Source organism: Mya arenaria, chromosome 1 (assembly GCF_026914265.1).
Source record: "Mya arenaria isolate MELC-2E11 chromosome 1, ASM2691426v1".
In the NCBI taxonomy this organism is placed as follows: domain Eukaryota; kingdom Metazoa; phylum Mollusca; class Bivalvia; order Myida; family Myidae; genus Mya; species Mya arenaria.
The window spans coordinates 31,333,134-31,457,394 of record NC_069122.1 but is presented as its reverse complement, the minus strand read 5'-3'; the positions used below and the strand labels follow the sequence as shown (position 1 = coordinate 31,457,394).

Here is a 124,261-nt window from a genome sequence, read left to right as displayed (position 1 = left end):
TAATTTATTTGATTATTTTTGCTTCACCCGTAATTATTTATAAATATAATTTATTTCGCGTACCTAATTTTCGGACACCCAAAGGACATCAATCGTAACTTTTACACTTACCAAGTTTCACAGACGAAGATTATCTATCTGTCTACCTAACCGTATACACCACTGTGACAAGTTAATTAGTAAATACCCATCCTAAACGATGTATTGCATGTAGCAAGAGGAAGTGTGAAATATTTATTGGAGGATTAAATAAACAACAAGGGCAATCAAGGGATTAAGAAAACAAAGAAATGACATTTTTGTAAAACGATCTGCCAATAAACTTTAAAACTTGTACCACACTTATAGACTGTAAGAAGCAATTATGTACAGTTATACTTATTGGATCATCAATAAAAGTCAACACATTCAATGATAAAGGTAACTTATTAATGTGATGAATTAAAGTTGGAAATGCAATACTTAAGTTACATTCGAAAACACCACTCAGACACATTAATTCTGCATAACAATATACATGCTCTCCATGAGATCCTCGTGGGTAAAACTGTGAGTTATGTGAAGTCACACAGTGTGACTGTTTGATCTGAAGCCGATAGAATGTGTTATTCATTTCAATGCATGTATAAAATGGTGTTGAATGGGATTTTAATTAACTTGATGAAGGATTTACAATTATATGCGTAATTAATAAGTTTAGAATCATTGATAACTACGGATAAATTAATAAGTGGTAAAATGCAAATTAAGAAATAATGACCGAAATATATTCACACTTACAAAGTTCTCAATACCTTCATAACTCCAATCTAATTAAGTTCTCAACACCTTAATATAGTAAGAGAAAGATGACAATAACAAACACAAATGCACGCTATGGTATATCTTTTAATTACATAATGTGAAAAACAACAGTTGTTAGACGATGCTGATGAAAATTGATATGGAAATTTTCGATAATTGTTTTTAAAAAGAAACTTGCTGCACTTTGAAAAATTAATTATTTAATACTGTTTTAACAGAAGCAATAATGTACTGTAGTAGCTATGCACAAAACGCGGAGTTCCGCGATTAGGTCAATAAATCGATACGATCACCGGCGCTACAGGCAATAAAACCCTCCATAGAAAACGATTAACTCGGTGCAACTTGGCGAAATTTAGCGAGGAAAAAGGTTGCATACTCGGCGGGAATCCGCGATAAATTAAAAACGCCTCCGAGTCACCGGAAAGGGGTAGTTCCGCGTGGAGTGCACTGTGGGTCGAATGCACAGAATGGACAGCCCTGACAACCAGCCAACCTAGTACATTTGTTCAATACATTTTCTGTATGTTCCAGAATGGACAGCCCTGGTAACCAACGAAGTATTTCTTTTCCAATACATAAACTTAATGTTCCAGAATGGACAGTCCTGGTAACCAGCCAACTTAGTATTTCTTTTCCAATACATAAACTTAATGTTCCAGAATGGACAGCCCTGGTAACCAGCCAAATTAGTATTTATTTTTCCAATACCTTAACTTGATGCTCCAGAATGGACAGCCCTGGTAACCAGCCAAATTAGTATTTATTTTCCAATACATTAACTTGATACTCCAGAAGAGACATCCCTGGTAACCAGCCAAATTAGTATTTATTTTCCAATACATTAACTTGATGCTCCAAAAGAGATATCCCTGGTAACCAGCCAAATTAGTATTTATTTTCCAATACATTAACTTGATGCTCCATAAGAGACATCCCTGGTAACCAGCCAAATTAGTATTTATTTTCCAATACATTAACTTGATGCTCCAGAAGAGACATCCTTGCTAACCAGCCAAATTAGTATTTATTTTCCAATTCATTAACTTAATGTTCCAATATAATTTGGATTAATTTTTTTAAAACACCTATTGTAAATTAGGTAGGTCTGTTTTAGCTTCTTGAATAAGTTCATTCATATGCTTGGACACATCAAATATTGTTAATACCAAAACATGTACTCGTTGGCTCAAAAATATTTTCTTTATAAATGGGATTGATAATGATCTTACTATTTCCAGCAACATATGTATTCTCTGGACAAGGAATTCTTGCCCGCTGTCCGTCCCTTCTATAAGACCCAGATGGACAAAAGTGCATACTTTCGCAAAAACCTGAAAAAAAAATGTAGTTATGGAATATTCAGTACCAATCATTACGACTTATGATCATAACAAAAGAAGAATATCGTTGAAAGCGAAGGATATTCCCCATACGCCCATTTCCTATGAAAAGGCAGAATTTATAATACTATGTGCTGGTAGAAGGTAAATGGTTATAGCATTATCATGCTCAAGCTGAAAAAAATCATAACCCAGAAAGATATGGGCAGGTTTGAAAAAAAATTAGTCAATTTCAAGAAATGAAATAAACAAGAGGGCCATGATGGCCCTGAATCTCTCACCTGTGATATCAGTCAGAAATAACTAGTGGTAAAATGTTTTGCATATTTTAAAGTAAAATGACTTACAACTAAAAAACTGCAACTGAACATAGATGTAAATGTAACAAGCAAATTCGTTGAATTGATATTTCCCGCCTGATTGGGCTAAGTCAAGGAATGGAAATCAATTATTGATGAAATATATATATATTTATGAAATTGAGTTTGATTGCAACTGTTTGAAATAAAAAAAATATGTATATATATATAAGATTTTGAATTGACCAAGAAACCTACTTTATGACTCCATGCTACCCAGTTCCAAACTAATCAAAGATTTCATCAAGGCAAACATTCTGATCAAGTTTCATGAAGATTGGTCCAGATATATGCAAAAAATATAGCCTCTAGAGTGTCCACAAGGTTTCTTTAAGATTTGACTCAGTGACCTCATTTTTGACCCCACATGACCTACTAGTTTCAAACTATTCCAAGATTTCATCGAGGCATTCTGATTAATTTTCATGGGAAATAGAGCAGATGTATTGCCTCTAGAGTGTTCCAAAGATTTCTGTAAGATATGACCTAGTGACCGTTTTTTTTACCCATTAACCCACTTTTAAAACGCAGTCGAAATTCAACCTAAGAGAACATTCTGACCATGTTTGAACTTAATCAGACCAATCACCACCATAAAATAGTTTCGGACAAGATTTTTGAAAGATTTTACCTAGTGACCTAATTTCTAATGACATGTGACCCAGTTTAAAACATGTCCAAGAGTGCATCAAGGAAAACAGTCTGATCAAGTTTCATGAATATAAGACAATACATATTGCCTCTAATGTGTTTCAAAGATTTTTCTTAAATTTGACCTAGTTACCTAATTTTTGACCCCATATTCCCCACTTTTACAAGCGGTCCATATTTCATCAAGGGGTACATCATGACCAAGTTTGAACATAATCCGACCAATCATTTCCATTCCGGACAAAAAAATCCAAGATTTGACCTTGTGGCCTAATCTTCAATCATATGTGACCCAGTTTTAAATTAGTCCAAGATTTCATCAAGGAAAACATTCTGTTTAAGTTTTATAAATATTTGACCATGTATCATGCCTGTAGAATGTTCCAAAGATTATCCTAAGATTTGACCTACTGACCTAGTTTTTGACCCACTTTTTTAAGTAGTCCATATTTCATCAAGGTTTACATCATGACCAATTTTGAACATAACTTGACCAATCATTACCATGATATGGTTCTGGACAAGATTTTTCTAAGATTTGACTTAGTGACCTCATTTGTTATCATATGTGACCCAGTTTTATGTACCACCAAGAGTTCATCGAGGAAAACATTCTGATTAAGTTTCTTGAATATTTGACCATGTATAATGCCTCTGGTATGTAACAAAGATTTTTCTAAGATTTGACCTACTGACCTAGTTTTTGACCCTATGTGACCCACTTATTAATGTGGTCCATATTTCTTCAAGGGGTACATCATGACTAATTTTGAACATAAATTGACCAATCATTACCATGATATGGTTCTGGACAAGATTTTTCTAAGATTTGACCTAGTGACCTCATTTGTTATCATATGTGACCCAGTTTTATTTACGACCAAGAGTTCATCAAGGAAAACATTCTGATAAAGTTTCATGAATATTTGACCACGTATAATGCCTCTAGTATGTTCCAAAGATTTTTGTAAGATTTGACCTAGTGACCTAGTTTTTGACCCCATGTGACCCACTTTTAAAATAGGTAGAGACATACATGCCATATTTTTTGGAGACCATTCCATGAGATTTGGTCAAAAGGCTTAAAATTTAGGGGGATTTGGAAAGTATTCCGGGGGATTTTATATCAAAAGTATAAGTTCACGAAATATCAATTTTTTGTATTCATAATTATATAAAAATATTCATTCAATATTGCAATGACAACTGAACTAACATCAATTCATAATATATTATGCATATAACACTTCAATGTATTTATATAAAATGTTAAATAATAAAAAAAAAAGTAAATTTTTACAAAAAGCACTACTAAAAAAATGAATTTCTATGCACTTCACAGAACTAAGTAAGCACTACTAAAAAAATGAATTTTTAGGCACTTCACAGCACTAGGTCCACATGACAATCAGGATAGCAAACACATGCACAATTAATATGCATGAATTGGTTGATTTAAATAGCATGTCCTTGGAAGGAACAAATGAGCTGCAAATGTTATGTTCATTAAACTTTACACTCGGCAGATTGTGAATTGTTTCTGAAGTCAATCTTGACCTTGAGTCTCTCTGAATTGTTCTCAATATGCTGAAACAACGCTCAGCGTTTCAGTTTGATGGTGACTGTACTGATATGAATTTAGAATAATCCATCATTATCAGAAACAATACAGTATACCGTAACATTTTCACACGTCGGATATTTGTCCAATAGTTGCGTGTTAACATCTTCATTTGTAATTTAATGTCAACACCCTTACAGGGTTAAAAACAAACAAACAATTAGTGACACCTATACAAATTTATTGCGACCTTTCGATCGTATGACGCAGAGATCAAAGGCGCTATTATGGCACACTGTGTAACAACCAAATCATGTACCCTACTGATTGGCAGTTTGTGCAAGGCTGTATACACACGATCAATCGATAATCCAGATGTAAAATACAGCGCATCAAATTCCTTACCGTAAACACTCGGATCAAATATCGGGTAATAAAACCAGTGACAACCCGCTCGTAAGCGGAGGTTTAAAAAAAAAATCTTTTTTTTTTTTTGGAAATTCCGGGGGATTTGCATCTCCCGCCGGGAGACCGGGGGATGGACCGAAATTCCGGGGGATTTTTTCCCCCTCCGGGGGATATGGCATGTATGTAGAGATATGATCCAGGGGAATATTCTGACCAAGTTTGAACATTTTCTGATTAATGCCTACCAAGATATGGTACCAGACGGACGGATGGATGGACGGACGGACAAGGCCAAAACAATATCCCCCTCCCGAAATCTTCGATTCGGCAGGGGATAATAATATAGAACACATGCACTTTCAATAAATGTTTTTTATTCAAAATAAAAATAATGTCCAACCTAAAAACTTTCATTTATTTTTTCATCGGTGTTTTGGGATACTTATTTGCGCTTGAATTTTTTTATTGTCAGTGCTACATTTGGTTAAAATATGGTGTATTGGTTTTTGTTTTCATATTAACACTACAATGTGACACTCATGATCAAGGAAAATGCATTAAAAATGAAAATGAAGTAGTCATAATGTTCGTAACATATCATGTCCATCAGTGTTACGAACGTTAAACCAATGCATACGCTCAAGTTGAAATTATCTCGGTAAGTGATTCGATATATTGGCTTTTTTTGGCAAAAATATAATGTTTCTATGTTATGGTAATGTAGTTATATGGAGTATAGGTAATAATTAGTGTTCCCACTTATGTAAAATATTACGTTAATCACGCAAAAAAAATGAAAATCACGCATACATTTTCACCGGGTACGAGATCTCGCGCGTCCAGTGTTCGACACTAACGGGGTCCAGGGATCCCGAGGACACCAATTTTTCGGGAGAGACACCTGAAATTCGAAGTCCGGTATTCCATCGGGACACTTAAATTTTGACCAATAAAAGCTAAATATCAATAAATAAATAGCATTTCATTTATTTATTACCTAAATTTGGGTCCCTCTAAATTTCTTTAAAGTGCATGTAAAAATGATATTATTATTAATACGTGGCACACACTAAAGCGAATGTATGGCTGACTTTTTTACTATAGTTACTTCATGAATCTATAAATAAACAGGTCATTTCACAGTGCGCATGCGGGTTTTGTTGTTTACATTATCAACAAGATCAGATGTGAGACTTTTATTATCGGTACAATAATTATGTTGAATAAGTATGCTTATGTGTCAGAACCGCCCCAAAAAATGCCAACACTACTGACTTTGATGCCTTAATGATGCGACCTTCGAGTTGTTACAGTAACATTTACGGCACAAATACCGGAATCATACTATTCAACATTCTTTGTTTTATTCTTTGATCAAAACAATATAGAAATAATTAAATTGCGATCAATGTATAAAATTTTGCAACATTGGCGCGAAAAATAATTAGTTGTAGTTCACGTTTTTTCTATGCTTCCAGTGTTGTTATCATTAGAAAGACAACATTGATGGAATTTTATATGTGTATAATAATAATTTTTAAAAATACAGGAACTAGTTATTTTTTATAAAATTTGTTCAGTTTTGTTTGACATTTGATGAACATTTTTACTGTGGGTTCAGAAAACTGATATTCCCGTACGAATTTTTCAGCAGGAATCCGGCCAGAATTTGGCAGGAAAGTGGCAGGAAAACCATATTTACGCTCGTAATCTGGCAGTAATTTATTTGTGAGCAGGAAAGTTATGTACCTGGACTGGAACTTCATTCATTTACGTACGGAAAATATACAAAATGTTACAAAATTACGGTTGGAAACTGATTCTGTCCGTAATTTCAAACTTAGAAAATTTCTGAAATACTTTTTACTGCTAAAACAGACTTAGTTTTACATGACACACGTAAAGTTCATTTTTCTGGCCGTAAATAGGGACTTCCATTTTTTTCTTAATGACTTTTATGTTTAATGGTGCTTCATCAGAATTTGTCTTTATTTTTATTCTTATTATTAATATTAATATTATTTATTTATTATCATTATTTATTATCATTATTTATTATTATTATTATTATTATTATTATTATTATTATTATTATTATTATTATTATTATTATATTTTTTATTATTCATTATTATTAAATTTTCATTTCATAAGTTTAAGAAAGCAAAAAAGATAAACATACATTCTAGTGTTATTGGTTTATAACCTTATTAATGTTAATTGTTCTTCCTTTCACTATACACTTTTCTAAAGCAAAACATGAACATAAATAATTCAGTTTTGTATTCTTTAGAAAATAGATACCTTTTATCAGTGTGCTCTGTTAGTTTATTGACCAAGCTATTTCTCATGGTACAGGCTGGGCTTATCAGATTATCTAAGGTCAGGCAGAAAATTTCAGTGAGTATGCAGAGAATCAGGGCTCAGTAGCCAATAAGATCAGTGTATTTCAAATGTTCAGGCGGTTTTCTTGATGTAAACATGGCAGTCATGGTGATTTAACCTTCTGAAGATTCCTATTGTTTTGCTGGATATAATCAGGATCTCTCATGGTTTGAAGGTAAACACTTATTTCAGAATGTATCTTAAATTATATGTCATTCATTTTATCCTGTTTGTTACATAATTATGAGTCTTTTAAAAAGTTATGCTATAGATAAGTAAAATAATGCTATTCCCCTTTCTGTGAGTTCATAACACATGGTATTTCAGATTGTATTTGTATAGAAAACATGGTCAGAACTTTACATTTGTATGTGGAAAACCTGGGAAATGTTTAAATTGAGTGTGTCATAAAGCCATATAAATTTACATGCATGATACATTGCATAATAAAATATAAAAATTAAAATATATAGATAACTTAAATAACTATCAACTTAAGAAACTGTAAGTGACAGGCTGACAGTTAAATTGAGTTTTAATTATGTTTTTCTGTATATGTATGTTATTCTTTGTTAAAATGCTTGTAGACGGCTTTAATATTCAATGGTGAGGGAGAAAACAAGATCTGAAAGTAACAGTTGGAGCATATAAAGCCGACCTTACCCTCAAAAAAGGTTTGTGGAGGATTGTATTTTAATTCAGAAAGAAATATATCTATATGATAATCATGCTGATTTTATAGTCTTATAGTTTTAAAGCAGTATTGTTACTCATGTAAAAAACAACAAAAACACATTTGTGATGAGTAACATCTTTATGTAGCAATTAAAATAGAGGCTATGTTGATTGAATGTTTGTATTTGTGTTTTGTTGCATGTTTCTAGCCATTGCCCAGATCCATAAAACAGGGTTTGACTGCTGGGCATGTCCTTGTCAACATATCCACCAATCTGTATAAGTCCTGGTGGCTGTGTGGACAAGCCTGCTGTTTTCTAATAATTTCTTGACTTAAACGGCATTGGTTCGAACTCCACTTTAACCAAAATCTTTTTTATACTTTAACTGTATTTTTGTCTGCAATTTTGATATGATAGAGTAAAATAATGATAAATAAGTGTTTTCAGATGCATAACCGGGAAAACTTATTTTTGGTCCAAAATCATGAGCGAGTCACTTTAAGCTCTGAGGATGATAAAGTGTGCTTGAGAATGTATAAATGGATTAAAAATGATGCATTTTGATTCTTGTGATAAAATAATTTTACATGATATTAAATTTTACTGCAGATTGTGTGACGTCATAGTTGCTGGACAGAATACATTTGGATCTAGACTGGAAAAAAAGGCATCATCAATCCAGCAAGCTGAGTCTGTGTTAAAAAAGTGAAAATAACAATTGACATAAAACTCACAGACGATTCCAAAAACACTAAAACTTTTATTTTCAAATAAGTCTTTGTTAGGACTTAGTGTCTCTTCATTTCATGATAAATTTATATTGCAGATTATATCATTATAATCAGTGTATTGATTTTAAAATCAGAAAAAAATAAACTCATGGAAATGTAAATAAAGTATTTAATATAATAAATAATATGAAAGAAAATTATATTATTTGATTTAGACAAGAGTTGGAAAAGTTAAAGCAGGCATGTAGTGAAAAGCAATGAATTGAGTTCTAGAAATGTTGTAAATTCCAGTTACAGTAAATATTACGTGCCATTTTACGGTCAGATTTTTGAAAAATTCCTGTTCCAAAATTCTGGTTAATTTAAATATTACGTCCACTTTTACGGTCAGATTCCGTCCGTTTAGCACACGTAAATTCTATCTTAATTTTACGTACGGAAATATTTACGCACAGAATTTTATATAAATTCCTGTTCCGAAATTCCGGGTAATTTAAATATTACGTGCCATTTTACGGTCAGATTTTTGAAAAATTCCTGTTCCAAAATTCCGGTTAATTTAAATATTACGTCCACTTTTACGGTCAGATTCCGTCTGTTTAGCACACGTAAATCGTTCTTTATTTTCCTTAATTCTGGGCGTAATTTCCATGATTCTGTACGTAAAAATTAGTTTTACGTATGTTTTACGGTTGGAAAATTTCGTACAGGTTGCCTCCTTCAGCACTTTGGACTTTTGGTCGCTTCAGACGATTTATCTTTATAGAAAGGTATATTTCCCAACGTCCATTTGCCAAATAAGCATTTGGAAGAGTTGAAAACATATAAATCCCGATTTAATCTGAAGAAAACATGACGTAACATTTCGTGTCAAATATGTTACGTCTCGAATCGCTTGGTTTTTTGACAACAACAGACATGTATAATTCACTTTAGTGACCTGTTTTTAATTTTACGGTACACACTGTACAGTCATCATTCATGTGATAACGTCCCGGACGTCCGGGATTGTCCCGGAAATCGTATCTCTGTCACGGAGTCACGGAGGGTGCATGTTTGTCCCGGAAAGTCATAAAAAAAACGAAAAAAAAAAAATAATCTCGGAATCGGAATCGATTATCTTAATTTTACCAATGTAAGTCAGCTATTTTGCCTGTCCGGGACACTGGTCGTAAAACACAGGACATGTTGACACTAATCCGTTAATTGGTACGTGTGTCGTCGAGGTCATCATCAATCACCCGATAATTGATCTATCGGCCTATTGTTGTGTTTAACGAGTGAGGGAGGGTTCTTGTATACAAATTCATTGTTTTCATATGGATTTGTTTGGTCTTATGAATGATAGCTTTTAATTGATGAATTGATATTTTTCACACATTTCACCAACAAACGAGCATGAAGGTAAGTTCAAAGAAAGTGACAAAATGAGTAAAAAAAACAAAATTAAAACACGGAAAACATCCCATATTCCTTTCAAATTTCAAAGTCGATACGTCGTTATACTTTTAACAACTTATGCGTCCATAAGGAATTTTAGTGTTTTGACCTTTTTTCCGAACTATCGTGTGTATTTTTACGCCGAAATAAAACTGACGATATGGGGTTTACAGGTGGTTATATAGAGTGCTTTAATCACGTGACCATGGTAAGTCACGTGATCGCTTTATACAGCCGATTGTTGACACGTCTCTATCAAAATTATATGCATCTCCAAACGGAAAAAAGCTCATCGACTGGAAAATCTTCTTTATCGTCTGAAAAATATTGTGTGTCATAAATTGCAAACGTTTTAAATGTGATGAAAAAATAAATACTTTGTAACGCATGTTCTCAAAAGCGCGGGAAAACAGGTGCCCGTATAGTTGTTTATTTCCTGTTTTGATGAAACCGAAAGTAGACTGCATATCCTCCTGGTTAGCACTTCATTTAAAGCCTGGGAAAATATCTGGTGGTTTTATTTTTTCAAGAAAATGCAGAAAAAAAAACAACCATGTCAAGTAAAAAATACGTCTTGGCAGTCAGAATAGGTACATTTTCCCGACGTTAAAAACGACTAAAATAGCCCCAGATATGCTATAGAATGCACCACAGACGTTCCCCATTTAAAAAAATTTCCGGGGGGGCATGCCCCCGGACCCCCCTAGTGTGCGTTGACATTACGATGGGTGTCCCGGAATCGACCCAAGAAATTATCACATGTATGCAGTCATTATTCGCAATTTTGCATATAAACTGAGTAAATTTTAACCAGATAATTGGGAATTTCTTAAAAAATGCCTGTTGTCACACAGCTCTTATTACACAAATATGTAACGGCGACACCATTCATTACCGATTTTGACATTTGGGTAAAAGAGTCCCAAGTTACGTCCAAATAATTTTGAAAAGCATTTTAAGTCTCAAGTGCTAGTAAGAAAGAATGTATAAACATGTTATGTACCTGTGTTACGCAATAATCAAGAGACATAATATACGAGAAATAAGCCTCAAATAGCTCATATTACTGCCACAAAAGTATATAACTTTACTCTTTGATGTGCACCTTTGTGTCCAGTTACATCTGGATGTAAAGTTCTAAAACCGATTGTATGCTTCAAAACTCGGCATGGTTTGCTTTGTTTTTCTGCATAAAAAAACAACTATTTATGTGACAAAGCATTACGAATTATAATAAAGCAAAATTTTACAACAAGAAAGGGTTCCATTTATAATGGAATGTCATCGTTACATCACCAATTTTTTAAATAAATTGAAGGCTCATTACTTTTTTGTGTGAAGTGCTTTATTTAAATCTTCTAAAGTATTTTAGAAGTGACAAAAACAAATGCAGTAGTATGTAAAAGAACTTACTAAACTATCGATAATTTTTTTTTTATGTGGACACCAAGCAATTTGTGATGTAACAAAACAAGCTGGACAGTGAATTCTTCCTCATATGGCATCTGAAAATATCCCTGACAAGATTAGTTCCTAAGCATGATAGACCTGCAGGTTTGTCAATTTAAAATTTAAATAACAAAAATACAAAACTAACAATTTGTTATGTTACTTTTCAATATTTTTTTTTTAAATATTAATTTATTTCATACTCCCAAAAATTGCATTTTACCCCCAATTATTGTACCCAGGGGGTATTAGTTTACCCTTGAAAAAAATAGTAAGTGGGAACTCTGAATAATTGTTCTGTTTGACCTTAGATATCATCATGACATGCAACAACTGATAAAATATTTTAAGAAATGGGCGAATATTTAATATAGTACATTTTTTGCGTCCCTCCGAGACAAACGGGGTTGCAAGTAAGTGTTTCGTTTTTCAACAATTAATTACACGATATTATGGGGTGTATGTGAAAAGTGCATGTTTTATTGTTCATTCCAAATGCACAGTTTTCTGTGTTATCATAATTTTAATTTATGATTACGTACATTTCGGGAGACATGAATTTGGCAACTTGTCCATTGTTAGGAACAATTCACAATTCACATTTTATGTATTGCAGTATGAAATACACAATTCTTTTAGGGTGAATAACCTAATTATAGAAACTATAAACATTCGATGGCCTAGTTGTCTTTTATTTGCAGTAAGTAAGTTAAGTATATGTACATGAAATATGAGACACATTTTTCGTTCGAAAGATGGACAACATGTCTGGATTCCTCTGTCACAAAAAAAGTTGTCAAATGAGCAAAACTAACATAATTTTGCAAAATGTTATATTATTTGGTGTAAAAGATTCTATATTATTAAATTATTATTATTTCTTGACTAAAAAGGTTAATTAATGATGGATGATTTTATTTACTCGGTATGTCTTTTAACTTTAATAAATTTTATAACGTAAGTAACGGTGTACCATATTTTGGTGAAACCTGACAATTCATAATTTTATGTACTATGTTAACATGTTTGTCCTGCTTACATTGTCAGCCAAGCAATGAAGTTCAAAACTAAAACAAAAGACATTTTTGTTTACAGTAGATTATTTAGATATAGCTATAAAATGGACACCATGTTACTTATGTTATTTGCAGTATAATAAATTGGTCAACTTAGAACCTTGTTTTTGTCACCATGCCACAACAGACTTATGATTTCCAAACTTTTAATTTTAGTTTGGTCACTTATTAAAGTTTAACAATACAAACTGATTAAATAAGGTTAATTTGAAAGACTTTAATTTTACAAGTCGATAGTCACAAGTCCTGAATACCACCAGTGAATTTTAACACTATGTGAAGAAAAACTCTTCTAATAAGACATTCATTGGGTAGTTCGCCCAATGGACGTGTAGAAGAGCATAAATAAGCTAGGAGCATATAACAGATATTGTCAAAGATATAGCTTTACTTACAGACCAGTTTATAAAATGCAGAAAAATGCTGATGATATTTTCCAAATTTAACAACAAAATGTGAAGAAAAAAATGTATAATTTAATTGATAATAAAGACTCTAAAATTAAAACAGGCCTGTATATATTTTGTGTAAAGTGACACTCTTATTCAAAATCAATACATACACATGTATAACAAACATAAATTTGTGTGACAAATCTTAAACAACTTACTAAATAATGCATTTAAGGAACACTATTAATTACTGATAACAAGATTGCAGACAATGTTAATGTCCGTCGGACAGTCGGACATGTCTGCGGTATATTTCCATTTTGACCGACGAAACTTTTGTTTTGGTCGGTCACAATGTCCGGTGAAAAATTACAGTCAGCACCGTTAAATTTTCGGAAAATTTACTTTCAGTTTCTAAATAAATGTTCAGAGATATTTTTAACTATTATATCATGATTATTCAGCATGTTAATCCGTGTATCACTATTTGTAAACCCCGTTTTGCACATGTTTCCGTAAAAGCCGAAAATACACGTAAGGTTCCGATTTCAGCTCGCACTTTGATACTTTTTAATAGACGGAATTAATTTTACGGAAATGTTCGGAAATTACAAAAATTCCGTATGTATTTATTTCGGCCAATTGGTTACCGGCAATCGTGTTAATTTAAATATGACGATGAATATACCGAGCTGACACTCTTTCCGCTCTGTTTAACATTGCCAATAACAAGAACTTTACTTTCGTTTTCGCATAAATGTTGTGTCTGAGTTTGACTAATGTAGTACAATTCGTTATATTTTATAACCGTACTGTATCTTTAATTTAAAGATGAATTAAAATAGTAAGATCTAGCTGCTCCATTGGTAGACAAACCGGATATGAGTTTTTTTGGGAGGGAAGGAAGGAAAAAAAATATTTTGTCTCAAGATCCGAAATATTGATTTTTCCCCCTGATATTTGGCTCCTTTTTTGTAATTTTGACACATCTAAGGCCTAAAATAAAAAAATCTTGTTTGGAGTAACGCGACCAACCCATAAAAATCGTTGCCGACTCAAAATTTTTTTGGCATTTTGATCCGCGAATTTTTTTTTCAACGCCTTTCCGCTGCTATTTTCTGTTTCTGCTCTTTTCTGTTTCTGCTCTTTTCTTCTGTTTCGGTTCTTTTCGATTTGTAGACACACTCGTAGAGCTTCGGTTTTTATCGCTGATCGCAATGAGCGTTTCGAAAACATGGCTGACTGCAAGTTTGTTGAACGTGAACCGAACGAAATTACGTTTTGTGTGACAATAAATTACTTAAATAAAAAAATTAATAAAAACAACTTTGTAAGAAAATTCAATGTCGACTACACATGGTACGATGTATTTGATATTTTAATGGAGAATGATGAAATATACCTTCATGATTGTGAAATAGCTAACACAAAATTCCGATAGAATTGATTTTATTTGGTAAAACATAATGAAACATTTTACAATGTAAAATCAAGTGAACTACAAGTACACAAAGCCATTGTATGATTGTATTTAAACCAATTTGTTTCACATTTTCGTTTGCTTATCTTGAGTGTCATAAGTTTGTTTTGTTGAGTTCATCTCTGTGTCAGTCTTAAGTAGATTGAAATTCTTTGAAATTAAAAAAATAAAGGATCAGAAGTTAAGATGTTTGTTGTTCAAAAGTTTATTACAATGCCTTGAATAACTAGTGTTATGTAGTGAATGTACTGTACACAAGATCCAGTTGTCGTTGGAGAAAAAAAAAAAAAAAAAAAAAAAAAAAAACCTACCTACCTACCCACCTTAAAAAATCTGGGTAGGGTTACTCCAAACAAGAAATTTTTTAAGGTTGGCCTAACCAAGAAGATCTAAACCTGTTATAATGGGGAATTACAAAACTTAAATAAGAGGCTTAAAATCAAGGTTTAGGCTGATGTAACTGAATACTTTTTGTAACATTGCGACAGGTAAAAATTTGGTGCGACAGGTAAACTTTCAGTATTTACCTGTCGCAATGTCCTGTGAAGAAAAAAAAGTTTTCGCGTTGTCTGAGATTGTAACAGTGTATTTAAACAACAGTCTGTACGAAAGTCATTATCACATTGCAGGACACGAGGTCCTGCAATACATATCACATTGCAGGACACGAGGTCCTGCAATACAGTCTTCATAATGCAGGACCGGACCAGTTTTTGCACCAACAAAAATTTTATGTACATTTTAGTTAAAATCAGGGCTTATTTCAGGGCTTTCAACAGGGTCTAAAACCCAAGTCAATGGCTCTTGAGATCTGATTTTCAAGAGTCAAAATCAGATCTTCCAGTGTCATTGTCCGTTTTTTTCTAAATATTTGGTCTTTCTTCAAAATATTTGGTCTTTCTTCATAAATTATAGTTCTCATCTGTCATAAAATGGCATTGCAAGGTACATGATTGTAACCTATACTTCCAAAACTTAATTTAAAAAAAATACCATTCCAGTGTTTCTTTAGGATCAGCTGTATTAATTTATTTTTATTCTAGAAAAACCTCAAGTAAGAGAGAAAAATAATCAATATAACCTAAAAGTATACCCATGCTCCAGTCAGTATTTGAAAAGGGTATAGGGTGCTAGGCCATTCAAGGGCACTTTTGATGTGCATTGAATGAGCCTTAATGGGGCATAATTTCATAAGCCAATGTTCATTTTTTGTCAGTCATCAGGGTTTTTTAACCTAATATAAAAGGGCCCCTTTCCCTCGGAAAATAAGCCTAGTTTTCCCCCTAAAAATTAAAAATCTCCTCCGATAAAATTCAATAGTTCATTGCAGAAATGCTAAAAATCAGCCATCGTTTTTTCGTGTGCCAGGGGAGGTAAGTCACGCTGAACTTAATCGATTAAACTTATTTTTATACGCAGTCAGCAGGTACATCTTGTCAATCCACAAAATGTGACCGATTCCATGGCCGGCCAGGGCTTCCAATTGACCCAAGCTACCGGGTTTTGACGCACAGAAATCGTAAATGACCCGAAATTGACGCATCATAAATGTGTATCTTACTCCCAGGTATGGGTCAGTTTTGACCTGGGATAATTTCAGTGTGAGAGTCGGCATCATCTGAAAAGAGCCTCAATGCATGATCTGAATGTTTGTTTAATCCGCAAGAGCAATTATCACCCCAAGTGACATGTGATTATCGATCTGGAATCTGATCGATAACTGTGTCAATTAGCAGCACTCAAACTCAATGACGTAATATTAACTCCACCCATTATGCAAATTAACGGATATATTACCTTTCGTTTTTTCACTAAGTTCGATGGTTAAGAAAAACAACAATGCTAGGATATATTTTGTTCATTTATCTTAAAGTTGATTTATAATATCTCGGGTTAATTTAAAAAATATTCTTACATTTTTTTATGTGTAACAGAAAAATAAAACATTTTTCGTAGCACATGGTCTAAAACGCACGGGAAACAAGTGCACGCTAACTTTCTGTCAAGTTTAATGAAAGTCAAAGTAAAATACTGCGTAAATCGTTCAGTGTTACAGTTAAGTTCTATAACAAAACAGTATTGTATATCAGTTATGGTTATGCCATTTATGAAAAATACAATGTTGCAATAGGAACTTCGAATGTTTTTGTTTACTTCCGGAAAAAAAAAACAACGTGAAAGTGAAACTGAAAATTAAAGTAATAAACAATCGCTGGTGCATACTTTTTTTACATACAACACTGGAAATTGTTATTATATTTTTAAGTTTTGGAAACTATTTAATGAAGTATAGCAGACAATGCAAATGTCCGTCGGACAGTCGGACATGTCCGGAATATTTCCATTTTGACCGACGAAACTTTTGTTTTGGTCGGTCACAATGTCCGGTGAAAAATTACAGTCAGCACCGTTTAATTTTCGGAAAATTTACTTTCAGTTTCTAAATAAATGTTCAGAGTTATTTTTAACTATTATATCATGATTATTCAGGGTGTTAATCCGTGTATCACTATTTGTAAACCCCGTTTCGACATGTTTCCGTAAAAGCCGATAAAACGCGTAAGGTTCCGATCTCAGCTCGTACTATAATACTTTTATTTTACGGAAATGTTCGGAAATTGCAAAATGTTTTTATTTTCGGCCAAGTGGTTCCCGGCAATCGTGTTAATTTAAATATGATGATTAATATACCGAGCTGACTTTCTTTCCGCTCTGTTTAACATTGCCAATAACAAGAAATCTACTTTCGTTTTTACATAATTTTAATGTTGTGCCTGAGTTTGACTTGTAGTACAATTCGTTACATTTTATAACTGTACTGTATCTTTAATTTAAAGATGAATTAAAAGAGTAAGATCTAGCTGTTCCATGGGTAGGCGAACCAGATATGAGGGGTTTTTTTGGGAGGCAAAGGAAGAAAAAAATTATGACATAAGATTCGAATATTGATTTTTTTTCACATGATGTTTAGCATTTTTTGTAATTTATTATAGTACTGTAGGACAAATCTTACCAAAAAGATCTAAACCTGTTATAATGGGGAATTACAAAACTTATTTAAAAAGAGGCTTAAAATCAAGGTTTAGGCTGATGTAACCGAATACTGTTTGTAACATTGCGACAGGTAAAAATTTGTTGCGACAGGTAAACTTTAAGTGTTTACCTGTCGCAATGTCCTGTGAAGGAGAAAAAGTTTTCGCGTTGTCTGGTATAGATTATAATGTACCTTGCAATGACATCTTATGACAGATTTCTGAAGAAAGACAACGAAATTAAAACTAAAAACAAAAACGGACAATGACTTGAAAAACTGATTTGGCTCTAATAAATCAGACCTCATTTAAGAGTCATTGACTCTAGGGTTTCAGACCCTGATGATTATTCTGAACCGGATTATTCTGTTATGGATGATATCGAACCAGTGTCCCAGCAAGTCATCCTGAACATTCTGTTGAGCATTATTGGCCCTGAAATTTCGAAACCACAGAGCAAAAATGTCCAACTATCTGGAAGTTCTGATTGTGAAAGCGAGTCTGAGATACATGTAATCTTCCCACCGAAGAAAAAAAACTAGTACTGCCAAGGGTTGTTTCTCGCCACCTAACACAAAATCCAAAAGCCACACTCGATGATGCGGATCAGTTACTTCAGTTGTAGTCTATTAGCCCTTTGCATGCTGGGTAAATTGTCGTCTGCTCAAAAATGTTGTCTGGTTTATTTTAAATTTCTTTCAATTTACTTAAAACTTTGGGGATATATTGACTGAGTAGCAAACAGCTTGGAACCTGACCAGGCGCCGAGTTACTCTGCGTCTTGTATGGTTCCAAGCTGTTTGCAAAGCCTTTAAAATCGCCATCAGCAGCTTAAGAGTTAGTGAACTCAATTATGACAATTTAGTGGAGGTGTTAAAGTACAAGAAAAAAAGAGAGATGAACTTGTATCGATCAAATATAATAAGATGTATGATAGCAAAGAAAATGTTAAACTTGCACATTTTCCCCCTTTTTTACTAAAACGCAGCGAAAATTTTCCCCTTCTCAAAGGCCCAAGGCCCCAGGCCCCGTCCCCTTTTTCAGAAAAAAACCCCGGTCATGGAAATTAGACTTGGATGAACAAGCCCAAATACTTAAGGTATTGTTTAATATCAAATTCATGAACAAGCCCTGCTATATAAAATCAAGAATCTGAGCAAGCCCGGAAAGCATTTTACCAGGGCTTGTGGGCTTGTGCTAATTTCGACCACTGTTTTTGTGTATGTGTTTGTAACAACTTTCCATACTACAGTAATCATAAGTTTGTTATGAACACCTTAGCTTAGTTATCTTTACTTTAATTACCGGTAGTGTCAAAATTATATATATTTTTTATACTTTAATTTCTGAAATTTTGCTCTGTCAAACAATATAGGGCGCAGAAGGGTGCGGTAAAAAGACAGCAGGGTGCTACACCTTGCTATTCAGGCCTAGCTGGGGCACTGGACTATACCTTGTTGTATTATACCCTGTTTAGGTGGTTAAAAATATTCCAGGGTTAAAACTTGGAAAATAATGTTCTGACTCTCATGAACGTATTTTTATTTAATGCATGTCCAGTGAAACAGGAATTATGCATGTTCTATTCGATATGTAACCCTATGCATCCTTGTCAGAGTCCTACATGCAACAGCGATTGTCGAGTTTCAGCGACATTTTTACTTTCAGTTTCACTGTCATGTTTTTGATTTTGTCCGGATGTAAACAAAAAAATGAACATTCCTATTGTCAACACTGCAAAAATGTTTTTATTACATACATAAATGGCATAACAATAAAACTATTATATTATAGAAGGTTACTGTTCACTGAAACCGGGGGTTGTTGCCAAGTCAGGACTGATTGAGGTTCCAAAATTTTAGAAGCCCTGGTAACAACCATCAAGTTTTTGTTTGCATGTATCTATCATTGTTTCTGACTGAAACTTCAAGGGATTTAGAAATTCTACCACTTTTGGACCCTCGGATCTACCTCACGGCATTTGCAGGTTCACATATCTGACGATTAAAACACACCACACATCGTGAAAATGGTTTTTTTCCCCTTCTTAGACAATGTGACTGTCCGATGGACGGTATATTTCCATTTTGATCGACGAAACTTTAGTTTTGGTCGGTCACAATGTCCGGTGAAAAAAACAGTCCGCACCGTTTAATTTTTTGGAAAGTTTACTTTCAATTTCTATTTGATAGTTTCAATAAAATGTTCAGTGTTATTTTTATCTTTTATAACATGAATATTCAGCATGTTAATCCACATATCACTACTTGTAAACCCCTTTTCGCAGATCATCATGACCAGTTTTCGTAAGACGAAAATACACGTAAGGTTCTGTTTTAGCTCGTTCTCTTATACTTATAAATAGACGGAATCTGACGGAAATATTCGGAAAATTCTTCGGCGAAGTGGTTCCCGGCAGTCATGTTAATTTAAATATATATGATGATGAGTAGACACCTTTTTCGCTCTGTTTAACATTGTTTGTCAATAACAAAAACTCTACTCTCGTTTCTGTTTAGATGTTGTGCCTGATTTTGACTTGTAGTTATGACTATAATATATTTAATTTAAATATGAATAAAGAGTTAGATCTAGCTGCTCCATGGTTGGATGAACCGGAGGAGGACCAATAATATGAGTTTTTTGGGGGAGGAAAAATTATCTAAAAGATCAGAAATATTGATTTTTGTATTGTTTAGATCCTTTTTTAATTTATAAAATTGTAGGACATCTAACCAAAAAAATCTATTAAAACAATTGTTATAGTGGGACAGTACAAAACTTATTTATATAAGAGGCTTAAAATGAAGATTTAGGCTGATGTTACTAAATACTGTTTGAAACAATGCGACAGGTAAACATTTGTTGCGACTGAGGTAAACTTTTAGTCTTTACCTGTCGCAATGACCTGTGAAGAAAAAAGTGTTCGCGTTGTCTGCTTTCTAAATAAAGACATTCTACAGACTGCTTTAAATATTAATCGAAAGGCTACATTAAATGTGCGCGAAATTTGGTTAACAGTCCACATTGTCCGGAACTGCTGGCCATCTTCGGCAAGCTAAAATTAGAAGGAGTGTTTAATGATGGTGATATTCGGCTTTTTTTAACATCATGTTTTATTGTTGAACCCTGCTGCGAATTCTGCCCCACATTTTTGCTAGTTATGTCATTAATCTTTTGTGGCGATTTGTAAGCAGTGCTCCAGAGCCATTTCCCACATAGAAATAAAAGCTTGATGAGGAAAGGCTTAAAAAAAGACTTTAGATCGATTTTTAGTTTATTTTAAAACAGTAAAATATTTAATTGTTTTATTTGGGGGGAAATTTTGCAGCACACAGTCCTGTTTTTTTACGGGTCACCAATTTTTGGCAGTAGGTTATCCTTTACCTTAAAGGTAAGGACACAGGTCTTGCAGGTAACACGTCATATTGGTATGTTGAACACATGTGGCAAGTTATTTTAAAATCTGTCCATACAAAGGAAGTAACAGCCACTGGACACGCAAAATTGAGCCGGAGGGACGGACAGACCGATGGACAAAGTGGCAACTATATGCTCTCCCTTTGGGGAGCATATTAAAATTGCTGTCAGAAGTATTGTCAAAAAGAATGAAAATTCTTACCTAAGGATCCCCTAACCATCAGTCCAAACAAACAGGCAAACACAAAAGCGGCTGTGTCTGAAAAAGAGTCATATATAACCACATTATCAAAACAGATATTATATATGAATAATATGATAGTAAATATCTTCCAGTCTTCACCTTTTATTATGATTTTAAGGTTATATCAGAACCCACTAGAGCTATCACAGGAGTGATTATTACCCCCTAGATGGCATCTGGAAACAGATCGATAAATATAAGCATTCGGAACTCCTCGGCCATTTTTATCAAAATCAACCTCGGATGTATGCCGGTACATCAGTTGAAGTAGTTCATAAAATTTTGATCATTTAAATGTAGTGCTTCAGAGTTGTATTTATTGATTTAAGTTTAATTTGATTGCCAGTGAAGTGTTACTGCAAAGCAGACTTTTACATACAGCTTTTGAGTATGTAAACCGTCCAAATACATCCGAGGTTGTTTTTGATAAAAATGGCCGAGGAGCTCAGAATGAAATATAAGTTGTAACAGCCCTGAACTATATATGCAGCAGGACATTCCCTGGTGCACAACTTCATTGTGACTGAACAAGTTCATTTCCCCAATGTTTCTTGACCTAAGACAGGGTCACTCATCGAAATTAGACTTTTTGATTAACAAGCCCGAATTCTTATACTTTTGCTATACATCACATTTTTTAACAGGCCCTACTATATGAAATTCAGAATTTGCGCATTTAGCCTCAGGCGGACATTCTCCCAGTGCAGGGCTTGTGTTAATTTCAACCACAGCAGTGTACTGTATTCACTCAGTCATAAGTCGACCAAAAACAGATCTTTAAAATCACCCTGAAAACCTGCCCCAACTTATGGTTCATCCAAAATTCTGACTTTTTTGACCAAAAATAGACCCTCAACTTTATATTGTGAGGTCGGTATTTACGCTGAATGCCACAGTTTACTGCGATCTCTGTAAAGACTATACTGGAGTATGTACATGAAATGGCAATTGAAAACGTTAATAATGGGTCTATATTTCGTTGGATCTTGAATTCGTGGATCACCCAACCCGCAAAAACCACGAACATTAATGTCCCACGATCATTAATGATTTCACAGTATATTATGTCAATCTATATCAGTAATATGACTACATACTAATTCATTCATTAAAATACACCTGATCAAACAGAGATCTATCAGTTAGAAAACGAACAATATTTAAACGATAACAATTATTACGCTTCAGTTTGCAAGTAGAAATAATGTATTTATGTCCCATCTGAAATGTTTCATTAAATGAACAGCAGGGGATAATCATGAAACCACAGCCCTTCCAAGTCTGGGGAATAGTGGGGACTTTGACTTTGGGTCCAGCCAATCCCAGGGCCACCTGTAATGTAAAAACATGGCCCATTTTCCCCACTATCACCAGTATACCCTTGGACCTTGGGGGGCCGTGGTTACAGTTGACTGGTGCATTATCTTGACCAGACATCTATAAAAGTGTCGTTGAAAACGTTTAAAAACGTCGGACAATTCTGTCCTCAGTCCTTTGAAGATTATACACAACGATCATTTTGAAAATCAACCGGCAATGTCCAACGTGTTTTCTAATACATTGCCTAGGTTAAATGGTTTTTGAGTTTTGAAAGCCATTTTTCGCTTATTCATGGGCCATAACTTTGGATATACTATGTGCAGTGGCAAACAAAACCTCAGGTGCACAACTTCATCACATGAACAACATTCCCCCAAGTTGCATGACTCAAGGTGAAATAGTTATGAGATTTTGATTGACACAAATCCGTCGATAACTCAGGTTTTTACTACACGTGTGCAACGGAAAAGAAAATCCCAGGTGCAAAATTTCATCACCTTAATGACATTCCATCAAGGTTTCTAATGACTCCAGTTAAAATAGCTACGAAATAGAGTTTTAAGCAATACAAACTTGTAAAACTACAGACAGTTGAACAATTATTAGGGCCAATCTATATGGTCACCAATTTTTGTAGGGCATAAAATATGACCCAGATTGCTTTGCAAACAGATATGTAGAGTGTAGAGTTTGATTGTGATTTGACAAAGTTATGGCCTCTTCAGCAGGGCCATCTCAGCAAATATGGGGAAATACTGGGGCAAGTCATCACCCTTTACAAAGATAATAAAATAAAAAAATTAAAAAAACTTTTTTTTTGTAAGTTATCACTAGTAACAGCATGGACCTATAAACCATGGATTGGCAACTGTTCCATATCGGTGAAACGATAAGAAATAATAATTTACCCACAATCCTTAGCGTGCGCTTGGCAAATATCGGAAAATTCCGCCGAATCTCCGATCGGTGATTAACGGCGATCTTCGGTTATTTCCGCCAACTCTGCTAATAATGCCTTGTTCATTATATATTTGATTATAATTAATAACTGTGATTTTAATTAGATTCAATTGGACTATTATCAACTCAAATGAAAGTACCGCGCATTTGAGTCAATTTTAATTAATGTTTTCCTACATTTATATATTCGGCAGATGTCGGACGTCACGATAATGACCACACGGTAAGATCTCAGAATGAAATCCCGCTGCACGCGTGAGTTTCAGATTATCACATTAACACAGATGAGAGTTGCCAATCCATGGTTTATAGGTCCATGGTAACAGTAACCCCATCATTATTAATAAGCCTGGGATATTATTAAATAAAAATGGGGGTGTGGAGCGTGGTCAAAGAGGTGTGTCAAAACAACGCACCCTGCCCCTGTCACAGTGGCTTGATGACAAAGGCTCATTAAAGTCATAATAAATTAGTTCAACTAGCCAAAATTATATTTTACATACACTGAAACTTGTATATCATCATTATAATACATTGCCTTAAACATAAAATGAGATCTGACAAAATTCAAAAGTACCCAATACTGCATGTAATATGAAACAAGTGAAGAATATTCGACCAGCGAAAACGTAAACAAAGACCAATTCTCGATGAAAATTATAACTTCTTCGTAAGCTACAAACAAAAAACCTGGCTCATTGATGCAGTGGCCCGTTATGTACACGTTAACACCGGTATCCTTGTCGAGAGAAACAGTCTACGACGAAAATGTTTCAAAATGCGAATTATCACAAGTGCTGGCCAGACGTTGTTCTGTCAAAATCAATTAGCGAAAGTGGCCGAAGGACGGGAACCACCGGAACGCTCAACCCTTTTCCGATGGTTCCCATCTTTCAGCCGCCTTCGCTTATCGATGAAGGCGAGCCGGGTACTAAGTCATTTTGACAGAACAATGTCTGTTATGTTTAAGGCAATGTATTATATTGATGATATACAAGTTTCAGTGTATGTAAAATATAATTTTGGCTAGTTGAACTGATTTATTATGACTTTAATGAGCCTTTGTCATCATGCCACTGCAGCCCCTGTTAGGCGCACAGTGACTTGAAGGGAATGTGCTGAATTTTTACCTCTAAAAAAATTTAGTGAAATTTTACCTAAAATAACCTAAAATATATATTTTTTTTCTTCAGATTCATCAAAGGAGTCACTCATACCAACTATCTAGCATAAATAACTATGAATTACGGCACTTTTACAAAGTCAGAAAATCTCGATTTGTTTAAATAGACATTGTGGTTAGGCGGGGTGGACAAGCAAATGTCAAGGGCAAAGGATGCCAAATATATGCCCTCTTCCCATAAGTGTGTGGGGGGGGGGGGCTTAAAATCGACATGCAGAAGGGAGTAAACGCCCTCCCACACCAACCCCCACAAAAGAATGAAACATTTTCTAGGGAAGGTCACGAGTACAGTTACAAAATATTTTTAAACAAATAACAATACCCATCTACCGCAATACAGAGTTACCTTGAATGCTCAATAGTTAATCACTTTTTAAAAGTTAAATTTGATTAAATTAATACCCCAAAAGACATACCATATTTAAGCAATCTCGTCAAAAACAATGAAGTGGCCATTTTTTTAATAATTAATTCCCGCCATGAAACTTGATCAATGAAAGCGTCTGCTTGACATGAATATGTCAAAACGGCCGGTGCGAGAACGGACCTATGAACCTTATTTACTGTTTATAGGTCCGTGGTGTACGGAAGTATTTTGACACTCATAGAATCAGTCCCCTGGTTTTAATTCTTTTGAAAAAGTTACTCCTTCTTTGTAAAATATTGACACCTCCTATAAAAGAATGACTCCCAACGGTCTTGTCTATAATTGTCTTTAATTTGATGCTGGATTATTAGATCCGGACATCAGTGCAATAAACAAGGGATGCACAGCAGGGAATTAACATGACAAACATGACATTCCTTAATAATGATATCTAGAGTGGTCACACTGCTCTGGACTGAAAATGAATAAGCAAATCACACTGTTCCTGCTTTCCACTAATGCATGTATCCACTAGCGGCTCCAGGGGAGGGGTGCGCTTCCCCCCATAAAATTGTCAAAGTATATATTTTATTTCAATATGGGAGAGAAAAAGTAATAAAATATGCCCAATATTCACCATTTCGAACTAGAAAATCTTGGAGGAGTCCCCCAGACCATATGCCAACACTTTAAGGTGAACAAATGTCAGTTCTGAGTGAGGGCTGCAGGTCAAAAGGTTACGCCCCTAAGGTACGCCCCCTCTAATGACAAATCATAAATTCCCCCCTGGTACCCATTGTTTGCCCTCCAGTGCACACCCAGAGGATTAAGACATACTGCATTTTTTGTCATTTTTAATCAATATCCGGCCTAGTCTAGTCTCGCGGAGTTTGTCTATTTGAATTCTTCCTGTCATAATTCACCTGCAGCAGTTCTCTATATGCCTCTACCACCATTTTAGATACATTATAAGGGAACACAAGAAATAATTGTTATAAGGTTATATAGTCGTGTGTGTTTTGTGTGTCAAATTAGGCGTTATTAGAAAATAACTATTCCGAACCGTAGTCTCAGATATGCCGGGAAACACTTCGATGTACATTAAAGTATGAACACTTTCCAGGGGGTGTGGTTGCATGTCCCTGATTCTCCAAGCATGACCGGCCTGGACATTGAATTTGGTCTAGCTACACCCCTGGGCGCATCTGTTCCATAAAATCGCCGCGCAGCTCGGTCTCTATAAAGTATTAACTAAAATTGTGCTGCCTCATTCTGAATTCTGTCGAAAAAACAACCTCGGATGTATGCCGGTACTTGGTCAAAGTGGTTTGTTAAATTTTGAATAATATTATTAATTAATTGTAGCGTTTTAACGCGTATTTGTATAATTATCTAAGTTTAAATTGATTGCTGGTAAAAAGTAATAATTGCAAAAATAATAAAAGTTCCCAAGAGTTAAGTTATTAAGTTTAACTGCTAAATTGAAATTACTACACGATCTACTTGCAGTGTAAAGATTTCTGTCATTGTAAACCGTCCATATAAACTTATGGCCAAAAGTCTTGTTCGATCTACAAAAACTACAATATCTGTTTTGTTTTATATCGCACACTCATAAATTTGGTATTGATAGAAAGAGGACATTAATATGCATTCAATGAAAAAAGAATTTTGGAATTTGAGCCATTATACTGCCGGTACAGTAATGTGTTGAAAATTGGCATTTAGGATTTGCAAGGCACAAATGAAACCCATCCGGACACGACTTTTGACCATGAGTATACATCCGAGGTTGTTTTCAATAGAAAATTGCAGAGGAGTTCCGAATTGTGCGTTGCACATGTCACAAACATTGCTCTCGATGGTCCACATTGCAGTACGCATCTATAAAAAAAATCCATTTATAAACATTGTTTTTAATTAAAAAAAATGATATTTATACTTCAAATATGCCCGCCAGGACAGCACAAACTCTAATTTCAAATATCACAACTAGGATGTGTTACTACATGTACCTTCAATATGTATGGAAACTAAAAAAGGCTAAAATATATCAACGTCTACAACAATTTACTTATTTTTTGTTTATATTTAAGGTAAAAAAAAGTCCAGAGTTGAAAATACCTCCTTTACAGCGTGTTTTGGTGTCACATGGTGTTTAGCATTTCACATTTGTTCAATTTCAAGCAAATGTCTTTAAACAATATGAAAAAGTTATAGAGTCAAAAGTGACGGACTGACGGACAGACGGACCTACATGTGCAAAGCAATATACCCCTTCTTCTTTGAAAGGGGGCATAATTATTTTGGAAAATTTGCTTTGCTAAAAAGCACTTGTACAAGTATGTAAGGGCACATGCATTATTATATTGAATCTGAAACCTGTTCCAGGAAACACACATTTGCATTGTGGAAATTCCCCGAACAATTACATACAAATGTATCTTGTACGTTTGTTTTCTGTAATGTTGAGAAAAGAACATTAATTGAATAACAATGGTATTGATGATAATAAAAAAAATGCATAAGAAACATATTTTTTTTCAAAGTAGTGCAAATCTTGATTTCTTTAACTATTATCAACAAAACATTTTTTCCAATGTACTTCAACTATTAAATCAGAAAACCCGACACTATTTTTGTTAAATTGTTTCAAATTGTTTGTACAATCCATTTAGTCATGTATCTTTCTTAATAATACAATATAATAAAATATGTGCTTTCAATAAAGTAACCAGGTGCATGATTCTGTTTGAAAGTTGTATTTAAATTAGTCAGTGAATGTTTAAACTTGTTCACTTGTTATCACACTCTTATGCTTACTCTATATATTGGATATTGGATATTACCTGGCTTGACAATAGACAAGAGCAATAGTGCGGAACTTAGTCGTGCGGAACTGTATCGGTATGCTTTATGTGCTATATATTGACTGTGTATTGTAAAGTTTAACACAAACATTCACGCTTTAAAAGGTACATTTTAACTGCAACTATGGGGATTTCGGTGCAGCAGTACCGCGTACAGATTGGTTTATTTAATGCACGTTGTAAACCAAGAGTTAAACATACGAAGAGCGGCCAATACATTAAAACCACAAAAGGCACTGACATCCACCTTAGAACGTTTGTCGCATGCATCTTCGCATTTGGTGTATGCATGGCGACATATTATCTTCTTGCTGGCCGTGCATACATAGTAAACTCTTTTGCTGTGCCCTTTGTTGATAAATGTCAACACGTTGCGCCTTCTGCTAGCTACCATAGCCTTCTCAGCACAACCTCGGTGGTACCTGCCTGCGACACAGGGGAATCATATGCGTTGTACTCATGGCGAATACTCATCTTATCGTCCGATATTGAGCTCAATCCTGGTCCCACCGATGACACTGTTATGATAATTAAAGCTATCAAGGAAACCAAAGCAGAAATATCGTCAGTCAAAAATGAAGTTGCGTCATTAAGGCATGATATATACAGTATTAAAGAAGACCTTAATAACGTAAAAACTATAATTGATACATTAGAGAGCAAACAATCAGAAACCAATCATAAATTAACATATCTCGAGGATAATATATCAACCATCGAATACAACACATGCGTCCTTCAAACAGATATGGGAATGTTGTCAATGAATGATGAACGGAATGGTGAACGGCTTGATAGGGTGGAACAGCAGTTAAATAGGATAGATACAGAGAGGCTTAAGTGTTCTTTGCGCGTCTTTGGGGTACCTGAAGGGAAAACGGATGACTCTAATTTATTTGACGTCGTAAATGATAACCTTTTTGCGCCTTGTCATGAAAGTGACGGTTTGTCAAAGTTTTGTATAGAAACCGCTAAACGCATCGGCGAAAAGAATGATTTGAAACCTAGAATGATCATTGTAGAATTTAAAACGGCTGTTGACAAATTCAAGCTATTTGGGTATCGCGATGATTTGCGGGCTAAGGGGATTCGTATTTCCAATGATCTATCTTTTTCACAAAGGCAACAATTAAAGGATGTCACTAAGCGCGGCCTTGTTGGTTATTTTAAAAATGGCGAGTTGATTATCAAGAAGAAAGATACATCTTCGAACAATGAAAGCGGACGTGTTTTTCGACGAGGAAATCGACGTCTACCAACTATTGATGAACGCGCTGAACAAGCAAATATGGATGTTACATCTGCTGATAATTCTTCTGTAAATGGTAAATAGGGAAGTGGTCAAGGCCCAAATCAGTTTGAAAATTTGAGATATTACATAAATTTTTTGACGTGGAATATTGAAGGACTTAAATCTAAATTCCATGTTGATGAGTTCATTTCTTTTATATCACATTATGATCTTATTGGATTTGTAGAAACATGGGATGTCGATAGTAACTACTGCACACAGCATATGGTTGACTATGACTTTATTAGTAGTAATGCAAAATTGTCTAGTGTTGGAGGAAGATGTATGGGCGGAGTAACGGTTTTTGTTAGAAAATCATTATCAAAGTATATTAAACGGATATGCGAACATTTTGAATATGGGGTTATACTGCAGATTAGTAAACATTTGACAAAAACTTTGAAAGATGTAATTTATATATGCGTCTATTTCCCTCCTGAGAAATCGCCATTATCTCGTACATATAATCAATCAGGGTTTAACACACTGGAGCAATGTTTAATAGAAAATGAGCTATTGACATTTAATATAATCTTAACAGGGGATTTAAACGCTAGAACTGGATGTGAAAGTGACAATTTAGTACACGTAGACAATGTGCCACAACTACACGAATATGCTGATTTATTTGATAATAGCGAAGATACTTTAAGGCATTCATGTGACAGATTAGTTAATAAATTTGGCCGAGAATTACTTGATACATGCAAAACATTCGGTCTCTCAATAGTAAATGGTCGGTTTGGAAGTAACGAATATACCTTTATTAACAGAAATGGATGTAGTGTAGTGGACTATTTCATTGTTTCAAAAGATATGATGCCTATCATTGACAATTTTAGAGTTCTACAATCTGAAGAAAGTTGCCACATGCCTATAGCTGTAAAATTAAAGACAGATTTTAAAAGTACGATAGGAAATGATAAAGAGCAAAATAAAAGCAAGTTCTATAATCTGAACAACACAACAGCTGGAAATTATGAAGATATCCTTATTCAAAATATTAATGAAGGGCAATTTGAAGAATTGAATAATATGTTAATTGATGACAATACAGATATAGACATTATTGTAGAAACACAATGGTTTGACAATGAATGTCACAAAGCTAAGAAAACAACTAGAAAGTTCCTACGCGCTTTTAGACTTAATAAAAGCCATATTAGTCTCGTAGAATATACCAATAAGAAAAAAGCTTATAAGCTACTATGTAGGCGAAAACGATATCAGTATGAGAGGAATTACACCAAGAAATTGCAGCAGAATATTAATAACTCTAAATTGTTTTGGGGTGAAATTAAGAAATTATCTAACAATTGCTATGTTGACAGTTCTAATATTTCCTTAGATATATGGTATGAACATTTCAAACAGTTATTTTCTTCTACCGACTCGAGCAGCAACGCAGAACCGATGGGAGAACGCCAACCAGATGACAGTGTTGACGATATTACAGACTATATTTTTAATTCCCCTATTACTGACATTGAAATAATAGAAAGTGTGAAACATCTTAAGGCTGATAAGGCAGTTGGTGGAAATTTGAAGCCAAGACATTTAATATATGGTATTAAACCGCTGCTTCCATTTATTGTTAATCTTTTTAATAGAATATTCACTACGGGTACATTCCCAACAGCATGGACAGAAACAATTATTATACCTGTTTATAAAAAGGGAGATAAGTACAATACTAATAACTTTCGAGGTATTGCACTCATTGATGTGTTGAGTAAAATATATATATCAATTTTAACTGCACGTTTGACATTTTATGTTGATATGTACAGTAAATTATGTGAGTCACAAGCAGGGTTTAGAACCAATTATAGTACAATTGACAATGCATTTACTATGTTATCTTTAATAAGTAAACAACTATATGTCCGAAAGAAACCTTTGTATGTCGCCTTTATTGATTTTCAAAAGGCATTTGATTCAGTTATTAGACAAAAATTGTATGATGTTATTAGCCAGAATGGTGTAAAGGGAAATTTGTACAATGCTATTAATGCTATATATTCTTCTGTTAAAGCTTATGTTAAAACGGATGAAGGATGTTCAGATGTATTCACATGCCCTGTTGGTCTACGTCAGGGTTGCAGTCTTAGTCCTGTTTTATTCTGTATGTTCATAAATGAGTTATCTGTATTTATGTCTAATAATGATGTCAGAGGTATTCAACTTTTTCCGGATTATACAGAGATATTCTTATTGATGTTTGCTGATGACATAGCTCTACTGTCGGATACGATAAGTGGGTTACAAAAGCAAATTAATTTACTGCATAAATATTGTCTAGAAATGAAGCTAACTGTTAATATTGATAAATCAAAAGTTGTTGTTTTTAAAAATGGTGGTAGAATCGCCAGAAGTGAGAAATGGGTGTACAATAGCAGATGTATAGAAGTTGTAAATGGTTTTACGTATGTTGGTGTTTATTTTACAAGTAGATTGTCGATGTATAAAATGTCAGAATCTGTTGCCCTTAAGGCAAGACGTGTACTAAATCATATCTATGTTTCTCTGCAGAATTTGTGTTATGTGCCTTACTCGATGTACTATAAAATATTTGATACTAAAATAAGTCCTATTCTATTATATGGACCAGAGCTGTGGGGACTAAAACATATGCAATGTATTGAATCTGTACATGTTACTGCTTGTAAAAGATATTTAAAAGTCCCACCCAGTGCTTGCAATGATGCTATATTAGCTGATCTTGGGAGATTTCCTATGTTTATTATGTCTGCCAAAAGATGTTTGAAATATTGGATTAGAATCCTGAATTTAAATAATGACAGATATGTTAGGAAATGCTATAATATGCTTTTGTATTATGATAACTTGGGCATTGAATCATGGGTGACACATGTTAGAAAACATTTGTATATAAATGGTTTTGGATATATATGGGAATGCCAATCTGTTGCAAATGAGAAAGTTTTCTTGCATCAATATGTTCAAAGGCTAAAAGACCAATATGTGCAAACTTGGAGAGAAAGGATATTCTCGAATAGCAAGTTATTTCATTTTGCAAATTACAAAGATACATTTGAAGTTGCATTATATGTACATGTTATTGATATTGTAAAGGTCAGAATCTGCTATGCAAGATTTAGAAGTTCTTGTCACAATCTTATGATTGAAAAGGGGAGGCATTATGAAATAGATAGAGACTATAGATATTGTCCATATTGTGAATGTATTGTCGAGGATGAATTTCATTTCCTTCTTGTGTGCCCCCTTTATTCTAAATTACGTGTTAAATACATATCTAGCATGTATCATGAGTTTCCAACATTGCAAAGATTTTATAATTTGATGTCAAGTAGAAATGAGCTAATTATAAGAAATACTGCTATGTTTGTATACCATGCTTTTAAACTACGAAATAATTATTTCCATGACTATTATGTATAGGCATATATTTATGTCATTGTGCATAGTGTATTAATCATGAATTGAATGTTATATCAGCATATGAGATTGATAAAACTTCTTGCCATTTTACGCATAGTATATCAATATTACCTTCATATGTGTTGAATTATAAGAAATGATGCACATTGTTAAATATGTCTATGTACTTACACTGATATGTTTGTAAAATAGAACCAATCTATAATATCTATATTACGTTATGAATAATGAATATTGAATTGCATAATTTTCATGACCTGTCATACCTGTTGTATTGATTTATATATATATGTTTATGTAAATGATTGGGCCGGAGGCCATATATCATAATAAAATTATATATATATATACTCTGCTGCAAGACGTACTAAAGTAAAAACATAAAAATTATCTCAGCATATAATGCTGTATTGTAATACTTATTCGACATTTAGTCTAAAATTTTGTTATATAATCCTTATATGCATCTATTCACTTGAAAACACCATCTTGTATATTTTTCTATATGGATGTTTTATGAAGAAATATTGATAAAATCTTGAATAATAATAGTCATAATAAGCATTTTTTGTAACGTTACCTGCTTGTATTTATTTTTTTGTTTACTGGTATGAACTAATCAATATTAAAAAATAGAACGGTAAAACAAAAATGTGTTTGTTATATATAAAATAATATCAATTGATGATGTAATCATAGCCTATAAGAAACCAGCGATCCGGTCCAATTCACTTACATCTTTAGTCAGCTTAATGTTATTTCAAGAGTGAAGATGGTACAAATTGCTGTATCAGTCACAACTAATCTGTTCAACAATCAAGCGCACATCTTTTGCCAAAATTAGTTACAATATAGATATAAATTCAGTTCTCTGAGCCCAAATCTCAAACTCAATACGGACCCTTGGGCCGTGAGGGCCAGGTTGGGTTAAAGACCATGTTCAAGCGGGTGAGGGGCAGTCACCTGAAACAATACAACTGTCATATAACTTGGTAGTCTTCAAAAGTCAGGGAAAATGTTGCATGAGTATAGTTTCTCGCCTATGACCACTTGTATCACTAAAAAGTTTGTCCACAGTTTAACTTCAAAACGACCGACTTTTCTGGTAAGTTGACATAGACCATTGGACGACTACTACTTTGAGGGTGTCAAGGAAGTGTTTTGAAAACTTTGCCAATGCAGAAACTTCTCTAAATCTAGACCAAATGGCAACTTAAGCTAGGTTTTAGGGCATGTTTATAGTAGTAGTGTTGTGTACTGTATATTTGGTACAAGGTTGTTCTTTTTTATCAATACTGGAATTTCCATGAAAAATTTGGTAATGAAAAAAAGTAATATTTCAAACATATTTAATCACATACCATGGCTATGGCACCAAATACACCAAATAATTACAGTTTACTCAAAATTAATAAAATATTATTTATTTATTTGATAGAATCTAAACACCAATTTCAATAACAACCAAGCAAATGCTAAGATCATATAAAATATAATATAATAATTATATAATAATCATATAAATGTTAAAAAATTGATCTTTTTTGTTTTAATTGGATACCTTTTTGTTTTACAATTTAAAATGACAAAAATTCTTCCTTAAGTAGCAAAAGGTCAAATAATATTATTTTTTAAAATAATTTGGAACAGATCTTTCAGAAAACGTATACTCATTACATATACTTAAACAATCAACAAATGCACAAATTACAAGTGTCAAATATTAACCAAACTGAATTTTACAATAGATAACAAACAGATATTATCTCCAGGATATTGATAAAAAATAATGCCTGTGTACTATAGATTGTAGGACTGCAAGAGCTAAAATCAGTCTAAAATGGACTTGTACAATGTCTCCACTTTCATTAATTTCCCTACATACACTCTTGCGCACAGTGGTCATAATATGGCTCAGGGAGAGCAATAATATATAAGCCGATAAAGAGATGATTTTTCTACCCTCTGTAACATGTGTGTAGAAGTGCATACTAGGAGAGCTTTTGCCCATTTATCTTTCTTATTATCTATTATATTAATTTCGGTAATGATTATGAATAATAATATTAACAGCTATGGCAGACTCACTCAAAATTCATCTTCCTCTCTCATGAACATTCAAACAATGCTTATCACATATAGCTGTGTATTCTGAGTTACAGTCTAAAATGCACTGATACGAGCATAAAAGAGGTGCAAAAGATAAACAATAAACAAAATATAATGTGTGAAGAAAAAAACACCAAAAAAAAGGGCAATGTGATGTCAACCTGATAAATCCAATGCTAGCTTGTGTTGTCCATCTGCGTTGTTTTCAGTCATCAAAATTAGACCATTGAATAAACAAGTGTTACTCTAGTGTTTGGTATAAAAGTTGCCAATAATTTAAGCCCTGCTACATGTAAATAAAGTCCAGAATTTGAGCAAGCTTAAAAAGCATTGTATCAGTGCAGAACTTGCTGGCTTGCGTTCTATTGCCATCAATGTGTTTGATGTCCTTTCGGCCTTGAACTTTATTATTATCATTATGCATTTAAACAGGCAACTCGTTAAATGTTTCGCTACTGGGCTTGTTCAATTACTTTTGATTATATCATTTCAAATTTAAGGTAGCTTTCCACAGGTATATGTATATCATGCTTAGATTGCTACAAGGCTATAACTTACAATAATGGTATGTGAAATTAATAGACTGATAAGCCCGTTGGCTTTTGTTGGACAATGACGTTCTAGTGAAACATATAAAAATACAGTGCCTTCAATTATGTAAGGCACAGAATGTGATTGCCAATCTTTCTGGTATATCAATTTGTCATGAGAAAGCTGCACCAATTTTCCAAAACCTTAAGATTAACATGAAATTTAACACAAAAACTCCCAGATCGTATGAGAGGTGTCTTTATTTAAAAATCATTTTTCGATTTATTAATGTTGCAAAAGATCTTACAACCTAACTTGTGTCTATTCTTAAACACAACAGAAAGGATGAAATCAATTTACCAACAAAATATAATGGAATTAACATAATTCCGTGCATAGTTATGTTGATGAAAAATGAATACAGAATAAAATGGAAAATCGTTTTTTTAAAGTAAACTGAAATTGCATATAGATTCTTAAGTATGTCGCTAATAATAAAATAATGATGTTCTGAGCATTCGTTACAATTCGTCCCTCAAACTTTTGCCAAAGGAGACCGTTGCATGTTCCTCTAAATATTTCTTAAAACCTTCCACTGTCCTATCCCCCTCAAACTTCAGTGGGGCGTCTTTGCTATTAGCCGGTGCAAAGTAAATCGTCGGGAAACCTTCCACTTTGTAAGCATCCGGAATATCATTGGCTGTAGCATCAATTTTTGCAATAACGAGATTTTTCTCCTTTTTGACAGATTTTGCCAAATCTTTGTAGATTGGTTCCAAGCTCTTGCAGTGACCACACCATGGTGCGTACATTTCAATGAGAACATCTTTGGATTTGTCGCCGACTATTTTGTCAAACGTTTTCCCAACAATGACCTTGACATTGCTTGAGCTCTTCTTCGGAATTGGCTGTGATTTTATCTGTGGCTCTAGCTTGCCTAGAACATATAATCGAACATGAATGTATAAATGTATATGCCATAACAATAACAGCATTACATCTGTTCAAACTCATTCAATATCATTTAAGCAGGGGGGGTTTCTTTCCCTTTAAATTGTGAAAGTTGCCACACAAATTTGTGAAAAAGTCTGATTTTTAAAACAAATACTTAAAAATAGGCTAGATACCATAACTGACTACTTCTATGCTAAATAACACCTACATTGACAGAAAACAATGCGAGAACAGTTTTAAGATTTGTGAACTTTTCTACCTCTTGTGAAAAAGCTGTATTTCTCATTCTCAAATATTAGAAAGAGCTAATTCATTTTAGATACAGAAAAAACACTCTTCATTGATCATATTGATTTTCAAAACATACTCAGTAATAAAAGTAAGAATATTAACTACTGATTCTTCAACAATTTTAAGGGACTCTCAAACACAATTCATGCATCTTTTTTGCTCAATATTTCCTCAAACTGAGCCATAATTGTGTTAATTTCTTTAAATAAAAACAAAACAGCAACAGGTGGACTCTTCTTTAAACATGTCTGACCCTGCAGAATGTGAGGGAGTCCCTTTTATAACTCAACCTCTTTGAATCTTAAATAAATCTAGTCATACTTAAGTCAAAATTAAAACAACAACTCTATAATTTGTTTAGACAGAGTTATGGTTCTCATACAATGCTCTTCTTTTCTTTGAACTGTACAATTGTATGAAGTTTTATAAAATTTCATCCAGTAGTTTTAAAGTTATGCTGCGGAGGAGTAAAGGTTACAAGAGCAATAACTCTGTAATAAGGTGAAAAAGAGTTATAGCTCCTGTACAATGCACTCCCTGTTATTGAGCTTTACAATTGTATAAGTTTTCCAGTTGTTTTCAATTAATGCTCCAGGCAAAATAATTTGCAATGGACTGACCCGCCAACCGCCTGACCCTCTTCAAACTACATTTGTTGGGGGTATAACAAGAATATGTGCTCACATTTTATAACTACACTACGTTGTTGTTGGTAAACCCCCTGACAATAGAAGCCACAAACCTTTCTTCAGTTTATCCAGGAATTCTCTGATCTCATCATCGTCATATTCTTCCATCGGCTCCATTCTAAAACACACAAAAAATTCCATATTTTCCCCATATTATTTAAAATATGTCTGTGGATAAGTGACTGTGAGTATACCAGTGATATAAAGGCTCTATTTTGTGACACAAAAAATACATTTTTTCCCTGCATTTTTTAAAAAATGCCTGTGGATTACTTTCTATGAGTATTTTAATGGTATAAGAGTCTGTCAATCACCAAAGAGATTAGAGGTTCCATTCCCACAAAGGGTACTTCCTCATGGCCTTCTAAAATTGACACCAATATTGAATTCTACCCAGGAAACAGACCAAAAAGTTAATCTATAAACTATCAGCTTTCATTACAATCAAGTTTAAAAAAAAGAAAGTTTAAACTACTTTGTGTTTCTAATAATTAGGTCTGAGTGACGGCCAATTGACCCCTAAGTGTTACCTTGACCTTTAGGCCAAGTGCATAATGCAGTGAGCTATACGGCTTCCCATGCTGCTGTACATTCTGTAAAACTTGATAAAATCTGAATAAAATTGAATTGGTTACAGCTTAGACACAACAGTAACAGACAGACCAACAGAAGGGATGTAAGTAGTCAAGTGGTATTTGTGTCTGCCTCTTGCTTAAGAGGTTGTGGGTTCGGGCCCCACCAGGGGTACATTCTCATGCCCTCTCAAAAAGGACACAGTAAGGGCTTCAGCACAGGGACGGGCGCAAGAGACAATCATATCAGTTTTCAGCAGTCTTTACAATTGAGCCAAAATAAATTAGTATGAACCAAAAAGGTTGTTGACAGTACATCCAAGATGATAAACTTACTTATATTTTCTGTACTCCTTGAAACAACCAACATTAAACTCCTCGCCCGAATCAGCCAGCCCAAAGTCTACCATCAGGGAATTGATGTACTCCTCCTCGCTGGCAATGGCAAACTTAATGTCCTTGTAGTCCTTCGCCACGGCTGCAAACTTGTTACGCCATAACTGAGTGGCTGAAAATGAAAGACATCTTGATGAATCAAAAGCTAAGGCCCAAATTCTTCAAAAGTTCTTAAGCCTAAGAGAATAAATTTTATTTAGCCAATTGTATTAATCAACCTTGATTTTACCAAGTAAAAGTTAGTTAATTATGATAAGCATGAACATAATTTCATAGTCGAAAAACTCCTAAGAACGGAAATATCACCGTATAAAAAACCAAAATTACTGAGCTTAGCTTAAACCGTCATAAGTACACTTAAGATTTTTTCGCGATATTGGGGCATGGACAGAAGCAATAGCATTTCAAAATGTCTATTAAAATTTGTCACTTTTGAAACAAGTGTGCACTCGGTCCCAATAAGGTTGATGAGCTGCTTCAAATACCAAATGTTGATGTTATTCACATGCTTTGATAGATAGTACTATTAAAGATGCACTATTACTCCCAACTAAGATTTACCATATTTAATACAATTTACCAAAAAGGATTAATTAATGTCGAAAACAATGGTTCTTATGAAGTATACTGTGTTTTATTTGAAAGAACGGTGCAGAAAACACGGTATTTTTTACCTTATGAGACAATAGTAGATCGCAGTAAATCTTTTAGCATTTACCAATCATTTAATATTTTTGCGTTTTCAGCTATTAAATACACGGTTATAAACTTGTTATCAGTAATTAATATTTTTCATAAATGCAATATTTAGTAAGCAGTTAAAGATTATCACTCAAAATTTATGTTTGTTATACATGCGTATGTATTGATTTTGAATAAAAGTGTCACTTTAATACAGAGTGGAAAATAGTGAAAAAAGTCTGGTAAAACCTTCCTGATACTATGTAAGTACACAGGGGAAAAAAACAAAACCTTTTAATCCTAATATGTTCTATAGTACGCTGGCAATGATTTCAATCATATTCTGGGAGGAATGTCAGCATACTATCTTTCGTAAAATATGGTAACTGTCTTGCTTTCTTGGAAAGTATTTTAATAGTTTTTATCGAACAACATTCAAGATAGACTGACTCAATGTAATTTTATATCTTGGAACTCTCTTTTGTAATAGTTAGATGACATGAAGTTATATTTTAATGATTAAGAACGGGCAGAGAGCACACTTCAGGTCATCTAAATATCTTATTAAACCTCACAAAATCTGACGCAGGAATTGTGTATGATGAGTAGCAGTAGGCAGACATTTAAACACCCGTGGAAGTTGAAATTCTTAATGATTAAGCACAGTATTTAATGATCTGCAATTTCATTGGCTGAAATGTTGGTTGTATTCTAAATAAGTGTCCTCAAATTTTGGCTGAGTAAATGATGAAAACCTTCCATCTCTTACCCTCCCTGTAGTCAAAGCTCCAGTCCACCGTGTAAAAAGCAAGACAGAGGATGTTCTTGGTGTACTCAGCGTAGAACTTGTCGGACTGTGCAGAGTACTGGCCTACCAGTGGGGTCAGTTTCTCCTGGATGAAGCTGGCGATTTCTGCCTGGTCCTTGTCAGCCTGAAGTTATAATAAAATTTAAAACCTGAATTTAGGTGAGAAGTGAGAGTGAAGTAGTCGAAATAAGCATAAGCCCACAAGCCCTGCACTGGTAAAATACTTTTCTGGCTTGCTCAAATTCTGGGTTTTATAAAGCAGGGCTTGTTCAAAAATGTAATGCGAACAATCAGTGTAAGAATCGGGCTTGTTTATCAAAAAGACTAGTTTCGATGACTGGAAGTGGTCCAGTGCCATTATGGTATAGGTGTAAGCCTCTCACCCTAAGGATTGTGGGTCTGGTACTTTCTGTTAATGGCCTATCAAAAAAGGACCCAAGTTCTGGTTTCTACCCAGGAAACAGACTCGAGGGTGATTATATATAAAGCCCTCTCAAATGACACCAAAACTGATACTGGGGCACCAGGCATACAACATACAGATAATTATACATCTTAATTAATCCATTTTGATATACATGGATGCAAAGATTACACATGACAGAACTGTTAAGACAATGTTTTTTAATATATTTAAATAAAAAAACACCATTTGGGGTTTTCTTGCACTTACTGTTTTTAGAATATGGTATTTTGGTTCAAATTTGGTCCAGAATTTCTCTGGGGTAAAGACAACCACACTTCCTGGATTAACCCTGTACATGTCACGGGCCTCTGGCAGGAGGGTGTAGCCAAACGACACATCATCTCGCATCCCATTGGCTGAAAAAACAGAAGGATTCAATAAAAAACAATATTAACTTTTCAAATTTGATATAAAGAGCTACAAAGGTTCAAAACTAAAAGAATCAGAGATTCGGTACGGACTCTTAGATTTCAGCTGGAGAGTCCATCAGACTACTTATTTACAATAATAACCTATTCTGATTTATAAGTATTCTTGTGAGTTTCTGAAAACAAGTATCTCTGTTTTCTGATTGACAATGACATTTTCTTCAAATGCTAGACTCAATGATTTTCATTCAGATTCCTAAAATTTCATATTACGTAAGTCAAACCTACAATATTGAAACTTTAAAATAATCAACATTTTTTTTAATAACTTACTATTTTCCCCTACCCAAATAACTATTATAATTCAATTCAGACAATGTGAGTTTTGTCCCTTGGAAATTAAAAAGTAAACAGTCTTTTAATCCATTTATTCTCTGAAGAGCCAAATTCAGTCTGAAATAGACTTGAAAATAAAATGACAGAAGCCTTATACAAGATATTAGATGCAGGCCTTTTTATGCGGCTTCTTGGGAAAAGTTTGTCCTATACACAGTGATATATGGAAGTTGGTAGTCAGAAGGACTTTTTCCTGCTGAACAACAGTATATGACTAACACTGGTTACTTGAAAGGTACTGCCTGAAGCCTCTAACTTACCAACATCCATGTAGAGGCGGAGTTTCTCATCCTGCAGATTGTCATAGAAGCCGATGACCTTGACGAGAGCTTTGTCCATGAAACCTTTCACATCTGAGACAGTGGGCAGCAGCTTGGCAGCCTCCCCAGACTGTTTACGCATGTAGTCCATGATGGCTGGAAAAGACATAAATTTGTATGTATGACATGAATATAAAACCATTTCATTCTTCTAACTACAGAGCTCCAGATAAGGTGCATCATTGCTTCAAAATGCAATAAAAACCAGGAATTACGCAATTAAACACACTTCCCTTTAAAGTGCTATTATCATATTCCAATATTTAGGGGAAGTCACTCCATAGGAGAGCAAAATTAAACATTTACTTATTTTATTTTGAAACTTGTTTTTGAAGTGTTTTGAACTGTCCCTACCCATCAAGCCCAAAATCAAACTTACTGAACTGGTCCCTACCCCCTCACCCTCCCCAAATCAAACTTACTGAACTGGTCCCTGCCCCCTCACCCTCCCCAAATCAAACTAAATGAACTGGTCCCTGCCCCCTCACCCCCAAATCAAACTAAATGAAGTGCTCCTTGCCCCCTCACCCCCAAATCAAACTAACTGAACTGGTCCTTGCCACCTCACCACCAAATCAAACTAAATGAACTGGTCCTTGCCCCCCTCACCCCCAAATCAAACTAAATTAACTGGTCCTTGCCCCCTCACCCCCAAATCAAACTAAATTAACTGGTCCTTGCCCCCTCACCCCCAAATCAAACTAAATGAACTGGTCCTTTCCCCTCACCCCCAAATCAAACAAAATGAACTGGTCCCTGCCCCCTCATCCCCCAAATCAAACTTTATGAACTGGTACTTGCCCCCTCACCCCCAAATCAAACTAAATGAACTGGTCCTTTCCCCCTCACCCCCAAATCAAACAAAATGAACTGGTCCCTGCCCCCTCATCCCCCAAATCAAACTTTATGAACTGGTACTTGCCCCCTCAACCCCTAAATCAAACTTACTGAACTGGTCCCTGCCCCCCTTGTACTCCTGTGGTTTTCCCCGCCGAAACATCTTTAATGTTGGGTAGCCAGACACCTCAAACTGCTTGGCGAGCTCAGTCTCTATTGTGGCGTCAACTTTGCCAAGAGGAATAGGCGGGTCATGATACTGCAGGGACTGGGCAGCCTTCTCATACTCCGGGGCAAGCTTTTTGCAATGGCCACAACCTAATGATTGAAGCAGATATATTTGACATGTTATTACCTGAGTTTTTCAATATTGTAATGGACTTAAACAAACACAACTTATCGTTCAACTGTCAGTCCAACAGTCCTAACTAGAATATTTTGTCACGATCCAAATAAATTTGTAAAGGGTTCAATCTGTCTGACCGACTTAATATGTCTCTCTTTATTATCTCTTTAGAAAATTAAATAGGTAAATAACAATAAGAGAGTTCTGTTCCTGTATAAATGTAGTTTTGCTAACATCTCAATTTAAAGAGATATTAATATAGTTTTTTACAATATTACATCCAGTTCTAATCACAATGGATATCGATGATTAAGCACCACTTCTGCCATATCTACATGTAGCATATACTACACATTGTCATATTGAAGTAATTCATAAAACCAACTTACTCCATAAATCCAACATACATGTAACAGTCTATGAACATTTATGAATTTTTCGAAAACAAACATAATCATAATTATATTAACAACATGCAAATTCTTTGAATTGAAATCCCCCGCCTGATTGGGCTTAGTCAAGAAATGGAAATCAATTGTTGATAAAAAAATTATAAATGAGTTTGAGTTTGATTGCTACTGTTTGAAATAAAAAAATATATTGTATATAATGTAGCATTTAGAATTGACCAAGAAACCTAGTTATGACTCCATGTTACCCAGTTCCAAACTAATCTAAAATTTAATCAAAGCAAACATTCTGATCAAGTTTCATGAAGATTGGTCCAGACATATTGCAAAAAATATAGCGTCTAGAGTGTACACAAGTTTTTTTTTAAGATTTGACCCAGTGACCTCATTTTGACTCCACATGACCAACAAGTTTCAAACTATTCCAAGATTTCATCGAGGCAAACATTCTGATTAAGTTTCATGGAAATTAGATCAGATGTATTGCCTCTAGAGTGTTCCCAAGATTTCTATAAGATATGACCTTGTGACCTAGTTTTCCACCCCATGTGACCCAGTTACGAACTATTCAACAACAATCAAGGAAAGCTTGATTAACTTTCATGAATATTAGATTGCTCTAGTGTGTTCCCAATATTTTTTCTAAGATTTGACCTATTGACCTTGTTTTTGACCAATATGACCCACTTTTAAAATTTGAAATTAACCTAAGAGAACATTCTGACCATGTATGATCATAATCTGACCAATCACCACCATAAAATAGTTTCGGACAAGATTTTTAAAAGATTTGACCTAATTATTTTATCACATGGGACCCAGTTGAAAACGTGTTCAAGAGTTCATCAAGGAAAACCTTCTGATCAAGTTTCATGAATATTAGACCATACATAATGCCTCTAATGTGTTTATAAGATTTTTCTAAGATTTGAACTAGTGACCTAGTTTTTGACCCCATAAGCCCCAGATTAAAAGCGGTCCATATTTTATCAAGGCTTAAATCAAGACCAAGTTTGAACATAATCCAATCAATCATTTCAATTCCAGACAAAACATTTCTAAGATTTGACCTAGTGACCTTATTTTCGATCATATGTGACCCAGTTTTATATAAGTCCAAGATTTCATCAAGGAAGACATTCTGATTAAGTTTCATGAATATTTGACAATGTATAATGCCTCTAGTATGTTCCAAAGACTTTTCTTAGATTTGACCTAGTGACCTAGTTTTTGACCCCATGTGACCCACATTTACATGTGGTCGAGATTTGATCCAGGGAAACATTCTAACCAAGTTTGAACATTTTCTGATCAATGCCTACCAAGATATGGTACCGGACAGACTGACAGAAAGAAGGACAGACGGAATGACGGATGGACAACGCCAAAACAATATCCCCCTCCTGATAGATTCGGCGGGGGATAATAATGTGCGAATAAAAAAACGTCACAAACATGCATATCGAAATTATTTACCTCAATATCTTTCCTGAAAACGCTCTAGGTAATTACATTTTCACACTTAGATTGAAAGGGAGAATGTTTTATCAACTCGGAAAAGTAAGAGTAAAACTACTGAAAGAGTTGATTTATAAATGTATGCATGTTCTAAATCTAATTTTGTATAAAAATTAATAAGTTAATAAATTACTGCACACCTACATATTATTTGTTTTGTCACCATTGTGTACTTTATGCCTCATGGGTCTACAACCTTCTGGTATATCATAAATAAAACTTGAAACTTGTTTAAATGATTAAAGACATTAAAAGTTCACAAATATGTGTTTAATAACCGTACCAAGGTGCGTAGAACTCCAGCAATACCAGTTCAGCACTGTTGATAAACTCGTCAAAGTTGTCCTTGGTTACCGTGACAACAGCCTCTGGTGGGGGCTTGTAGTTGGGGTCAGCGCGCTCCGATACCCAGGTAACAATACCTTGAGTAGAAAAATAAAACACATTTTAACATACTTGTTAAAAAAATTAAAAAATAATAAAAATGTGGTTTCTGTTATGTTTGGAAAAACACACTGGCTAGGTAGGTAGGAAAACACATTTAATACTTTTAATGCAAAATTATTTTAGTGTATACGAAGTACATTCTTATATTCATGTATAATTATGTATTATCAGCCTCATTCAAGCTCGTATTGATAATTCTAGAATTGTTCTGTGGAAATAATGTATTTGCCAATTTTGGGACCATCTAGAGTTTAGCCCCTAAAAAATTAATCTCAATATAATGATCAAGTCATGTAGCAAGAACAAATCATTTTCAACGTATAAACATCAGATTGAAAACTTGTAAAATTTGTATTCTATTCTGATGAAGAAGCATATCCTACCATCAGCGTCCCTGGGTCCCTCATAGTCACTCCATTCCCCACCTTTTTTCCATTTCAGGGTCGGGTAGCCACTTACATCAAACCTGCCAAAATCATGTAAATTATGGTAACTGGTGTAAAAATTATTATTGTGAGCCAGTAGTTCAATGTAATTGTTCATATATAGTACATATTCAAGACTTGATATCTTTATAGATTTAAATTATTTCTTAGTTCTTCAAAATTATTTCTTAGTTCTTCAAAACTTAACTTCTGTGTTTATTTTATCATTTAAAACTATATGACCCTCAGGCATTGTTACAAATGAGCCCAATAAAAAGATGAAATGTTATACAAATAGAGCTGTGACAGAGCTAGATTGTCCGATGTCTTTCTTCGGTTTGTTGTTTAGTTTTTATAAAACCCTTTGAGCAGTCCCACCTTTTTGCCACATCCACGTTAACAGTGGCATCCACTTTACCGAGAGGAACAGGTACAGGTGCATCCTTCAGCCTGGCTGCAGCCTTTTCATACTCTGGAGCCAGGGTTTTACAGTGACCACACCTACAAGGTGAATGATTGATTTTCTTACGCTAAGGCCAAAGTATGTTGAATCAACAGCTAGGGTTTTTTACAGCAGATAATTGTCAATCCTGAAAAGTAGCTGCTTGGGCCGTATTCAATAAGCATCTTAGTGAATATTTTCAACTTAGTGAGAATGTTGTAATTTTTGACATCGATTATTTTAAATACCTGGTACATTTCATCAGATTTATTCATATACAAATATTGCTTAGACCAATTTTTGCTTATTTTCTTATTTTTCTTGTACAAACATGGTTTGTTTTCTTAAAATTCAAATTAGAAAAAGGCAATTTTTCACTAAGTTGAAAATTGTTACTATGATGCTTATTAAATACGGGCCCTGGTTTGAGGATGTCACCGATGAGGGTAAAGAGACTTCGACTTAAAATTATTTCTAACGATTTATTTTCATTTCAAGGTGTCTTAATGAGCACTGGTGTTGTAAACTGGTCTTACCTTGCCAGTTAATGCTTAATTGTTAATTTGTTTTTCTGATTATCTATTAAACCTTATTTATCTATCTATCTGAGAAGATAAATAAGAACGAAATGATAAAAAAATCAGGAACCTCTCCTATTTAAGACAAACTCATATTTATGAATATATTTTCAATAATGATTGAGACAAAATCACTATATTAATTAGTTCATATATTCATCAATATATACATTTTTAAAACCTTACCAGGGGGCATAAAATTCCACGAGAGCGGTGTCATACTCGTCTAAAACCTTGTCAAAGTTATCATCAGTCAACACTAAAACGCCACCTTCCTCCCGGACATTTTCTACGTCCCCCTCTTGCTCAAAACCAGAAGTCTTAGTTTCTGAAATATAGGAATAACACAGAAATTGTAGCAAAGTTCGACAATCAATGGAGTCCAGTCCAATACTCCTAAATTTAGCCTCGAATTCTCAATCATCAGATGCCTAGTTCATGCCCTGGAAGACAGTAATAATAAATGCTATATTGGAAATCATTATTGTTCTTTACTGTTGCCAGATTTGTTATATAAATACAATCTTTTAGTCTCTTCTGTTTTACATGAAAGCTATCAATTTGTCAAGGGTTGAACTATTTCCTGGTCAACAGTATGAACTGTTTCCCTTTTGCCCTATGATGTAATTGGAATTTCCAAACTTTATTTTAAGGCGACATATCATTAACATCTTTTTTTTTCAACTCTTTGTTCAAATAAAATTTTGATCAGGTAATACAACAGTTATCCTTTTTTGTTGAGATTAACTTTTGATTTTTGGTAATAACACATTTATTTCATGGTAATTTGGGTAACATTCAAAACTGTTGTCCCTCGGTGTGGGCTAGGGCTACAGTTCAAATGTCATTCCCTCCACCTCAAGACACAGTTTTGACCATACATGTGATAACGTCCCGGACGTCCGGGATTGTCCCGGAAATTGTATCTCTGTCACGGAGGGTGCATGTTTGTCCCGGAAAGTCATAAAAAAAAAAAGAAAAAAAATATCTCTGAATCGATTATCTTAATTTTACCAATGTAAGTCAGCTATTTTGCCTGTCCGAGACACTGGTTGTAAAACACAGGATATGTTGACACTAATCCGTTAATTGGTACGTGTGTCATCGAGGTCATCGTCAATCACCCGATCTAAAAATTGGCCTATTGTTGTGCTTAACGAGTCGGGGAGGGTTCTTGTATACAAAATCATTGTTTTCATATGGATTTGTTTGGTCTTATGAATGATAGCTTTTAATTGATGAATTGATATTTTTCACACATTTTACCCACAAACGAGCATGAAGGTAAGTTAAAAGAAAGTGACAAAATGAGTAAAAAAAACAAAATTAAAACACGGAAAATATCCTGTATTCCATTCAAATTTCAAAGTTGATACGTCGTTATACCGTAAATGACTGGGTATTAGACGCACTTTTTTCCCTCAGATTTTGATGCAAAAAAATGCCTGCGTATAATACCCAGTAACAATTTTTTGAACTCTTTTTTCTGAGGTCAATTTCAAGCCGAGAGTTTGTTTAGATTTATGTAGGAAGGGATGATCGACGTCATATTGATCAAGTATAAACGGGTTAAAACGGCAGTTGAAGATCGGGATACGGTATATCGTAAGACGTTTATAATTTCAACAAAAATATTTTTCGATTAAAGTTACCGTAATTCACCTAAAAGTTCGGACACTCTAAATATTTGGACACCCATAATTATTTTCCAAAATAATTTATTTTGCGTACCTAATTTTCGGACACCCAAAGGACATCAATCATAACTTTCATAGTTACCAAGTTTCACAGACGAAGATTATTGATTTTTATCTTTACAATGCCTGGCTAGATTACCTAACCGTATACACCACTGTGACAATTTAATTAGTTACTACCCATCCTAAACGATTTATTGCCTGTTGAAAAGGAAGTGTGATATATTTATTTGAGGATTAAACAAACAACAAGGGCAATCAAGGGATTAAGAAAACATCGACATGGCATGTTTGTAAAACGATCTGCCAATAAGCTTTCAAACTTGTACCACACTTATAGACTATATGAAGCAATAATCGTACAGTTATACATTAATCCTGCATAGCAATGTCCATGCTCTCCACGAGATCCTCGTGGGTATAACTGTAAGTTATGTGACGTCACACACACTGTGTGACTCTTTGATCTGAAGCCAATAGAATGTGTTTATTCAGTTCAGTGCATGTATAAAATGGTGTTTTAATTAACTTCATGAAGGATTTACACTTATAGGCGTAATAAATAAGTTTATGACCATTGATTACTACGGATAAATTAATAAGTGGTAAAAAGCAAACATGAATAAAAAAGGCAGGTTAAACAAACATGTAAATAAAATGTAAAAATGATAATTTTCTATGTATTCGGAGAGCGAAAAAAATAATTAATTTATAGTGTCCGAACTCTTGTGAATTACGGTATTCAATATTATTTTGAATAATAAATTGAATTAAACAATAATCAAACATACATATAAAAAAGCAAAGTTGGGCACTGTCAAAATATTTTTTGCATAACATAACTTTTCATTCTCGACAGTATGGTTGTATGGTTTTAAAGATAACCATCGCCATTTTCACGAAAAAAAATTTTTTGTCACTGTCAACAAACATGGTGGCTGAAAATGCCGGACGATTTTGACATTTTTTCTATGCGTCTTTTAACCAAAAACATAGATTAAAAGTTTTTTTCTCGGGTTTTTCACAGATTTTTTTCCCTGCGTCTAATACCCCCTATCGTCTTATACCCAGTCATTTACGGTACTTTAAACAACTTTAAACAACTTACGCGTTCATAAGAAATTTTAGTGTTTTGAACTTTTTTTTCGAACTATCGTTGTGTATTTTTACGCTGAAATAAAACTGACGATATGGGGTTTACAGGTGGTTATATAGAGTGCTTTAATAACGTGACCATGGTATGTCACGTGATCGCTTTATACAGCCGATTGTTGACACGTCTCTATCAAAATTATATGCATCTCCAAACGGAAAAAAGCTCATCGACTGGAAAATCTTCTTGATCGTCTGGAAAATATTGTGTGTCATAAATTGAAAACGTTTTAAATGTGATGAAAACATAAATATTTTGTAACGCATGTTTTCAAAAGCGCGGGAAAACAGGTGCCCGTATAGTTGTTTATTTCCTGTTTTGATGAAGCCGAAAGTAGACTGCATATCCTCCTGGTTAGCACTTCATTTAAAGTCTGGGAAAATATCTGGTGTTTTTATTTTTTCAAGAAAATGCAGAAAAAAAACACCATGTCAAGTAAAAAATACGTCTTGGCAGTCAAAATAGGTACATTTTCCCGACGTTAAAAACAACTAAAATAGCCCAAGATATGCTCTAGAATGCACCACAGACGTTCCCCATTTAAAAAAAAAATCAGGGGGGGGGCATGCCCCCGGACCCCCCTAGTGTGCATTGACATTGCGACGAGTGTCCCGGAATCGACCCAAGAAATTATCACATGTATGGTTTTGACTATTACCCAAGTTACCATGAAATAACAGTATACGTTTGACAGAATCCTCTTGTATACATAAAATCAGTTTTGACAACAAAGCTTAAATAAGTTATACTGCTGCTTTCTCTTTGACATTGATTTCTCTCTGAAATTGCTGGACTCCTATTTTTGTACTCAAACTCATAACATTTGTGAGAAGGTAGTCTGGTGCACTCCTATGCAAAAAAGTTAACACTAGTGTAGATAACTCAAATACTAGTTAACTGTCACACACCTGACACTGGCACAAATGGCATAACTGATTAAATGTCAAACTGTTTCTAACATGGAGATAAGCAGAGTATTTGGCATAGTAAATATATAATTGCTAAAAATAACTGAATATTGCTACAATTAACTAGGAAAATAGGCAGCAGCAGTGCTTACCACATTTGGCTAGATAATTTGTTTTGATAAGAAAAATAACTTTAATATCCATTAAAAAGAAGCTGTTAATTTTAGGTGAAAATGTACAAAAATCCCTACAATCAAGATGACTTTTATCAGCAGTAAATATTTCTCATAAATAAAGCATATTTCATTAATATATACACTGATGAGAAAGTTAGAAGAGTGCATAGATCTACAATAATTTTTATGCTACAGTATATTTCACTGGAAATCAGATAATGACAGGTAATTAGTTTTACTCTCCTAAAACGCATGCAAACTTGTTTTTTAAACAGCGACTTAAACTTTTACACTTATAACATTTATTTAACTTACTGGATCTCAAAAATAGTAACAATGTGACGGACACCTTTGCTTGGAACACTGTGGACTTGTGACAAGTTGTGCCGAGAGAAATACAATTTTCAGTTCAGTTAAATAAAAATGCAAAATAGATACGTCAACATTAATTTTCGTTGAACAGTTACCTTCAGCATCGCTCCCGTCTTCTCCTGCAAACACCGCAGAAGCTGACAATAACGCAATCACAGCAAAAACGCTAAATACTTGTTTCTGAAGTTTCATTTTCGCCGGTCTCCGCGAGCCTAACAACAATGTAGACGGAAACTCGTTCGTTAGAAAGTAGTTCAAATTATCTACCATTCATCGGTAATTGAGGAAATGTATAATTTAAAATAAATGAATAATGCACAGGATACTGAATAATTTGATATATTTTTACGTCTTACATATAGAATTCGACAAAAATGTAAGTAAATAAAACGCGTATTAATTTTTGTAGAGCCAATCAAAATCTGACAGGTTCTTGTACACATCATTATTAAAAGGTTGTGTTACACTAAGTTTTTCGTTTGTGGGAGCAATCGAATCCGACCAACTACGTTAGTCAAATAGTTCATGACATAAGTTTAAAGGTGAACTACATAACATGTATGTCTTTTCTAGCATACTTACTAAAACATTTGTTTTACTTCAATTGGTAAAATCATGAATGATACCGACACATCGCTTTTGGTATCTAATGTATTGAGGCTGGGATCAATAACAAATCAAATCCTACTAGATTGAGGGAGCCTTTAAATGAGGGTGTACGTGGGTAAGAGGTACCTGGAAGTTTGATGTTTGTTCCAAGCGACATACGTAATTTAACTTAAGACATTGTTTGAACGTAAGATTTCAATGCCGTTAAACATTATCGGGCAAATTCAAAATATTAACAGTATTAATTAAGAAGCAGTTGTAGCAACGAGTCCCGTGATTTAGCGGCGTTCTCTACCTTACCGTCGGGTCGACACGAAAGCCCAGCCTAACGGCAAGCTATCAACGTTGGATGAGACGTTCATCAAACCCACTGATGTCACTAAACCGGGTGTTCCGTGGAAACGGGAAATAGCGCGCCGGAACAAGCTGGGTACTAATGGAGGCACTCATCCAGTGGCGGCGTAGGACGCGTTCCGTCCCGCTTCAGCTTAGAAACCAAGGACTCGTAATGGATCAGTTTGACAAGCCTACGGTTATTGAATTCTTTGAAACGCCGAATACCCTCATATGAGTTGCACACAACCAGTACAACATGAGCATCATGTGGAACTTGACGCGTTTTTATAAACACTACTGATTTCGACAAAGACTGACTCGGGAATGTACATCTGGATATGTACTGCATGATTCGCTTTAAAAACCAGCAGCAAAGCTACCATGGCTTTGTGTGATATCTGAAACCTTCTTGGACATCAGACGATTCCAGCAAGGGAACTTTTGTCTGAAGTGGTGGCACAATAGAGATCATGCTAGTGATTTCTGCGACCAATGCAACTACATGTAGTGAATGAACATTCCCAGGGTGGTTTCTCAGCACTGTGTAGCACCAAAACATCTACCCACAATACTAATACAGTGTCGACTATACTTTGCATACTTATAGTAAATGCAAACAAAAATTGAATGTTTTCACTTTTATATACTATTATCTACTAAATCGACAGCATGGCTCTAAGACCTTGTGGTTAATAAAAAAGGGCCTGGATATAAAGCCTAACAATCTTCATTGGAACGGGGCCCTGTTTTTATGAAGACACGATTAGGTACACTCAACGGTCTTCGGTCGGCAACTTTTATTATTAAATAATATATTCTAAGCCTGAAATATACCCGAAACGCTTCGACGCACACACTCGAATTAAACACTTTCCTGGTGTAGCATAAAACCGGACAACATATAACGTCGATACTTTGGCTGCAATCCTCTTGGAATGCCGTCTTCCGGCCTGCACTGATTGTAACATTATCATTATAACAATGCTGACAATTCCATTTTATAGGGGTTAAGCTTATGAGTTATGGAAGGGAGCAGAACCATGTCCTTTTTTACATTAATTACCATTCTGTCCTTATGGATACCATCATGGGTACCCTTGTACCTTCATAGAATTAAATGCTTTAGACTGTAAACTATCTTTTAGTTTTGATATAAAAAAATCATAATAAGATCATAATGACATTCACACTTATCATATTTTGCAGTTAAAACCTAATATTACTTCAAATAAATATAGTTCATAACATTTTCTGTCAAATTCATCATTTTCAAGCTCTTTATCGGCCTTCCTAAATGTGCCCTTTTCCCTTCGCACCAGCTGTCCCATTTCTGCGGCACCCTACCTTCTTTAAAGCCCCAGGCTAAAACTCTACTTTTACTAAGATGCATTTTCCAAATATAATTTTAACATCATCATCATAATAGTTAATTGTAAGTTTGGATTATGGCTGGACATTGATTTAAATGTCTCTCTTTAACGATGCTGACATTAAAGATTAATAAATATGGGAACAAACATGAAAACATGACATTTATTCAAAACAGTTTTACATGCTGTAAAATGACAATTTTTCTCTTCTTAATGTATCGGTAACAAGTCAACAGTTTTGGGGACTTAAAAGTTATTATAAAATTGATATAATTTCTTAGTAATGAGCTTTTATTTTTCATTCATTTTTCAAGCGTTTGTCAAACAAATATTGTGATGTTCTTCCTTTGGCAGTGAACACTTTTTATACTATTGGCAGATTATTTCGAAAGTAAGACTCATCTCCTACCTAGGGCGATATTCATAAAACATCTGAAGTAATTTCTAGTAATTAACTTCAGTCTATTTCCAAAAATGTTCATCATCAAATTAAAAGAAAAATAGAAGTTGTTTTAGCATAAAGGTATGTATTTTGAATCAAATCAATACAAATAAAGTAGTACAGATATCATAAAGTTATTATACGATCCTTAACTTCAAAAATATATTTAAGTTGGGGAATTACTTAAGGTGTTTATGAATAACGGCCTGAAGCTTGGTCAGTCGAGCTATTTTTATCTAGCGATTGGTCCCCAAGTTGATCTCTTGGCCTGAGAGCTAGAAAACTGACCAAGCGTGAGGTAACTGTGTTGCTAGCTAGCCACCTCCTGCATGGCGGCTTCCAACAGTATATATTTAAAAGCAAATACTTGACCACACGATATTCTGAAGTATTTGCTCATGGAAGGGATGACCCGGTTATACCATCAATAACATATTGGAATATGTAAGGACATCATAACACTCCTTTCTTAATATCAACTATTTGTAAAACTCATTTTCTGGACATGCCCTCGACTCCTTTGCAACTCACAATTGTTCAGAGTCATCGAGTCATCTCGTTCGTGTATGATGGTGTGTTAAAGACAATCATTAATAAAATACAGCTGTATCCAACCCTGACTTCGCTGCTTCTCCTAAAGTTTCTACCATATCACTAACATTTGTTTTAAAACACTTATTTCCTAAAGTTTCTTCCATGTAACTAACAATTACATGCATCTGTTTTAAATACTGCAAGTGCTGTTTTGGCACATATAATAAATGTTAAACAGTTATTTGAAATATGTCCATTACTTGATACTTTACAATAAAACGCCCCGTAGACGCTGTTCGTTTCTTTTTCAAGTTGACGCTGTCGCATTTCGTCTAATCTTACTATTTTTAGAAGGCATGCCTTTTGTTTTAATAATCAAAACCAAGCCGAGTTTGTCATTATAGCCTCACCATCATTTATAAGTCGAAGATTCTGTAAAATATGGCAGTGATGTTGTTGATAAGAAGCTGGAAACTATCGGTTTTGATGATGAACTAGACGTTGCAGACGTTGTTTGTGTCGGTATCGATGACGCCGACGATGTAGTTGTGACTGAAGATGATGACGATGATGTCGATGAAGATGACATTGTTGTTGTACTTTTCGATGAAGTTGACGATAAAGTCGATATCGTTGGCAATGGTGATGCTGACATTGAAGATGACTGTGTCGTTGTTGAGCTCGAAGATGATGATGTTGTTTGGGATGAAGTGTCAAGCGATAGAGTTGATAAGGAAGAACTAGAGGTTGTTGTTGTTGTTGGCATAGAAGATGTCGAAGAGCTTGATGATGATGATGATGATGATGATGATGATGATGATGATGATGACGTCGTTGGAAATAAACTGGATACAGTGGATGAAGATGGGGGCGATGAAGAATACCATACTATTTTTGGTGGTTCTAGTTTCGATGTTGTTGAGCCCAACTTTGAAGTCATGGAGTCTGTAGTCTTAGTTTTGACTTTATTTGGATCGTAAACAGCGTCATTGAATACAGAGGTGACAATGGACTTGTACCGTGTGTTTAAGTCACGTGTGCTAGGAACTGAGACTGACGATACGTCTGTTGTTGTCACTGTGTTCTGTAGTATGGACGGTTTTCCAAATAAAGCAGTTTCTGCAGATGTAACAGTTTTGGCATATTCGTCTGGTCTGTCGTGCAACGAGCTATCGCTACTTTGAGACTTCGGGGATTTGGTCGCATAAAAAGACGAACGAGCATCAGGACGAACTTCGCTTGTCGACGTAGACGCTGGAAACGTGTATTTCGGAGTTGTTGTTACAGGTATTTGTGTTGGATTCGTTAACGATGCTTCTGAATAATCATTATTTTCAGTGGTCAATCTATTTCGCTTTCTTGCCCCATTTGTATCACTGAATTTATTTCTCGCTTCTTCAGGATTATTTTTCTTCAATTTGTTCTTATAATCAGATAATTGTCTTTCTAATTCTTTTAAAACGGACGATTTAACTTGAGGATGATTTAATACTTGGCTTAGAATATCGTCAATAGAAAGTGCTCCCTTGTTATCCACGTTTTGTTGTTTCTCTGACAAACGAATCGGTTTTGCTGGAAATTAAATGAAATCTGTTTAAAAAAACAAGTAAAAATTGGATAGTAAATAAACTTATTAAGAGAAGTAAAAACGTCATGAGTTATAGCATATATCTAGTTTAAACTCTAGTTGTAATTTAATTAATCATTTGAAACAAATACAAAAAGCTACAACAATAGTGGCCAGATTCTTGTTAGTTGGGCTTAAACCAGTATTCTTTCTTATGACACCTATCAATTCATTAGTTCTGAAATAAAAGGTTGTTGTCTATTGTATTTTAACTGAAGTTTTGATCCAAACCTACGGTTAAGTATAATAAAGGTCAACAGTGTATAAATCCATAAAAGTGTCGTCCCATTATTTCCATAACTTCGTTAACCATTTTTGGCCATTTGGTGGTGTTGGTGCCATTGGATTAGTCCCGGTGACACCTTTCAAATTTGTTTGTGTATAAAAGGTTGAACTTGAAAGTCCAAAACACTGTTACTCAACAATTTGAATTGAACACTAAAACTGTATATAGACTTGATTTTTCAAAACATGTACAAAATATTGATTTATGGAACTATGGCGACGATGCACGTGTATGTATGTTTATGGATACTTACCATAACTACGGTCTTTTGCAAGGAACAGCAAGCTAATGCACACAAACAGATGATGCATGGTCTGAAAACAGCAACATTATTTGTATCGATATATCATAATGAGCGTAGGTGCAATGAAATATAACTGTGCACAAAGGAGTGCGAAAGAGATATTGGTCTAGGGAAAATAATGAAATCAAAACACAACATATTACCTGTCCCATATTCCTGTGAATTAGTCACCAAACCAAGATGATCTATAAACTGCATTGGAAACGTATGTTAGGCGTTGTTTTTTTTACATAGAACTGAAATTCCGAAAGCTAATGCAAAGTATCGCGTAGAATGCCCCCCTGCTGATTCTCCTAATGCCACAATCTGTGACCACAGTGTTACCGTAGAATCGAGGATTTTCGTTATAGTGTTTTTTTTTTGGCAGAAACGGTTATAGATTTATATCTGGGACCTGTTTTAATAAAGATTTTATTCGATTTAAGTCCACATTGACAACAAATGACTCCCCACTATCGTGTCTGTAGGATAATGACCCCCACTGAACAAAACCGACTATTTTTACTGTGGTCTTTATAAATAAATATTAGGTCAACAAGGCTTTGTAGTAAAATTGGTTCCTCTGCAGCTATTGGTGTGGTTCTTATAAGATGGTAAATTAATGACTTTTTATTACAACGATCGCATAAATGTAACGTCAAATTGGCAGGCTAGCTCGAAAATCGTCCCCAAGAATTGTATAAAAATTCGCGTTTTCTTAATTTGCATTCTCTTTTCTTTTTTTTAATTCAAAAGGTAATAAAACACGCACCCTCCAATGTATTTCAAAAACAATTGTGTTTAACGACCCTTTATTTACAATGTTTTAATAGACATTTTGAGAAGATGTCATATAAAATAAACATACGACGGAAAAGATAAAAAAAAAAACGTTAAAATAAAGTAGTGCAACATTTCAGTTTAAAAATACGCCTGTAATCTCCGTATATGACGTAAACCATACGACATTTTCAACTGTTTTCGGTCATTAACAAACAACATGGAGGTAAATATAGAGAAAGAAAATGTTGCTGACGTGGAGTATTCTTTTTATATTAATTTTACTTTTAGAACCGAGAGCAACTCCGTTGTTGTTCTATTTGTAAAAAAAATATGTTTTTCTTATAGCTTAGTGTGTATATTTTTCATATTATACGTATCTTGTAACGGGTTTTATTAAAAAAAACACGTTGTGTCTTTAGATGTCCAATTTCACACCTTAATGTTGTTTTTAACTAAAGCGAGTGTTATGGTCTAAAATACCGAAGTTACAGCTTAATTTATTTCATTAAACCAACACGGCAAACAATATATAATTTTGATTGAAAAACATGAAATATATTAGATTGTTTGCAAATGTTTACGTTAAGGGCTGGACACCAGTGATGTTCGACTGCTGACAAAGAATAAGGTCGCAGTTTTTTATATTTAACATTCAAAATTGTACGTGTTATGACTTAAAGCGGAACTAACGCTTTAAGAAATTTATGTTTTTTTCTGCAGTTTTCCAAACAATCGTGATCTGTTCTATTGTGAATTATCATATATTGCTAAATTGAACGCATCGATGCCAGCATTAGCTAATTCTAAGACGGAATTAAAAGAAATAGTAAAAACTGTCAATCTATAAAGGTGGTTCTTTAATTAAATGAAGTGGACGTTACGATATGATTGTAATGAGATTGCGTCATCACGGTCATTAAGACAAGAACAAAAAAAACGACCCGCATAAATCGAAATATGTCCTGGTAAATATCAAATCTCTTTTCTCGAAGGAGCATCATTATGTACAGCAGCTGCCGGTCATAAAACTTGACCTTTTAGATGAAAAAATAATGTTTGTTTCCGATTTCACTGCTAAAGACAACTAGCAATAAGTAGTGTATATAAGTTTGAAGTAGCATTTAGCAGTATTTATAAGTTATAAGTAGCATTTAGTAGTTTTTATAAGTTTGAAGTAGCATTAAGTAGTATTTATAAGTTTGAAGTACACATGTAGTATTTAGTAGTATTTATATAAGTTTGCAGTAGCATTTATTAGTATTTGTAATTTAAGAAATAGTATTTAGCAGTATTTGTATTAATAGAAGTAGTATTTGTATTTTGAGAGGTAGTATTTAGTAGTATTTATATACGTTTGCAGTAGTATTTATTAGTATTTGTAATTTAAGAAATAGTATTCAGCTGTATTTGTATTTTTAGAAGTAGTATTGGTATGTTTAGAAGTAGTATTTTTGGTAGTTGGGATTTTTTCTAGTAAAGTTTGGTCTTAAAATCTTTATCACACTTCAACCCGTCGCAAATTGGTCTGGGTACGTTTCCGAAAAATAAATTCCCAAACTTATATTCCAAATGGATATATCAATTTAAGAAAAAAATGTCTGCTCGCCATGAAAACAATAGTGTTGTGTGCAAAAAGGGGGAGGACGGGAAACCGAAAACAAACTCTTTTTTGTACGCCAAAAGGTGTTATTCAATGAGATTAATTTTATGACACAACGCAACAAGGATAGTATGTTTTATAGTATATAAACATCACAGGCAAGAAGTAATCCTGGCGAGAGCTTGATCTGTTACGTCAACACATTAATGCACCGAAAGTTCATTGTACATTTATATATATATATATGTACGTGTATTTCTATCGTGTAGTACGATGATCCGTCAGTGCGTTGACGTTGATAGCTCATTGTTGCGTTGCGTTGTGTCATAAAATAATCTCATATATATTAAATAAAAAGTAACACCACATCGGTATTATTTTTTTTAATAAGCCGACCGGTTTCGCTTGTAGCTCATCAGGACTTATAAACAAATTATATATAATTTACTCTATGTATATATGACACAACACAAAAAGGAGGCTATGTTTAGGCAAGAAAAATATGAATTTATGCATGAAAACAAATACAAATCATCATTCGTCCACGCATTGTTGGAAAAATAATATAAGCGTCTTCCACAATTCCAACGTGGGTGGGGAAAGGCCAAAAAAGAAGACGTTTTTAAATTTTCCTTATTTTTGAGGTTATATATATTTTCAAGACTAAAAAATGCATCCTTTGCAACATTGGTGTTAATACAAGGGAATTAAGAAAATTAAGGAGACAAGATTTGTTTCACATCGTTGTTGAAAATCTGTTTGCAATCTTCCGGAATACTTTTTGTCAAAATTATAACTTTTCCAGACTATCTATTCAACAATCTTTTGTGGTCCCATGATAAAAACGTTTTCAAATAAGAAAGTTTCTTAATAAAATATTGACTTTAAAAAACAATTCACTTCTTGGATAATAAAATGCAAATATCCTTCTTCAAGTTGAATAAATCACCACAAAGTTACAATACATTGTTGAATTGACAGTGTCAAATAACTTGAAACTATAAAAATCCTAATATTGAAACGCTTTTATGTTAAAATGTTAATGCTTTTTGAGCTTGTATTCATATCATGGGATAAAGTATGCATGAGGTCACAATAGGGTCCGTATTCAATAACTTCTGAATTTCAGACTCAGGGGTCGTTTCAAAAAGCTTCACTAAATATTCAATATAACTTCAATAATCTTCAATCCGTGTAAACATCACATATGACAATATATTGATTCTTATTATTTACTCATCTATGTGTTCATTTTAAATACTGGTAAATGTTCAATTCACAAGAATAAAATAGAAAGCAATACAAATAAAGAAAATATGACACTAAGATAATTTCAATGTACGACTATAAGCGACTAAGACCTTTAAAGATGCACTCTTACTCTAAAATAAGATTTATCACATTTAATTACTTTGTTTTAATATACCAAAAGGGATGAATAAATGTAGAAAACAATGGTTCTTGCATGTGAAGGAAACGTGCTTAATTTGAAATGTGCAGAAAACACGGTATTTCTACCTTATGAGACGATAGTAGATCGCACTAAACTTGTTAGCACTCACCAATCATTTTGCGTTTTCAGCTATTAAATACACGGTTACAATTTCGTTATCAGTAATTAAAATTTTCCATAAATGCATTAAGTAAGTAGTTTAAGGTTTAGCACTCAAAGTTTATGTTTGTTATACATGTGTATGTGTTGATTTGGAATAAAAGTGTCACTTTAATGAATCGACCCGAAGGCTCAGAAAACTGAGTTCTTAAATGTTTTAAAAGGTCTATACATTTGTATAACTGGTTTACAGGTCAGTGATAATATGGCTATTGTTTTACAAAAGATGTGTGCCTTTTGTAGTACGAACGGATCGGGCTTGTTGAAACAAAAATGAATCGGTCAATGACAACAAAAATGAAAACTATTAGAATTCAAAGTAACATTTTATTCACAAAATAGGTAATGAAACTTTTCGAGTCCAAAGTCGATAAAAAAACTTTCTTAACATTTGCAAAGTTTTTTTAAACACTGAACGTGTCTGAAAGCATGTTTAAAACAATTTTACCTGAAAAAGACAAATTTATCTAAATGTTTTTTATTTATCCTTTAACTTCAATAATGTATCATGTCGATTCCTTAAATTATTTTTACTAAATACTATCGTAGGTAGCGTCTTTCCTTCGAAGGACTGTGTTTGTAGCAAACTTTCCACCGTTCTGAAAAAGAAGGAAAAAAATAGTTTGTAAATATCAACCATTTAGCAAAAACTAACAACTGCATTTAAATATATTTTCTAGGTGCGCATCAATGCATACACAAAGATGGATTATAGTATGCACTGTTTGCCTGTATATGCACGGTAGAATGTTCAACCTTGTTTAAAATCACCCTCCCTTTGTAAATTTCTTCTATGGGCCAGAATGTAATACCAATTGTCCATCTTTTTTTCAATGGCAGCCAATGGTTTATTCTTTCTCTCAAACCCAGAGAAACTATATATTTGAAGTTTGTTTCTGCGCATGTGCTCTGCCCTTGAAGTTCCGAGCAGAAGTAAAATGTAAATCAACCTTTGGTTTTTAATTGAAAATAATCCCTGTCTTTTTGATAGTGTTTGTACCTACATAAATGTTTCAAGCACATGATGGCGTTTGATATGTAGCTCCAAAAATGAGGCGAATGTCTGTACGATAACTACGCTTGTCATACTCCCCTACTTGGACCACATATGGCTACCCAAAGGAAATACACAACGACAGGACGACCCAAGAAAATTAATTGTAATACACATGTATGTTGAAAACTAAGATGTACATTTCTGCTTTTGCTTCTTTTAAAATATGTTTAATTTGATCCTATTTACATTAGAAAAGCACATGCTCGTCGTTTAATACAACACACGTACAATAAGCAAAAACACAGTGCAATACAGTGTCTATAGATAGTAATGCGTGCGTCACTGTACTATTACTAATACAGGTCATAAGAAGATGAGTTAGCGGCCATGTAGCTCAGGGATGATGTTTAATATTCATCTTAAGTTCATCTTATGGTCATACATCATTAACTTCATTCACTCCATTGGTCAGTTATTAAAAACCAAAAATCCGATTAGCTACATAGTTCTTATTTCCCATTAAGACCAATATTGAATACCAGTCCAGTCGATTGAACACTCGCCCTGTCAGCGGGCGGTTCGAGTCTAGCACTTTTTCTCATCCTGTGACATTTGGTGCCCAAAGTATGAGTACTCAATATCCTAGATTTGGTTTTGTCGATAAAATTCTGAACAATCATCTTGTTCTCTATCCTGGAAATTGGGGAGCGAGTTTCTGCATGGCAGGGAAGCACGTCACGGTACCGTTAAAACAGATTGAGCTCTCGTTATGTCAGCGGAAGGTCTCCGGTTCAAGACTCGGTCTGGCTGCACATTTCCAGACCCTGTGTCACAAAGATTTGTTTACCTTTACTAAAACCGGTACTGATCTCCAGAACGTCAGATTGGGAATGACCTCAGCACCTTCCTTTTTCTTCACAAACTTCATAAAGATGGCACCAACAACTAAGTAGAGTATCAGGAACGAGAAGAGCCTGAAGAAAAAAAAATGTAAGCGATAGCTTTGATTACTTCTGAGAAATTGAATGATGAATCTTGAAAAACGCCGTCAGGTAATTGCAACAGCGTCTACGACAAGGACCAAGTGCTAATCTTCTGGGGTTTAGGTGGTAGACAACCCTGGTAAATCTCAATTTCGAAAAAATGCTGTAATCTATGTGATACATCAGTAGGTAAGATTCGATGCGTTGTAAACAACGATGTCGATTTTATGTAAGTTTTTGACAAATTTCTTTCTTGCAATAGTATCAGTCCGTGTCTAGCCCTTTTAAGCAGTGTAAATGGAAATAGAACTGTTTATGGCAAGAGTCATATAGAAAGTGGAATACTTACGTTATGCAAATGGCAGATCCGATAGACAACCCTGACGCACCACCACCACTACCACCACCGCAATTTTTGGGACCTTTTGAAGTACATCCATCTGGGCATGCGCAAACAGATGTTAGTGTGTATTTCTGAAACACGTGTTACATGTTGATAGGTAAGGCAATTTCAAATCATATAGGGCTACCAACTGTAGCAGTCACACCGTAAGTCAGTCAAGATCTTGAGCGACTTAACTATTCTCATTGCAGCGTGCAAACAAGCCTTCACAAGGAATCACGGATTTCATCAATTATCAAAATATTTGTGAGCTAAAGAAGGCATATTATATAGGATACCTTATTCTCGTTACAAATCAACATAATCAAATAAAAAAACAAAAACTATTGCGACAATCCTAACACTCAAGGCTAATATCCGAGCTTGCTGGAGATGGCCGGTTAGTTACGACTGCATTTTATTTATACGCCGCATTGACACTGTGAGTAAATTCACAGGTTTCTAACGTGAACACTTTTTTTAACTTATCCCTTCAAAGACAGTAATTTGTACTTCGACCTTGATAAGTACATGTAATCCTTCAAGCCAAAGAAGCAATATAGTTAAATGTGTGGCTGTGAAAACCAAATTCCAAATGTTCTTAAAAAGAATACATACACTTAGTTTATGTAGAAATAACATATTATATTAACAAGTCATTTTATTTCAAAAGTCGCCTTTGCAGATTCAGATATAAGCAAACATTATATTATTTTAGTATAAAAGGGATGCATACAAACTCGCCAGCATCCTGGGCGCCGTTGGCTACAACAGTAGGAGAACATGCGCTCTGGTCGCACTTCAGGATAACCTCGGACAACCTGCAGGGATTTTAAAAAAATGCCAAATTTAATATGATGAAACTTCGTGCATATATATACAAAACATACTCCAGTGGCATAGCTAGACTAAATATATGTTAGTCCTGGGTATCTGGGCATATTCAACCTGAAAAAAAATCGATCAGGATTTCGATTTTGAGAGCGTTTTAAGGCAAAATAAGACATAAAACTATTTTATTAGTTCAATATTTGCATGAACCTCAATATTTAGTGCTTTAACACATAGTTCTACTGCTCTAATTCAAAATGGTATACGTAAGTATTATACCTCACTAGACCTGCCCATGCTAACTTCTCATGTAACCATCATGTGCAATTTCATATTATGATAATACCTCACGTGACCTGTTGACATGATACTGTCACATAACACGCGCGACAATTTTTTGTTTTCAAATTCTGAGGTGAAAAGCGCTTGATAAAATATGTTGTGAATCTGTAATTTTCGTTGTTACTTGTTATCAACTTTTCCAAACTTTTTCAATACAATTTGTTAATTTGTTTATCAATGCTGTCTTTGCTACATTTTTAGACTTTTATCAATTGTTACAGAATAAAGTGATTACAAATGTACACTTGACAGTTGTGTGATGATGAAAGGACTATATCTTTTATTGTGCTCGTTATAATCAAATAATTGTGCATGTCTGCCAGAAATGCTTCGCCTCGGGTAACAATATTTCCCAACTATTGACAATATGTACTGTAACACTGGAAGTAATGCGATATTTATATACTACCACACTCTTGACAGTACAGTTTTGTCCAGTTGACATGATACTCCCACATAGCATGCACGTCTAATAATAAACCTTTTTTGTTTCCCCAAGTCTAAGGTGGAAAGCGCTTATTAAAATGTGATGTAAAACTGAAACTTCCGGTGTTTGCAACTTTTCCAAACTGTTCCAATAGCATTTTTTGTGTATCAATAATGTATTTATTACATTTTAGACTTGTATCATTTGTTAGAGAAATAATTACAAAATGAATTGATTAAATTTGAAAGTTGTGTAAGTGTGAAAGGACTACTTGTAATCACGGAACTATAAACCATTGAACCGTGATATGTTACTGTGTTTTTATAGTTCAATAAATAGTGCATGTCAACTACCTCGGGTAACAGAATTTCCCTTTTGATGACAATATGAACTGTCACACTGGAACCCATGGGTATTTATATAATGTTTACCTAAGGTCTCGTATAGTTCCGGAAGTGTAGGCGACGACTACAGCGTCCTCCTCAGTGTTATATGCGAAGGCGGCATTGTTAGCGTCTCCGATCTGAATGGACTCTGACTTGTCGGAGTTGAGGATACATGTCTGAATTAAGTCGAATGTTAAAAATATGCACATGATAAGCACACAATGGGCACTTAATAGACAAACTCAGTGTCCTACTATTTTCTTTGGCCATATGTACTGACTGCAAGAATAAAGAGTCCATTTAATATCAAGTACTGTAGAGGAAATATAATTATATATACCTCCGTATGAATCAGAAAACATTGTGTATAACATAAATAGCATAAAGTACGTGTATTGCATCATGATAATACAACTTTATCGCTGTAAGTTAGAGTGACGCTCTTATTCAAAATCGAAACATTCACATGTATATCCACCATACATTTCGACTGATAAACCTTTAACTACTTGCTGAATCATTTATGGAAAATATTTATTACTGATAACAAGATTGTAACCATGTATTTAACATCTGAAAATGCAAAAATATTAAATGATTGATGAATGCTAAAATATTAACTGTGATCTGTTATAGTTCCATAGTGTAGAAATACCGTGTTTTATGCACATTTCTTTTAAATTAAATTTGGTATCCTTCATGAGAACCATTGTTTTCGACATTTACTCATCCTTTTCCGAATATTAAAACAATAGCTATAAAGGTGGTAAATCTTATGTGGGAGTAAGAGTGCATCTTTATCGACCAATACCCTGACTTTTGATGTTTGCGGCATGCATGTACGATTGCATTTATGCAACAGGGATACACAACAAGACAGTGAGCTAATGTGTGCGACAATTAAATATACACTCTTACTCCCAAATAAGATTTACCACAATTAATAATATTGTTTTAATATTCCAAAAAGGATGAATAAATGTCGAAAACAATTGTTCTTATGAAGAATAATGTGCTTAAATTGAAGGAAATGTGCATAAAACATGGCATTTCTACCTTAAGAGACTATAGTAGACCACAGTAAATCTTTTAGCATTCACCAACCATTTAATTTTTTTGCGCTTTCTTCTATTAAATTCACGGTTACAATCTTGTCAGTAGTTAATATTTTCCATAATTGCATTATTTAGAAAGTAGTTTTATCAGTCAAAATTTATGCTTGTTATACATGTGGATGTATTGATTTTGAATAAGAGTGTCACTTTAACGTTTACTACACTCATGGGTGGATACAATAAATCGGCGCCAAACCATGGTATAAGGCCGTTGATAGAGTCAAACAATGCCACTGTGAGAAGGCATTTATGGACGACTTTCGATCGTATGTACAAACATGTAGACACCAATGAATTTGAGTGAATAATTGTGTTGGCTTGACTTGATTTGACTTGACTTGCATTGGCAATTTGCAAACTTTACAGGAAATGCATATTAAGGTCATGAATGCCCTAAGAAACATACTTGGCATATAACATTATTTGAAGTTATGCAGGCATATACTAATAATTTGTGATATATTTAGCATTAACAAACTTAAGGGGCTTGTTCACGATTTATAAGGCTTAACATGGAAACAAATCACCTGAAGTTTGAATATCATACTTGTTTCAATTATTAAAGATCATCAAGCGTTCCGATATAGCTCTATTGTAAATAATGAAAGAAAACAAATTTGATAGAGCATGCTTCGTTTTACCGAAAAGCGTTAGTTACGCCATTTGAAATAAAATGATTTTAGACGTGATGTTGTTTTTTGTTGTTTGTGTTTTGATGTTATTGAAACTTTATTTATTAAACAATTAACATACTCACATACATACGTTATATCTATTACTATGTTTAATTAAAAATCTGCCATTTGCTATTTGTTTATAAAAGTTAGTAAACAAAAAAATCTATATACTATAAAACAATTGTTGCCGCCATGAAAACAATGAACAAGTTCCCTTTAAAACTTACCGCAGCCGCGCTGCATGATTTCTCTGTGAAGCCTTTGCAGGGGTTGTATGAGTAATAGTTGCCTTCCTCACTTGAAAGGTCTTTAAACCTTAAACAGGAAAAAAATCTGGCTTTACACAACGATATGTCTATTATAAGTGTCTGCAAATGAACTTAGCATTCCAAGGTTTTGAAGCATTAAATGATGTTTGTTTTAACTCGCACCATCCACAAAGCGAATTCTGGCAACGTCACACATTAAAGAAACCGCCTGTTATGCACCAATTAATTGTACCCCCCCCCCCCAGGTCCGGGGAATAGCAGGGACTTTGACTTTCGGTCCAGTCAACCCCGGCTAAAATTCCTGCCCTGCGGGAACGAGCACCCCAGGGACCCTAGGTAAGGCTTATTACCCGCTATATTTAAAGCGAAAACCACCATATTCACCCGGCACTGCGGGGCCACCTGAAAGGTAAAAACACGGACCATTTTTTTCCGGCTATCCACGGTATACCCTCGGACCTTGGGGAGGGGGCGTGGTTACAATTGACTGGTGCATTACAAACAGCGATGAGTAGGCGTATATGGTGACGTATCATGTGGAACTAACTACCGAAAACTAACAACGTCTGAATTCATGAACATCTCTTGTGGCGTTCCTCAAGGAAGCATACTTGGACCGTTGCTGTTTTTATGCTATGTCAATGATATGAGTATAAGCATAAGTGAAAAATGTATATTAATATTATATGCAGATGATAGTGCTATCCTTTTCTCACACAAAGATCCGTCTGTTATTAGTAATGTACTCGGCAAGGAACTTGAAAACTGAAGTAAGTGGTTAGTTGACAACAAACTGTCTTTGCATCTTGGAAAAACAGAATGTCTAAATATTTGGGTCTAAAAGAAAACTAACAAAAGTTGATAGCTTTAATGTAAACTGCAATGGCCATTTCATAAAACAATCTGTTAAATATCTTGGAAATATACTGGACAATGATCTCAGTGCTGCATCTATTGATAACAATATTGTCAGTAAAGTTAATTCTAGGCTAAAAAATTTATATAGACAAAATCGTTTTTTAGATATGAATCTAAGAAGATTGTTATGTAACTCCTTAATACAATGTCATTTTGACTATGCATCGACATCTTGGTACAGTGGTATATCTAAACAATTCAAGAACAGATTACAGGTCACTCGGAACAAAGTTGTCAGATTTATTTATGGCTATGATTGTAGAACTTCCCTGAAAGCCTCGGCTTTCAGTGATATTGGATGGCTTAATATAGAAAATATGATAAAGCAACTACGACTAAACCATGTACATAAAATCTTTAATAGCAAATGCCCATCATACTTACATGAACATTTTACTTTAGTCTCATCCACACATTCTTACAACATTAGACATAGTGCTGGAAATTTTAAAGTGCCATAGGCTGACAGTTTTATATTAAATACTTTCTTTTATCAAGCAATCCAGGACTGGAACAGTCTTCCAATAAAGTTAAAAGAATTGAAAAATAAGAATACTTTTAAAAAAGAAGTGAAATCACATCTCATTGTTGGTATGAAATGTGCAGAAATGGAAGAGTTCCTATTTTATTAACTGTTATTTATTTAATCTTGCATATCAGTCCAAAGATTTTTGTCATATTATGCTAAAGTGTCATATGGTTTTAACAGTCGGTTGCATTAAAACTGTAAAAGTTCGATATCAAACATTTAATCATTCTTTAACTGGTCAAGAGTACATGCATGTTATTTTTGTATAAGTAACCCTAATTTAAACAGCTTACAACTGAGATCTTGGCAAATAATTATATTTGTCATAAGGACCCCATTGGAAATAAATTGAATAACTTTAATGGGTTATCCTGTGTTATATATTTGTCACATTGAATTAAATCTTTGTGAACGCACGTATGTATCCAAAGCATTCTAATGATGTTGTGCTTTAGTATAGATATCATCACTAATACTTTGTTAAGCAGTCTGTGTTATAACTTTATGAGATATTTGGTTTGTTACTATGACATATATATGCACGAATAAATCTATCTATCTATCTATCTGTCTATCTACCGAAGCGGCGGTCTCATATCAGCTCAATGTATCCATACTTGGATAACGCTTGCAAGAACGGTTTCAATGGCAGACTCACTGTTCAAAGCCGCCATAGAGGCAGTACAAATTGACCGCCAAAGGCATTGCGATCGTACTTTAATTCGCTGCTTGGCGACCAGTTTTCACTCAGTTTATTTGACAACAGTAGTAAACTATTGATTCAGTTTTAAAATTGAATCAATTTCTAAATATATGGTACAATTTTAAGTAAAAACAAATAAAAGTTGGAAGCAGAATTCCAGTGTCAAAACGTAAACAATTTTGAGTTTGAGTTCCAAAACAAGCGAAATAACAATCGGAATAATATCGGCTATTATCCAATTGCCGTGCTTGCCGGAGATAGCCGAGTAGCTGCGATTGGTGAAATGAGGATTTTTTTTCTTGAAATCTGCTTCACAAGTTCGTCCCCTGTTTTGGGACCTTTCTATGCATGTATAAACATACCACATAATCAACTGTTCCGTACATAGATATAACGTCATTTAAGACAAGTAAAAAATAAAGAAAAAATAGCTTTACCTTGGTGTATTATCTGTATTTCCAAGACTGGTTAAATCCACGACCGTTCCATCTTCAAATTTACACGAACATTGATCTACAGTGTCACAACGTTTAGTCTGACAAGAAACACGGTTTGTCAGAAGAAGAAAAACAAAAATTGCCAGAATTATCCACCTTAAACCTTTCATGTTGCTTTCTATTAGGTTTTAACGTTGGCGATCTTATACCATCGCTTAAACGTGAATAAAACCAAATTAGTTACACAGTTTCTTTAACAATGTACAAATTCATGTGACAAATGTTAGTATCATACTACCCACCCCTATCAGTTTAATCAAAACTTTGATTTCACCCATGTTGATAACAGTAATGAAATTGTTATCGAGCGGAATATAGTTTAGGAACATATTTAGGATAATGCTGTGTTCGTGCACTACAGCAATTGAGACTGTTACGTTCTTTCTTTAAATGTGTCTGCACACTATACCAAGTTGCGTATCGAAAATACGAAATACTAATCCGGCGTATTTTCGCTTTGCCACTTGGCGCTTTTTCGCCCCGATGGCAGAAATCAGGCACCATAGCAAACCTGAAACGAAAGCGGTCGGACGACACCAATCGAATCTCGCTTGTTTATCGAAGGGGGTTGGGTGGGGATGGTTAGTGGCCTGCAGAGTTCAGTTGGTCACGTCTAATTTGTAATTGATGTCAATTTTTACCGAAAGAGGACAATGAATTTGATCAACTCAACTACGCTTGTACATAGCTCTGCATAATGTTATAAAACCGCATGATTATGTACATTTTAAAGTCACCTATATATAATTTAGGGTGTTTTTTTATTTAGAACGAAAATAAAAAAAAACATTAAATTCACAGCTATCGCTAACAAGCAGTACGACAGAATAATTAGACGGTATTGACGGTTTTTCTCGGTATCAGGGGCCTTAAACACTTTAAGTGACACTCAAAATGAATACAAAAACATATACATGTACATAGATAACAAATATAAATTTTAAGTGATAAAACTTTAACTACATTCTAAGTAACGCATTTATGAAAATTATTAATTCATGTACTGATATCATGTACTGGTATTATAACCGTGTAATTAATAGCTGAAAACCAAAACTATTAAATGATTGATAAATGCTAAAAGATTTACCGTGATCTATTATCGTCCCATAAGGTAGAAATACCGTGTTTTCTGCACATTACTTTCAAATTAAACTAGGAATCCTTCATAAGAACCATTGTTTTCTACATTTATTCATCCTTTTTGGTATATTTAAACAAATGTATTAATTTTAGTCAATCGTATTTGGCAGTAATAGTGCATTTTTAAATTTCAATGATTAATATTGAATAATATATCAACAAATTAAAATTTCATTCATTTCTACATCGATAAGTTTCAAAATAATGCACCAGTCAATTTTTACCACGTCCACCCCCCCCCCACCCCCCAGGTCCGGGGGTATACCAGGGATTGCCGGGGAAATGGGCCGTGTTTTTTACATTCCAGGTGGCCCCGCAGTGCCGGGTGAATGCGGTGGTTTTGTCTTTGCGCCAAGTACAGCGGGGAATGGCGTGGTTTCAATTGACTGGTGCATAACATTTGACAAACCCATTTAAGGCTGCACTTTCACAGATTGACATTACTGACAATTTAAACAACAATGTCTCCGAGTCAGCTTATTTTGGCTATGCCTTCAATTCAGTCATGTAAGCAATCAAACATCATTTTTCGAACGTAAATATGTATACGATCTGATCTTGAATCAACAGTCTTATATCACTGATTCACACACCTTTACGCAAAAAGGCTTATTCTAAGACAAAAAATAGATGTCAATCTCTGAGAGTGCAGCTTTAACAGAAAGCATTTCCCTAATATATTAAAATATTTTTTCTAAGCAAATCAAGGTGTAAGGCGAAAAAAAATTGTTTGTTTCCACTAGCCCGATCGATCCTATTTATTCACCCGACTCTACGCCTTTTTGTCGTTGTGTGTGGATCTTCATTCATTTGGTATTTTCTTTAAAAAAGTGGGCAATTATTTAAGTGAACATGTTAAATTTTTACCATTTCATAATGAAATTTCTCTACAAAAGTAATGATATCCAGATATAGGTCGGTTTGGTACACAATCCCTCGGTCCCAAAAAGGGAAAAAAGAAGTATTGCCTATATTTTTTGAAGATGTGTAAACATAGAAAATGGTTTGGCCTAATTTAAACAAATTCTTTCGCCAGAGTTATGGGACTTCATATGCATGTGCATTCGTTATTGAGTCAGTGTCAAGGTAAAATATGTTTGTCAACAACGCCGACGACGGGACCAATGTTAATTGATAATGTTTCTAGTAATTTTAATTGAAATGGATATTTATGATCCGTGACACACCGAGTTATTAAAGCTGCACTCTCACAGATATACCGTTTTTACAACTGTTTTTATTTTTTGTCTTGAAAAGAGCATTTTTTTTATAAGAAACTAAACTCTCAATCAAAATTTGGTAAAAGACCGAAGGCGGAGCTCCGTAAGCTGCATAGACTGCTCTATGTTTCATTTAAAATGGTAAAAAATGAAAAGTTATCATTGTTTTAAGTGATAAATTACGTCATAAATGCTAGTCGGAAGGCAACATTATGAAGACTTTAAACAAAGATAACTTTCCTATTTCTTCACCATTTTAGATGAAACATAGCGCAGTCTACGCCTATTTCGGAGCCCCAGCTTCGGTCTTTTACCAGAGTTTGATTGAGAGTTTAGTTTCTTAAAACACTTCGACAAACCTTTTCACAAGACGGCCGTCTGACGGAGCACTGTCAAAACATTATTTTGGAAACAGGTTTGTCCAAGTGTTTGATGAAACTAACCACCTTATCAAACTCCGGTAATAAAACGAAGGCGTGGCTTTTTAAGCGGCTTAGACTGTCCCTTGTTTCATTTGAATTGGTGTAGTAAAAGGAATGTTATCTTTGATTTACGTCTTTATTAAAAGCAAAGTGTTGCCTTCTGATGTAGCATATATGACTAAATTTATCACGTGGTATACACACACTGATAGCGGAGGTTGCAAAAAACACACTGGCCGAAATTTTACACATATAAAGACTTTCAAGATCTAAATGGTTTTAAATCATTTGTGGACAGTTTAAAGTTTTAAAATGGATTTCTCCGCCGCGTGATACTTCCTTTTCTGTAAGACAATGTACTTCCGAGCGAGAAAAGAATAACCAGATATATTTACTATTTCTTTTTTTTACCTTAAGAAATGTTAAACAAAATTACTATAAACATAATTATTAAAATATAATTGTTTTTTATGTGTGTGTTAACACGAATCACAGCAATGCTTGTAAAGAGCGTCCAAATGATATTGATCGACATCACAGACGCTTCATTCTAGTCGTCCGCACTTATGTCCGTACTAGCTCACGTATGACGTCATCAGGTTCAATAGTGGCGGTTGTTGTTGGCCGTTGTTCGAAGTACATAAAGTCCTGTTATAAAAAAATGTTTAATGAAAGTGCTTGGTTATGGCGAGTTGGGGTTGTTTTGGCGAGAGGGACAGGTTTGGTGAGAGAGAGAGAGAGAGAGAGAGAGAGAGATGTAGATGGAGAGAGATGGAGAGAGTGAGAGAGAGAGAGAGAGAGAGATGGAGAGAGCGGGAGAGAGAGAGAGAGAGAGAGAGAGAGAGAGAGAGAGAGAGAGAGAGAGGGGGGGGATATATATATATATATATCATAAACTCGTAATAAAATGTGTGCATATTAAGTTTTATGATATATACTACTGGATCTTTTTATACTAAGTACAAAAATATTCATAATTTCTGACACAATAGGTTTACATTGACATTTAAGTGTTTTGAGTGTTTTTCAAAAAACTGATTCTCATTTCAGCATCTATTTCAGAAGAAGTACACCATGTATTATTTTGGGGGATTCGAATCTTACTTTTAACTTGATCCGAAGAGCAACAACATCTCACTTTAAAAATAAGTGTTGTTGTTTTTATTTTTAGATATCAGTCCTAGTGGCTGAGTCGCTACGCTATCGGTTTTTCTTAAAATACCAGGGGTCGTATTTATAAAGCATCTTAAGTCATTTCTTAACCTAAGTCGATTTCTTAGAATTTTCATTGTCAAATTAAGAGATGGATAAGTGCTGTTAACAATTAAGTATGTTTTTTTCAGTAATGTCAATGAAAATGATGTCTTTTGGAAGTTCTTTAAAAAAATATTTCATATGACTGAAGAGAAATACTAGAATTAGGAAAGTGACTTAAGTTAGGAAATGACTTAATAAGTTTGATGAATACCGTCCCAGAAGTTCTTTTTTAAAGCTTTGATTTTACTTACAATGAGGAAACATGCTCCAAGCATCGTCGCCTTCATCTTGACGTCCAGATCCATGGGAACTAAAACAGTTATTCAAATATTTTTGTAATTCTGATTCATGCAACCGGAACGCAAAGTATACAACCCAAACATGTATTATACAGGTCTATATAAAAGTCATACTAAGTCATCTGGCCCCAATTTCTCGAACTTCTGAAGTCCCTTAAAACAGGATTAAGCTAATATCACTATATTTGTTGTTCTATAAAATGTGTTTTATTTACTTCGTCAAGAACTTTTAGAAATTATGGAGGAATAATCTGCATGATTATCCGAATAAACCATTTTTCATTTATCAAAACCCATTTTAAGTATGTATTTTGGCTAATTGAAATATGCGACTTAAGCCTGTAAAGCTTAAGAAGTTTCGAGAAATTGATCAAACGTTTGTAAAATCTACCATGATGAAACAAACTTCATGATTTTGTAAAAATAAAATATCATTGACTAAAAGCAAACTGAAGAAAAGCAACAATAGGCTGTCTAAACAATTTTAATGACGGTATTCTTCCCAGATCATTATGCACCAGTCAATTGTAACCACGTCCTCGCAGGACGGGTATTTATCCGGGCTTGGCTGGACCGAAAGTCAAAGTCCCCGCTTTTCCCCGGCATGGGAGGGTGGGTGGGGGTCTTGGTTACAATTGACTGGTGCAGTATTATATAAATCACATGGCTCCCAGTGTGACATTACATATTGACAACATGAGGGAAATACTGTTATACGAGGCGAGGATGAGCATATATGTAAATTACAGATTTACAACGCTTTACAACTCAAAACTTGGGAAACCGAAATAGTCTATTTTTAGACACACGTGCTATGCGACAGTATCATGTCAACTGGTCAAAACCGTACTGGCAGTGTGTGTTGTGGCAGTAGGAAATTGCCCATGATGGGTTAATGAGAATTCAACATGTGTAGTTCACGCGAGGTATAAAAATATTAAATATCACGCCTCCATCATGAATGACGCAACCCCATTGGTCCAGGACTTGTCACGCGGTGACCCCAATTTTTTCCGTATTGGGTCACCAATTATATCGTACCAAAATGGCGTCTATTTTCCGATTCCGATGAATATTCCGATGAATAACGAACCAGTTAAACATTTGAACAGGCTTCGCTCTCATCCGATATGATTTGCTTTGCCCCATATATCCCATATCGGGTCACCTTCTAAGATTGTATACAAGATCGGTACGAAAGAAACGGTAACGCTTGTGTTTTATTGTTTCAGTCAGTGCATAATACAATATAAGTCAATATACAATATGTATTACAATCTGATATATGGGAATTGCTATACATGTGTGCATTTCCTTCAGCTTTAAAGAATTATTTGGCAAATACCTCTACTTTTCAAATTGTAAAGCCCCAGATTAGCTAATAAATGACAAAAATGAGAAAATGGAGATTATCAAAACATACATGAGATGCCAAAGTTATCCGCCTGCGTGAACATTTCCTTCATCATTCCGGCCCACTGCTTGGTGACCTTTCCCACCTCCGACCCGTCTTTGGCGGAGATCACCTGCAAAATGGGAGACAATTCGATAAAGGGAAGTAACTCAGACACGTCTCTGGTCGAGGAGAGATGATTTCAATACCATTTATCAAGGTCAGCAACTCCACTCATATTCGATCCAACTCAGGCGGATATCAATGAATTATTGTTGACGTATATCACCTGCAAAATGGGAGATAATTTGATAATTGGGACGTATCTCAGACTCGTGCCTGGTCGAGCAGGGATGGTTTCATTATAATACCATTTATAAATGCAATGTCAAGGATAGCAACTCCACTAAACTCCGATCCATCACAAGCGAATATCAATGAATGATTAATTGTTGACGGATATCACCTTCAACGGGGGAGAACATTGATATTAAACGTCGTCAAGGGTGGTAACTCGTTCCAACGGGCGTGACCTGTTTTAATTGAGATTATTTGAAACCACGTTGTCAATGACAGCTGATACTTTGTAACCCCTCAATCAGTCTATGATAAAATCTCTTTAAAGTGACTCGCTCATTTTTGTTTGGACCTAAAATCAGTTTTTTTCCGGTTATGCATCTGAAAACACTTACTTTATCATTATTTCACCTTTTGATATAGAAAGTGCAGAAAAATTACAGTTATAGCATAAAAAGTATTTTGGTTTAAGTGGTGTTCCCACGCCGGTAAAGTCAATATTTTTTTTAGAAAATAGCCGGCTAGTCCATACGGCCACAGGGACTTTATCAGTTGGATATGTTTACCTGTTAAGGTTACATTGATAACATCACGTGATAATGTCAATCAACTAATCACGCAACACCACAGCCGTAATTAATTTTAAATCGCGATATAAACGCCAATGAAAATTGTGGTCTTCAACGACGATATTTGAGCAAATATCAACATTTGCTGAAGGGTTCCAGCTTTTGGTATTTGTGTTTTAACACTCCTTACGATTTGCCACACTTTATTTTGTAATTAAAAATGCATTTTACAAACCATGAGTGAGTCACTTTTAACGTTGTAATGATTAATAATATATGTTGTCGAGGACGATAACCCGCTCATTACTCGGCGGATGAAACTAAAAACAGAAACTGATGATACGAAAAATTGTAAAAGACAGTAATATGTGTGCGTAATAGAAAAAGCGTTACACATACTGAAATATCGTTAACAAAGTCCAAAAAGTTTAGAAGCAGGAAAGATAAATCTAACAGTTTAGAATTTGAAAAAGCTGGTTTAATTACAAATGTTTGCCACAAAGTCGGTAGCGCTGTTACATGTATGTTTGTCAACGCGGCAAAGAGTATATATACAGTGGAGGCAAACACTCACTTTGAATTCGATGTCCGTGCACGGGATCATGCAGCAGGGTCCTTCTATAGAGAGAACCTCGTTCTGGTCGGCGTCCAGGATCCCAAACCGGGGAGGACAGGGGCTACATCTGGGGACACCAATGGGACTGTGATTATACAGGCTGAACGCAAATGAATATGTGATTATCTGTGTGTGATGAGGTATGCTGGCTGATTGATGTCATTGCGTGTTTACGCGTGGCGAAAATACGTTATAATAATGCGGCATATATTCGCCACCTGATAATAACACGAAAAAGTGATAATGTTTTCAAACCATTCATAGCAAACCCTTATCATACTTCTGCTTGACATATCCCACGGTGACCCCCACAGGTGCCTCTATGGCGATCACGTGAGCGCAGCAGTCCATGCATGCGAACCAGCAGCTATCACGCACACAACGGAACTCGCGCTGCAGGCGGACAACTTCCTGTTAAAAGAGAATTAAAATATGTAAATAAATGTGTTAAACTGAATAACATCAATTGTCATACAGCATTTAACGTTTTCGTATTATTATTTATCCAAAGATGACTTGACAGAAAATTCTCCATGACATATATCAGTTTTTGACGCTCCGTCAATCCTAGAACGTGACCCAACTGGCGCACTTAACAATGTTACTGTTGTACGTACATAGCCACAAGGTCATAATGTGTAACACATGTCTACATGAAGGGTTTCATCTTGGTCTTTATTCACAATTTTAGGCATTGCATCCTTGCAAATTGATCTATGTACAAGTTGTAACGAAAGTTGTTAGACGACACAATTAGCATGCATATATTTGTTAACCTTGTATCATTTAAATAATAAATAGAGCTAGGAATCTATAACTCAACAAGAATGCCATACCATTCCCGCATTGTCCGTAATGTGCATCGTGAATGATCGGTTTGCCTGGCAACACTGTCGCTCACACGCCCCGGACTCTACAATGAATGAACATGTTTGTGATCAAAAGTTCATACATGTATTCCAAATAAATTTCATCGTCGGATATCTCCGATGAAGTACTGCGCTATGCTTCGTTGTGTACTCGTCAATGAAGACAACTAACAATTCAGGCTTATTAAAGAGTATTCAATTTAGCATGCGAGTTCATTGGAAGAAGAGTTTTGCCCTGCCTCATGCATATTCACGAGATTTGGTCGGTAAATTTCCAGACGGTATTTATAAAGGAGTGTAAAAGAAGAAAATACCGTGGTTGACGACGATGTTGTGAGACTAAAAATATGCTACAAAGAAGTACAGACTTATTTGGAATTGGTGTGTGAATACGGCCAATCTGGGTTGCTCTCCGCTTAGGTAATGGTGGTGTGTAACCGTTACACGTGTATAAATTTCTCATTCGGAACTCCTCGGCCATTTTATCGAAAACAACATGTTGTTTTCGATAAAAATGGCCGAGGAGCTCCGAATGTAAATTTCTGAATTATGAATTCTTGCCTCCCAAAATAGATAAAGTAAAATAATAACAGAATGTCATCAGCCATAAACCATGATAGACGAGTCATTCCATTACAATTCATGACTGCGTGCTGGTGTGGTAATATATTCTTGCAGGCCTATAATGCAAGATGGCAATCAGACTTGAGAAAATGTTGTGTTGTACCATTCCTATGGCCATATTGAATAATATTAGCTGTGAAGCACGTTGACTTTCAGACCTAGACAAATACATTACTACATGTACTTTGTATGTACCATTCGGAACACCTCGGCCATTTATGCCGGTACATCAGAAGAAGTAGTTCGTAAGATTAAAATTATAGCATTGATTAATTGTAGTGGTTTGCGTGTATTTTGTATCAATAACTTTAAGTTGGTTGCCAATGAAGTATATTATTGTATACATAAGTGAGTTTCCCGAGAGTGAAGCCATTAATAAGTTTAACTGCTGAAATTACTACGCAGTCTTCTTGCAACGTAGTCAAGTTTTCTGACATTGTGAACCGTACATATCCATCCGAGGTTGTTTTCGATAGAAAATGGCCGTTGTGTTCCGAAAGGGTGTGGACCAGTAGTTGCAGTTGTTTTCTATTTATAGACACTATCTTGGACAAACTTCAACGATAAACCTAGACGTAACCGAGCCACCGGGGTCAAATACTAGTTAGCTTTATTGTATGATCATGTTTTGGGTACAGACCTTCCTTAGCATAGTACACCTGTTGCCCCATGCTGTTCATCAGGCGGTACTTGTTCTGCTGTTCCCAACCAGTAAACACTGAAATATATTTTATAAGAAACAGTTAACTACTGCTAAAAGTATATGCACAATTTTTGACAAATATAAAATAAACCACTGCTAACTGGAGTCAATGCCTAAAGTATGTCAGTGTTTTATGCGAAGTATGGCAGGTTAATAGCCGTACAACGAAAAACTTATTTTGTATTGCGCCTTCCGTTCCTTTGTGGTGATTTGTGCTACTCACATTCCAGCATGTCAATCTGTTGTTTGACCAGTATTTGGTCAATCTCCGTCAAGTACTCAAGCCCTGGGGGACACCCAGGCACTGACGGTTTGGGCATCCATACTACCGGTGCCTGATTCCCGCCCGGAACCCCTGAAAATACACATGGTTTAGGATATAATATACGAAATACATTATCAATTCAACGTATATTCTATGCAGTAAATTAATACCAAGACCATCAGTAAAATGAACATGATAATTAATTCCTGCTCTTTGTGAGGTTGTCCCAAAAAATATTCTTTATAACATACTTTAGCCTGTATACCGTTTTGTATATTTATTGATTTTCTAAAGCTTTAAGCACAATAAATACGACATTAATTATCATTGATTTCTGTCGCTTAAAGTTGAATAAAAGAATACTTGGTACTATATATTTACAAATCCAAGTGTAAAATATGTGTTAGTATTATCGATGGTTTATGTAAACTTTATGTCAGTCCTTGACAGAGATGTCCCTTGTCGCTTATTTTCTATAACACGAATCGTACATATTATCGAGTATGTTTTAAGTGTTACCGGTACGTGGAAAGCTGAAACGCACGTACACATGGGTTTCAGATAGTTTTCATTCGGAACACATTTAACAAACATTTGTTAAGGAAGATGAAAATAATAGAAAACTGTAAGATCAATGACAAAATGTATGTTTGCGTCGAAACGTGTCGACCAATTAACCTGCTCTGAGGAAGTTATTGTAATTATAATTTTAAGATTATTTGAAAAAAGTGAACAAAAAACTCTAAGATGAGATCTGTTATTCATTTCTTAAATAAAACCTTCAGTATTGTACAGCAGTGCACTCAGATCTGTGATCTGATAGACAGCACAGTATAATAAAGATTAAGATCAAAACACAGAAGTTGTGTATTATACACGGATGGGGGCACTTATAGAAGGCTTAAACTAAGCGATTAAATATTTACAATGACTACTCCGACAGCCTTGAGTACCAATCTAACAAATACATTGACAGAAAGAGCAATACAAATCAAAAGCTCTTTGCTACAAGCAATACAAGGGTTTATGGAGATATATATAAAAGCATAAGGAGTAATGTAACTAAACGATAAGGATAACGAACATAGCAGTAATCAATATGAGAAGCAAAACTGCATAAGGTTACTGGTAGAGTTTAACATTTAAGTGAAAACAAACGCAACTATTGTATTATAATATTCAACAGCAAGATAAGCAAATCACATTGTATGCCAGTATATCTGATACATAAAAAAATCCAAAAGCTTCACGAAAGACTAATCCAAAAGCTTCACGAAAGACTATCAAGTTTTATCATTGTAAACCGTCCTAATTTGGCTATTCTGGTATTGGCCTATAGATACAAACTATTGATAAGATAGTCCGCATGACATTAATGTATGTTTTGTTCAATGGGCCGGTAGCCGTGAAGTACTAAATAATCTTGAATTAATTTTGATTTCATTGGTTACTGTTATATGATCTGCATACTCAGAGAAAGAACTTGGCAAGGACGAATGCCATTTATATATATATACTAGTAGTTCAAGGTTTAGTTGACAAATATAGCAATATGATATATTGCCACAAAAATACGATAATTATAAATTTATGTTATGTCGTTTTCGTGAGAAACCGAAAGAATAATTGCTGCCTACCAGGTACCCCTGGCTGTCCGGTGATTGGCACACCATATGCGCCTTGCTGAGCTCCCGGCTGTCCATATGCGGGCTGGGTACCGGCTGTGTAGGAAGGAGGAGGGGGCGCGCTGCCGTCTGGGCCAACTTTGTTGTTTGCTGTGACGTTGTTAAGATAAAAAGATAACAGATGAATGAAGGCATGCTTCATCAACATAAGATTGACTTAAATTGCATATTGAATACCATCCAAGGGGCAAGATTCATCCAGAATACTAGGAGCAAATTCACTCCTAGGAGAGCTTTTTTAAAAGTAGAACTGAAAACAATCCCAAGCGTGAAATCGATTCTGATGAAACTGCCTTATATTTCATAAAGGTATTGTTAACAAATGGTCCGTGGTCTAGTGGTAACACACTTGACTATCAATCCAGGGATCGCAGGTTCGATTCACCGCCGCATCACTAAAAACATACTAGTCGCCTTCCGGGAAGGACGTTGAATGTCGGTCCCGTATGACAGTGCTATACACTGGTGCACGTTAAAGAACTAGGGTAGTTCTAACAATGGTTTTAGGCTGTCTGTGCACAATGCTCCAAAAACCTAAAATGACAAACAATCTTATCGGTAGTCCGCCCGGTAAGCTCAGTCGGTAGAGCGTTGGACTGTTAATCGGACAACCAGGATTCGATTCCCGGGCGGACCAGGTAACTTCTGTTGTGATTGGTTATGAAATCCTTTCTACGACCATTCGCACTGTACCACTGCCCCTGGCATGTACAGAAGTTGTCAGTTCCTTGCAGAAGTGAAGGCACCTAGTACTGGTTCACCGCCCAGGATAGGTGTGCGGTGGTTGAACTGTCACTCCGGGACCCTTCAATGTGCTCATTAGTATAAACTACTAACACCACCATTCATACTAGTATCTAGTCGTATTCAACACTATACTGTTCTCTGCCACGTAGAAGTAACGGAAAACATTACTCTACTCAACTGACGGTCAAGCTCAGTAAGCATCGCGTCCAGATCGACATAATATTAAAAACCTGATTCGACAGTTTGATTGAAAAAAGAATGTAACAGCTTCAACAACATATTGGAAGTTCTTCATGTAGTAATTATTTCTACATTTTTTTTCTTCAAAACAATGATACCGCAGATGGTATTTTGCCTGATCTAACTAAATGGTGTTGCAACAGACGATAGTTTCAAAAACCAGTCAATTTACCGACGAAAATGCCCGAAGTACCCTTAATAGTTTATGAAAAACGTTTTATTCTTAATACTGTTTTCATAACAAATGGCTTACAACTGCATTAATACATTTTGTAAAAGGATATTTTGAAATAAATTAAATACTTTTTAAAACATACATGTCATTGACTGTATTATTCAATAAGAATTGCGAAATACCTTGCATTTTCGTGTCTTGTCAATTGGCTTGAAAATTGAGACGTCCACTTATGTGTAGATTGGCCCGTGAACTATATAAATAAACAGACATATACAGAAATAAACACAACGGTTGCTACGTCCTGGTATGGATAAGATTAAGCGCAAACTGAATTATTCAAACTGATTAAACAATCCAAAATTAAAATGATGAAGAATTATACTGATAAGTAAATACTAGAAGTTTGTTTCCTCTTCAACCCTACATTTTTAATGAAATCTGATCCTTATAGATGGTATTTTTTCAAACAGTATTGAGATAATTGATTTTAAATATAGAACCATATCATATCACATTCTGAACGCGGAACTAAAATTTGCCTTGTTCGATTTCTTATCGAAGCCTTATTTTAAGCCTGCACATACATGTTTACACCCGTCTGATTATTTAAAGGCCTAGTTTAAGGAATGTCATGTTTGTCATGTTAATTCCCTGCTGTGCATCCCTTGTTTATTGCACTGATGTCTCAGGGTCGAATTTCCTTTGTATTTGTTTATTGGATCAGGGAATTTTGTTGTTTTATATGGTCAGTCAAATGAATTAGGCAGGAGTCAGTTAAATAGTTACATCTAAAACCACTCTGAAGTTCGTATAATAATCCATATTTAACAAGAAAAGATTCTAGTTGGCTGTATACAACTCTTTATGATCTATGTTACTTATTTTGATGGCTCATATATTGTGTATAAATTGGTTATTATATTCTATTTTAAATAATGATTATAATTATACCTCTGCTTGTGCTTTAAATAACTATGTATATATATATGCTTTGCACTTATAATTTATATATATGTTTCCAATATTCTGAAATATGATATAACTATGCCCATTGCTATATTAATAATGTAATGATAGTTGAGCACTTCACTCCCCCGAAGGAATAAAATGTATAGTATTGTATATATGTCCTCAAATTCATAAAAAAATGGATCAATGTAACAAAGCTATCTCGCATTTTTTTCTATCGCATTTTCAAGCACGCGACGTCGCCAACATGATTCCATACGTTGCCTCATGCTTTTTCAAATAATACGCACACATGTATGAAAAACATATATACGTGATAAATACACGTGTTATACCTTTAATAAGTATCATTTTAATTGCTATACTTCTGTGATAATGTTTGTGTTTTTCAACAATCATGATTTGTTCCCAGTGTTATTTATGTTAGATATGTGATTTATAAAAGACACAACACATTAACACGGATACAATGAAAGAAAAGTAGCATACAAGTAGATAAAAAAAATGAGTACAATAAAACAACAAAAGAATGCATTCAATTTAAATTCAGCAAAACAAAAAGTATCGAAAAAGTAGATCACTAGTAAAACATACCCTCTACCCCTATCAAATCCACTTTAAACACTTATGAACAGGTTATAATGGTAACTTAATTGACACAATATTGACTCACGGACGCAAAGGTAATACCCAATAGAGATAATAAAAATCGATCACTATTGGGAAATACCTGTTGATTTAAACCAATATAACAATGAGACTCGATATATGGATCGAAGTTCATATTAATCATAGCCGTATTCAAATAGTCATACAAATGTGAAAAATGAGTATAGTAGTAGTAGTATAAATCCCCACTTATATACAAATCTGTGAAAATACTGCACGTATACAAAATTTGCTTTTTTTTATGAAAATGGTGTATTCAGCAAAATGCTTCTGTATTAAAGTTCTTAAACTGAGTTTTATTAAACTGAGGTGACTTCGTGTCATGTTTTGCTATTATCTGGGTGAAAACTCAAAATGACGTTGTTTTTTATCACGTTCCTATTATGCCACAGCTTTTGAAGTTTTTACTACATGTATAATCATAATTTGGTTCCCAACTGTAAATTGATTAAACAATTTTATTATCACTTTCGTAAAATCAGATTGTCGTCAGAAAATATTATTCATTCCGCTGTGCTGTGCTTTCCTACATTAAAAAAAAACATATCAAGAATTGTGTCTAATTCCTCGATTTATTATCAATGAAAGACATACATGTACATGTATATGTCAATAGTCAAAGTATATGAAATTTATTGTAAAAAAGCAACCATCGAACTATCAGTTGAATGGCAAAACTAACAAATTTGCAATTAATAGAACTGTTGAAATCGTCTGCAAAGATAAGCAAAATTCTGACCAAAAAAATAAATGTCTTTTGTTATCGATTCATTATCAGATTTTATAACAGTAAAAGTAACTCTCAAACGTGTAAGCTTTATTTATACTCGTACTCGGGCCTTGCCCATTCGGCGAGTGCTCCGACTAGATTGTTAGTCATTTTAAGTTTTTGGAGCATAGTGCACAGTCATAATGTAACCCTGGTTTCATTAATGTGCACCAGTGTATAGCAATGTCTCACTGGACCCCCTTTTAACGTATCTCCCGAAAGACGATTAGTATTTTTAGTGATGCGGCAGGGAATCGAATCTACAACCCCTGGATTGACAGTCATGAGTGTTATCACTAGACCACGGATCCGTAACTCCCACGAGGAAGGACACAACTTTTAGAGATTTGCCAAAATTGTATTTGTCCAATGAAAAAGGACGTTACAAGAATTGAAGTAAACACGTAGCCAATGAAGTTGCGACGATTAACCGGACAAAGAGGCTGCAAGGGGCTTGGTCCTTTCAAGGTGCTAAATCTTCTTTTGATTGGCTGCAGCCAAAGTTTGGTCTAAGCTGATTTTTCTACTTATACTACAATTTACAGTTTTACAACTATCTTTGAGCAGACTGAAAAAATATCATGAATTGTAATTCCGCTGAAGATTTGGCATCTGTTTGAGACAACATAGACTAATTAACATCGAAAAGTCTGTATTATGTTTGATACAAGCAAATATTTTCAAAATTATGAAACTGAAAAAAAAACGTATGACATTTTAGAGAAAAAAGCTTACCAGATTGCAACTCATACACAGCCTTGTCTAACGTAAAACAAATTCGTTAATCTCATTACACATATTTTTTTTAAATTGTTTACAGCAAAACACCCCCACAACGTACGGTGTTCTGTAAGCCATTTACACTACGGGTAAGACATCTGGGAATTTATTTTAGGCATTGTACTACATTCTCTGGCACCAAAATGAGTTGAAATATAAGTTTAAGCCTTCTAAATTGGACCCTACCCACGCCCCAAATCCGGATATAGTACACAAAGTTCTGTGTATTGATCTCAATCTTTATTGCCGTTTGCTGTCTATCAGATCTGGGATCTGAGTGTCCTGCAGTCGAGTTCTTGAGTTTTTTTTATATAGAAATGAAGTAATAGAGTTATTTGTTTACTTCATAAAAAATAATAAAATTATTTTTACAATGCCATAGAATGAGAATTTGCAGTTTTCCACATTTGCATTCGAAAATTGATGATTAAGATCGGGGGGGGGGGGGGATCTGTGTGAGTAATCTTATATGACTGAATTGAAGGCAATAATGCTAAAATCAGCTGATTCTAAGACAAGAATTTTCATAATAAAAATATAAACTGTCATTCTGTGAGAGTGCAACTTTAAATGGTTACACGTGATTATAAAGCTATCTAATAATCCAGCATCAAATTAAAGACATTTATAGACAAGACCGTTGGGAGTCATTCTTTTATAGGAGGTGTCAATATTTTACAAAGAAGGAGTAACTTTTTCAAAAGAATTAAAACCAGGGGACTGATTCTATGAGTGTCAAAATACTTCCGTACACCACGGACCTATAAACAGTAAATAAGGTTCATAGGTCCGTTCTCGCACCGGCCGTTTTGACATATTCATGTCAAGCAGACGCTTTCATTGATCAAGGTTCATGGCGGGAATTAATTATAAAAAATGGCCACTTCATTGTTTTTGACGAGATTGCTTAAATATGGTATGTCTTTTGGGGTATTAATTTAATCAAATTTAACTTTTAAAAAGTGATTAACTATTGAGCATTCAAGGTAACTCTGTATTGCGGTAGATGGGTATTGTTATTTGTTTAAAAATATTTTGTAACTGCACTCGTGACCTTCCCTAGAAAATGTTTCATTCTTTTGTGGGGGTTGGTGTGGGAGGGCGTTTACTCCCTTCTGCATGTCGATTTTAAGCCCCCCACACACTTATGGGAAGAGGGCATATATTTGGCATCCTTTGCCCTTGACATTTGCTTGTCCACCCCGCCTAACAGGGGCTGCAGTGGCATGATGACAAAGGCTTATTAAAGTCATAATAAATCAGTTCAACTAGCCAAAATTATATTTTACATACACTGAAACTTGTATATCATCAATATAATACATTGCCTTAAACATAACAGACATTGTTCTGTCAAGGGTTGAGTGTTCAGGTGGTTCCCGTCCTTCGGCCGCTTTCGCTAATTGATTTTGACAGAACAACGTCTGGCCAGCGCTTGTGATAATTCCCATTTTGAAACATTTTCGTCATAGACTGTTTCTCTCGACAAGGATACCGGTGTTAACGTGTACATAACGGGCCACTGCATCAATGAGCCAGGTTTTTTGTTTGTAGCTTACGAAGAAGTTATAATTTTCAACGAGAATTGGTCTTTGTTTACGTTTTCGCTGGTCGAATATTCTTCACTTGTTTCATATTACATGCAGTATTGGGTACTTTTGAATTTTGTCAGATCTCATTTTATGTTTAAGGCAATGTATTATAATGATGATATACATGTTCCAAGTATGTGTAAAATATAATTTTGGCTAGTTGAACTGATTTATTATGACTTTAATGAGCCTTTGTCATCAAGCCACTGACAGGGGCAGGGTGCATTGTTTTGACACACCTCTTTGACCACGCTCCACACCCCCATTTTTATTTAATAATATCCCAGGCTTATTAATAATGATGGGGTTACTGTTACCATGGACCTATAAACCATGGATTGGCAACTCTCATCTGTGTTAATGTGATAATCTCAAACTCACGCGTGCAGCGGGATTTCATTCTGAGATCTTACCGTGTGGTCATTATCGTGACGTCCGACATCTGCCGAATATATAAATGTAGGAAAACATTAATTAAAATTGACTCAAATGCGCGGTACTTTCATTTGAGTTGATAATAGTCCAATTGAACCTAATTAAAATCACAGTTACTAATTATAATTAAATATATAATGAACAAGGCATTATTAGCAGAGTTGGCGGAAATAACCGAAGATCGCCGTTAATCACCGATCAGAGATTCGGCGGAATTTTCCGATATTTGCCAAGCGCACGCTAAGGATTGTGGGTAAATTATTATTTCTTATCGTTTCACCGATATGGGGCAGTTGCCAATCCATGGTTTATAGGTCCGTGCTGTTACTAGTGATAACTTACATAAAAAAAAGTTTTTTTATTTTATTATCTTTGTAAAGGGTGATGACTTGCCCCAGTATTTCCCCATATTTGCTGAGATGACCCTGCTCAAGAGGCCATAACTTTGTCAAATCACAATCAAACTCTACACTCTACATATCTGTTTGCAAAGCAATCTGGGTAATATTTTATGCCCTACAAAAATTGGTGACCATATAGATTGGCCCTAATAATTGTTCAACTGTCTGTAGTTTTACAAGTTTGTATTGCTTAAAACTCTATTTCGTAGCTATTTTAACTGGAGTCATTAGAAACCTTGATGGAATGTCATTAAGGTGATGAAATTTTGCACCTGGGATTTTCTTTTCCGTTGCACACGTGTAGTAAAACCTGAGTTATCGACGGATTTGTGTCAATCAAAATCTCATAACTATTTCACCTTGAGTCATGCAACTTGGGGGAATGTTGTTCATGTGATGAAGTTGTGCACCTGAGGTTTTGTTTGCCACTGCACATAGTATATCCAAAGTTATGGCCCATGAATAAGCGAAAAATGGCATTTCAAAACTCCAAAACCATTTAACCTAGGCAGTGTATTAGAAAACATTGCTGGTTGATTTTCAAAATAATCGTTGTGTATAATCTTCAAAGGACGGAGGACAGAATCGTCTGACGTTTCAACGACACTTTTATAGATGTCTAGTCAAGATAATGCACCAGTCAACTGTAACCATAGCCCCCCAAGGTCTGAGGGTATACTGGTGATAGTGGGGGAAATGGGCCATGTTTTTACATAACAGGTGGCCCTGCAGTGCTGACTGAATCCGGTGGTTTTGATATGCAGGGCTTGGATTTTACCTGGGATTGGCTGGACCCAAAGTCAAAGTCCCCACTATTCCCCAGACTTGGAGGGGCTGTGGTTTCAAATGACTGGTGCATAATGAACATGTGTTAAAATATGGAAGCTAAATAAACTGTTTTGGTTTTTAAAGTCCTAGTTTAAGGAATGTTTGGCATGATTATCCCCTGCTGTTCATTTAATGGAACATTTCAGATGGGACATAAATACATTATTTCTACTCGCACACTGAAGCATAATAATTGTTATCGTTCAGATATTGTTCGTTTTCTAACTGATAGAGATCTCTGTTTGATCAGGTGTATTTCAATGAATGAATTAGTTTGTAGTCATATAATTACTGATATAGATTGATATAATATACTGTGAAATCAATAATGATCATGGGACATTAATGTTCGTGGTTTTTGTGGGTTGGGTGATCCACGAATTCAAGATCCTACGAAATATAGACCCATTAGGCCTAAAAAAAATATGTCTGTTTCAGGTTACCCGACCCTACCTATAAAAATGCGCCGACCCTAACTATTTTTTTTTCCGTTTCTGAGCAAAAAATTATTCGTTAGCAAATAGAGAGTTAAGAAGGGCGGATAAATGCAAATTGGACGATCAGAATGATTGTTTATATGATAAAACAAAGTCAGGCAATGACAGTAATGTAGGAAAGACTGCCATGTGCAAGGAAACACTCTGAACTTACGACAGATTTTGAAAAATAAATAAAAAAATCCCTACCTACCCTACCTAAAGATTTTGGGAAGGTTACCCTAAACAAACAATTATTTTTTTTGGGCCTCATTAACGTTTTCAATTGCCATTTCATGTATATACTCCATTATAGTCTTTACAGAGATCACAGTATACTGTGGCATTCAGTGTAAATACCAACCTCACAATATAAAGTCGAGGGTCTATTTTTGGTCCAAAAAGTCAGAATTTTGGATGAACCATAAGTTGGGGCAGGGTGGTTTTAAGATCTGTTTTTGGTCGACTTATGACTGAGTGAATACAGTACACTGCTGTGGTTGAAATTAATACAAACCCACAAGCCCTGCACTGGGAGAATGTCTGCCAGGCTAAATGCGCAAATTCTGAATTTTATATAGTAGGGCCTGTTAAAAAATGTGTTGTATAGCAAAAGTATACGAATTCGGGCTTGTTAATCAAAAAGTCTAATTTCGATGAGTGACCCTGTCTTAGGTCAAGAAACATTGGGGAAATGAACTTGTTCAGTCACAATGAAGTTGTGCACCAGGGAATGTCCTGCTGCATATATAGTTCAGGGCTGTTACAACTTATATTTCATTCTGAGCTCCTCGGCCATTTTTATCAAAAACAACCTCGGATGTATTTGGACGGTTTAGTCATACTCAAAAAGCGGTACGTAAATGTCCGCTTTGCCTTTAATACACTTTACTGGCAATCAAATTAAACTTAAATCAATAAATACAACTCTAAAGCACTACATTTAAATGATCAAAATTTTATGAAATACTTCAACTGATGTACCGGCATACATCCGAGATTTTGATAAAAATGGCTGAGGAGTTCGGAATGCTTATATTTATCTGTTTCCAGATGCCATCTAGGAGATAATAATCACTCCTGTGATAGCTCTAGTGGGTTCTGATATAACCTTAAAATCATAATAAAAGGTGAAGACTGGAAGATATTTACCATCATATATAATATCTGTTTTGATAATGTGGTTATATATGACTCTTTTTCAGACACAGCAGCTTTTGTGTTTGCCTGTTTGTTTGGACTGATGGTTAGGGGATCCTTAGGTAAGAATGTTCATTCTTTTTGACAATACTTCTGACAGCAATTTTAATATGCTCCCCAAAGGGAGAGCATATAGTTGCCACTTTGTCCATCGGTCTGTCCGTCCTTCCGGCTCAACTCTCGTGTCCTGGCTGTAACTTTCTCTTGTAATTGGACAGATTTTAAAATAACTTGCCACATGTGTTCAACATACCAAGACGACGAGTTGCGTGCAAGACCTGTGTCCTTACCTTACCACTAAGGTTAAGGATCACCTACTGCCAAAAATTGAAGACCCGTAAATACAACAGGGTGTGCTGCAAAATTTTGCAAAAAAACAAATAATTTATTGTTTTAAAATAAACTAAAAATCAATCTATAGTCTTTTTTAAGCCTTTCCTCATTAGGCGTTTATTTCTATGTGGGAAATGGCTCTAAAGCACCGCTTACAAATCGCCACATTGCGATAGATTAATGACCTAATTAGCATCGCAAAAATGTGGGGCAGAATTCTCGGCCATACTAAAATTCGCCAAACGGAACCGGTCTGTTATTTTGTTTCGACTTTATTTAAAATAATGTCATTATTCATTGATTATTCATAAATAAAGGGCTGACAATTATCTTAAATATCCGATAATGCAGGGCTCGAATTAAAGCTCCCGCATATTTGCTACATGCCAGTTAGTTTTGCTGAAAGCTACCTCATAAAAAAATGCTTGCTGAAACTTGCGAGTCCCTAATTTGAAACAAAATACTAGAGGACGAACGCTAATGAGTACACAACGAATATTATGTCGCATAGACCCATGTGACACTGATCCCGAGTGCCGATTTTGATGACGTAGTACACATTTGCAGTACACAAAATTCCAACACAGTGATCTCCCTTGACAAGCAGACAAGTACAGCAATGGAAAATTCACTGTTGTTTTTTCCCTGAATGTGTCTTCTGCAGATATAAATAAACTATTAAATGTCAGAAAATAGTCTGTTGTTCTATTGATTAAAAGAATGTCATGTGTTCTTAGGCCAAATAAAAAAATAGGTCCGTTTCAGGTTACCCGACCTACCCTATTTTTTTCTGCAGACCCTAACCTATTTTTCCCTGAACAAAAATGTGATTTGGGTACGAAAAGCATTTGTTACGAAATGTATACGAAAAATTGACAATATATTAGAGTTGGATTTCTGATTGTATTTACCGTTATTCACCTTAGAGTTCGGACACCTTAAAATAATTATTTTTTTCGCTGTCCGAATTCATAGAAAATAACCATTTTAACATTTAATCTACTTGTATGTTAAACCTGCCTTTTTTTCTTTATGTTTGCATTTTACCACTTATTAATTTATCCGTTGTTATCAATGGTTATAACGCCTGTAAGTGTAACTCCTTCATCAAGTTAATTAAATTCCCATTCAACACCATTTTATACATGCATTGAAATGAATAAACACCTCCTCCATTAAATATATCACGCTTCCTTTTCAACGGCAATTAATCGTTTAGGATGGGTAGTAACTAACTAACTTATCACAGTGATGTATATGGTTAGGTAATCTAGCCAGGCATTGTAACGATAAAGATCAATCATTTTTGTCTGTGAGACTTAGTAACTGTAAAAGTTCAGTCGATGTCCTTTGGGTGTCCGAAAATTAGGTACGCAAAATAAATTATTTTTGAAAATAATAATGAGTGTCCGAATTTTTAGAGTGTCCAAACTCTAAGGTGATTTACAGGTAGTTTGTGGTTGTGTGGCAGGTATATTTCAATACTTGAACTATATTTTCTTGTCAGATACAAATGTGTCAGATACTGACTTTCGGATTGATATGTCAGACTTAAGTGTGCAATTTTGGCAATAAAACCTGCATGTTACTTGTTCTTCAAACCTGAACCCCCAGGTCCTGACTTGACAGCATTGAGGTTTCATTGGCTGATGGCTTATATGGTAAATTTGCTGTCCCACTCTCCATGTAATTATGTAACAGGAAGGTTAGCATACTACAGAGGGTAGTTGAAAGCCAAAGGGTGCATAAAGAAAAGTAAAACCGTTCCTGGGAAGTCTTTAATAATAGCAGAGTGGTGTACCATAACTTAGTTGAAATCCAACCATCATTGTCAAAGTATTTAACCAGACAAATAAAGAATGTTTCCTTTGAAGCATGGAACATGTTTAACTAGAACTCCGCGAGTCGGATGTGTCGCCTGACGAATTATTTACTGTCGACATTATAGCTGTTAGATTGGCATTTTATTCATTTATAGACAATGATGTTGCCATTTAACTTTCAATTGTAGGTGGCATTTGAACCCTCAATCAGATATACCTACGGAATAATTTTCAGGTTGAAACCTCCTATAGTTTACGAGATATGCCACGGACAAAACCTAAGCAAGAAAATTAACAAAGGGCAATAACTCTAAAAATATGGCAGCAAGAGTAACGGTTCTTGTGCACTGCACTTGCCCTCAATGAGATCTATCTAGCTATGAAGTTTCAAGTTGATACCTCTTATATTCTTCAAGATTTGCCCCGGACAAAACTTTAAGCATGAAAATTAACAAAGGGCAATAACTTTAAAACTAAGAAAGCAAGAGTTACTATTATTGTGCACTGCACTTGCCCTCAATGAGATATATCTAGCTATGAAGTTTCAAGTTGATACCTCTTATATTCTTCAAGATATGCCCCGGACAAAACTTTAAGCATGAAAATTAACAAAGGGCAATAATTTTAAAACTAAGAAAGCAAGAGTTACTGTTATTGTGCACTGCACTTGCCCTCCATGAGATCTATCTACATATGAAGTTTCAAGTTGATAACTCTTATATTCTACAAGATATGCCCCGGACAAAACTTTAAGCATGAAAAATAACAAAGGGCAATAACTTTAAAAATATGGAAGCAAGAGTAACAGTTCTTGTGCACTGCACTTGCCCTCAATTAGATCTATCTACATATGAAGTTTCAAGTTGATAACACTAATAGTTTAGGAGATATGCCCCGGACAAAACTTTAAGCATGAAAAATAACAAAGGGCAATAACTTTAAAAATATGGAAGCAAGAGTAACAGTTCTTAAGCACTGCACTTGCCCTCAATTAGATCTATCTACATATGAAGTTTCAAGTTGATACCACTAATAGTTTAGGAGATATACCCCGGACAAGCGAAAATGGGACGCGGACGCCGACGCCGCCGACAAAAGTAACGCCTATATGTCGTCTTTTCAGGCGACACAAAAACTGCTGATAAACCTGAAAATTGATGACTTTTATTTTTGTTACAGTCTGAGTCAACAGTAACTTAAATCAATATATAAAAAAAAGAAAAAAATATTCCGACCTACCTACCCTATTTTTTTTGGCAGCGTTACCTGAAACGCACCTATTTTTTATTTGGCCTTATAAAAAAGTAATGTTTGATACTTGTTCATAAACAGGCCTTCTAAAAGTTTGGAACCTAAATCGGTCCGGACCCGGCGACATACCCCCCCCCCCCCCCCCCAAAAAAAAAAAATCTCCCCCGTCCAAAAAAAGACCTGTTCAAAAGTCTGACTAAATAGAAATGAATGTCACACATTTTCGCAATGTGTATTCGGTCAATATTTTTTCGCAATGTGGCAAATCGTAGGAGGGCTGACTAGAACCCGAAGTAGATAGTAATTGATACAAACTTAATTTCAAATGAGATTCTCATCGAGTTCTGTGGCGTTTCTAACAAGAAACGCTAAGATCGTAATTAACTGTGGCCAGCGGGAAGCGGTCAGACGACAAAAAGTGAAACAGTATAATGATTTATTTGCTCAATGCTACTACAGTGGGTCAACATTCAACTGATAATCTTGAATAATCATATATATCTAGATTTATAATCGGGGCTATAAGTTTGATATCGATAACAAATTTCTCATTACAGTGTATTAAAATGACGTAAGCGGCGCACTCAGCTTTTAGACTCTGTAGTTAATCAAGCGTGTCGCTGTTGATATCCTATAGACTAGGTTAATTAATTCGGAACTTTAATTAATGCTTAAATTGCGGATTAACACTGACAATCAGGGTTCGAATTTAACTTGGAGGAGCACTCGCAAAAGTTTTTTATTATTTTTTTATTCCCTTATAAAATTGTCTAATTAAAGTAGAAATTTACACATCGATCGAAGAAGTTTATTCACTTTGACAGTTAGGCGGAAATATTTTTTAAAGGTTGATGGGGTTTAACATATAGTGCTCAAAAGCACTAAAATTAGCAAATGATTGAGCTAGGTGATTACTTCATTTGTATTCACTTTGTATTATGCACGCCTTGCAGCATCCCGGAAAGATTCGAGATAAAACTCGGCCTTTTCCATATTTGTTCTATTTTTGAAAACTTACTAGAGCGTGACTCTGTACTGTCTTATTTATACTGGTAGTGTAAACATGCCACTTATATGCTGTTTACACTCGACTACGTAGCGGAGTTAAGTTCATGTTTATTCTACATTCCTTTAAACATTTTGTGGTCTAGAAAAAGTCACTCGCAATTTGCAAATGTCCCTGCTGACAGTTGTATTTATCTTTAAAACCGGATAGCTGCAAGCACATAATTAACACATTGTGCTTAATTGTGTCTTCTGCGACCTACCACTGCACGTGATTGGACCAATTGCAAGCACCTGCTTATTAACAGATATTGCGTGTTCAGCGTAGCGGAAAAAGTAGCTGGACGCATTGGTCTGATGGTAACTAGGTCACTTTTATTGGGGGGTAATTTTGAATGTGTGAATGACCCAAGAATGTTTGTGGATTACAATTTCTACAATTTTTACTGACTTAGTCGTTTTGGACATAAATTATAAAAAAAGAAAATTTCGGACCTTTTCGACAGTTTTTGAAACTGAAATTGGTCTGGCTTGGTCAATATCCGTCCAGACCGGCAAGTTGCCGGGTTTAAGAAGCCCTGTTCATAAATATTTAACTAGAACTCACTTGTACTGACTTTTGTTACTTTATTATATGACATAGAATGCTACATTAACCTAATTTAATAGTTCGGGAAAAAAGTAAGCAGCTTTTTGAAAATGCAAGTAAAAAATTTGAGTGTTACAATTTGACGTTGTTTTTAAAGGGGTCTGGCTTCTCTGTATGTACGGTACTTTATTAACCAAACACTGCAGAGAACGCAGCCCCAGAATACATTCAATTACCTCGCACCAGGCAGTGCATGTCTGCTATATACAAGAGATTGTTTATTTATCGATAAAGCATAGTTTTGTAGTTATTTTTCATTTAAAATATATATGATATTAGCACAGTGGCAAAGTGTTTTTATCTGGTGACCCGGCGGGTTCGCTAGGAAATTGGCTGTGGTGTGGTAATCCTAGTGATGAAATGATAATCAAGTACAATCGATTAATCGTCGATGACAATGCTATGTCGGCGACAATCGATAGTGGTTGTCCAAAATCGATGTCGCTAATGATACTTCCGGTAACTACCGTCAATGACTGGGTATAAGACGATAGAGGGTAATAGACGCAGGGAAAAAAATCTGTGAAAAGTCCAAGAAAAAAACTTTTAATCTATGTTTTTGGTTAAAAGACGCATAGAAAAGATGTTAAATCGTCTAGCATTTTCGGCGACCATGTTTGTTGACAGTGATAAAAAAATTTTTTTTTGTGAAAATGGCGACGGTTATCTTTAAAACCATACAATGATAAACTGTCGAGAATGGAAAGTTAAGTTATGCAAAAACCTTATATTGTACGGGTTTGTTCTCAAAATGTCAACACCTACAGAAAAGAATAAAGAATGTGACAAAGTGCGAAAAACAAGACCATTAACATACAGATTAAAGGCAGTCGAGTTCTTCACACCTTCTCGTACAACTGACAAAAAATATTTTGACAGTGCCCAACTTTGCTTTTTTATATGCAAGTTTAATTATTGTTCAATTCAATTTATTATTCAAAATAATATTGAATAACTTTAATCAAAAAATATTTTTGTTTAAGTTATAAACGTCTTACGATATACCATATCCCGATCTTCAACTGCCGTTTTAACTCGTATATACTCGATCAATATGACGCGAGTAACATCCCTTTCTACATAAATCGACACAAACTCTCGGCTTGAAATCGACCTCAGAAAAAAAGTTAAAAAAATTGCTGGGTATTATATGCAGGCATTTTATTTGCATCGAAATCTGAGGGAAAAAAGGGCGTCTAATACCCAGTCATTTACAGTACGTATTTTTTGTTGTGGTTTATGTCAAGTAAATTTCAATTTTTGTTTCCGGTAAATTCTCGTTGAAGTCATTTTAACATGGAAGGTCACTCTCTTACACAAATGCGGTGCATGTAAACATTTTTGCGTACAAACTCTCCCAAAATTACAAATTGTTCTTAATCGTTTATATATTTCATAAAAACTTCTTCAATAACCTGTCTCTATGGTGTAGTGGGTCCGGTCTTACCGGTGATCCCGGCTCGATGCATTCTGTTTTTAAAACGTTTTTAATATCGTTTGTAATTCATTAATTTACTTTTTTGGGAAGTTTTATGAAAATAAAATTTTCTAATGAAATGTTCAATTTAACAGTTTATTGAATGTTAAGCTGGTTCACAAATATTGAATATGCTTTTACATGGATAATACGCTAAGGTAACTTACTTGATGCAGCGTGCATCATTTTGCAATTAATGTGCAATTATTAGTATTTGATTTTTATGCCCCCACAAAGTGGCGGCATATAGGGTTGCCCTTGTCAGTACGTACGTCTGTCTGTCTGTATGTACGTACGTCCCGAAGATTGTTTCCGATCTAATTCTTGAAAACCGTTTGTCCAATCCTCACCAAACTTTAAACACATGTTTGTGACCATAATATCTTGATCAAGTTCGATAGTCATGGAAATCGCTTTAGTCATTTAGGAGTTACGGCCCTTTTTTGCCAAAAATACTTCAAAAATATATGTTTCCAATCTAATTCTTGAAAACTGTTTGTCCAATCCTCACCAAACTTTAAACACATGTTTGTGACCATAATATCTTGATCAAGTTCGATAGTCATGGAAATCGCTTTAGTCATTTAGGAGTTACGGCCCTTTTTTGCCAAAAATACTTCAAAAATATATGTTTCCAATCTAATTCTTGAAAAGTATGTGTCCAATGTGGATCCAACAAGTTTTTTTCCTGCCTGAATGGCGCCATATAACCTATACAGTCTTGCGATGCCGTAAAACCCAACTCAACTCAACTTATCCTATATGTGCAGATTATCCTGAATAATCATTATGGCTTATTTTCTGTGACAAAAAATCGAAGTGGGGGCATCCGTGTCCTATGGACACATTTCTAGTTTGTTATGTTTTTTCATTGAGTTATAAAAGACAAAAAAAGGTTATGGAAATTAACTTACTGTTGCAAATAGCATGACTATAGCATGACACGTACTGATCTCAGGTTTAACCATTTAAATGATCATGATGATAATATGTATAAAGAAATGTATTGCTTAGGCCACAACAAATTGATCATTTGTTCGTCGGATTTGCCGCACCTAAAATTCGAAAAACGAAAAAAAAAAAAAAAAACTTTTTTTTTTGCGTCCGCACACATTATTTGGCCACGCATATTATTATTTTTTTTACTTCTAAATTTCCTCTATTTTCTGAAGTTTTTTTTACTTAAAATTTAAACCTGCAATGTCGACTTCGCACTTTTTTGGAGGTATTTCCATGCTTTCATTCCCCTCGAGCAAACTTTCCTCGTGTCAGGACAAAATCAGGTCCGGGTAACCGCAAAACAGCCGATATTTGTTGACAGTGTTTTTCGTCGGGAATATTTTGCAGGACGCACCGTTGTTATTTATTTCCGGTATTAATTTGCAGGATACTTTCAGTTTTCGTAAATGTAAAATACACATTTTTAATTGAAAATCAGTGTCATAGTCAATGGATTATAGTCTTCAGTAAACAACAACAGTTTCACAGCGTCGAAGGCAATAATTATTTATGTGTGTTTTAAGTAATTCATTGTTTTGTACTCAAAATTTAGTGTTAAATAATAACTAAATCAGATTTTGAGTGCAAAACTTATATTAAAATACACGGACACTCGACATACAACAAATGAACATGTTTCCGTGAGTTATTTTTTAAATTCTAAAATGCATTTCTCAGTTCTTAATTATCAATGTCAAAGTCACTACAACCTTATCATTTGCTTCAAGAGGTTCAAATATAGACCTGACCCAATTTTTGAAAATGCTCAAATGATGAATTACTCTTACTAGTCTAAATAAAATTATTTTGTGATAGTATTAAGTTACGGGATGAATACAATAGTTTTCTTTTTGGTCTTCGAATAATTGCACGTTACTATGAGGAATGTTGTCTTTACAATATATCCATGCTTAAATTGAAGTTAATAGTAAAGCACTGGATCTTATTGCCATTTTTTTATATATTGAGACAGATTTTCATGTGATACAATCAAAACCTTTTAATTTATATTTAAACTAAGAACCTATGTTTGCAATTAAAAAGCATTTCTTGACATATTGCATGATATATTTGGTAAGAAATAAACTTTTTATATATTTTTTTAATTTTTCGCCTTGCGCTCGCCTCTGAATTGCCTGAAATTAAAAAAAAAGTATTTTAATTTTTTTTCGCTCGCTCGCTCCTACTTTTTTTGGGCAAAATTCGTAGAACAAATGATCAATTTGTTGTGGCCTTACTGATATTATGAACTTTCGATTATTGTCCGATAGTAAATCGAAATGCTTGGTCCGATTCGATTCGATTATCGATAGCAAAGGAGTCCGATTTTCAAACACTAGGTAATCCTGTCAGAAAATTGGGTGTCTCAGGTTACTGATAGTGTCCCGCCCTGAACATGGTAAATGTTTAATCCAACCTGTACGAAAATTCCAACTGTAAAAGACCCGTAACAGACCTGTAAAAGACCTGTAATTTTTCATGATTTTACAGCTGTAATTTTAAGAATACAGCTGGAATTCACTTCAATCATAGTTCATTTACAGGTGTAAAAGACCTGTAATACAGGCGTAAATGACCTGTAAAATGGCGCGAAATATTTAAATTAGGCGTAATTTTCATCAATATTTTACAGGTGTAATTTCAGATTTTACAGGTGTAGAAATTACAGGCGTCCTTTTTAGATTTACAGGTGTAGAATTTACAGGCGTAATTTCAGATTTACAGGTGTAAAAATTACAGGCGTAATTTCTGATTTACAGGTGTAAAAATTACAGACCAAATTTCAGATTTACAGGTGTAGAATTTACAGTCAAACAATAATGCAATTAAACCATTTATTTTTGTTCATAATTAAAAAAAAACATTACAGTTTGAATGGATTTTGATTTATAGTAATTTTTCATAGAATTACAAGACTTAAAAAGGTTATGGACACCACACAATAAAATTCAACATTCTTAATATATATGCATGAATATAAATTTTAAAAGAAGTTTACATAGCAAACCAAACAAATGATTGTGTCATGACCATTTTGAAATTCAACAACAATGCTAAATTAGTTTACACATTCAAACATCACTACAATTCATTATTAAAAAATTCTAAAATGAATACAAAACGGGCAAAACTCTTTCTGTCAACATAAGCAAAGGTCATTAATGGCATTTCTTATTGTCACTTTCATAATGCATAAATGTTACAAAAATATTGGTCCACTTATCAGTCAAATGTACTAAGAATTTGCTATAATATTCCAGAGTATTTTTTTTCTAACCAGATCCTAAGCACATGACTAATATTAATTGTTCTATTTTCTTGCTTTCATCTGCTTTCTTGCATAGCCAATTCTTTCGGTAATCGCCCCATTCATCTCCGCCTCTGTTGGTATACGTTTGGACTCGGCTTTGCACCATGTAACAACATAATCTGTATCAACAAGAATTCAGCATTACACAACTGTATAGAGAAATATGAATAATTGGCATCATCTTTAGAATTAATTATACAATAATAAAAGAACAATAACTAACATAGCACAATTATCGTTTATCATTGATACATGTATGTTTTAGGTCTAAATTCAGATATGATAATTAATTCAATCTGAGCGCATCTGTATGCTATACATAATATCTGTATACTAATCAAATATTGCTGGCTGTCCCTATTTTTATTGTTGGGGGAAGGATGTACCAACCTTTCAGTAATTTGACTTTTGCTTGATCCAGGGTAGGCCTAGATGGGTCTGATTTTGCTTGGCCTATGCCTAGACCTCTGCAAGTTGCCATTTCCTTGATAGAAAAAAGCCCACTACAGAGACGGTAAAGAAGGACTGATCCCTCCTTACCAGATTTTGTCTTCGCTGCAGAGCACGCCTTTCTTTTAAGATCTCTGTCTATCAGTATATCACTATGTTCCAGGAGTTTGACCTGCAATCACAAACAGCAACTGCTATCATTTCAACACAAAATAACAAGAACTAGTATCAGACATGATTGAAGAAATTTAAACATTTGTGCCAAGAGTAAACAAATATGTGAAATTCTTAAGAAAGGTTCTATATTGAATAGGATATACAAATGATTAAAAACCAAAATTACATGCCTAAAAACTTGGCTGGTCTATCCTGAGATATTACCAAGTTAGGTATATATAGCTTAAATATTTATATATAACAGTTTAGGGTAAGTCTTCATAGCACAGTGGAGACAACACAGGACTGCAATTTTGGCAACACCGGTTTGAACCCGGTCTCCCACTCAATTTATTTTTTTACAATTATGATATCAAAAAGTAAAACCTTTTATTAAATAATTGTCCTGAGATTCGTTACAGAAATTATCTTTTTGATGCTATTCTGGTGTAGAGTACCTTTAATGAATATCTAGTTCTTAAACAGATGTTGTTACTGACCATATCTGATGAATTAACAGTTTTTGGCTTCCTCGGGGATCTTCGTACAGATGGCATGGAAACATCCTTGAAAAGAAATTAAATAAATATATTAAACAAATATATTAACACAATAAAATGCAACCATAGAATGCTCATTAGATCCAGTTTGAAAATTTTAACATAACAAGCCTGGATTGTTGAAAAAAAAATCTGGTTTTAAAATTCTATTTATAACTTGTTTGAGATTAAACATTAATTACTAATTTAAGTGAAATGACAACAATGGACTTTATTGGCTATAAATGTTAATAGAAAAGAACATTCTTTCATGTTTTAAATAGGCAACTCACCGCATTTGATTGGTATCTTGCTGCGCTAGGATTGTGCTGACTTGATGATTGGCTTGTCTCTTGTGGTACCTTTCAACAATTAGAGATATGTGGCATTTTTCCAATTGTAACATTTAACATTAAACAATTTGTGATACACATTTTCAGTGTCTTGAATTAACTTATATTTATTCTGATAGTACTTAACTAGGTGCAAAAAATAAAATTGAACAGTCATTTACAAAAATCCAATTATTGACATGTAGGTAATAAAAATGATGGTAGCAGTACAATTAAAGCTGAAGTCTTTTTTGATTGACACACTTTAAAGTTTAAAACAGCACATAAAAGGCCTAAAGAACAATGCCAATAATTTGTCAACAGCTTTCCCACTCAGTGGTGGGGGGAAGACTTAGGTGTACTTGATTAGAAAGATTTCTCAATCAAATCATCAAAGTGATTCAGCTAGACTTGAAACTGAGCCCAGAACCAATTAAGCTAGCCTGAATCAATGTTTTGTAATCATTAGCTTTTAGGTGAGAGTACTTACTACAGTCGCCAGTAGTCCGGTTTTGTATGAAACTTTGGCAGGAGTGCTGGATTGGATTGGTGAAGACAAATTTAGACTGTCATTCAATCCGGGTTGTTCATACAGGCTAGTATGTGTAGGCGCGTCAGTGCGATCCATCAGATCCATTAAAAAACTTGCCTGGTTGAAACTTGTCTGGCTGTAAGACTGTAAGATTACAATAAAGTTGTTTAAATTGGGAGATCTTTATTAAAAATTCTCTATCATAGCTCTAAGTTATACCTGAGTTACAGGATATAAATAGACCGGTCACTCCATTTTTCTTAAGGCTGCACATGCACAGATTTTCAACAATTAGACATTTTACTTTATCTGAATAATGAATGAACTATTGCATTTGCATAAATTACTGAATTTATGTTGCAATCAAAAATGGAAACCCTATTTTTTTGTTCATTTTCAAAAATTCTACACGTAACTACTGGTTTAAGAAAAATGTGCTTTTCAGAGCTTATTCCTACTATTTTGAACAAGAGTTTATATTGCGACTAAATAAAATATCAATTGCATGAAGATGGGTTTCATATTCCAAATTTTGCACATGTATGTATATAATAATTAAATATGTTTTTTGTCAAATTGCTGATCTGTGTGTTTTCAGTTTAAAAGATTGTTGCAGCATAATACTAAAAAGTACTTATTTCCAATTTTATACATCATGGAGTTGCCCTTATTTGTTCAATTTACCTGAGAGCAAGAATTTCCACCGCTGTCATTTTTGAAATGAGTGACAAGACTTCTCAGGAAGGTGACAAATTCTGGTTGACATATTGCCTGCAGTGTCTGCAACACTTCAGGTGTTGGAGCTGAAAAGAAATCCACATGGAAGTTCTCAAATTATAATGATGTGAGATTTAAAAGCAGGAAATTTGTCTTGATAGTTTAAATAGCGCTGTCACTCCGGCCAGCCCTTTAAATGGGATTCTTTCATAAGACTTATGACTCCTAGGCGTGTACTTAAAAATTGTTATAATTCAGATTTTGACGTTTGACAATTTGATGTTTTGCTTTTGGTCAATAAGAAAACCCATTGAAACAACTTAATTACTAAAGCGAGCCAAGAACTTATTTCGATAAGAAATAAAAATATGGAGAAAGCAACATTTCAGTACCTGGAATATACTGCCTGTTGCTGTCAGATGCTGGCGGCATGTAATTCACTATGTCCATTGCTGACTGACAGGCAGTCCATGTCTTTTGAAGTGAAACTGGTGATGTTACTTGTTCACAAATTTGATTTGGCTGCATTGTGTCCTTTACAGGAGTAGTTGTAAGTACTGGTAATAACTGGTCGCACTGTGAGGTTGTCTCATTTTTATTTTTAGATAAAGGCATGCCAGCAGTGTTTTCAGTGTCACTCCCTAAATCAAACTGACGATGCATGTCTAGCATCAATCGTCCAGTCTGTAAAGCTGCAGTTTTAAGAGCTGTCGATGGAGATTTAGGTCCCATAATTTCAGATGTTTCTTGTTTCTTTTCCTTTGGCAATAGTTGTTTTGCCACTTCTTTTTTTTGCTTTTTTTTTGGACTAAGCTGGTCATCCTGAATTTCACTGGCCCTCAGCCTCTCTGTCTTGGACCTTTCTCTCTTAGATCCAGACTTGATGCCTCGTTTAACATTGAAGGAATACAGCTCTTCGGGAGCTCCCTGTATGCCATCAGACAGAGCTTTCCCTTTCAGAATTGCATTGTATGCTTGTGTAGCATATGACAGCAGACTGTTCTCATCTTCTGAAATGCAGTTGACATAACATTGTATGGATTGATTAAATTGATTCTGTTTCAGCCCCCGATACATATCCAATTAAGACCAAAAGTTAGAATGTTTAATAACTTACTTATGACAAGATACAATGAAACTGTCAATCTGTCATTTAAGAATTAACAGTAAAAACAAATTAATCGAATGGACTAATGAACGCTATGTTTTGGGCAACGTGACAAAAAATCATTTGAACATGCAAAGCATATCAACAAACTCAAAAGTGTCGTGTACTATCCGTGTTCATGTTTTCAGTTTCGAAAAACATTATATAAGAGGTCATGTTAAATATTTTTTCACAAACTGTATAGGCATACTGTTTCATTAAGATTTAACTTATCATTCTTTGCTAAAATAATATTTTGGTGTAACAATTTCGATTTAAATAGTTCATTACAAAATATTCACAATTCATTTATTTACTTATACCGCCATCTTGCTTGAAAAGGCTACAGGTTCAAATTACAATGATTCTGATTGGTACGCAGCTATACATAACGTCCAATCAAAATCGCTGTAATAGATGCATGATTCAGTAAACAAATTATTCGAACCGGTCTAAAATCGTTATCGTCAATGTGGCGCTGATTAATTTGATTCATTTTGTGGTAAAAAAAACGGCCAGTAAACTTTTGGATGCATTCGTAGATAGTCCAATATTACTGGATGCCAGCTTGATATCTGTATTTGGTGCCGAATACAAAGAAAAATCATTGTTCTATTACACCACTTCACTTGATCGACTCACACTAGCATTGCAACTTCCCGTTTTTATAATTATTTTGTTTATCAAATTGATGTTGTTCTTTTTTTTTACAAATTTTGAAAACAAATTTACTCATTTAGAAATATTAAAAGTATTGATAAAGTCAAACGCGTTTGTCAATGTTACTAACCTCCCGTCTTCACAATTGTCCCATGGAATAACTCCTTTGTTTTTCCCGGTCTTCTCCACGTCATTTCAACTGAGGCCCTCTCAACAAAGCCATCAATAATTTTAAGATCTTTGTCTTTCTCATTCACGACACTTAACGTAGAATCCTCTTTAAAATAGATGCAAGCGAACATTTTTAGACCTTTAGCTACAAGACACGATTGGTTCAAAATGTATGTGGTCCAACGGGCGATATTGATGCAACACATTCAATGTGTAATCAATTATACCCAGCATGTGCCTTCGCTGGCCAGAGTATAGCACTAAGGCACAAGCGGGGTATAATTAATTATACATTAAATGTGTTGGTCATCATAAAACTCCAACAAACCAAGGAATTATAAATTTAAATGCGTCATTCATTTTACAAGGATATACCAGTACAGTAGTGATAATTTCATATATCAATAAGTAATATGTTTTGCGTAATCCGCAAGATTAACTTGGATATGTTCATGATAATACCGCACCTTCCCTGTGGTGCACCTCGCTCCATTGACTGATAAGCCAAATAGCTCAGGCCGCAAATTTCTTCAGCAAACACGCTTTGCTGGACCCTACTCCCAGCGTTCATATGTACATGTACAGTAACGCACAAATATAACTCAGTAACAAGAATATGGAACATAAACGCAGAGGACCGTACGGGAAAAGAAAATTAAAAAGCGGCATTGGAAATCCTGAAATAAGTTTAAATGATCCAGACGATGGTATCCTTACTTTAAATAAAAATGTTGATGGAGTTTTAGAGGTCGATGATCTCTGCAAAAGAAGCCGTCCCAATACCATTAAAGCCGTAACAGACGAAGAGCAGACGAATGTAAGTATTCAATCAGTTTGTAAATTGTAATATCCCGATGTCTTTTGGGGAGGTTGTGTAATGTTTGACTAATAGAAACAATAATTACGAAAACAACGAAACCTACGGCTTGTTTAGAGCAACCCGATGATAATTGAAATGTAATCTATTTTCGCGATTGTAAACAACAACAAAGACGAAGAAATGTTTCAGACATTCGATATTCTTCATTTCGCAGTAGAGCTAATAACAATCAATCGGCATGAAATACCTTCATTCATATTCCAATACAATTATATTAAAGTATTTTCTACAACAATCAATAAAAAAACCCAGCTTACCGTATTAAGTAATTAGATAATTCGGATAAATAAAAATTCGGACAAACATCAAACCCTTTTAAGTTCTTCTAAAACAGACTGTAAAAGATAGTAGTAAAAATACCTGAAAACAGAAGAAATGAATTAAAAACACATTTTTTAAGGAGGGATGTATACATATTAGTTCTTACAGCATAATCTCTTTAATCCTTACTTTCGTATCATGTGTGTAATATGTCTGTGTACTTACATTCAACCACGGACCTATAAACCGTGATCATGGTTTATAGGTCCGTGATTCAACACATATTGTTTAATGTCATGTTCTAAGTCTGATAATCTCAATTTTTATTTTGATCATATTGATTTAATTCAGCATTATATTGGAAGCAATATGAGTTATATTTACTTATTTTGTCATTTTAGGGTGCTGGCGCAAGAACTCATCCTTTAGAAGTAGGCATTGATTATGCAGATGTGTCCGGCTTGGAGGATGATAGTCCTTCTGGACATGTATATGCGCACTCACTCCTGAGGGACAGACATTCAGAAAATCAACCTGCTCGGGAGGACATCTATGCGGAAAATGTACCTGCACATGATGACATTTATTCGGAAAACGAACCTGCACAGGAGGACATTAATTTGGAAAATGTACCTGCACAGGAGGACATTAATTTGGAAAATGTACCTGCACAGGAGGACATTAATGCAGAAAATGTACTTGAACAGGAGGATGACATCCCTAACTTGTTTGACTATGACTCAGATTTAGACCTTAATAGTCAAGATAAAAGTGAGATTTTGAACTCTCAGCACGTAGCAGCCGAATCTGATGTTGATCCATTATATCCAGGAGCTTCATTGACAGTGGGAGCAATTATGTTATTGCTTGCACTGTTTTTTACAAAACATAATATTGTTGGAGATGGTATTCAGCAGCTGTTGAATATCTTTGCAATTGCACTTCCTAATGGACATAAAATGTGCACAAGTTTACATGGCTTTAAATCATTTTTCAAAAATTTGAAAAACCCTATAGTAAAACATTTCTACTGTGGACATTGCCTTGGATTTATTGTGAACAGTCAAATTAATCAGTGTCCATATGGTGCATGTAAAAAGCAACTGAACCAAGATGGTGAATACTTCCTCGAAATGCCAATAGATAAACAGATAGCATCTTTATTACAACAAGAAGGATTCTACAACAGCTTACAGCATCGCTTCAAGAACTCTGTACCAGAAAAATTTTGTGACATTTATGATGGCAGTCTTTACCAGAAATATGTTGACAATGACGGACCACTTGCTAATCCAGATAATATTTCATTCACCTTTAACACTGATGGTGCATCTGTTTTTAAAAGTAGTAATGTTTCAGTCTGGCCGTTATTCCTTGTAATTAATGAATTGCCATACAAACTAAGAATGAAAGCAGAAAATATGATATTGGCAGGATTATGGTTTGGTAAATCAAAACCAGCCATGGGAACATTTTTACAACCATTCCTTAAAACATTTAAAACTTTTGAAAAAGGATTAAATGTTTCGTCCCCAGATCGCGGTGAATTTATATGCAAAGCATATCTTCTTTGTGGCACAGCAGACTTGCCAGCAAGATGTCTTCTCTGTAATGGGATTCAGTTTAATGGATCATTTTCATGCTGGAAATGCCTACAAAGTGGTGAAACAGCAAAAGTTGGTAAAGGGCATACCCATGTATTTCCTTTCCACTCTGATGGACCTAAATTACCAGCTCGGACAAAAGAAATGGTTTTGTCAGATTCGCAAAAGGCGTTGGATAATCAAGAATCAAGTGTTAGAAAATACATGGTAAATGGAGTCAAAGGACCATCTTGGCTCACCTTTTTCCCAAAATTTGATATAGTGGACGGTATTGCAATAGACTATATGCACGGCGTCTTATTAGGAATACAGAAACTTTTGTTATCATTGTGGTTTTCCAGCACTCACAAAGGAAAGCCATACAATTTCATTCATCGTGTTTCGGAGGTAGATGCCAGATTAACGTCAATACAGCCAACACTAAATATTTCAAGATTGCCAAGATCAATTCAGACAGATATCAAATACTGGAAAGCATCAGAGTACAGGTCATTTCTTCTTTACTATGGTGCTCCAGTTCTTAAGGGCATTTTAGACACCAGTAGATTTGTTCACTTTTTATTGCTTGTTAATGCGATGCATATTTTACTTATGTCTGGTTCAACAGTGAGTGATGTCAATTCAGCCGAGTCAATGCTATTTGAGTTTGTTAAACAATTCTCAACATTATATGGCGCTTGTTTTATGACACTGAATCTCCATCAGCTTGTTCACTTGGCAGATAGTGTACGGACATTGGGACCTCTCTTTACCCATAGCTGCTTTCCATTTGAGGATAAAAATGGTGTTTTACTTAAAATGATACGAGGGACACAAAACATTGACAATCAAATTATAACAGGCATATCATTTCTGCAAAAACTACCAGAGCTAAAAGTTAAGACAATTGTGCGAGGCTCAGAACTTGAAACGCTCTATAATTCAATCGAGAATCCAAACATTTTGACAAGAGGATTAAAGATTGCAACTAACATATACGTACTTGGTGCTGTTAAAGCCCTTTTTATTTCTGATGAAGAACATGCCGCTTTGTGTAGAACAGTAGGATATGACCCTGTTTTTGGTGAAAGTATCAAATACTTTAAACGACTGGAATATAATGATAGCTTAATTTATGGACTTTCTTATAGACGCATGAAAAAACGTGACAATTCAGCAATAAGTTATCATTTTGTGCATGGTTTAGAAAAAAACGTATTGTACGGACGTGTCAGACATTTTTTACTAGTGGATAGAAATGATGACTTGGAAAATAACACCTTTGCTGTTGTAGAACAGCTCTCATGTAAACATTCATCTGGTAACAGTAGCATTGTTTCGGTAACTGAATCAAAAAATGTTGTAGTTATACCATTGAGATGCATATTAGAGAGTGTATTGTTTATTTCATTCAATAACACAGACGGATCAAAAACAGCTTATGTTTGCAAGTTTTCAAACAATCTTGAATGTGACTGATACCTTGAATACGTCATTTTGTATGTGTATTTTTTATAGTTTTTATCATGTTCAGATTTTCACAGAAGATTATGCATGTGTAAGTTGCATTATCAATCATACATATTTTATGTTATTAATACACTCGTATCAAATTATGTCTGATACGTTTATCAACTGTTTTAATGACATTTCATATAATTTAACAATATGCTGGGTATTTACCGATTGAAATTGAAGTATAATAAACTAGTTTAAATGTGTATTCAGAATATTGTTGTTTATGTTTGATAACCTAAATAATTGTGAAACTTACCACATACTACAGTGTCTATTTCTTAGTGATCAAACAATGAAGTGAATGACTTTAAAATTATCCAAGGGAGGCAATTACTTCACTTATGTTTAGTATTACTGTTAGTAAAAATCTTGTACTAAGAAATATCTTTTATACAACGAAAAAGCTCAGAAAATTTCTAAGTTCAAATTTACAGCTGTAAGTTAACTTTTCTTTACTAAAAGCTCGGAAATTTTCTAAGTTCAATTTTACAGCTGTAAATAATTTTACAGGTCAAAATAGCTGCACTCAGATGTAAATTTGAAGTCATGAAAATATTCTAAGTTCAAATTTACAGTTGGAATTTTTTTACACCTGTAAAATAAAAAATTCCGCCTGTAAAATAAGAAATTACGCCTGTAAATATCAATGCTTTTCCTGCTCAAATTCAGTTTCCAGGCGGTTTACACCTGTAAATGTGACTTTACTCCTCATTTACGGGTCTTTTACAGCTGTATTACAGTTGGAATTTTCGTACGGGAAAAGCTAAATTCACCAAATTTATTTAAAAAAAAGAGGTTTATTTCCTTCATGTGAAATTACATTGGAAAATATTCAGGACTTCTAACCTAATTTGTACATAGGAGATTGACAAATAAATTGTAATAGTACCTTGTAACCTCCAGTTATTTAGGGAAAAGTAAGTATTTAAAGATGCACTCTTCCTCCCAAACAAGATTCAGGCCAAAAAAAAAAGAGTTCTTGTTTCTGGTCATGGGCCTCAAAATCCTAAGGGTCGGTAGGTAGGGATTTTTTTTGAAAAGGCGAGGGGATATAGTAAAAGTAGGCGCGATTCCGTGCGTATGTGCATGCGTGCGTGCGTGTGTCCGTCCGTCCGTCCCACATTCATTTCTTTGCATATCCTCTTACATTTCTCATGGAATTTCTACCAAACTTTTACAGATTGATGATCATAAAGTGAAGCAGCACATATTGTCGGGCTTTTGCGATTCGACCATTTTTGAAAGAGTTATAGCCCTTTGTTTATTTTACATTTAAAATTGGTTTCTTCGCAACTCCTCTTAATATGTTTTTCATGCGATTTCTTACCAAACTTTCACAGATTGATGATCATAAAGTGAAGCAACGCATATTGTCGGGCTTTCCTGATTTGACCATTTTTGAAAGAGTTATTGCCCTTTGCTTATTTTACATTTAAAATTGGTTTCTTCACAACTGCTCTTACGTTTTTCATGCAATTTCTACCAAACTTTCACAGATTGATGATCATAAAGTGAAGCAGCGCAAATTGTCGGGCTTTCCTGATTTGACCATTTTTGAAAGAGTTATTGCCCTATGCTTATTTTACATTTAAAATTGTTTTCTTCGCAACTCCTCTTACGTTTTTCATGCGATTTCTACCAAACTTTCACAGATTGATGATCATAAAGTTAAGCAGCGCATGTTGTCAGGCTTTCCTGATTTGACCATTTTTGAAAGAGTTATTGCCCTTTGCTTATTTTACATTTAAAATTGGTTTCTTCGCAACTGCTCTTACGTTTTTCATGCAATTTCTACCAAACTTTTACAGATTGATGATCATAAAATGAAGTAGCGCATATTGTCGGGCTTTTGCGATTCGACCATTTTTGAAAGTGTTATAGCCCTTTGTTTATTTTACATTTAAAATTGGATTCTTCGCAACTCCTCTTAGGTTTTTCATGCGATTTCTACCAAACTTTCACAGATTGATGATCATAAAGTGAAGCAGCGCATATTGTCGGGCTTTCCTGATTTGACCATTTTTGAAAAAGTTATTGCCCTATGCTTATTTTACATTTAAAATTGTTTTCTTCACAACTCCTCTTACATTTTTCATGCGATTTCTTACCAAACTTTCACAGATTGATGATCATAAAGTGAAGCAGCGCATATTGTCGGGCTTTCCTGATTTGACCATTTTTGAAAGAGTTATTGCCTTATGCTTATTTTACATTTAAAATTGTTTTCTTCGCAACTCCTCTTACGTTTTTCATGCGATTTCTTCCAAACTTTCACAGATTGATGATCATAAAGTGACGCAGCCCATATTGTCGGGCTTTCCTGATTTGACCATTTTTGAAAGAGTTATTGCCCTTTGCTTATTTTACATTTAAAATTGGTTTCTTCGCAACTGCTCTTACGTTTTTCATGCAATTTCTACCAAACTTTTACAGATTGATGATCATAAAATGAAGTAGCGCATATTGTCGGGCTTTTGCGATTCGACCATTTTTGAAAGTGTTATAGCCCTTTGTTTATTTTACATTTAAAATTGGATTCTTCGCAACTCCTCTTAGGTTTTTCATGCGATTTTTACCAAACTTTCACAGATTAATGATCATAAAGTGAAGCAGCGCATATTGTCGGCTTTCCTGATTTGACCATTTTTGAAAGAGTTATTGCCCTATGCTTATTTTACATTTAAAATTGTTTTCTTCACAACTGCTCTTACGTTTTTCATGCGATTTCTTACCAAACTTTCACAGATTGATGATCATAAAGTGAAGCAGCGCATATTGTCGGGCTTTCCTGATTTGACCATTTTTGAAAGAGTTATTGCCTTATGCTTATTTTACATTTAAAATTGTTTTCTTCGCAACTCCTCTTACGTTTTTCATGCGATTTCTTCCAAACTTTCACAGATTGATGATCATAAAGTGACGCAGCGTATATTGTCGGGCTTTCCTGATTTGACCATTTTTGAAAGAGTGATTGCCCTTTGCTTATTTTACATTTAAAATTGGTTTCTTCGCAACTCCTCTTTCGTTTTTCATGCAATTTCTACCAAACTTTCACAGATTGATGATCATAAAGTGAAGCAGCGCATACTGACAGGCTTTCCTGATTCGACCATTTTTGAAAGAGTTATTGCCCTTTGCTTATTTTACATTTAAAATTGTTTTCTTCGCAACTCCTCTTACGTTTTTCATGCGATTTCTACCAAACTTTTACAGATTGATGATCATAAAGTGAAGCAGGGCATATTGTCTGGCTTTTGTGATTTGACCATTTTTGAAAGAGTTATTGCCCTTTGCTTATTTTACATTTAAAATTGGTTTCTTCGCAAATCCTCTTAGGTTTTCATGCGATTTCTACCAAACTTTCACAGATTGATGATCATAAAGTGAAGCAGCGCATATTGTCGGGCTTTCCTGATTTGACCATTTTTGAAAGAGTTATTGCCCTTTTTTGAAAGAGTTATTGCCCTTTCTTAATTTTACACATTTCTTATGTTCCTGAGAAATACCCTTACCATTGATTGGCTTTCGTTACAAAAAATGTCCCCATGACGTGGGGGATATAGCTGTCTGTGACCGCTCTTGTTTTATTTTTAAATAAACCTTTTGATCGGAATGTTGAATGTATTGTCTGCAAGCATTAGTACAGTACGATAAGGATCCCTTAAGTAGGATCAAATGACTCAAGACTTTTTTGTTGTAAAAATATCCAATTATATTTATTTAATATTAAAACAACAATATAAATCATCTAGTTAAAAATACTACCATAAAGAACCTATAAAAAGCGGGGAAATACTTTTCATTACTAAAAATAGCAACATCCTGTACTGGCCACCGAAATATGTTCGTAGCGATCTGTTAGGAAGACTGGCAATATATATATTTCAATGTTATCTAAGTTGTACCGGCAAGTGTTGAGTTGAAAAGGATGCATGTATTATTTGTTATGTAATCCGATGCATCCTTGTCAAAATCCAATATGCGATGAAATTTTTCTCGCTTTTACTTTTCAGTTTCATTTTCACCTAATGATTCTTCCAGAAGTAAACAAAAACATTCAGCGTTCCTTTTAATTGCCAATATCCCTTTATTGTTCCTTTATAAAAATGGCAGAGCAATCAGCATGTTATGTAATAGAACTTAACTGTAGATAGACCAGGATTGACGTCAAATAGTTCACTTAAAATTGACAGGAAGTTAACGTAAAAGCACCTGTTTCCCGCGCTTTCTGGACCATGTGCATGCGCAGGAGGGCTAGATGAAAATTGTTTAATTTTTTTTACGCATTTACAAACTTCCAAGATTTATCTTTTATTTTTAGCTAATATGTGAAATTGAATTAAATAACATTTCAATTGTTGATATTGAAACATTGTTGTTCGTAGTTAGCTCAAACTGTCCTATTACATAATGGCAGAGTTATTCACGACATTGAGTTCGACTGCTGTTAATGGACAGGGTTGTTCACTTGTCACTTCAGGCGTTAATTGCTATTGATATGTGTTTCCTTTAAAGCCACTTTAGGCCACACCAAATTAATGTTTCAGTTCCTCGGATTTTTGCCAAAAAAATTGGAGCGAGCGAGCGACAAAAAAAAATAATAAAAGTTTGTCAGTTTTCATAAAAACCGAAGCGAGCGAGGAGCGAAAAATATATTTTTCCTTATATTCAATATAAATAAGAAAGATTGTTCAAAATAATTGCCCTTAAACCCATTTTAATGCCATCTTGAACTGAACCTCTAATGGACATTGGGAAAATGTCGGAATACATACTATTTATTCATCGGTGTTTAGTACAAACATTATATTGATAAATCTAATGTCTTTTATGCCCCCTTTTGAAAAAAGTGGGGTATATTGTTTTGCACATGTCGGTCGGTCGGTCGGTCGGTCTGTCGGTCGGTCGGTAGGAATACCAAATGGTTTCCGATCAATAACTTGAGAACGCTTTGACCGAGGGACCTCATACTTGGTATGTGTATTGGTCATGACCAGCAGATGAACCCTATTGATTTTGAGGTCAGTGGGTCAAAGGTCAAGGTCAGTGTGACCTTTACATGAAAAACGGTTTCCGATCAATAACTTGAGAACGCTTTGACCCAGGAACCTCATACTTGGTATGTGTATTGGTCATCACCAGCAGATGAACCCTATTGATTTTGAGGTCAGTGGGTCAAAGGTCAAGGTCAGTGTGACCTTTACATGAAAAACGGTTTCCGATCAATAACTTGAGAACGCTTTGACCCAGGAACCTCATACTTGGTAGGTGTATTGGTCATGACCAGCAGATGAACCCTATTGATTTTGAGGTCAGTGGGTCAAAGGTCAAGGTCAGTGTGACCTTTACATGAAAAACGGTTTCCGATCAATAACTTGAGAACGCTTTGACCCAGGAACCTCATACTTGGTATGTGTATTGGTCATCACCAGCAGATGAACCCTATTGATTTTGAGGTCAGTGGGTCAAAGGTCAAGGTCAGTGTGACCTTTACATGAAAAACGGTTTCCGATCAATAACTTGAGAACGCTTTGACCCAGGAACCTCATACTTGGTAGGTGTATTGGTCATGACCAGCAGATGAACCCTATTGATTTTGAGGTCAGTGGGTCAAAGGTCAAGGTCAGTGTGACCTTAACATGAAAAACGGTTTCCGATCAATAACTTGAGAACGCTTTGACCCAGGGACCTCATACTAGGTAGGCTTATTGGTCATGACCAGCAGATGAACCCTATTGATTTTGAGGTCAGTGGGTCAAAGGTCAAGGTCAGTGTGACTGTAAGCTGAAAAAAGGTTTTCTGATTGTCCATATTTTATTTTCTTATATAGTAGACAGTAGAAATTTATATGTCACTAAATGCATGAGTTGAAGTATCAGTTTTCAGTGAACATCTAGTTTAATTATGCCCCCCTTCGAAGCAGAGGGGTTATATAATTGCTTTGCACATGTCGGTCGGTCTGTTGGAAGACCAAAGCTTGTCCGAGTGATAACTCAACAATTCCCGGACCTATGGTCATCAAACTTGACATGAAGATTAGGTATGACCAGTAGATGACCTGCCTCATATGCATCCAATGACAAATCAGCTGTCATTTCAGTCCATGCATATTTCATTCAATTGTCCAAATATTTCTGGCAACTTGGCGCTCAGGGGGCATAATGTTTCACAAACATCTCTTGTTAAAATGTACTTTAATATGACAATCATTCATAATAATAAATAACCCTGCTTTTAGTAAAAAGTTTGAAACGACTTATATAAATCTACCTGAATCAGTTTAACATCATATGCAACTGTATTTAGACATAACTTAGGATTGATTTAGGATTTGTAAAAAATGATCACTTACACAGGCATCATCAAACATCAGAGTCCATATAACATAGACTAAATTTTGTTTTTATTATCACAGGAAATGCAATGACATGTGCTTATTAAAACAAAAAGAACAAGGGTATTTTTCAGAATACTTTTTTGGGTTATTGAGATGTTTTTATGCACCAGCCAATTGTATATGCCCCCCCCCCCCCCCCCCTAAGTCCGGAATAGCGGGGACTTTGACTTCCGGTCTCTCAAAACCCGGGTAAAATACCCGACCTGCAGGGACACACTGCTGGTAAAATCCCTGCCAAATGGCCCCGCAACCCCGAATACCTATGTGAGGCCCACTCCTGTCTATCTTCAATATGAAGACAAACCCAATTTCACTAGGCACTGCAGGGCCACCTGAAAGGTAAAAACACAGCCCATTGCCTCTGCTGTCCCCGGTATACCCCTGGAACAAGGGCGAGGGGTGGGCGGGGCAGTGGTTACAATTGACAAGTATATTACAATCCCGGATTATGCTGCAAATAAAAACAAAATATAAGGTGATAACTTAGCAGCTTCACTTATGTTGAGGTATATCCAGACCAGTGTTTATATCGCTATTTGTGAAAAGACATTTGTTCATAACTGTTGTTTTGTCAGAATTTGATCAAAAATGAGCTTGATACATCAATTTGGACCAAACAATGACTCATGTTCCAGTTAAGTTGACCTGTCCGATTTCCATTCAAAACGAGTCACTAATTACGCAATATAATCGCTACCAGTCTTAGATACACATGCTTTATTGCCAAATGATCCTTTAGTTCATGAGACGATCAACAATGACTTCAAGCATGCTTAAAACATATTTATTGTCAAAAATAAGATTTAATTTCCAAACTTCGAGCCACATTGTTTATACCGGAAGCCGCCATTTTGATTGAATTTATTGAAACCCATGCTAAACCGATCGATATACAGTATAAAAACACTACGCATCGGTAGCTTCCCTTTACAAAAACACGAAAACTAGCGTAGAAAAATTATACTTTATTATTTTTAGCCTTTAAATAAATTATTACCTGAAAAAAATCTACTTGGCGATCAAAATGGAGGTGCGGGCGCACAAAAAAAATAAAAATATTTTTTTACATTTTCCAAAAAATAGGAGCGGTAAATCCGCGGAACGAAATTTCAATTTGGTGTGGCCTTAATTGAATAAACAAACATTCAGCACATGGTTTGCGGCCCCATTGATCTTCAGTTTCAGGACTAACGACTCTTGCAAATTCTCTCGGGTCAAAGGTGACACTTACTTGCGAACTTCGGGTCATTGACGATATCCCACGAGAGGTAGGGTCCATTGAAAGCCCTGTTTAAATATCCTTGTCGGATAGCATGGTTTATTTTTCGTATCCATTACCGTTTTCCCGGGACTCGGGTCTATAAAATTCGATTTGGGGGCAAAAAAAAAAGTATGGTCGGGGAGGGGGGGTAGGGGGGGGTAAAAAGTATGGTCGGTCGGGTGACCAGAAACAAGAACTTTTCTTTGGGGGCCTTACTAAAATTAATGCAATTGTTTTAAATTATACAAAAAAGGATGAATAAATGTCGAAAACAATGGTTCTTAAGAAGTATTCTGAGTTTAATTTGAAAGAATTGTGCAGAAAACACGGTATTTCTACCCTTATGAGACTATAGTAGATAACTGTAAATCTTTTAGCATTCACCAATCATTTAATATTTTTTGGTTTTCAGCTATCAAATACACTGTTACAATCTTGTTATCAGTAATTAATATGTTCCATAAATGCATTATTTAGTAAGTTGTTCAATATTTGTCACTCAAAATTTATGTTTGTTATACAAAGTCATGACTGTAATGTATTGCGTTTGAATAAGAGTGTCACTTTAAACAAAATTAAAAAGAAAATATATACAGGCCTATTATAATTTTAGAGTCTTTATTATCAATTAAATTTTACATTTTTTTTATTCACATTTTATTGTGAAAATATCAGCATTTTTCTGCATTTTATGAACTAGTCTGTAAGTATTTTAGCTATATCTTTGACAATATCAGATATAGTCTGCTCTGAGCTGATTTATGCTCTTCTTCATGTCCATTGGGAAAACTACCCAATGAATGTTTATTAGAAGAGTTTTTCCTCACATGTGTTAAAATTCACTGGTGGTAATCTTGTCAGGGATATTTTCAGATGCCATATGAGGAAGAATTCACTGTCCAGCTTGTTTTGTTACATCACAAATTGCTTGGTGTCCACATAAAAAAAATATCAATAGTTTAGTAAGTTCTTTTACATGCTACTGCATTTGTTTTTGTCACTTCTAAAATACCTTAGAAGACTTAAATAAAGCACTTCACACAAAAAAGTAATGAGTCTTCAATTTATTTAAAAAAATGGTGATGTAACGATGACATTCCATTATAAATGGAACCCTTTCTTGTTGTAAACATTTGCTTTATTATAATTTGTAATGCTTTGTCACATAAATAGTTGTTTTTTATGCAGAAAAACAAAGCAAACCATGCCGAGTTTTGAAGCATACAATCGGTTTTAGGACTTTACATCCAGATGTAACTGGACACAAAGGTGCACATCAAAGAGTAAAGTTATATACTTTTGTGGCAGTAATATGAGCTATTTGAGGCTTATTTCTCGTATATTATGTCTCTTGATTATTGCGTAACACAGGTACATAATGTGTTTATACATTCTTTCTTACTAGCACTTGAGACTTAAAATGCTTTTCAAAATTATTTGGACGTAACTTGGGACTCTTTTACCCAAATGTCAAAATCGTTAATGAATGATGTCGCCGTTACATATTCGTGTAATAAGAGCTGTGTGACAACAGGCATTTTTTAAGAAATTCCCAATTATCTGGTTAAAATTTACTCAGTTTATATGCAAAATTGCGAATAATGACTGCTTAAAATACAGTGTGTACCGATGTAAACACAATGACTTCGTAGACGTAACATAAGACACCGTAGACGTAACATAAGACACCAAAATACCAGCTTTGGATCGATCTTTACAACACATTTGAACTGAACGCGCGTGAAATCGAATGTTTTAAACCTCAAGACAATTGAGACAAATCATTAGTTTGTGCACCCGTACAGGCGAAATATACAAGCTTCATCAATTAATGTCATGAAACTGAATGAAATAAGCCCACCTCGAATCTGTTAGGACGTAACTTCCACGACAACACTTACCCATGCTTTGCTTGTTCCGCCATCTTGGATATACTACACAGTATCAATGCGCGCGTTCGGTGCTACTTTTCTGTCGGGGTATTAGCTATATGCCACACAGTTAAAGTTTGTCGAAATACACAAAGGGCTGTGTACATGAACAAAATCTGAATAATTTGTGACGTAACATTTGAGACACGACTTTAGTCGAAATATTTCGGTCGATCAATACACGCTTTTGTAATGTTGTGAGCATAGAAGCTCCGCCTCTATATGCAAATTAGTAACCGCCCTGCTAAGGCACCAAGGTGGAACCCCTAGAAGTATCAGAGAGGCAGTAGGATTCAGACTATTGATGTACTCACATGTTATATACTTGTAGAATAAATGTAGTAAATATTTAAGTGTCTTTATTATATACCTACATTAAAACACAACAATGGCGACGAGGATAAAAGTGTAAAACACATGAAAAGCGGATTAACTGTGTAAAAAAAAAACTGTGCTGTGTAATTAATTAGTAGGACTGATTATTTACCAAAAAATGGCTCAAGGATTACCAGTATTCCCATCATTCAATGTCACTGAAACAGCAGTGGACAGTCGCTGGAAAAAGTGGTTAGGTCGACTAGAAATCATGCTAGTTTGTATGGATGTCAAGGACGCTAAACGCAAAAGAGCGTTACTTTTGCACTACGCTGGTGAAGATGTTTATGACATTTTTACAACACTTCCAGACGTCGAGGAAACGTTTGACGCTGCCAAGCAAGCACTAACCCAGTATTTTGCACCCAAGAAAAGTATTGAGTTCGAAGTGTACAAGTTTCGACAGGCAAAGCAAGAACCTCACGAAAACTTGGACAGTTTCCACACACGACTCAGAAAGCTTGGAGAACACTGCGAGTTTGCAAATACAGACAAGGAAATTAAGTCACAAATCATACAAGGCTGTACGTCAACAAGACTAAGGCGCAAAGTGCTCAGATCAGAAATATCTTTAGACGAAATAATCAAAGAAGCGCGATCTCTAGAACTATCTGACAAAAACGCAAGCGAGATAGAACAATCAGCCAACCACAACAACAGTTACAACACCTGTGCAATCAGGCAAAAGCGAAAACCAAACCATCGTAACAACGACAGTCTACCAACACTTACCGTCAGTCACAACAGAAAACACGAAGCTGCAGAAACTGTGGTAAGGAGTATCCACACATGAATGGCCAATGTCCCGCTGCCGGCAAAATATGTAATTTTTGCAAGAAAATGAATCATTTTGAGATTGTTTGTCGTTCAAAGCACAAACAGTCAAAGCCAGTGCATACATTGGGTACCGATAATTGTTCAGACAGTGAAATTTCGGACAATGATAAAAGCAGTAACGAATTTGCATTTGGACTTGCAATAAATTCAAACAAGCCAGACATATCCTGCAAGCGACCTACAATCAAAGTCAAAGTCGAAGGTCATGCCCTAAAAATGCTCGTAGACACCGGGTCATCGATAAATGTCATTGATGAAAAAGCATACAACGCCATGAAACCGAAGCCAAAATTAAACAAAACGGATACGAAAGTATACGCATACGGTTCAATTGAAGCTGTCAAAATTATGGGCCAGTTTCAAGCAATGATAGAAACCAAAGACAAGTTTACGACAGCCATGATATACGTAACGAAAGGAAACAGTGGCAATCTGTTATCATACTCTACATCAGTGTCACTGCAAGTCGTTCCAGAAATATATTCAATGACAAGCAAAAGTGAAATATGCGATAAATTTCCGAAGGTATTCACAGGAATTGGGAAATTGAAAGACACACAAATTGAGTTATTTGTAGACAATACAGTTCAACCCGTTGTGCAACCACATAGAAGAATACCATTTCACCTTCGAAAAAAGGTGGAAATTGTACTCAAAAGGCTCGAAGACATGGATATAATCGAAAAGGTAGATGGACCAACAGACTGGGTATCACCGATTGTCGTAGCACCGAAACCGAAGAGCAAAAACAATGAAATACGTATCTGTGTAGACATGCGCCTTCCTAACGAAGCCATTAAAAGGACTCGACACATTATACCGACAATAGACGATCTTATTGTGGACTTAAATGGTTCAAAAATATTCTCAAAATTGGATTTAAATCAGGGATACCATCAACTTGAAATCTCAAAGAAATCACGCAACATAACCACATTCACTACACATGTTGGTCTAAGACGTTACAAAAGACTAAACTTTGGATTAACATGTGCGCCATCAGAAGTTTTCCAAAATGCAATACAGACCTCACTTGAAGGACTTGAAGGTGTACAAAACATTAGCGATGACATAATCGTGTATGGCAATTCGCAGGAGCAACACGACAGTAGACTGGCAGCCGCCCTACGACGTCTAGAGGAAAAAGGCCTCACACTGAACAAACAGAAATGTGAATTCAACAAGAAAACGCTTGAATTCTTCGGCTATAGTTTCAGTGAAAACGGATTTTCTGCTGACAAGAAAAAGTGTGAAATAATCAAAAACACACCTGCTCCACAAAACGCATCAGAAGTACGAAGCTTCCTCGCAATGACAAACTATGTCTCCAGATTCATACCAAACTACTCCACAACGACAGAACCTTTTGTGAATGCTCGTGAAGAAAGATGTCAAATTCGTTTGGGAAGAAAGACAGCAAAATGCTTTTGATAAACTCAAATCGGCAGTGAAACTGTAATGACATATTTCGATCCAAAATTGACAACACAAATTGTTGCAGATGCAAGCCCCGTAGGCATAGCAGCAATCATGCTGCAAGGAGGGAAAGTAGTTAGCTATGCAAGCAAATCATTAACAGATACCGAGAAAAGGTACTCTCAGACCGAGAAAGAAAACTTAGCTATCGTATGGGCAATTGAACACTGGCATATATACCTCTTTGGACACAAATTCACCGTCATAACAGACGCAAAAGCGCTTGAACACATATACAAAAACCCGAAGTCCAAGCCGCCAGCCAGACTGGAACGGTGGCGAATGAAAATGCAAGCCTATGATTTTGATGTCATATACAAGCCAGGTGAATCAAACATGTCAGACTACCTAAGTAGGCACCCAGATGTCACAAAGACGCAAGCAAGCAACGCAGGAAAAATCGCAGAAGAATACCTGTCATTCATTACATACCATGATGTTCCAAAAGCGATGACGTTGCATGACATAATCAATGAGACAAGCAGTGACAACGACCTTCAACAAGTGATGCAAAACGTCAGACAATCCTCGTGGAAATCAAATTACAAAACAAATACGGTACTAGATACACTTGCACGTGTGAAAAATGAACTGACAGTTGTGACGTTCAAAAACGGCGAAGTTCTCTTGCATGGAAATAGAATTGTGTTACCTAAACAGTTGCAACAGAAGGCTATTTCAATAGCACACGAAGGACACCCAGGAATAGTTAGGACAAAACAACTATTGCGCGAAAAGGTGTACTTTCCAAAAATGGACAAAATGGTTGAGGACTTGTGTAACAGTTGTATTCCCTATCTCGCAGCAACTGATAAAAACTCCAGGGAACCACTTCAAATGACTGAAATGCCAAAACAGGCATGGGATTCAGTGAGCATGGATTTCTGTGGACCATTCCCTGATGGAAAATATCTTCTTGTTTTGATTGATGACTTTTCAAGATTCCCAATTGTTGAAATAATAACATCTCTTAATGCAAAAACAGTTATTGAGAAGCTTGACAAAATATTCTCAGAATATGGAATACCTGAAGTACTGAGAACTGACAATGGACCGCCGATGAATAGTGCAGACTTTCAAAACTTTTCAAAACAATTTGGTTTCAAACACAGAAAAATAACCCCTATCTGGCCTCAAGCAAACGGAGAAAGCGAGCGTTTCATGAAAACAATAGGAAAAGTAATTCGTGCAGCAAAAACTCAAAAAGCAGATTGGCGCACAGACATGTATGCAATTTCGTACGCAACTATAGAGCTACAAAACATGCGACTACAAAATACAGTCCAGCAGAACTATTATTTGGAAGACAGATTAGAATAAAATTTAAACATTTAACGTTGGCGACTCTGTACTTGTCAAACAACACAAAACAAACAAGTTCTCCACACCTTTCGACAGTCAGCCATATAAAATTACAAAGACAAACGGTTCGATGATAACAGCGAAAAGAGGAGACAAGTCAATCACCCGCAATTCATCCTTTTTCAAGCTGATAAGGCTACAAGACTCCGACAGCAAGGACGACTTCGACGACTTCTACCGTCCTGGCACTGTACGTACGGACGAACAAGAGCCTTCACAACCGAGACGTTCATCGCGAAATCGAAACCCCCCAGAACGTTTCTAAGACTTCGTGCAAAAGTGATTTATTGTGAAAAGGGCATAATAATCCCTTTATGGATTTAGATTAATTTACCAATATGTTTGCGCATTCTTTGTATGTTTAAGAAACACAAGATACAATAATGTTTTGCTGCTTATCATTCATTTCGCCAGGCGTAAAACGTTATAACACATCTACATTCAGGGCTTTTTCTATAGTACCCACTGGTCCGACTATCGGACCCATTCCCAAAGCAAAATATGAGATATTTTTCCCAATCTCTTGAAAAAAATCCCAATAAAAAAAAAAAAATTTTTTTTTTTAGAAAGTCTTTTTACATGTACTGGTTCATTTTCAACATCCTAATAAATTATGTGACAAAGTTTTTTTGATAATTGAACTCTGAAATCATTGATTTTCATCACATTCAGATATCTGTATGAAATATTATCTGTCATGATCACTTTATTGCAATAGATATTTACACCCAAGGATTGATATTTCAGCTATTTTGGGTCTTTTAAAGGGAAATAAACTAATATTAAATCATTTCCTTATTCGCAGGAGACTAGACAGCTTTTTCTTTTAACTGTAAAATTTCTCAATTTTGGCATTTGCACAACGCAAAATTTCCCAAAATGTCCAGGGTCTTTTTCCCAAATTGGGCAGAAAAAACCCTGACATTGTAATGACGTCATTGAGCAGAATCTGCAGTTTAGCCAAACAATGGTACTAGATAGTATTTGTCATGTCTATTTTTAGAACGCGGTTTGGGATTCCAACAAAATTAATATTCGCCCCCATGATCTTAGGACGCGCACTGGGGTCGACACTTAAACCATTTTTCCAAGGGATCCCGAAGGAACACCAACATTTTAAATCCGGTGCCCTTTCCATTTTTTAAATTTTGTTTCATTACTTAACCAGTGTTTTAATATTAAATTAACATGCAATTATACAGTGTATTTTACTTTTCAATTAGTAATTCAAGTGAACACCATATTATACATGTTTTCAACAGCAATTTTGTAATGAAAAGTTAGTAGCACAATGTCAGACATATGAGCCTGCGGCAAGTGGGTCTTTAAGTCAATAGAAGGGGTTCAAAAGCGGTCGAATGTCGAAGTCCCTTTTGTTTTCAGTCAAAAACAAAGATGGATACAATGTAAACAAAAACTTGATGTTGTTACTTTTTTAGATTTTCGGAAAATACACATAAAATACGTCATGGTTCAGGGTCTTGTCATATGTGACAGTGCTTTTGATTGAGAAACAGTAGGAATATTACATCTGGCTTGTGAAAACTCAAGTTTATTTTTAGTAGAGCTGCTGATCAATCAAACAATCGGACTGCCCAACAGGTCAAGTGCATACTGGAAGAGCAGACGACCGAAAAATTGTGTATATTAATTTTCGCGCCAATGTTGTAAAATTTTATACATTGATTGCAATTTAATTATTTCTATATTGTTTTGATCAAAGAATAAAACAAAGAATGTTGAATAGTATGATTCCGGTATTTGTGCCGTAAATGTTACTGTAACAACTCGAAGGTCGCATCATTAAGGCATCAAAGTCAGTAGTGTTGGCATTTTTTGGGGCGGTTCTGACACATAAGCATACTTATTCAACATAATTATTGTACCG

The 124,261-nt window shown here is 34.9% G+C and overlaps 6 protein-coding genes across 9 annotated transcripts; 2 read left to right on the top strand and 4 right to left on the bottom strand.

Moving 5' to 3' along the window:
* Positions 1 to 34,198: 34,198 nt before the first annotated feature.
* LOC128226356 (protein disulfide-isomerase A4-like) lies at positions 34,199 to 51,026 on the bottom strand. The gene is made up of 12 exons (XM_052936239.1): positions 50,852 to 51,026; positions 46,637 to 46,778; positions 45,809 to 45,931; positions 45,389 to 45,471; positions 44,837 to 44,980; positions 42,396 to 42,602; positions 41,388 to 41,543; positions 40,571 to 40,719; positions 39,859 to 40,021; positions 38,349 to 38,520; positions 37,494 to 37,558; positions 34,199 to 36,443 (listed from the first exon to the last, which is right to left on the bottom strand). Exons 1-12 carry the CDS (start codon positions 51,024 to 51,026, stop codon positions 36,028 to 36,030), a joined length of 1,995 nt encoding a protein of 664 aa, XP_052792199.1. The 3' UTR covers positions 34,199 to 36,027.
* A 9,525-nt stretch (positions 51,027 to 60,551) lies between these two features.
* LOC128240829 (uncharacterized) lies at positions 60,552 to 69,524 on the bottom strand. The gene is made up of 7 exons (XM_052957748.1): positions 69,235 to 69,524; positions 66,606 to 66,693; positions 64,632 to 64,762; positions 63,337 to 63,421; positions 62,568 to 62,692; positions 62,083 to 62,209; positions 60,552 to 60,837 (listed from the first exon to the last, which is right to left on the bottom strand). Exons 1-7 carry the CDS (start codon positions 69,402 to 69,404, stop codon positions 60,772 to 60,774), a joined length of 792 nt encoding a protein of 263 aa, XP_052813708.1. The 5' UTR covers positions 69,405 to 69,524; the 3' UTR covers positions 60,552 to 60,771.
* Positions 69,525 to 72,469: 2,945 nt separating this feature from the next.
* On the bottom strand, positions 72,470 to 83,534 carry LOC128242244 (phospholipid scramblase 2-like). 4 transcript variants are annotated; one of them, XM_052959366.1, is made up of 11 exons: positions 83,385 to 83,534; positions 82,001 to 82,071; positions 80,609 to 80,746; positions 78,930 to 79,061; positions 78,644 to 78,721; positions 77,347 to 77,423; positions 76,791 to 76,921; positions 76,469 to 76,577; positions 75,059 to 75,161; positions 73,588 to 73,646; positions 72,470 to 72,727 (listed from the first exon to the last, which is right to left on the bottom strand). In XM_052959366.1, the coding sequence occupies exons 2-11, from the start codon at positions 82,005 to 82,007 to the stop codon at positions 72,644 to 72,646; spliced, it is 918 nt and encodes a 305-aa protein (XP_052815326.1). In that variant the 5' UTR covers positions 82,008 to 82,071; positions 83,385 to 83,534; the 3' UTR covers positions 72,470 to 72,643. The 4 variants fall into 4 exon arrangements, with proteins under 4 accessions (XP_052815326.1, XP_052815401.1, XP_052815476.1 ...); XM_052959441.1 differs by lacking the exon at positions 83,385 to 83,534 and adding an exon at positions 82,246 to 82,345; XM_052959516.1 differs by lacking the exon at positions 83,385 to 83,534 and adding an exon at positions 82,218 to 82,296.
* Positions 83,535 to 99,307: 15,773 nt separating this feature from the next.
* On the bottom strand, positions 99,308 to 104,562 carry LOC128215906 (uncharacterized). Its single transcript, XM_052926329.1, has 8 exons — positions 104,452 to 104,562; positions 102,907 to 103,524; positions 102,482 to 102,600; positions 101,756 to 101,941; positions 101,227 to 101,295; positions 100,895 to 100,960; positions 100,179 to 100,410; positions 99,308 to 99,907 (listed from the first exon to the last, which is right to left on the bottom strand). The coding sequence occupies exons 1-8, from the start codon at positions 104,513 to 104,515 to the stop codon at positions 99,789 to 99,791; spliced, it is 1,473 nt and encodes a 490-aa protein (XP_052782289.1). The 5' UTR covers positions 104,516 to 104,562; the 3' UTR covers positions 99,308 to 99,788.
* Positions 104,563 to 105,108: 546 nt separating this feature from the next.
* LOC128226345 (uncharacterized) lies at positions 105,109 to 108,980 on the top strand. Its single transcript, XM_052936229.1, has 2 exons — positions 105,109 to 105,309; positions 106,035 to 108,980. The coding sequence occupies exons 1-2, from the start codon at positions 105,109 to 105,111 to the stop codon at positions 108,693 to 108,695; spliced, it is 2,862 nt and encodes a 953-aa protein (XP_052792189.1). The 3' UTR covers positions 108,696 to 108,980.
* Positions 108,981 to 120,204: 11,224 nt separating this feature from the next.
* LOC128226334 (uncharacterized protein K02A2.6-like) lies at positions 120,205 to 122,638 on the top strand. The gene is made up of 3 exons (XM_052936219.1): positions 120,205 to 120,913; positions 121,037 to 122,190; positions 122,501 to 122,638. Exons 1-3 carry the CDS (start codon positions 120,205 to 120,207, stop codon positions 122,636 to 122,638), a joined length of 2,001 nt encoding a protein of 666 aa, XP_052792179.1.
* The last annotated feature ends 1,623 nt before the right edge of the window (positions 122,639 to 124,261 follow it).

What these genes read in the sequence shown, in the direction of transcription:
- LOC128226356 (XM_052936239.1), bottom strand. Translation starts at nt 51,026, where the DNA reads ATGGTAGATAATTTGAACTACTTTCTAACGAACGAGTTTCCGTCTACA. An exon ending in GTGGAATTTTATGCCCCCTG is followed by an intron (nt 45,932 to 46,636) that starts GTAAGGTTTTAA and finishes TTCACCTTGTAG; the next exon opens with GTGTGGTCACTGTAAAACCC. An exon ending in GGGACCCAGGGACGCTGATG is followed by an intron (nt 44,981 to 45,388) that starts GTAGGATATGCT and finishes TTTCTACTCAAG; the next exon opens with GTATTGTTACCTGGGTATCG.
- LOC128240829 (XM_052957748.1), bottom strand. Translation starts at nt 69,404, where the DNA reads ATGAAAGGTTTAAGGTGGATAATTCTGGCAATTTTTGTTTTTCTTCTT. An exon ending in GGAACTATACGAGACCTTAG is followed by an intron (nt 63,422 to 64,631) that starts GTAAACATTATA and finishes AAATCCCTGCAG; the next exon opens with GTTGTCCGAGGTTATCCTGA. An exon ending in CCCAGGATGCTGGCGAGTTT is followed by an intron (nt 62,693 to 63,336) that starts GTATGCATCCCT and finishes CACGTGTTTCAG; the next exon opens with AAATACACACTAACATCTGT.
- LOC128242244 (XM_052959366.1), bottom strand. An exon ending in CGGACAGCCAGGGGTACCTG is followed by an intron (nt 79,062 to 80,608) that starts GTAGGCAGCAAT and finishes GTGTATTTTCAG; the next exon opens with GGGTTCCGGGCGGGAATCAG. An exon ending in TTACGGACAATGCGGGAATG is followed by an intron (nt 76,922 to 77,346) that starts GTATGGCATTCT and finishes CTCTTTTAACAG; the next exon opens with GAAGTTGTCCGCCTGCAGCG.
- LOC128215906 (XM_052926329.1), bottom strand. Translation starts at nt 104,515, where the DNA reads ATGACGTGGAGAAGACCGGGAAAAACAAAGGAGTTATTCCATGGGACA. An exon ending in GTGGAAATTCTTGCTCTCAG is followed by an intron (nt 101,942 to 102,481) that starts GTAAATTGAACA and finishes GTAATCTTACAG; the next exon opens with TCTTACAGCCAGACAAGTTT. An exon ending in CCGGACTACTGGCGACTGTA is followed by an intron (nt 101,296 to 101,755) that starts GTAAGTACTCTC and finishes AATTGTTGAAAG; the next exon opens with GTACCACAAGAGACAAGCCA.
- LOC128226345 (XM_052936229.1), top strand. Translation starts at nt 105,109, where the DNA reads ATGGAACATAAACGCAGAGGACCGTACGGGAAAAGAAAATTAAAAAGC. An exon ending in CAGACGAAGAGCAGACGAAT is followed by an intron (nt 105,310 to 106,034) that starts GTAAGTATTCAA and finishes TTGTCATTTTAG; the next exon opens with GGTGCTGGCGCAAGAACTCA.
- LOC128226334 (XM_052936219.1), top strand. Translation starts at nt 120,205, where the DNA reads ATGGATATAATCGAAAAGGTAGATGGACCAACAGACTGGGTATCACCG. An exon ending in AGAACCTTTTGTGAATGCTC is followed by an intron (nt 120,914 to 121,036) that starts GTGAAGAAAGAT and finishes AAATTGTTGCAG; the next exon opens with ATGCAAGCCCCGTAGGCATA. An exon ending in TCATGAAAACAATAGGAAAA is followed by an intron (nt 122,191 to 122,500) that starts GTAATTCGTGCA and finishes TCCTTTTTCAAG; the next exon opens with CTGATAAGGCTACAAGACTC.